Source organism: Miscanthus floridulus, chromosome 8 (genome assembly GCF_019320115.1).
Source record: "Miscanthus floridulus cultivar M001 chromosome 8, ASM1932011v1, whole genome shotgun sequence".
Classification (NCBI taxonomy): Eukaryota; Viridiplantae; Streptophyta; class Magnoliopsida; order Poales; family Poaceae; genus Miscanthus; species Miscanthus floridulus.
In genome coordinates, this window is record NC_089587.1 from 12580044 (window position 1) to 12720886 (window position 140843).

At 47.3% G+C, this 140843-nt stretch overlaps 11 protein-coding genes across 16 annotated transcripts; 6 read left to right on the top strand and 5 right to left on the bottom strand.

The window, feature by feature from the left end:
• Positions 1 to 16846: 16846 nt before the first annotated feature.
• LOC136475742 (uncharacterized) lies at positions 16847 to 27157 on the top strand. 3 transcript variants are annotated; one of them, XR_010763278.1, is made up of 16 exons: positions 16847 to 17231; positions 17454 to 17615; positions 17742 to 17924; positions 18011 to 18068; positions 18216 to 18266; positions 18346 to 18428; positions 23883 to 23970; positions 24186 to 24230; positions 24300 to 24374; positions 24483 to 24551; positions 25037 to 25152; positions 25676 to 25788; positions 26019 to 26098; positions 26317 to 26388; positions 26497 to 26563; positions 26679 to 26748. XR_010763278.1 is itself a non-coding variant. In XM_066473329.1 (16 exons), exons 1-16 carry the CDS (start codon positions 16912 to 16914, stop codon positions 26809 to 26811), a joined length of 1800 nt encoding a protein of 599 aa, XP_066329426.1. In that variant the 5' UTR covers positions 16847 to 16911; the 3' UTR covers positions 26812 to 27157. The 3 variants fall into 3 exon arrangements, 2 of the variants coding, with proteins under 2 accessions (XP_066329426.1, XP_066329427.1); XM_066473329.1 differs by having other exon boundaries at positions 26232 to 26388; positions 26679 to 27157; XM_066473330.1 differs by having other exon boundaries at positions 26268 to 26388; positions 26679 to 27156.
• Positions 27158 to 27955: 798 nt separating this feature from the next.
• Positions 27956 to 30517, top strand: LOC136475743 (polyubiquitin). The gene is made up of 2 exons (XM_066473332.1): positions 27956 to 28112; positions 29168 to 30517. The coding sequence occupies exon 2, from the start codon at positions 29168 to 29170 to the stop codon at positions 30311 to 30313; it is 1146 nt and encodes a 381-aa protein (XP_066329429.1). The 5' UTR covers positions 27956 to 28112; the 3' UTR covers positions 30314 to 30517.
• On the top strand, positions 28075 to 50330 carry LOC136475744 (polyubiquitin). 2 transcript variants are annotated; one of them, XM_066473333.1, is made up of 3 exons: positions 28075 to 28086; positions 47005 to 47021; positions 48966 to 50330. In XM_066473333.1, the coding sequence occupies exon 3, from the start codon at positions 48966 to 48968 to the stop codon at positions 50109 to 50111; it is 1146 nt and encodes a 381-aa protein (XP_066329430.1). In that variant the 5' UTR covers positions 28075 to 28086; positions 47005 to 47021; the 3' UTR covers positions 50112 to 50330. The 2 variants fall into 2 exon arrangements, with proteins under 2 accessions (XP_066329430.1, XP_066329431.1); XM_066473334.1 differs by lacking the exon at positions 28075 to 28086 and having other exon boundaries at positions 46902 to 47021; positions 48947 to 50330.
• Positions 50331 to 53313: 2983 nt separating this feature from the next.
• On the top strand, positions 53314 to 57030 carry LOC136475745 (peroxidase 39-like). Its single transcript, XM_066473335.1, has 4 exons — positions 53314 to 53695; positions 53805 to 53996; positions 54095 to 54257; positions 56489 to 57030. Exons 1-4 carry the CDS (start codon positions 53426 to 53428, stop codon positions 56926 to 56928), a joined length of 1065 nt encoding a protein of 354 aa, XP_066329432.1. The 5' UTR covers positions 53314 to 53425; the 3' UTR covers positions 56929 to 57030.
• A 3290-nt stretch (positions 57031 to 60320) lies between these two features.
• On the bottom strand, positions 60321 to 62186 carry LOC136468572 (probable leucine-rich repeat receptor-like protein kinase At1g35710). The gene is made up of 3 exons (XM_066467095.1): positions 62167 to 62186; positions 60433 to 61885; positions 60321 to 60338 (listed from the first exon to the last, which is right to left on the bottom strand). The coding sequence occupies exons 1-3, from the start codon at positions 62184 to 62186 to the stop codon at positions 60321 to 60323; spliced, it is 1491 nt and encodes a 496-aa protein (XP_066323192.1).
• A 1278-nt stretch (positions 62187 to 63464) lies between these two features.
• On the bottom strand, positions 63465 to 69477 carry LOC136475752 (zinc finger CCCH domain-containing protein 13-like). 2 transcript variants are annotated; one of them, XM_066473341.1, is made up of 11 exons: positions 69178 to 69476; positions 67368 to 67505; positions 67224 to 67257; positions 66475 to 66610; positions 66338 to 66388; positions 65537 to 65634; positions 65375 to 65446; positions 65053 to 65240; positions 64431 to 64621; positions 63896 to 64093; positions 63465 to 63716 (listed from the first exon to the last, which is right to left on the bottom strand). In XM_066473341.1, exons 1-11 carry the CDS (start codon positions 69398 to 69400, stop codon positions 63681 to 63683), a joined length of 1365 nt encoding a protein of 454 aa, XP_066329438.1. In that variant the 5' UTR covers positions 69401 to 69476; the 3' UTR covers positions 63465 to 63680. The 2 variants fall into 2 exon arrangements, with proteins under 2 accessions (XP_066329438.1, XP_066329439.1); XM_066473342.1 differs by lacking the exon at positions 63896 to 64093 and having other exon boundaries at positions 69178 to 69477.
• A 2345-nt stretch (positions 69478 to 71822) lies between these two features.
• LOC136475753 (formin-like protein 10) lies at positions 71823 to 77069 on the bottom strand. Its single transcript, XM_066473343.1, has 7 exons — positions 76795 to 77069; positions 75982 to 76497; positions 74901 to 75585; positions 74355 to 74814; positions 74074 to 74273; positions 72878 to 73113; positions 71823 to 72792 (listed from the first exon to the last, which is right to left on the bottom strand). Exons 2-7 carry the CDS (start codon positions 76135 to 76137, stop codon positions 71968 to 71970), a joined length of 2562 nt encoding a protein of 853 aa, XP_066329440.1. The 5' UTR covers positions 76138 to 76497; positions 76795 to 77069; the 3' UTR covers positions 71823 to 71967.
• A 323-nt stretch (positions 77070 to 77392) lies between these two features.
• On the top strand, positions 77393 to 87405 carry LOC136475754 (CBL-interacting protein kinase 26-like). Of its 2 annotated transcripts, none has more exons than XM_066473344.1 (2): positions 77393 to 77565; positions 85382 to 87405. In XM_066473344.1, the coding sequence occupies exon 2, from the start codon at positions 85672 to 85674 to the stop codon at positions 87094 to 87096; it is 1425 nt and encodes a 474-aa protein (XP_066329441.1). In that variant the 5' UTR covers positions 77393 to 77565; positions 85382 to 85671; the 3' UTR covers positions 87097 to 87405. The 2 variants fall into 2 exon arrangements, with proteins under 2 accessions (XP_066329441.1, XP_066329442.1); XM_066473345.1 differs by lacking the exon at positions 77393 to 77565 and adding an exon at positions 77671 to 82128.
• A 2589-nt stretch (positions 87406 to 89994) lies between these two features.
• Positions 89995 to 90771, top strand: LOC136471116 (uncharacterized). Its single transcript, XM_066468843.1, has one exon. The coding sequence runs from the start codon at positions 90108 to 90110 to the stop codon at positions 90336 to 90338; it is 231 nt and encodes a 76-aa protein (XP_066324940.1). The 5' UTR covers positions 89995 to 90107; the 3' UTR covers positions 90339 to 90771.
• An 8394-nt stretch (positions 90772 to 99165) lies between these two features.
• LOC136471117 (sugar transport protein MST5-like) lies at positions 99166 to 102329 on the bottom strand. Its single transcript, XM_066468844.1, has 4 exons — positions 101234 to 102329; positions 100783 to 101105; positions 100068 to 100700; positions 99166 to 99977 (listed from the first exon to the last, which is right to left on the bottom strand). Exons 1-4 carry the CDS (start codon positions 101367 to 101369, stop codon positions 99504 to 99506), a joined length of 1566 nt encoding a protein of 521 aa, XP_066324941.1. The 5' UTR covers positions 101370 to 102329; the 3' UTR covers positions 99166 to 99503.
• LOC136471118 (DNA polymerase delta catalytic subunit-like) lies at positions 101379 to 107756 on the bottom strand. Its single transcript, XM_066468845.1, has 10 exons — positions 107450 to 107756; positions 106293 to 106403; positions 106091 to 106197; positions 105832 to 105991; positions 105408 to 105603; positions 105188 to 105323; positions 104950 to 105087; positions 104554 to 104631; positions 104372 to 104463; positions 101379 to 101511 (listed from the first exon to the last, which is right to left on the bottom strand). Exons 1-10 carry the CDS (start codon positions 107754 to 107756, stop codon positions 101379 to 101381), a joined length of 1458 nt encoding a protein of 485 aa, XP_066324942.1.
• Positions 107757 to 140843: the final 33087 nt, after the last annotated feature.

The following is a 140843-nucleotide window of genomic DNA, read 5'->3' on the forward strand; positions in this document are numbered from 1 at the left end:
AAAAAATATCAAGATACATGGACTCTAATTTCCCTTATGCAAAATCCTTGCTGATGAAGTTTCCTTGTTTGATATGTGTCCTTGTTTCTTTCATCCTGATATGCACCTGGACGTCATGTCTCTCTCAAATTTATTAAATAATATTTCTTGGCTGGCTCATAAACATCCCTTAATTAGAAAACTTTCTTGCTTTTGACATCATCGGCCGATCTCTTTCTTTCTAGGATAAGCTTACCAAATTTTGGTGTAAACACAGGCCTCCCTAGTTCGAAGTATGAGTTTTCATGCTTCGAACTATTTTGATCCGATGGTCTTCTTTTCCCCAGCTGATGACATTTGATCGCAATCTCTGAAAGCTACATTGGCTCCATCTTTTTGATCTTGATAAGTTCAAAATTGATCTTTCTCTACTCTCCGTTCATCTACTTTAGCTGATTAGGAGCTGCCCCCCCCCCCCCAAGTTCGATCATAGCAATACAAGTTAACTGGCAGCATGAAAATATGCTGCATAAAAGTTCAGGTATCCTAGCCGATAGTCATCTTCCAAGGAGCCGAGGAATTTACTGGCAGCGATATTACCTTATTCCAAGCCTCACCTACACATGTGAACTTTGAAGTGTCTACCATACCATCTTGGGTGGTTGAGAAATGGAATGGATTAGAATCCAGTCATCCTCGCTTCCCCTGCTCAGAAAACTTGAGTTTTTGAAAGATTTTCAAATTAAAATATAGCTCTGCTCCTCAAATAATTCTCTTAGATCACTCAATGTGTATAGTTCCTCGTCAAAGCATTGTTTTGTCTCTTCTTATCCTACTTCTAAAAAACTTATGTGGAGTTTTCGGTAGGGATAAAATATGTAGCATACTTACCTTGTATATATTGTAAGGTCAAATCTCGAATTAAAGGAGAGAAATATCATACTCTTAGATCAAGATGTGCATGTGCGTGGAATATTTGGTGGCTAACCTAATTCTACTATGCTCTTTGAAATACATTTCTCTCTTATGGAATATTTTTGCGAGAACATGGGCTATATTTTCTCATCTTTTTCTTTTTCCTCTTTATTTATTTATTTATTTTGGACTTCTTTTGTATCCATCTTTTATATATTTTCGCATAACCCATGTCTCTCTTTATAACAAATTTTTGAGAGAAATATTATCAAGAACTTGGAGCATTTATTCTAATAAAACCTAACATATTTTTGTCTTCTTCCATTGTAGGAGCAAAACATTTTTTAGGTGGATGAAGAACATGTTTTTGCGTATTTCCAGTATAGAAGCAGCATATATATATGGCGTGTACGTGATCTTGATCTTAGGAATATGATAAATCTCTCAACAAAGGTCAACAAGACTTGACAAAACTCAATACAGAGCAAGCAGCTTATGTGGAAGGTTTTTAATGAGACTAATATATGGCTCTATAGGAAATTCAACATCATTGAGGAGACAAGCTATTGATTTTGAATTTTTGTAAGAAAATTTCCCAAGTACTTTGCAAAAAGAAGCAAGGTTTCTTTCATCATACCATATCTCATTCATCAGCTACTTAGATAGCATGTTTTCCCTATGATAGATTGTTCACAAGTGACAGGAAAAGTAGGAAATAAAGAATATGCGTACCTCCCCTTTGAACCGATGAATGCCTTTGCTCGAACTTTCTCCCAGTATGCATATATCAGCTAGACTTTGTTGGCCTTATGATCTCTGCATTCCCAATCAAACATATGATATGACCACACGTACTTCCAAGATCTGATTCATCCTTTTTGTGCCCACGTACATCATGTATATATATGCATGGAAATCTGACTTGCATGCACTACATAGAGGGCTCTATCGGCTTGATGTCTGATCTTCCAATTCTGAGCCGATTGTGAGTAATCTTTCATTTTACTGCTTCTGACTTTTAATAAGGCGGTTGTCAGTTTCAGAAGTACCATAATTAGATCAAGTTGAGAACACAGAAAGAGCACTGTGAAAATTTTGCTTGCTGAAGCCACAAACTACAACAAAGGTCAGGCCTGGCCAAGAGGCATCTTGCGATGGCTGCTGAGTGCGCTGTAGGTACATCATGGTAGTGCAGACGCCCTTGTTATTGTCATGACTATCTTTATTTTTGTTTTTGCTCTATAGGCGATACGTATCGTATCGGCTTTTTCACATCTTCAGGCTTATTTTTGAATTAGAGATGATACTCTTCTGGTACCGGCTATTAGAGCCGATGACTAAACGAATCGGCTATCAAGTGTTGATCAAATGCTAGGATAACATCCCTTTAAATATTTTTTGCCATAGAACTTTTCATACCAAAGGTTAAACGATTGATCAACCTAGGTCAAGCATCCCATTAAGTGAAACAGAACTTCCTTTAATAGATCTATCAACTTTGAATTACACTTATGACTCGACTTAGCGTTCACATACGTCGGCCCAAGCCCATCTCCAAGACTAGCGCTTATTCTTCCTTAATCTAATGGCCGACGTGGGGCCATGAGTATTTACTAAAACAAACTCTTAGAGCCGATTGCTTGCATCGGTTGTTAGCTTTCATTGCTGATTTTAATGAAGCCTCCTTCCCATAACTTGCCAGAAAAGCATTCAAAGTCTCCTAGTTCCCAAAAGACCGGATCAGCTGTTGCGATGCTCACGGACTCATTAGCGTGAACCAATTCAATGTCATCTCCATGCCACTGGATCAAACACTGATGCATGGTTGATGGTATGCAGCAATTCGCATGAATCCAATCTCGATCGAGGAGCAAACTGTAAGACCCTTTCCCATCGATGACGAAGAATGTAGTGAGCAGAGTCTTGCTTCCAATTGTCAGTTCGACATTTATTGCCCCCTGAGTCTTAGACATATTACCTCCAAAATCCTTAAGCATCATGTCAGTCTCCATCAGATCTTCTGGTCCTTTGCCAAGTTTACAAAAAGTAGTGTAAGGCATAAGATTGATAGAAGCACCTCCGTCCACCAACATCTTTTTCATCGGCTTCCCATCGACAAGACCTTTTATATACAACACCTTTAAGTGCCGATGTTTGACTGGTTTATCAAATATTACTTTTTGTACAACCATCAACTTGGCAACTATCTCCTCATACTCTGATTCATCAAATTCCGAATAAACTTCTTGATCTGCCGGAGCTCTGAATTTTGATGGTAACAGAAAAGCCATTTGGATATTAGCCGATGGTTGCTTTCTATTGGCTATTTACTTGGTACACCACACTTGAGTCTTACCAAATGCCTAAGCCTATTCCATCTCTTTATTCCTTAGGCATTGTACCCTTCTCTTCTGGCTTCTTGTTAAATCTCCTAGGCACCACTAGTTTTCCCGCCACACATATCTTCCTTTAGTGCCTTCTTCATGATCAGCCCAGTCCTGATCAACAACTCTTTTTCCAAGCCGATCATGAACACTTTTATTCTTTAAGTGTCGATCCATGTTATTAGGATGATATGCATCTTGAGCATGGATAGACCAGCAATTGGTTTGAGACTGCCTATACTCCCGATATTGATTGCTGCATTCTGGACAGTCATGTCTGGTAGGCAATTTCAAACCTTCATTCCAGTAATGTCTGAAGAAAGGACAATGCCAATGCAATTTGGCTTGTTCCCTTTCAAACCTCTCTTGTTTCAGTTGATGCTGGTACGCTTGATCTTTTAACCAATGCTGATAATCCTTTTCCTTCTGTCGCTGCCATTTATTCAACAGAATTCATGATGTGACCCGTGGCTTTGTCGTTTCTATTTTTGACATCTTTCCCTGCTCATATCGGCTCTTCTACTAGGCACGACGTCTTCTAATCTCTCTATACTCATCAGCCGATATTTGCATCTTATGATCGACTATTCTAGCTTCTTTTGATTTGGTTGATGTTAGGACCTTGGTTTTTCCTTTAAATAGCCCAGCATCAACTATGTTTTGATCTCCTGGGAAAGAATTATCATAGACTTTCATTTTCTGAGACGTATCAAATTTGAGCCTCCCCTGCTGAATAGCTCTCTATATATGCTGCCTAAAGATTCTGCATTCATTAGTGGAATGAGAAGTAGCATTATAAAACTTACAAAACTTCTTATTCTTTAACTGATTAGGGGGCAACATGACATGACCATTGGACAACTTGATCTGCCTTTTCTTAAGCAAGAAATCGAAGAGCTTATCTGATTTAGTGACATCAAAGTCATAGCTCTCCTTGACTCCTCTTCCCCAAGGATTTGACACCATCAGTGTTTTCTTGCCCCAATTCCATTCAGCTGTAGCAACCTCTTTTTCATCATCTTCATAGCCGTCATCGACTGAGTATGGATCATAAGCTTCGGCTACTGAGGTACTCTTCTAGAACCGGGTATCTCTATGCATACTCTAGAATTGGCTATTAAGTGCTGCTACTCGTTGAGCCAATTGTCCCAAGTTGTCGAATTCTTGTCCTAGCAGTTTTTCTTTCCACATCGGCATCATTCCTTGAACAGCTAAAGCAGCTAGTTGATCATCGGCTAAGTTTAAGGAGAAGCACAAGTTTCTAGTTTCTCAGAACCTCTAAAGAAATTTAGTGCTCGATTCATTAGTCTTCTGTCTTATAGTTGTCAGATCGATAATCTTCTTTTCTCTAGTCCCAGTATAAAAATATGTATAAAACTTTTTCTCCAGGTCAGCCCAATTGGCAATGGAATTGACTGGCAATGATGAAAACCAAGTGAAGGCTAGTCCTAATAAGGACAGAGAGAAGAAATGGACTCGATGGGAATCTTCAACTGACGCTTCGCCCAATTGTGTAAGATACCGACTGACATGTTCTATCGTACTTGTACTGTCTTGTCCAGTGAACTTAGTGAATTCTAGGAGCTATAATTTATTGGAAGAGCGACCAAATCATACCATTCTGGATATGGATGTTTGTATGAAAAGGTCAGCCCTTTTGGCTTTAGACCAAACTGATTCTTTATCATCTTAGTCACCCTTAGCAATAACTCATCAGCTTGCGGATTTGGATTCCTCTCCACCTGCTGACCTATCTATGGATTGAAATCCCACGTGCCTTGATATCCTAGATTTGGCATCATGTGGAGGGTGTTATAATCTGTGCCATAGTGATACCCTTGTGGAATCTCAATCTGCTGGGTCCTTTGTTGGCTTGCTGCTTGAAGTCTCTGATTATAGATATAAAGATCTATATCTCTATGGATTCTTTGAACTGATAGTGTTATTTTTTGAGTCGACGACGGTATGTGGCCTGATGTGTCAAAATTGATCACCTGGTTCTGACTTTGTCCCACCGACTGTTGCATATGCTGTACTAGTGATCTAGGATGGTACTGTGTTTGATTTGCAGTAATTCCTTGAGTTTATTCAGATGAACCCTAAACTGTTTGGACATCACCACTACCAGCTAGTGCTGCTTCTTGATGGCTGGTACTGACTTAATTGGTTCCTTGGGTCGACAGAACTGGAATGTTGTAATAAGCCAGTCCGCCTTGACCAACTGGAAATCCATGAATCGCCTCTTTCAAGGCGTTATGGAATACGTCCACGAAAGCTTTGTTATGGCTCGATATGGCATCACAAATAGATTTGTCCACAACTTCTTTAAAGAAACGCTAGTCTTCAGCTTCAACTATGTCTGTCTGCCCATGTAACAAAACTCCTGGTAGTGAAAATTTCTAAACAATTGTGTTGTCACGTGTTTTGGTGTAGGACAACAAACATTTGTTCTGAAACTCTTCTATAGCTTTGCTGATGATACCCTTATCTCTATCAGGTAGATCTTCATAATGTAGCATAAGGATGTCATCGTTGTTATGAACCGCCATGATGATTGTGAGGTCCCATCTGGCATGCCAGAAATGTGTGTTGACATAGAATTTTTGTCCCATGCCGAGGACACATACAGCAAGCCAGAAGGGTGAAAGGTCCTTGTTTGGTTTTGGTAATTGAGTGACAACCTAGGTGGACTAATTGTGTTTATGTGAGATACACAGGTGATTAGTCCATAGGTACATGTGTGTGAGCAACATATGCCATGGAGGTGAAAATGGCTTGGAGATGTTGCAAAGCTCACACATGTGATGATGAAGGAGCTTAAATGTACATGAGACATGACATTGAGTCATGTGATCAAGGTGGAGAAGATCAAGACAAGACTTGGCTTGATGGACCGGTTGCAAGCGTGAAGGGCAAGTCGAAGGCTTTGGAGTGATGGACCGCGTGGCGGTGAAGCTTGAGCAAGACTTAGCGCCGATGGACGATGGCAATGGTGAAGAGCAAGTAGAGTCAAGATCGATGAACCAATATGATCATGTGATGATATGAAGTGGATCATATCATTGTTGATCGTGTTGGTGCATGTGTTGCATCGACATTGAAGGAGATGGAATGGAATGCGCAAGGCAAAGGTATAACCTAGGGCATTTCATTTCACCGGTCATAGGTGTGTAGAGAAGTTTATGACCGGGTTTAGGATAGATGGCCGTACTATCAAGAGGGGCAAACTTGTTTGCATATCGGTCATCTAGTGCCACTCGAGTGATCTAACTTTGCATTGTCACTAGGATCGAGTGGCATGGCAAGTTGAGTGGCTAACATCCTTTGGGAAATGATTGTGAAAATGCTAACACACATACACATGGTGGTGTACACTTGGTGGTGTTGGCACATTTACAAAGGCGGTGGTGTTTGTAGGGTTGAGATGGGTTTGGGTCCCTCTCTCCCTCCCGCCGAGCTTGCGAGGCAGGATTCGGCGCTTTTGGGAAAATGGAATGCCTATTTTCTATTGTGCCGGATGCAAATTCTGGTGGTTAGCACATTGGTGCAAGGGTGAAGAAGTTAGAAGTGAAAACGAGTTGGTCGCGAAGATGCCGGTGTCGGTCAACTGACTGGACGCTGGATCTGAATGCACCGGACGCTGGAAGGCTGCATCCGGTCAGGCTGACGTATGGTGACGCAGTAACTGGAGTGTGACCGGACGCTGGCTGCATCCGATCGCGTTCGACCGGACGCGTCCGGTCATGCTCGGGAGCTTACTGGAAACGACCGGATGCTTGGGGTTTAGCGTCCGGTCAGTTGAGTGCTGCTGCGTCCGGTCAAGTCAAATGACCATTGGAACCGGGACACGTGGTCGTCTGCGAGCGACCGGACGCTGAGGTCCAGCGTCCGGTCAACACGACCGGAGCGTCCGGTCGGCCCAACCGTTGCCCAGTGAAGGGGTAACGGCTAGTTTAGCCCTTGGGGCTATAAATAGAAGTGGCCTTCGGCCATGGCTGGTGCTGAGCACCTCAAGGTACTTAGTGTCCATGCTTGAGAGTGCTTGGGAGCCCTCCATCACACACATACTTGATAGTGATCATTTGATTGTGTGAGTGAGCGATTCTAGTGCGATTGCATCGTGAGGTTGCATCGAGTGGCACTAGGTGATCGAGTTGTAAGCCGGTGGTGCTTGTTACTCTTAGAGGTTGCCACCTCCTAGACGGCTTGGTGGTGGTCTCCATCGAAGCGCGCAAGAAGCTTGTGCGGCGCTCCGGAGAAGTGCTTGTGAGGGGCATTGTGCTCGCCCTACGGGAGCCACGAAGAGCAACTCTAGTAAAAGCGTGTCATTGAGCTACCCTCACTCAAGGGGTAGGTTCTTGCGACGCCCGATGTGCGGGCTTAGCGGGTGATGCTAATTAGCCGCCGAACCACCAAGTGAGCGGTCGACACAACAGGGACTAGCGTGTTGGCAAACACATGAACCTCGGGAGAAAAATCATCGTGTCAACCTTGTTCTTCCCGTTGGTTTGCATCCCCATTACACAAGCTTGCAATTACTTTTATACATATTAAGCTTGTGTAGTTGCTCTTGTAATTAGATAGCTTGTGTAGCTTGCTAATTACCTTCTTGCTTGTGTAGCATAGAAGTAGCTCCCTTGCGTGGCTAATTTGGTTTTAGTAACCTTGTTAGTCACATTGCTTAGTTTGTGTAACTAAGTATTTGCGCTCTCTAATTAGGCATTGGTTGCTTTGTTATTGAGCATTGCTAGTGAGCTTAGTTAGCTTTGTGCTTTTGCTTACTAGCATGTGTAGGAGCTCCCTTATTGCTTAAAGTACTAGTGGCATAGGTTTGTGTGACCTTGCTCCTAGAATTGTTTAGGAGAGCTCTAGCTAGCCCGGCACCTTTGTTGCATAATTGTTATCTTTGCGAGGTGCTAGTGAACATATATAGTGGGGTATAGTCTTGGCTAGACCGATAGTTTTAATTCCGCATTTGTATCGGTTAGCCGACACGATTAAGTTTTAGAAAAGACTATTCACCCCCCTCTAGTCGCCATCTCGACCCTTCAAAGGGTCTGCTCGATGGAGCAGATCCGCCTAGCTTTAGCGCAAGGGTGGTCGATCCTGTGTACTCCTCCCGAGATGCGCCAGTCAATTTGACCCTGTAATTGATAAGGAGAGAAAGTTCATCAGTAATTAAGGGCGGAACTTGCCGGTGCTGCCAGACAGTTCCGAATGTGCGGCTATGAGAGCCGATATAAAAGGAGACCGACTAAATAGTTGATTCTAGCATATTCATGAGAATAAATCAATTAAAGCTTATTGGGTTATATAAGAAGAATCAGTTATCATTCAGGGCAAATATCGTTGATCGAACAGATATTAATCAATGGCAATAAGATATCAACAATGATCAGTTTGTACTGAGCCAATGATTATAAGTAACCGGACTCCTTTTTATATAAAGAAATAATTCAACATCACTTAACCGTTTAATAAAGATAAATCTAATGGACATGTTAGATCTCATCCATCACTATGACCAGTGGGGCATTAGGCAGAATCATGCAGGCTATAGAAATAACAATAGATTCGACGACCCTAACTCATTACTGATATCAGTGGAGCATGAGGCAGAATCATGCAGGCCATAATACAATAATAAGATCATGGGGGCTAACATATCTTTCAACCTATCTTTACTTCAACGGTCTCGTGATGCGAACTGTTCGTGAAAGCGCTCGATATTGACTAAAACAGCCGATTCAGGCATAGCACACAGTTAAAGTCATGCCTTATCAGGAATAGATCTACCAGATAACGGTCCCCACTCCACAGTGCTAATAGTGGGGTGTGAGGTAGAATCACACAGGCCGTGATAACGGGCCATAGAATGGTTCTCGCTAGCTAATAAATCTACTCAAGACGCAACATGCCTTAACCGCACGTTATGCATGATCAGGGTTGACATAAAACAGTCGATAAAACATAACTCAATGTTTAAGGTATAGATTAGATCAATTTAAGATTAGCAAACGATGGGCTAAACAAAATATAATGCCGATCTAGATCAATTCCAATCGGGCAGAATGATATTGCTATAATTAGATAAATAATAAAAGCAATAAACAATATCGATAACTTAATGAATCTACCAAAGGCTGCCATCCTAATGTAGAGCCGATAACTTGACCTTGATCTAGTTCATGCAGTGGGGGTTGACCAGATCGATGCAGCCATACTTGAACTAGACAAGAGTCGATAACTAACTTATACCAGAGTCATAGTGGAGGTCGACCGGATCGATGTAGCCGTACGAACAGAGGTATAAGTCATGATGGTACTTACAACAAGCAGTGGAGGTCGACTAGATTGATGTAGCCGCACTTGCTGAAGAACTCACCAAGACCTACTCTACTCCTACTCCTAAGGGGTGGCCGAAGCCAAAAAGGTAAATAACTTGTATATTGGATTGATTGGTTGTGTTTCGATACAATAGCCGGGGGTTTATATTTGTACCCTGGGCTGATAAGAGTCCTAAACGAACACGACTAGATAATAAAAAGAAATATCAAGATACATGGACTCTAATTTCCCTTATGCAGAATCCTTGCTGATGAAGTTTCCTTGTTTGATATGTGTCCTTGTTTCTTTCATCCTGATATGCACCTGGACGTCATGTCTCTCTCAAATTTATTAAATAATATTTCTTGGATGGCTCATAAACATCCCTTAATTAGGAAACTTTCTTACTTTTGACATCATCGGCCGATCTCCTCCTTTCCAAGATAAGCTTACCAAATTTTGATGTAAACACCGTTGGCCTCTTTGTTGCGGAGGATGTCCCCTAGAGGGAACTCAATGACCATGGCGATCTTGTAATACTCGAAGTAGTGGCGGAGCTTGTGCAACATAATCAGAATGTCGTATAGTAGCTTCTGGACCTAAGGATAACGAGTCTTGGGGTCATTAAGAACCTCGCTGATGAAATATACCGGACGTTGCACCTTATAGGCGTGCCTGGCCTCCTCACGTTAGACCACAATGGCCGTGCTAATGACACGAGAAGTAGCGGTGATGTAGATTAGGAGAGTTTCATCTGGCCGTGGTGCCGTCATGATCGGAGGCTTTGTTAGGAACAACTTGAGCTGCTCGAAGGCTGTGTCTGCCTCCTCCGACTAGGAAAAGCGCTCAGAGGCCTTGAGGAGTTTGAAGAACGGTAGACCTTTTTCACCGAGGCATGATATGAAGCGGCTTAAAGGAGCCATGCAGCCTGTAAGCTTCTATATATCATTGACACATGTTGGTCGTTTCATATTGGTGATGGCGAAAACCTTGTCAGGGTTGGGCTCAATGCTTCGTGCGCTGACGATGTTACCCAGGAGTATACCGGATGGAACTCCAAAGATGCACTTTGAAGGGTTCAGCTTCCATCGGTACCTTTTAAGGTTGGCGAACGTTTCTTCGAGGTCGGCGATAAGATCATCGACGGCCTTGGACTTGACGACCACATCGTCCATGTAAGCTTTGATGTTACAACTGATCTATTGATCGAGGCACATCTGGATAGCCCTTTGATAAGTCGCCCCAGCGTTCTTGAGTCCAAAGGACATGGTGGTATAGCAGTACACACCGAAGGGCGTGATGAACGATGTCTTGATCTGGTCTTCTTCCTTGAGGGAGATCTAGTGATAGCCAAAGTAACAGTCAAGGAAGGAGAGCAGTTCACAGCCGGCGGTGGAGTGTACAACCTTGTCTACCTAAGATAGACCAAAGGGGTCTTTAGGGTAGTGTTTGTTAAGATCAGTGTAATCAACGCACATTCTCCATTCTTTATTCTTTTTTCGAATGAGAACATGATTTGCTAACCACTTAGGATGATACACTTCTTTTATGAATCCGGTAGCTAAGAGCCATTTTATTATAGCCTCCTTCTTGTCTGGCGTGAATCGGCGGAGTTTCTGCTTGATCGGTTTGGCGGTCGATGAGACATTCAAGGAGTGCTTGATCTTCTCCTGTGGTACCCCCGGTATGTCTATAGGTTTCCAAGCAAACACATCGGCATTCGCACGTAGGAAGGAGATGAGCGTGTTTTTCTATTTGGGGTCAAGGTGAGCCCCAATCTTCACGGTCTTGGAGGGGTCGTCGAGGCCGAGGCCAACATCCTTGATTTCCTTATACTTGGTGGAGGCATGAGGAGGCTCTAGCTCTAGGATCTCCATGTCGTCGGTGGGCACCGTCTTGGCTTCGGTGACCACGCTAGCCATCTGGATGGAGAGGTCAGTGGCTTTGGTGAGGGCGAGACTTTCTATCTTATAGGTGTAGGCGATGGAGAGGTTGGTCCGCAGGGCCAGGACTCCTGTAGGTGAAGGCATCTTCAGCACCAGATATGCGTAGTGTGGTACAGCCATGAACTTGGCCAGAGCTGGCCGACCAAGTATGGCATGGTAGGCGGTGTTGAAGTCGGTGACATAGAAATTGATGTGCTCGACGCGGTAGTTGCTTGCCGTTCTGAACTGTACTAGTAGGGTGATCTTTCCAAGCGGTTTGGAGGCCCTGCCAGGTACCACACCCCAAAAGGAGGAGTCAGAGGGTGTGGTACCTGGCAGCTCCTTTAGGGCTCCGGCAAAGAGGAGATTCAGAGCGCTCCCACCATCGACGAGCACTTTTCTAAAAAGCACCTTCTGGACGGTTGCGTCGAGGATGAGGGGGAAATGCCCTGTGTAGGGGATGTTCGCCTACTAGTCGGCCCTACTGAAGGTGATGGGGACCTTGGACCATGGGCGATAGCTGGGGTTGGCGGCGGCATCTTCCATAGTGACGGCGAGCACCCACCGTGCGGCGAGCTTCCATTCTCTTCTGCTCTCAGTGGAGGCGAGGCCCCCAAAGATGGTGGTGACCACCTTGTCTTGGTCCTGGAAGGCATTGTTATTGCCCCCAGGTGGTCGGCGGCCTCTGGCTCCGTCGTTGGTGTCGCCGTCTAGCTTTTTGTCCTAGAACTCCTTAGCCAAGCCAAGGCAGTTCTTCATCTTATGTTTGGTGTTTTTGTGGAGAGGGCACAGGCCGTCGAGGATCTTCTTGTATTGCTCATCGTAGTTGTGCTTGGCCTAAGGTTCATTGACGGTGGCGATGATGTGGTCTGGCTGGTGGCGGTAATTTTGGCTAGACTTGGGTCCTTCAGGTCGATCACGGCCGCTGTCATGATGGTAACTGCGGTCGTCGTAGTGGCGATCGTTGTGGCGTCGATCATCGGGGCAGTCGTCGTAGTGGTGTGTTGGACGATGAGTGTCCGCATCCTCGTTGAAGCACACCTCGGCTTCCTCGACATCGGCATACTAGTTGGCAATTGTGATCATCTCGCTAATCTTGGTAGGTGGCTTGTGGTTGAACTTGGAGCGAAGCTCGCGGTGGTGGAGTCCTTGGATGAAGGCGGTGATGACCTCAGCTTCCATGATGTTGGGGATATAGTTCCTCATCTCAAAAAACCGTCGGATGTAGCTACAAAAGAGCTCGAACGGCTTCTGGTTGATGCGGTTCATATCGAGCTTGGTGCCCGACCGAGTATAGGTAGCCATATAGTTAGCGATGAAGACTTTTTTCAGCTCTTCCCATGATCCGATGGAGTCCGGGGTAAGGCTTGTAAACTAGCTCATGGCGGCCGGCATGAGCATGACGGGAAGATAGTTCGCCATAACACTGGTGTCTCCTCCGGTGGCGTGGATAGCAGTGGCATAAGCTTGTAGCCACTGTATTGGGTTCATCCTTCCTTTCTAGGGCTCAACCCCAGTGATTTTGAAACCACGGGGCCACTGAAGTGTTCGGAGCACCCTTGTGAATGCTGGGGGCCCCTTAGGGTTGTCGGTGCCGTCGTCTACAGCGTTGCCATCGGTGAGCGGCTCGAGAGCTGAGTCCAGGTTACCATACTCTTGCTCGTACTCCTAGCGGTGGTGTACTTCTTCTTCATGGCGATCGAAGTTGCGTTCATCGATACATCATTGTGCATCTCGGAGATTGTTGAGGTGCACTTAGACGTCCTGGTCGACCTCCTGGTCGGGTTGGCGATGATGTTCAATGCGGTTGCCCCTAGCTCCACCCTGGAGGGGTTGCCTATCGTCGCGGCGTTGGTCGGTGAAGCGACTTGGGCGGCGATCAGATCTTGTGGTGACTGATCGGCGAATCAAGATTGTGGAGTAAGAAGGTCTCTGATCCTGGCGGATCTCATTGACCTGGCAATGCGCTGCTTTAAGCATTGTTGCGACCTTGGTGACCTTTGGTGTCTGCGGGAGCCAGGCGAGCTCATTGGCGGCCATGGCCAGGTTGGCGCTTGGAGTCTTATAGACGTCGTGGCTGTCAACGCGGCGAAACTCATCATCGAGGTTGCACTAGAGTGGCCTTCCTTGCAAGTCAAGCTGCTGCTCGGCCGCCGTAAGGGTAATCTTGTTTGCTCAGCGTTGTGCGCAGTTGACGTTCCGGTTCTCACGAGCGGCGCGTTCCTCCTCGGTTTCGCCGTTCTGAGGGGGGCTATCGACGCTGACGTTGAAGATCACGCCACCCCAGAAAGGAGGGAGAGGAAGTTACTCGGTGAAGGTTTCGGCGAGGGTCTCCGTAGAGCCCTGGGACTCAGAGTCTAGATTCTCCTCCGGGATGGTCTGGAGGGACACTCTAGAGCGTCGGCTGACGTGGAGCATGTTGATGGCCGACGGAGGCTGGTCGGCGAGAGGATGGATGTTTCCCACCTGGTCAACGAATTTGCCCCTTAGGGCGTCTTGGAAGGTGGCGGCGATGTTGGTGAGCCCGAAGGGCAGAGCCGCAACTCCTAGAGTTTTCCGATCAGCCTCCAGCAGATCTAGATCGGAGGGTGATCGGCGCTGGACTAGAGTGTCCAGAGCCGATTCGGCGATGGAGAGGCAATCGGCGAGCTTCAGACCAACCCGATCAATAGATGCGATCAGATCATCATTGTTGATCTGCCTCCTCTGGTAGCGGGGAAGCGGGCGGCGAGTCATTGATGAAGGCAACCTCGGAGGCGGTTTCGAGATCGGATCTGCTGTCGCAGGTGCGGGGGTGATCGGCGTAGAATCGATCTGCACCGGCTCGAGGAGCTTTCCGACTCCGTCAGCGTTGATGATCCACGAGATCGATCCGACCGTGAAGATCTGACCGGGCTACGGGAGGGACGAAGAGCCTGCGGAAAAAGTCATCTTGTTTGACAAGGAAACATCACACAATCCCCTACCTGGCGCACCAACTATCGACAAAATATCATCGGCAGTCCTCCGAGGGGTATCCCACGAAGGTAGATTGATCGGCAGAGAAGCGTGAGATCAAGAACAAGAAGGCAACAGAGACACACGAGTTAGACAGGTTCAGGCCGTCAGTATAACGTAATACCCTACTCCGGTGGTCTGTTGGTTTGTATTAGCTATCGTATGATATTACGTGAGTTTGGAGAGGGTCCCTGCCTGCCTTATATAGTCCGGGGGGCAGGGTTACAAGTCGGTTAGATCTGAGAGATAATCGGAAAGTAATAACAGATTATAGGAATCTTGGGATCATACGTATCCTAACAAATGTCGTAGTATCTTCATGATATTTTTCCGGTGCTTTGCGAGAGGCGCCGAGCAGAGTCGTGCCCCGTAAGGCTTCGTCTTATGGGCTGGACCGCCCCTGGGGGCACAGCCCATGTTGTCTGCCGTGGGTATCCGGGGTCGTACCCCCCACACAACCATAGCAGCCACATAACACACCACAATACAAGTTCAAGGACTCAAATATTAAAAATCGAGAGTTAGGGACCCAGATTACACCACCGTACAAGTTTAAGAACCGCTCGTGGAATTTACTCTAAGATTTACTTTACATTGGCAGAAAACTAATGCTTAAACAGTCTTTAATTACTCAAATGAAATCGAAACTTCAGAGTTTAACAGAAATGGAAATTCGGGGAAAAATCAATTATATATGCTAATGAAGGAGAGGAATTTGAAGTACCTTACTGATAGTCTTCTTAGCGTTTAAGGAAGTAACTGCATCTTTTACTTCTGGAATAACAAAACAACACTTTCAGGAGTTAGAGCACAAATTATGGTAAATGAAATAAGCCATGTTGTTATGCAAAATAAAAAGGAAGGTAAGGAAATGCAAATGGAATGCATGAAACATGAAAGACCCAACTTGAAAAGGGTCCTGCTAAAACTTAGAAGTGAAATTTCATAAAGTATGCGCAATACAGTATATGAAGCTAAGATCTTCTCCATTACACTATGCAAATCAAAGAATGAAAATACTCCTTCACTGCGTACAGTGTAGAAACTAGCAAGGGGGCATTTGCAACCACAAACTAACCCCTAAATACCAAACCACTTGAGTTGAACAATGCAGCCCCCCCCCCCCCCCCCCCCCCCCCCCCAAGTACTAACTTTGCTGAAAATTTCTGCTGTGCTAACTATTTGGTGCAACTTCCATTCTTCTATAGAGACTTGGAAGGGCTACTGCCCTTCCTCAAAAATATGTTCACCAACAGCAGGAAGTTGTTATGGCAAAAGCCAATGCCTGTATCCTAAGGTCAGCACTTCAGTTGGTTCTTCCATTCAATCAAACTTTTAACCCTCAACACCATCCTACCTACATATGTCTGGCTTATACATACATCTAGTTAAACAGGCAGTGAAAGACAGATGACATAAACATCATGATGGAATCTATGAATAAGGATCATATCAGGAAAAAAATTGTCAACTTAACACAAGTTCACACCTACTTGTGTAAAAGCTGAGCTTCTTTTCCAATTTCTGCTTAGATTTGAGCTCATGCTTCTTAGACGAGCCAGTCCTGCAGGCATTTTTCAACAAGGAGGAACTTTCAGAAATGCAGTGGCCATGCCCAGAGAACAAAAATAGCACGGTCTACTTCAGACATGTCTAAACAACAATTCAACCGGCTTGTTCGGCTTTTTTTCTTTCACAACAATTCAGCCAGAACGGTGTGTTTCAGCTAGTTTCAGCCAAAATTCAGCAAGCCGAACGGGGCAGTATTTTTTTTGGTTAAGCTTCGGGGGGGGGGGGGGGGGGGGGGTTGGAAGGGGCGAAGCCCTCCAAGTTTTACGCCCTATTCGTTTGAGCTTGTTTGGCTTGTTTTCAATCAACGAACAGTATTTTTTTCTAACACCAAATCAGCTAACAGTACTTTCAGCCATGGTTTATAAGTCCAACACGACCAAACGAGCAAGCTGTTAGTTTACAAGAACAAAACAAACCGAAGCAATGAAATGAAACGATTACATAGGAACAGAAGCTCTCCCGTGAGCAGGCCAGAGTGGCGTTCCTTCTAAACAATGGCAGTATTGTAATCAAGCGCTGCAGAACAATAACTTCCTTAGCCTTCAACTACAAACAATCGAAGTGACAAATGACCTTAGTACTATCTCCAACATCCTAATGCATCAAATACATAAGCGTTGGTCGATGAACGCCAACATTTTATTACATATACTAAAACGTATTTTTTAACTCCGTCTTCTCCGCAGCGCTCGCGGAATCTACAGCGGCACAGCGCACACACAAGTCACCATTCACCAGCAGAAAGATTCCGCCCATCGCCCACTGCGCACTGGGCACGGGCTTCCAGGTGAAGAACCCAAGCAGAACCCACCATGTCACCGGCGGCGAGGCGCCTCCTGCTCGCCGGAGCCGCTCGTCGCCGCCGCTTCTCCACGGACTCCGCGGCGTCGGACCCGTCCCGGCCGTCGCAGCAGCTTCCCAAGGGCAAGCGGTGGGACGCGGTGGTGATCGGCGGCGGCCACAACGGCCTCGTCGCGGCCGCCTACCTCGCCCGCGCGGGCCGCTCCGTCGCCGTGCTTGAGCGCCGGGGCATCCTGGGCGGCGCGGCGGTCTCGGAGTCGGACCTTGTCCCCGGATTCCGCTTCTCCCGCTGCAGCTACCTCCTCAGCCTCCTCCGCCCCGCCATCCTCCGGTGAGTAACCTCCCCAAAGGATACGTCCTTTGCGATTACCACACGTCGGTTCCTGTTACATTCATGCGCCGCAGCCTTGCACTTAGATGCTTTCTATCAATGTCGGTTATTCTCCTCTGTACACAACTCTGAACTGCATACTGATGTTTTGATTTGTATCTGGTGATGATGAGTTGATGACACTACTGCTGTTGTTGCGGGTGCTTGCATATATACTATAAGCGACCTGGAGCTGGAGAGGCACGGGCTGAAACTGCTGCCGCGGAGCCCTTCGTCGTTCACGCCATGCCTTGACGGCAGATACCTGCTTCTTGGTCCGGATGCAGAGCTAAACTTCTCAGAGATCAGCAAGTTCTCTAGGAAGGATGCAGAGGCATACCCAAGGTGCATTTTATCTTGGAATGATCTTAGATTAAATAAATGGTTAAGTTCCTGATTCATGTGGTATCTATGTACATTGTATCTCTTTATTACAATGATGATCTTGGTAGGATCTGTATGTGAATGCAGATACGAGGAGAAGCTGGAGCAGTTCTGCAAGCTCATGGACTTTGTCATAGACTCGGCTCCACCCGAGCTGAGGCAGGAGGTCCACTTCTCAATGGTTGACAGGATGAAGCATAGGGTCGAGAAGTCAGCATTCTGGGGCCACCTTTTTCGGCATGTGATGCAGCAGGGGCAGGCGAACATGGTGTGAGTACTAAGTACTGACCCCTTGTCAATGATTTGATCGGCACCATTTATGCAACCCTTTCTAAAAATCAAATTGTTGTCGGCAGGGAATTCTTAGACCTCCTCCTTTCTCCGGCATCGAAAATCTTGAACACCTGGTTTGAGGTCAGCATTAGTCCCATCTTAAACGCTTCTGCTCACATTGATCATATGAAGCAATTGTGTGGTTGCTTTATTTCAATTGACAGTCTGCACCTAATCTTCTTTGATCTGTGAACGAAAAGGCTTCTCATTGACTTCTTTCTACTGCAGAGCGAGATTTTGAAGGCGACTCTTGCAACTGACGCCGTGATAGGAGCTATGGTAAGGGTGCTTTGAATGAACTAAGCAAAATATTTTGCCTAGTATATTGGCATTTGACTGCTGGATATCTCTTTTATAGGCTGGTGTTCACACTCCAGGTTCTGGATATGTTCTCCTACACCATGTCATGGGGGAGACTGGTGGTCAACGTGGTGTTTGGGCGTATGCTTCTAACTTTGACTCTCTAAGATGCTTCTTATTTTTGTTATTTTCAGTAGGGAATCCCAAATGTTTCCTCAACTGGTGTCAAGGGCCTGGTGATCTAGGGTAGGCGGCCCTCGACTACGGAGTTCGTAGCCTCGTGCCGTTGTCTTCCGATCGCGGAGGTTATGCCCCTCACGGCGGCTCGGGCTTGAGAGCGAGAGAGAGAGAGATTAGGGTAATTGTGTCTTCTTTATCTCCCCCAAAACCAACGTGCGGTTACAATATATATAAGGTCACGGCCTCAACCAACCAACTAAGACTCCTATAATTAAGGTACTTAAAATAGAAAGCTATTTCTACTTTCCTTCTTAGCCACGTGAGGTGACCGAGCCCTGGGCCTCCTCGTGGCCATCTCCTGCGCGTGCCGCGCGTTCGGCACGACGGCGTACATCGCGGGCGCGTCGCGTACGGCTGTACGTACGCCCGTACATGACATCTCTCTCCCCCTCGAGAATCAGCTCGTCCTCGAGCTGGAAGTCGGGAAAACGCAAGGTGAAGGAGTCCAAATCCTCCCAAGTGGCCGACGCAACAGGCTCGTTCTTCCAGCGCACCAAGACCTGGCGCACGCCGCGCGCAAGCCGAGCCTTGACGACGCGTTCGGGCTCCGACACCGTGGCGCCGTTGTGGACGATCGGCAGGGGCGGTGGTGCAGACGGCGGGGCACCGACCCACGGCTTGAGGAGGCCGACGTGGAACACATTATGGAGTCGGGCGCGAGGAGGTAGCTCCAGCCGAACAGCGACGTCGTTGATCACTTCCAGGACGCGGTACGGCCCGAAGTAGTGCGGCTTCAGCTTCCCGGTGGCAGCGGCGTCTAGCGAGGCGACTGGACGGTGACGAAGACGAAGTAGAACCCAGTCGCCTAGCTTGTAGGAGACGGCGCGGTGCAGCTGGTCGTAGTGGCGCTTCTGGGTCGTTTGCGCCTGCTCCAGGCGGTAGCGCACGTCCTACAGGAACTCGTCACGTTCCGCCATTGTCTTGGCGATAGCCGCGACACGCGTCTCCCCGGGTTCATAGGACCGGAAGCTCGGGGGGTCGCGGCCATACACGACGCGAAACGACGTGTCGCGCAAGGAGGACTGGTAGGCCGTATTGTAGACAAACTCCGCCCATGGGAGCCACCGGAGCCATTGCCTTGGACGATCCCCTGTAAAACAGCGCAAATACATGGTGATGACCCGGTTAGCGGCTTCTGTCTGGCCATCGGACTGGGGGTGGAAAGCCGTCGTCATGTGTAGCTTGGCCCCCATGAGCCGCATCATCTCTTGCCAGAACTTCGAGGTGAACACCGGATCCCTATCCGACACCATGGATTGCGGCATGCCATGAAGACGAATGATCTCGGCGAAGAACGCCTGGGCCACGGACTCCGCGGAGTATGGGTGCGCAAGCGGAATGAAGTGGGCGTACTTGCTGAAACGGTCCACCACCGTTAGGATGACCGACTTGCCTTTCACCTTGGGGAGAGCTTCTACGAAGTCGAGGCCAATGTCACTCCACACCACCGAGGGCACCGGAAGAGGAAGCAGCAGCCCGGCAGGATGGAGGTGCTCCGCCTTGTTGCGTTGGCATGTGGCGCACGCGCGGACGAAATCCTGGACGATGGTCCGCATGCCGGGGAAGTGGAAATCCCGACGCAGCCGATGGAGAGTGCGTTGGACGCCCTCGTGACCGTCCTCGTGCACGGCAGCGAGGAGCTCCTGCACCAACGGCGAATCCGAGCCGATGTAGATGCGCCCGCCATAAGTGAGGAGGCCATCGCGCACCGCCCACGGTTCGGCCCTCGTGCCGGCCGTGACCTCGTCGCGGAGCGCCACGAGCGCTGGTTCGGTCTGCTGGGCGTGGTGGAGCCGGTCGAAGAAGTCAAACCGCGGGGCGGATAGAGCGAGGACCGCGCCGGCCTCAACGTCGCAGTCGGTGTCCCGGCGGGAGAGGGCGTCGGCGACGGTGTTCTGGGCACCCGGCTTGTACTCAACCACGAAGTCAAAACCGAGAAGCTTGCCCACCCAGTGGTGTTGCGGTATCGTGGCCAGCCTCTGATCGAGCAAGTACTTGAGGCTGTAGTGATCTGTCTTCACTATGAATCGCCGGCCCCAAAGGTACGGTCTCCAGTGGCGGACGGCGTGCACCAGGCCAATCAACTCCTGCTCGTATGCGGCGAGGGAGCGGTGTCGGGGTGCAATGGGCTTGCTGAAGTATGCCAGGGGATGCTTGTCTTGGAGCAGCACGGCGCCAAACCCATGCGTCGACGCGTCGCACTCGACGATGAATGTGTGGGTGAAGTCCGGCAACGCGAGCACCGGCGCCGAAGTCACGACGGCTTTGAGGGCCATGAATGCCGCAGCCGCCTCCTCCGACCATGAGAAGCCATCTTTCTTGAGCAGCGCTGTCAGGGGGGCGGCGATGGCGCCGTAGTTGAGGACGAAGCGGCGATAGTAGCCCGCCAGGCCGAGGAAGCCGAGGACCGCGCGCGCCGACCGGGGCAGCGGCCAGTCAAGGACGGCCTGCACCTTGGCCGGATCCATGGCCACGCCCTGCTCGGAGATGATGTGGCCGAGGTAGGAGACCGACGCGACTCCGAACGCGCACTTGGAGCGCTTGACGAAGAGGCGGTGGTGGCGAAGCTCGGACAGCACGGCGCGGAGGTGTCGGAGGTGATCCGCCCAGGAGCTGCTGTAAAGAAGAATATCATCGAAGAAAACGAGCACAAACCGGCGAAGGAAGGGGCGCAACACGTCGTTCATCAACGACTGGAATGTTGCCGGCGCGTTGCACAAGCCGAACGGCATCACCAAGAACTCATATAAGCCGTCATGCGTGCGGAACGCCGTCTTGTGGACATCCTCCGGTCTCATGCGAACTTGGTGGTAGCCGGAACGGAGGTCGAGTTTGGTGAAGAAGCGCGCTCCCTTGAGCTCATCGAGCAACTCCTCCACCACGGGGATCGGGAATGCATCTTTAACGGTGAGAGCGTTCAACGCGCGATAGTCGATGCAAAATCGCCACGCGCCATCCGCTTTCTTGACAAGGAGGGCCGGCGATGAGAAAGCGGAGTTGCTGCGGCGGACAATGCCTTGCGCGATCATGGAGTTGCACTGGCGCTCGAGCTCGTCCTTGTGGGCCGCCGGGTAGCGATAGGGCCGGACCGCCACCGGAGCCGCGCCGGGCTTGAGGATAATGGGGTGGTCGCGGCTGCGCGGCGGAGGCAACCCCGAGGGCTCCGCGAACACATCACCAAAGGAGTCCAGGAGGTGCTCCAGGAGCGAGCCGTCCGTGGTCGCGGCGTGGACCGGCGGCGTTGCGGTGGAGGCCACGCCGGTCCAGCAGATGGAGCGCCCCGCATGCTCGAAGGACAAGGTGTGGGTGGCGACATCCCATGCGATCCGTCCCAGGGCGGCCATCCACTGGGTGCCCAGCACCATGTCGTAGCCGGCAAGGGGCATGACGTATAAGTCGACGTCGAACGTCATGCCCTCGATGGAGATAGCCGCCTGCCGAAGAACGCTGGGGCAGGCCACCTTCTCGCCATTGGCGACTGTGGCAGTGAGCCATGGACGGGGAAGGATGGGGAGCCCGGTGCGGTGCGCGGCCGCCTCGCCGATGAAGTTGTGCGTGGACCCCGTGTCCACCAGGGCGATAAGCGTCGTGGTGCCCAGAGTGGCCCGAAGCAGGATGGGGGCACCCACGGTCACGCCCGCCACGGCATGAAGGGAGAAAACGGGAGCCTCCAGCGCCCCGTCATCTGCCGCGGCAGCAGCGTCGCCGTCGGGGTCGTCGATCTCCACGCCGTCAAGGAAGAAGATGCGGCGGCAGAACCTGTTATGACCACGTGAGTACTTCTCATTACAATTGAAGCACAAACCTTGGCGGCGCCGTTCCGCCATCTCGTCTGGAGTGAGGCGGCGTTGGCCACCCTCGGCGCGGCCCTGCTGTGCAGCCGCCGGAGGGGCCGGGAGCGCCAGTAGAGGCGGCGGCGCTGGTAGAGCCGCCCGGGGCGCGGGTGGGGGCGGTCCGCGCGGAGCCCCCATTGGTGGGTGTGGCGCCGGCCGCTCGCTCTCCATCAACTCCACTTGGCGTGCCAAACTCATGGCGGCGGCGAGAGTCTCCGGGTGATGAATGCGGACGGCGTGGCTGAGCGGCGGAAGGAGGCCGCCGGTGTAGAGCTGGATGCGTTGATCCTCGTCGAGCCGGCCTGCGCGTGGTAGGAGCGCCTGGAACCGGTTGGAGTATTCCTCCACGGTCCCGGTGCGCCGGCATTCGGAGAGCTCGAACATCGGAGCGGAGCGGAGGGGGGGTCCGAACCTCAGATTCAAGAGATCCTTGAAGCGCCCCCAATTCGGCGTGCCGTCGTCGTCCTGCAGCTGGATGAACCACAGCTGCGCGGCGTCGTCCAGATGATAGGACGCCATGAGCACGCGCTCCTCCGCCATGGTTCGGTGTTGACGGAAGTAGGCGTCACACTTGTTGAGGAAGAGCATCGGATCGGACGTGCCGTCGAAGTGGGGGAAATCCCACTTCTTGTGCTTCGGGTGGAACTCCTGCTCGCGCGGTCCCTCCGCACGTCGGTCGCCGCCGCTGCCGGACGACGACGCGGACCTGTCCTTCAGGGCCGCCATGTCGGCCTTCATTGCGGTCACATCCGACGTGAGCGTCTCCATGGCCTTCAGGAGGTCGGCGAGAGTGGGCTGTTGGGGCTCCGACATGTTGACCGAAGCGGCAGAGGCGGGGGACGATGGGGAGGTGGGGCTGTGGTGGGCGTTGGCGGCGGTGGAGGCTTGGCTGGAGGCGGCGGCCGAGGATCGTCGGGAAGCTGATACCAGGTTGTCAAGGGCCTGGTGATCTAGGGTAGGCGGCCCTCGACTACGGAGTTCGTAGCCTCGTGCCGTTGTCTTCCGATCGCGGAGGTTATGCCCCTCACGACGGCTCGGGCTTGAGAGCGAGAGAGAGAGAGAGATTAGGGTAATTGTGTCTTCTTTATCTCCCCCAAAACCAACGTGCGGTTACAATATATATAAGGTCACGGCCTCAACCAACCAACTAAGACTCCTATAATTAAGGTACTTAAAATAGAAAGCTATTTCTACTTTCCTTCTTAGCCACGTGAGGTGACCGAGTCCTGGGCCTCCTCGTGGCCATCTCCTGCGCGTGCCGCGCGTTCGGCACGACGGCGTACATCGCGGGCGCGTCGCGTACGGCTGTACGTACGCCCGTACATGACAACTGGTGTGTATATCCACTGGCTGGGAAAACAAGTTTTCAAGGATTAGTGTTATAGAAAATGGCCTCATACAATGTAGTCAAATCTGCTTGTTAGTATGTTGGGTTCATTATTAGTTCTTTCGTCAGTTCATCTTTGTTTCAGTTTTCAGAAAACTTCTTGTTTAAGTAAAGAAAATAATACACTTGCTACAGGTATGTCGAAGGTGGTATGGGTTCAGTGTCATCGGCTATAAGCAAAGCAGCTCTTGAAGCAGGAGTGCAGATTGTAACAAATGCCGAGGTGCCTTTACAATTCTTATAGCATGTAGGGCTGCTCTTTGGCAGAGTAATTTTTCCAAATTGAAACAGAAAAAAAAAGATCAATTTTTCAAAATTGTTAAATGTAGTTCTCAAAGGAAAAAGATCATTTGTTTTATGTAGTGGCAATTTTTCATAGTTGTGGTTTACATTCCATATTAGGCATCTTGCTTGATTTGATCCTTTGTTCTTGTTTAGGTTTTCCAAGTAATGGTTAACAAAACTAGTGGAATGGTAAAAGGGGTAAGTACTTTGATTAACCTGTAAGTGCATTTCATTCCTTTCAACCTATTGAAAGATTGGGATTTGTAGGTAGCTTTGGCTGATGGAACAGTGGTGCACTCGCCAGTTGTTCTCTCAAATGCCACTCCATACAAAACATTTGTGGTAAGGAAAACTCAGAAATATGTAATATTGCAAAGATTTACAGCTCTAGTTTTGCTAGCATAACTAAGCAAATATTTTTTTTATACTGATATGTGGTTTCTCTTGCAGGATCTAGTTCCTTCTAGTGTTCTTCCGGAGGACTTCCTCTGTGCAATTAAGGCAGCAGATTACAGCTCTGTAAGAATTTGTGTACAAGCATATTTCAGTACTATAATAATGGTGTTTTCTTTTCAACCAAAGAAATTGCACCTAACAAATAGTCACTGAGTTGAAAAGCACCGTCATAACTATTTACACCAACATGCCTGTCTGTGGCATCTGTGAATGGGAAAACATTTTTTAAAATGGAATGGGAAAGCATTATAAAACTTGAAACTTAGAGAAAGTCAACATGCCTGTCAGCATGTTGTTGATTATGATGTTGCGAATATTATTTGTTTCTTCTGCTTCTTTCATTCTTCACTACATGATGTTGATTGTTACCGTCTCCAAGATGTTTTTTCAAAATTCTATATTGGTAAAGTAGATATTCATATTTTATAGAATTACTCTTAAGATGAATAGTTTGAACATTCCGATAATCAACAGTGACTCTAACAACTAAAATATTATAACTCTGATCGATAATCGTTAATGATATAATATGATTTTTTGGGGGGCAGGCAACAACAAAGATTAATGTGGCTGTCGACAGGCTGCCACAGTTCCAGTGCTGCAAAGACAGCAACCCTGAAGGTGGTCCAGAGCACATGGGCACCATACACATTGGGTCCGAAAGGTATATAACTAAACTGACATATTTTTCATATTCAGTTGTCTATGATCTTTATTTGCGGTTACTGGATAAACAAATAAGGTGTCAGATACTATTTATTATCACATTTATCCTTTTTGTTAATGTATTGCACATCTTCCCCCAGAGCCAACTTTTTTTAATGTATTGCACAGCCTGTGCTTATCAACATGAGTAGGACAAGGGAAATGATCTCTTAACTCAAGAATGTTATTACTCGATAATAAGTTGTGCTGTTCTGAAACAGTGCCCTGCACTAGTTATCCTGACTTTATTTACAAATTTTGTTACCTATATGTATAAATTGATGTAACCGCACTCATGTTATATGAGGCCAGCCTATAGTTAGATATTCATTCCTCATTCTTTTCTCATAAGGAAAGCCAGATGATCTGGCCTCTCATGTGATTGTGTGAAAACTATTTATTTGAGAAGAGAAATAGTATCACCTTGACTGAGTTATTCCACACTTAATGTCTTCTAATATGGAAATTCTGCTTTCTTCCAGCATGGAGGAAATTGACCTTGCATATAGGGAAGCAGCAGGCGGCATCTCATCCAAAAGACCTGTTATAGAAATGACAATTCCTTCTGTCTTGGATAAGACCATCTCTCCACCAGGTATGCATGTTTCTTGTTCCCTCATCATTGCAGTGGCATTAGGCAAAATATATAGTGCAAACTATCTACCAAGACATATCTCACTATCCCAAAATCCCAATAGAGCAAGAAATTATATGGGGGCATGCGTCGTTAAACTGTCATACGATCTTACCACTACTCTTTGTGTCCAAGGCAATTTCGTTCCTACTCTGACATCTTTTCCATCTTTTGCTTTATCCTTTCGATAGGTCAGCATGTTATTAATCTTTTTGTTCAGTACACACCCTACAAACTTTCAGAAGGCAGTTGGCAGGATTCTAATGTCAGAGTATGTTGATCTTACTCACACTTTTATCTCGCTATACATTCTGTGTTCACGTTTGCACATGCGGATGGCTCACAAATATTGTTAGCCATTGCTGCTAACACCATCTGTGGATATTTGCTGGATTTACCATCAGGCATCAGTAACCATTTTGATGGGAACTAATTTTCAGAAAGCCTTTGTTGAGCGATGCTTTTCTTTAATTGATGAATATGCACCAGGCTTTAGCTCATCGGTGGTAGGCTATGATATGCTGACTCCACCTGATCTTGAAAGAGAGTTTGGTCTAACAGGTATACACAGCCTTCTTCTGCATGTCATCTATACTTGATCCTTTCTGTTTTAATTTACTGTATCAATAGAAGACTTGGCGCTAATAAAACATGATTCACATTTCACAGGGGGAAACATTTTCCACGGTGCAATGGGCTTAGATTCTCTTTTCCTCATGAGGCCTGCCAAGGGATGGTAATAGTTGTCTATTGCATTGATCCTTTTTCTCCTTGTCAATCTTTGAAGCTTCAGTGTCAGAATCCGTGGCTTTGGGATCATGACTAACCTGTTTGCACTTTGGAGCATGCAGGTCAGATTACAGAACTCCTGTGAAGGGGCTGTACCTCTGCGGGAGCGGCGCACACCCAGGTGGTGGGGTGATGGGTGCGCCAGGACGCAACGCCGCCTCCATTGTTTTGGAGGACCTGATGAAGGCAAAATAGATGTAGCTCGCTGGAAACGGAGATGGCATTTTTCATCAGGAGGAGAAAAAAGAAAAGCCTGCAACAAACACATCATTCATTTGTTATGGTGCAATTTTAGTGACATTCATTCATCGAAACTGAGTTTTGGTTGCGCAAGTTCCTTTTTTTGGAGAGTTATTGTCGCAATCCATAGTGGGACCGGGCGCTGGATCCAAACTCTCAGCGAGACTGATCATGTGAAGACTCGTGAAACATTTTGGTCCGTATCCGGCGTGAAATTAGAATTGTGGTAAAATGTGGAGCCACCTCTTTGGACCACGGCCTATGGGCTTATTTTGTGATGAAACAACCAGTCACGGCTCATTGGACATGGGCCATCCTAAGACAAATGAACAAGCTGAGCTATTGTCATAATCATAATTAGGGCCTGTTTGGTTTTTTAGACCGAATTTTAGTCCATGTCCCATCGAATATTTGGACATATGCATGAAGTATTAAATATAGACTAAAAATAACTAATTACACAGATTACGACTAATTTGCGAGACGAATTTTTTAAGCCTAATTAGTCCATGATTTGACAATGTGATGCTACAGTAAATATATGCTAATGATGGGTTAATTAGGCTTAATAAATTCGTCTCGTAAATTAGTCTCCATCTGTGTAATTAGTTTTATAATTAACTCATGTTTAGTCTTTCTAATTAGTATCCGAACGTTCGATGTGACATGAACTAAAATTTAATTCGTGAAACCAAACACCCCCTTAGTTGATTAAGCCCATGCGTATGCCGGAATCATGGCCAGTGGACTGCTCGAGTTGCTATTTTCTAGTACTACCCTCTCAAAAATAATCTACTTTATAAAAAAAGTACCTTTGAAGCGGGCAGGCCACATCCGTCAGTGAGCATAGAGATACTAACGGCGTGGCGTTGACAAATCAACTAACGGCATCCAACCAGCGAACCACAAGCGTGGCAGCGAAGCAGATGGTCGAGACGTTGACATTGAACGGGTCTCTCTCGCCTGCTCTCGAAAGCTCCGTTGCATATGCATTGAACGGTCTCTCTCGGCTGGCGGCACCCGGAAATTGAGTGGCGGAGCGGAGCGGAGGCGGGCTAGTCTTACACGGCACGAAACCGTCACGGCACACGGCACCAGGATTTCCTTCCCCTCCCCTGCCCTTCTCCTCATAAATACCCACCCCTTCCTCCGCCTCTCCACCAAAATCTTCATCTCTTGTGTTGTTCGGCGCACGCAGCCCGATCCCAATCCCTCTTCTCGCGAGCCTCGTCGATCACCCCTTCCCTCGCTTCAAGGTACGGCGATCGTCCTCCCGCTTTCGCTTTCCCGTCTCTTGGTATACGATTTATTATGGGTTATATGGGGGCTTTGAGTCATCGATCTGGCGATTTATTATGGGTGCTCTGAGTCCACGATCTGGCAACTGTGGGATGGTGTAGGCGGCTCGGAGATGGGTCGGGTCTTTGTGATGATTTCTTCGGCTCGTTGTTTAGGGTTGGATCTGCTCGTGGTTTTCTTCTAATTAAATCCCTGATGCAGAATGATGCATTGCTCGTCCTATTAGATTAGATGGAACCAGTAGGGTGACTCTGATTTATTTATCCTTGATCTGGTTTGATGTTCCTAGCTAGGCCTGTGCGGTCTGGTTCGTCAGATCAGTTTTGTTGTTTTTGATCTGGTTGTAAAGCCCGTCCAGATCATTGTAGAATAGGGAATGGTTATACGGAGTATGAACTAGCTGCTGTCTTATTAAACTTTGATCTGCCTGTGTTAACATATATATGTTAATAGAATTAATATGAGCTAGTATGAACTAGCTGCTTGTCTTATTTAATTTTGGATCTGCATGTGTTAACATATAGTTTTCATAAATAATCAATATGATGGATGAATATGTGCTTCAGATATATGCAGTTTTCTTCTGAGGCTGTAGCTTTTGTCTGATTATAAAGTGCATCATGCTTATTCGTTAAACTCTGGAGCTGTCTTAATAAGAATTCATGTTTGCCTGATGTTGGAGAAAACGTGCGTTGACCTGTTGTTTTGTTCGATATATGCATGCTTAGCTATTACTTGATGAGCATGCTTTGTCCTGTTTTGTTTGATATGCGTGCTTTGAAAGATTAAGATATATGCATCTACTGTTCGGTTCGATAATTGTTTAGCATCTACCTGGTGAGCATACATGCTCTGTTACTCATCTTTATTATGTACTTGGATGGTGGCATGCTGCTACTTTTCCTTGATTCTGTGCCACCTACATGTTGAGCATGCATATATGTTTATCATTGCTTCTTTTCCTTCTTGGTGTACTACTATATGCTTACCCTTTTGTTTGGTTTCTCTGCAGATGCAGATCTTTGTGAAGACCCTCACCGGCAAGACTATCACCCTTGAGGTGGAGTCTTCCGACACCATTGATAACGTCAAGGCCAAGATCCAGGACAAGGAGGGCATCCCCCCAGACCAGCAGCGGCTCATCTTCGCCGGCAAGCAGCTCGAGGACGGGCGCACACTTGCCGACTACAACATCCAGAAGGAGAGCACCCTCCACCTTGTGCTCCGCCTCAGGGGAGGCATGCAGATCTTTGTGAAGACCCTGACCGGCAAGACTATTACCCTTGAGGTCGAGTCTTCTGATACCATTGATAATGTCAAGGCTAAGATCCAGGACAAGGAGGGCATCCCTCCGGACCAGCAGCGGCTCATCTTCGCTGGCAAGCAGCTCGAGGATGGGAGGACCCTTGCTGATTACAACATCCAGAAGGAGAGCACCCTCCACTTGGTGCTGCGCCTCAGGGGAGGCATGCAGATCTTCGTGAAGACCCTTACTGGCAAGACGATCACCCTTGAGGTGGAGTCCTCGGACACCATCGACAATGTCAAGGCCAAGATCCAGGACAAGGAGGGCATCCCACCGGACCAGCAGCGTCTGATCTTTGCCGGCAAGCAGCTGGAGGATGGCCGCACCCTTGCAGATTACAACATCCAGAAGGAGAGCACCCTCCACCTGGTGCTGCGCCTCAGGGGAGGAATGCAGATCTTCGTGAAGACATTGACAGGCAAGACCATCACCTTGGAGGTTGAGAGCTCCGACACCATTGACAACGTGAAGGCCAAGATCCAGGATAAGGAGGGCATTCCCCCAGACCAGCAGCGTCTGATCTTCGCTGGCAAGCAGCTGGAGGATGGCCGGACCCTTGCGGACTACAACATCCAGAAGGAGAGCACCCTCCACCTGGTCCTCCGCCTGAGGGGTGGTATGCAGATCTTTGTGAAGACCTTGACTGGCAAGACCATAACCCTGGAGGTTGAGAGCTCTGACACCATCGACAATGTGAAGGCTAAGATCCAGGACAAGGAGGGGATCCCCCCAGACCAGCAGCGTCTGATCTTCGCCGGCAAGCAGCTGGAGGATGGCCGCACCCTAGCAGACTACAACATCCAGAAGGAGAGCACACTCCACCTGGTGCTCCGTCTTCGCGGTGGTCAGTAAGCCATCAGTCGTTGAAGCTGCTGCTGTACCTGGGTCGCCTAGTGCCTCTTGTTTCTGTCATGGATTGTGTCTTTGAAGTATTTGTATGATCTGTGTCGTGACTGAGTTTGTTTCATGGACTGGTGGTGTTCCGTCTTCTACCCAAAACTATTGTACGGCAGCATATGGCTTAATCATGAATAAATGTGATGTTTGGATTTAAAATATGTGCTGAATATTGTTGTTTTTTGTTATGTCAGTTCATGTTACTAAATTGGTTGGTGGTTGTCGCACGTTCATCTTTTTACTGAATGTTTACTTCAGATTCTGGCAGTCTCGAGACTGGTTAGAACTTACTGCCTGAAAATAATGCAGTTCTTGATTTTCATTTGAATCTGAGACTGGGTAAAACTTACTACCTAAAAAGAATGCAGTTCTTGATTTTCATTTGAAGTTTGATTAGAGATAGCGGACCATCAGGTTAATTGTGCATAGAATCATAAATATTAATCATATTTTCTATGAATTTAGTCAGACTTTAAGAAAATTTGATTAATACAAAATTTTCTCTGTCTTATTGATATACATGTTTGATTGTCTGATTACATGTTTCATTATTTGGTTTGTTATTATTACTGTTTTACTAGGTTCAGATCGCTATTTCTTGGTGAATCTATATAGGCTCGTGCAGAACCTTTTTTTTTTTTGTGTGTGTTCCCTCGTTTTGTTCCTGACAAGAGTAAATTTTCTGAAGGCTTACAAGTGGCTTGCTTTTCTGCATGTCCAATTTTTTGCTTGGCCATTGCAAAACAAACAACTTACCTAACTTGTGATCTCTTGTGATCAAATTAGTATACTGGATAATGATAGAAGTATGACCCTTGATTAAAGAAATTTCACGATTAAAACTGATGGATGGATGTTATTGGCCTGGAAACAGCTCCTTGCTGATTGATCAAGCTTTGTTTGATTTGTTAAATATCAGTATTATCACAATGTGTTCAGAGAAATTAAATTCTTCATATCCTTTAGTTCGTATTGTACTCATCACTATTGAGAGCAAGTTCTGATAATGTCAATTAATATTGCTTTGGCTTTTGAGTTTCGTTAGGCTAGTGTTCATCGAAACTGCAGGTTCCGGTTGTTTCCAGTTTCTTGTTGGATGTTCACTCTGTATTGACTAAATGTTAGCTAGAGTATTCAGATTCCAATTGTCGGAATAATAATTATAAATGTCCTAATGTGGGCACATTACACTGTGGGTGGTAGATTAACATGTTTGGTTAGATTCAGTTCTTTTTGAATCAAGGAGATGAAGGTCATGGACTCATGTTGGCTTGGGCAGAACCTTAAAAAAAAAAAGGCGTACCCAGTGCAGAGAGCTCCCGCTCTGTGCGGGGTCTGGGGAAGGGTGTTAGTGGCAAGCCTTACCCTCGCCTGTGCAATGCGAGGAGACCGCGACTCGAACCCGGGACCTTCCGGTCACAGGCGGTAAGACTCTACCGCTTGGGCAGAACCTTATTATTTTTTATTTAGGCGTTACGTTTTCCTGTATATGTTATCACTGCTCAGACCAATTCAAAATAAAATAATAAAATAAAATAAAAGAAGGCAATCTCTTCTGCAAATCAGAGTGCACCTTCATGTACATTTTCAGACATGCTTAACTTTTTTTCTCCTACAATTAAAAAGAACAAAAGTAAGACAATTTTTTTGTGCGACTTTTTTTTTCTCCTACAATTAAAAAGAACAAAAGTAAGACAATTTTTTGTGCCGCGCGATAGAAAAAGAAACTGTCATCCCTGCGATCCCCGCCTGCTTTGAAGAAAACAAATCGATCACCTGAGACCACATGCATGGAAGAAAACAATAATCATGCATGAAAGGAAACAATCATGCGGTGCCCCTCTCTCGCTCGGTCAGATATCTTTCATCTCCACGTAAACCGGATCGTCGATCGACGCCAGGCCAACATCGACGTGCCCCTCCTGTCCTTCCCGTGGTGCACTCTCGCGAATCCACGCCACCCCACAGAAGACGCTGGACACCACAACGCCCCGCCGCCGCTGCACGCCAGGCACTCGTCGGTCGGACGCCACGACACCAATCCGGCCCTCAGACGCCGCCGGAACGCCCCCTCCTCATCCGATAGCCATGCCGTCGACGCCGACCGCCATCGGACGACTGCGAAGAGGCCCTCGACGATGCCGCGCTAACAGAAGGCGACTGCAACTGCTTTATCAGGTGTGGTTTATGATTTCATCTTATTCTGGATGATAACTTTTTTTCCTTCAATTTCCGTACTCAGCCAATGTTTTCATGATAATCGTGAGAAACACTACTATAAGATGATCGCTGCATATTTGAGATTATGCAAATTTTATTTAATCATGTTCCAGTGTGAACAAGGTGCTATTGGAACATGCTCATATGACTGCATCCCACCTCTCCCTACCCTCACCGTTGCTATTAAGATCTCCTCCGACGTTGTCCTCCTCTGCGATGCCCTCTCCACCGGGGTGAGGTCCATAGGATCCAGCGGCAACAAGGTTGAAGGAGTCACGTGGTAGCGAGATCCATCAACAAGCATCCTGGTTCTGGTGTATTATTTGATTTATTTCTCGATACACTGCTACGAGGGATTGTACTAAGCCGTGCGTTGCTGCAGATGGCTCCTGGTGTATTCTTGTTCGATCCTGCTGGACAAGAAGGCCTGAGTGGCGACAACTCAAGCGACGGAATTGGTCTGCCATCGTGGAAGTTTAGGATCGACGCTGACTTGCTTGACGTAAGTGTAGCCACCATTGCCCTTTTGTTTCAATTCTTAGACTAATGGTTGTTTGTTTTCAGCAAATTCAGTTCAGTTGTGCAATAAATTTAGTTTTTCACTATCATCAGTCATTAGATATTCATAATTCGAATCTGAATATAAATAGTATTAGGAGTTTGTATACTTGAAACAGTGTGCAATATATTTTCGTTCAGCATTGATACTCGTCAATCAAGGACTCCACAGCCGGTGGCGGTTGCGGAATAAGTGGTGGCACCAGCTCAGGTGCTCCCCGCGGATGCTAGGGTGAGTTGGATGGGCTGGAGAATATGTATGTCAAGATGTCCATGCGCAGGGTCTACGGCAGCCAACTGTTTTTTACTATTATTGAATTGCATAAACTGTTTTTCTAAGAAAATGAAGTTAAGACAATTAGTTGATTGGGATTATCATTTACTCCTTATTCAAATAGTGGTCTTCGTTTCGGAGCCCTTCATGCAGTTTAATAATGGCCTGGGAGCTAGGTTTGTGAGAACTTACTCTTAATTGGGTTGCAAGCTAGGGATGTAGCACTTCAATGGGTGTCTTGGCTAAGTTCTACAATTGCCAAAAATTGATGGTGTTGATGAGATTGACAATCCTGTAACTCTGCAGTTCCTTTCTTTTTTCCAAAAAAAGGAGGGCAAATGCTACTTATGGTCGAATCCATGTTCTTTTTGTTGTTTTGATTTGATGGCCACAACCCACATGTTAACTTTCAGATGTGTTTGTAAAGAATCAAAAGAAGTTGGCCTAATGCCAATCTTTCTTGTCGTCTTTTTTATTCTTTATATTTATATAAATTCTCACCAACAAGTACATGGCTAGGTAATGGCCGTAATGCTGCATCCTTTAGCCAGTGTGCCCCCCTTGAGATCTACTGACGGCTAGATTATGCATATTGTCTTTTATTTGCAGGGTAGAGAGCTGTACAGGAAACATTCAACAGTTTATTTCCAAGCTATATCAGAGACTTTAATTCATGTTTTTTATTTGCATCGAAGAAAACTCATCTGAGGATGAGATTGTTGGCCTGACAGAAATGTTCAAAACACGATATGAATTTTTAAAATACTATTGTTCTTCAAAGAATCTTACGTCTTATCCATTCCTTTCCTTGCCTGGAGGTATATACTATTCAGATTTCCTTTGCTACTAGATCTGTGCAGTTCTTTTTCCTCTTAGAAAAGAAATCATTGAACTTTGTACTTGAGACACAATTGATCATGCCTCATCAATGAAAGCCTTTCAACCAACAATAATTGATCCAGTAGAGGCACCTAAACCTTTAGTTACGCATACTGCAGTTTAAGTTTCTAACACGAGAGAGGGAGGGAGGGAGGAGGGAACATAGTGCTATGCAAAGTGAAGTATAGCAAAACTGAATCGTCAGCTTCACACAAGAAAATTAGAGCATGTTGATGAAACTTAAGCAACATTTGTGGTACTAAGAGTGGACACATCTAGATATCAGTTTGTCGATGCGGGACCCATAGGTTTCCCCACGGAGAAGAGAGAAGAAAACCTAGTCCAAATAGGATTCTCTACATGTAATTCTACTAGGACTAGTTACACATAATCCTATTAGGATCTCTACTTTGTAACCGACTAGGACTCCCGACTCTCCTGGACTATATAAAGGAGGGCAGGGGTCCCTAGATCGGCACCTACACAGGAACACACCATACAACACACAACAACAAAAAACCTCTAGATCTCGATAGAGATCAAGAGGACGACATAGCGCAGGGCGCAACATACTATCTACTCCACCCTGGACGTAGGGCGCCGTGATTTTCTGACATACCAAACCAGTATAAATCGTTGTCTCCCTGCGTTTACCACCGAGTTCCTGCATACGCAGATACCCACTGCCGAAACAAATCACCGCCCCGGGTACCCCCGTGGCGGGTTACCGGTGGTAAAACATCGACAGCTGGCGCGCTAGGTAGGAGTTCTCGGCGCTTTGTGTTTGAGAGCTCGGTGGACCTCAAGATCAAAGACTTGTTGTGGCTCTTGTTGGCCCTCATCGATAAGTCGCTGCAGCTATCGTCGACCCTCAAGATCAACAACACGTTCTCGGCGACAGACTCGAGCATCCAAAACTCATACAAGCTATTGTTGGGAATATGTACACCAATGAACTCATCGCATCTCGTTCAATCTCAAGATCTGGCACAGGAGCTTCACCACGTTCATGTACCGGATCATCATACTCAGATTCCGAATAAACTTCCGCATCAAACTCGTAGCAATTCAATTGCCATGATGACAACAACATGGCGTCTCCAGGCATCGTCATCGACTTACGCCTGTACGAGCCAGTGGACAAACTCAGGTTGGATTCGTGACCGACAGACTTTTCGCTGGGCACGCAGTCGAATTCAAGACGGACGGAACCTGTATCCAAGTCAGTTGTACTCTCGCGGTGGAATAATAACCGAACTCTGAATACGGCAAAGGCCTGATGCGCCTCCATCTGATGAACAAAAAAAAGCAAACAAGGACAACATATATGTGTATATACATGCACGAACACATGCTGTATATGCTACGTCGGACAACCAACCCCGAATCCACCTCAACAAAGTCAAAACGACAATTGAGTTCGGCTCCAACTCGAACACCTCGAGGGCTCCCGGATGCAGCTGGATCGGAGGACAACTAGGACTACAACAACTCGGATACAAAGACCTCAGCACGAACGGTACAAAATCAGATCAACTCGGATACAGACTACTACCAAAGAAGCAAGACGTACATACTACTGCTAAAGAAGCAAGCAAGGCCAAGGCATTTTGCACTATTTATGTATGTGCACGCACATACATATCAAGGCTCGTACATGATGCGTACATTCCTGTCAACCAACACGCAAGTTGTTCTAGCTGGCCAACAAGCAAGCCATCCGACTGGAAGCAAGCAGGCCACTATGACAACCCGATAATAGCGCAACACTCTCCGAGTACTCCACGACGACGACGGATTCCGGCTACCACTACAACAACCCGCTGACTCCGCCGTGATGCTCGATGACTACCTCGACTACTGCTTAGAACCAACAAACTAGTCGATGACGAGTTCTGGATGCTCGACGTGTCTACAACCAACTGCTCAGACATAGTATCCAACTACTCGTCCGAAGTACCCAACAACTCGGCTACGGCGATCGACAACTCGGCCATGAACCAAGCTAAGTGACGCTTTAATTTTTAAATACATTCCGGATATTATTCGTATGCCTCTGTGGCCATATCATCTTCCTTTAACGGCTGTTAATTTACTCGGATAGTAAGCCTTAATTCGTGAAGCTTGTTTTCTCGAATGGATGGTCACGTCAATGAACCTCTGAACCATACGGATGGTTACGTCAAAGAACCTCTGAACCATATGGAGTGGTCACATCAATGAACCTCTGAACCATACGTGAGATTCAAGTGCTTAAACGTAACAGGCTACTACCTAGGAAATTAACCGACCTAGCAAGGGAAGACACAAAAAATCATCATGCGAGCAAACATAGTGCTCTAAGTAAAATCATCATGTGAGCAAACATAGTGCTCTAAGTCTTCTCTTAACGGTCGCTAAAGTCATCAGGTAGAACATGCCTTAATCCGTGAAGCTTGTCTACTCACATGGACGGTCACGTCAATGAACCTCTGAACCGAATGCCAGGCTCACATGGTCACGTCAATGAACCTCTGAACCATACGCCAAGTGCTTAAACATAACAGGACACTGCCTGAGGAATTTGCATGGCCTAGTAAGAGCAAGACGCGAAAAAAGTTTATATGCATTTTATGATGCGGGGGCCCGCCCCTGATTGATTATTCAAATATGGGACATGCTCCCGACTTCATATCCGGAATGTCATTTACAACATATTTTTATGTTTAACATGCAGGGGAGCTACATCTATACCATGAGATCAGGAAAAACACGCTCCTGAGAGCTAGTCCAGAAACAACCTGGTTTGATCAAAAAAGAACCCCGACAAGGTGCGGCAAGAACCAAGACAAGCACTTAGAAAGAACCCGGATCGATCAGAAAACAACCCCGAAGAGGTAGTGCAAGTATCAAGACAAATTCAGAAAGAACCCGGATTGATCAGAAAACATTGCGGATGAGGTACATACAAGTTTAGAAAAAATCTAGACGAAGTGCAAATAATCTGGAAGAGGTACATCAAGAACCAGAGGTCTAGAAACAACCCGGATGAATCAAAAACAACCTGGAAGAACATCACGGCTTAGTCAAACGCTAATCTCGGTAGCTCAGCATACGCTTCAACTACACCCGGGGGCTCGAATTCAAGGGCGAAAGACCAAGAATACAAGTAGACTACAACAAACGACAACACATCAAGACCCTTCATCCGATTTCTTTTTGAAAGATAAGAACTTGGAGAAGGCTCGGGGGCTGCGAGATACATAACCCCAAAAAATTTTAAGACAAGAATCTGGACCCTCCAACTTTTGCAAGCAAAAGCAAGAGGCTCGGGGGCTACACTCAGTGAGTGCAATTTTTACGAAAAATTGCACCCACCGAAAAAGAACTCGGAGCAACCAAGAAGACTAAAGGGACCCTATGGCTTCTTGTCCCAACAAGCAAGAGGCTCGGGGGCTACACTCACTGAGTGCACTTTTGTCCAAAAATGCACATCAGCCGAAGAAAAGACAAAGAAGACCATCTCAAGATCTCGCTACAAGAAAGAACCTGGAACAAGTCTACAACAACCCGGCCCTTGAAGCTCAATCATGAAATGCTCGGGGGCTTGTCGATGCGGGACCCATAGGTTTCCCCACGGAGAAGAGAGAAGAAAACCTAGTACAAATAGGATTCTCTACATGTAATCCTACTAGGACTAGTTACACATAATCCTACTAGGATCTCTATTTTGTAACCGACTAGGACTCTCGTCTCTCCTGGACTATATAAAGGAGGGCAGGGGTCCCTAGATCGGCACCTATACAAGAACACACCATACAACACACAACAAAAAAACCTCTAGATCTCGATAGAGATCAAGAGGACGACATAGCGCAGGGTGCAACATACTATCTACTCCACACTGGACATAGGGCGCCGTGATTTTTCGGCGTACCGAACCAGTATAAATCGTTGTCTCACTGCATTTACCACCGAGTTCCTACATACGCCGATACCCCTCCGAACAAATCACCGCCCCGTGTACCCCCGTGGCGGGTTACCGGTGGTAAAACATCGACACAGTTGCAATCTGCATTTCCTATCATATTTACATTTTTCTGAAGGGTAGACCTTCAGAACTTTTCACAGCTAATAAGCAGGGCTAGAGCTGGAACAATAGTGGTAGTTGAAAAGTTTGGAACATCACATGTCCTAATAGTCATAGATGATTGGACTAAATATGCTTGTTTGAGAACAAAAAAACAGAATCTCTAAGTTGTGGATTTTTTGTCTATTGGTGTAGTCTGTAGATTGTCTTTCCAAGCAACATGGGAAGAGATCTTCATTGATATGCACCAATCCAAGAGCACAGTGTGAGATTTTTATGGAGTAATTCAATAGAATTCAACACAAGATTTTGCAATTTGTTAGTTTCAATAGGATAATTTTTTTGTGTGTAAATGTTGCAGCTCCTTTCAGATTATGATGCAGTGGCTTCTGGTGCACCTTAGCTTGTTGAAGAATTTATGTGGGAGAAAGCTGAAGCAACTGCAGTTAAGCCAAAGATATGTCTCAATAGCATGTAGAATGCCAAATTTACTTTTCCTGCACAATTATCGTCGACGTGCCAGGTTACCAGTTGTGCTACAGGTCACTACCACTACCGGAAACAGTCGCTTTGCCGTGTGCCACAGGCACTCGACAAAGCCCAAAAAACACTCGGCAAAGGATTTGTCGAGTGTAACACTCGACAAACAGCACACGACATCTACAGTGCCGGTAAACATCTCTTTGTCGAGTGTTTTCTATCAGGCACTCGGCAAAGACTTTATCGAGAGCTGAAACCGACACTCGGCAAAAAAGTAATGTGACGGAGTGAAAACGGTCATAGCGCGTTTGCCGAGTGTCAAATCTCAGGCACTCGGTAAACCTTCTGTATTATGATCCTCGGATACCAAGGTAATGAATTTTGATTGTGGATCGAATGCTGTTAACTAGATTTTGTATATGCTTGGTAAAAGAATTGTTGGGGCAGTACAATAGGCACAATCCAAATTATTCCATGGATTAACTAAACTTCAGTTAAATTTTTAGCAGATGCAGAGATAGTAAATTGAGAGTTTCTGTCTAATATTTTGGGGCGCTCTGCTGTCACTTAGAAAAAAAAATTATGTTGTCTCATAGGACAAAAATACATTCTATGATAAAAAAAAACTATGCATGTGCATGTTTAATACTTAGGTATACTATATGATGGAGTTAACATGTCGGTTACAACAGTTCATATGGTATTGTCCATAATTTGAAGGGTATTAAATTTAGGCTGGATGCATAGTAGGCCACCAATAGCTTTATTCTTACAACTTCTACCCCTTTATGTGTTAGTCTTTGCCAATGGTATAATTTGTTCGCAAAGTTCAAGCAAGATAATTGGCAAAGGTCAAGCAAGACGACTCAATGAGGTTGGTCCTTAATTTTAGTGTTTCCAGCATGCAGACCTGAAATTAAAAAGTGGCTGCTCCTTGAGAACATCAGTGGTGCCAAATAAAAGATGTGTAGGTTATACATGGTGAGACTGGTGAACCTTCTGTAATTTTCTAAATGAATATTTCCACCATTAGTATATAGGTCCATTCCCCTGCGTTTCTTCATGCTCCTATTAGCATATAATATGAAAGTATTGTTGTGTTCATCATGACTTCCAGTTGACTACTCTCATTAGCATATACTTCCTCTGCCTTAAAATATAAGTCATTATGGGATGCGTGTAGGTCAAACTTTCTCAACTTTGATTAGGTTTGTAAAAAATACATGCAATATTTATATCTCCAAATAAATTTATTATAAAAATATATTCATTGTTCTATGTAATGATACTAATTATGTATTATAAATATTAATATTCTTTTATATATATTTGGTCGAAGTTAAAAAAAAGTTAACTTCCCGGAAAGCGAGAATGAATTCTATTTTGGGACAGAGGGAGTATATGAAAGCAGTGTTGAAAATATTTTAACAATCAAGTTCGTCTTTGTCTGATTGATAAGCTTAAACATCATAATGGCATAAAAAATTTCGACTCTCATGGACACCCTCATGGATCAGTGCAAAGCATCCCAATCCTACATCATATACAAATGACAACCTTAAAGTTATGATATTTTCAAAGGGTGGACAATAAAGACCATCTTAAATGTTCTGGCATTAGAGTATATACGTGCAGACACATAGGTATGGTGGTGCAAGTGAGCAGTCAGCAGGAGTCGAGAGTCAGGGGGTGTTTGGATTTCAAGACTAAACTTTAGTCCCTGTCACATTAAATTTTTAGATATCAATTAGGAGGACTAAACACGAGTTAATTATAAAACTAATTACATAAGTTGTGGCTAATTTGCTTGCCAGCGCCATATATAGGATGGTATGAAGATGTGATGGAACTTATTCGTGGATTTGTCGGCGTACGAAAGAAATGGATATCGAAAATCTCTTCCTGTCGGTATAAAAAATGATCTTAGCTGCATCATAGAAAGATCTACATAGTAGAGTTTGTGAGCCTGTGACGCCACACTCTCTGTGACCGTGTAAATTTCGCCAACTTAGCTTTTTGGATTAAATGCCACTTTAACGTCAGTCATATACTTTTACAGTATTGTTATCTTATCATACGATCCGTGTGTTTTTAGTACAAAAGTTTAGCTATTCCGTAGTAACGCAAGGGCACGAACCTATTTACATATATATTCGAACCTGTGTGTACATGATTATATAGAGATGCAACGGAACTTATTGATGGATTTATTGGAGCATGAAAGAAATGGATATCGTAGAATTCTTTTTGCCGATATAAAATATTATCTTAGTCGTATAATAAAAAAGTCTATACAGTAGAGTTTGTGAGCCTGCGACGTCACGCTCTCCGTGACTGTGTTAATTTCACGAACTTTGCTTTTTGAATTAAATATTACTTTAACGTCGGTATTTAATTTAACAGTATTGTTATCTTATCGTGCAATCCGTGTGTTTTTAGTACAAAAGATTTAGTTGTCGCGTAGCAACGCACGGGCACGCTACCTAGTAATAAAATAAATTACAAAAGTTCTCGGTACTCCGTGAGACGAATTTAGTAAGCCGTTGTTAGCACATGTGTACTGTAGATTTACCGTAGCACCACATTGTTAAATCATTGACTAATTAGGTTTAAAAATTTGTCTCACAAATTAGTCATAATCTGTGCAATTAGTTATTTTTTTAGTCTATATTTAATACTCCATGCATATATCCAAATATCCGATAGAATAGGAACTAAACTTTAGGGGAGGAACTAAACCAGGCCTTAGCCCAGTTTTGGACCTTCTTGGGTAGCAAATGTCTTTAGATTTCTAGATTTCCTCATTTTTAGCTCTCATGTTTGGATCCTCATGAAAAAAATAGGCTAAAAGTGTAGGACTTAAGTTTTGCTATTGGATCAAATAGGACCTCATTGGACATGGGACTCGAAAAAATAGTCTACTCTATATTTTATATTCATTAAAATCTGTCAAGCAACACCCTTGCAAAACAAAATTCTAAAAGAGCAAGCCTGCAAACAATCCACCATGAAGAGCACATTACTCTAACATGTCAGCTTCTTTCAAGATGAGTACACGCTTGTGAAAAAAAATAACGAGGTCCAACTATGCATAGAAATGATAGAGAAATAAAATGTACGGAAAAAATCCATGGCACTCGTATAAATTTTTTAACGCAGCAAAGAGGCTCTCAGAGTTGGAAAAATGAACCGATCAAAAAGACTGACACTGACATCGCCAGACAGGAAACTGACGCTGAAACGCATCCGTAGCCATAAAACTGCTTCATGCAGCTAAGTGAGAGGGACATTGTCTATAGGTTGTATCCAAAACGCATCATATCTCTATCTAATAATTCAAAGCTGAAAGCTCTGTTAACCTTGATGACCATCACACTAATACTGTGCGTGTACTTGTTTATCAGAAGGAACGGTGAGTGGGTAAACCCTTTGTGATTTCTTTTGTGACCAGTTGGTGATGGTACCAAGAAGATGTGGTTAGAAATTTCAGCTAGTGTCCTTTGCATTTTGGTTGTATATACAACATCACACACTTTGTGACCATTGGCTAACTTTTGTTTAGTTCAACGGTCCCGGCCGGCCTTCCGGGCACCTAATACACTGATCAATCTATTGCAGCCAACCTCAAAAGAAATGCATTTGCATTGCAGTTGTATGTCCCAATCAATCCACTAGCAGACTCGCATTATTGATGGAGGAAATGAAATTCAGCCTTTGACGTGGATGCAACAACTGCACTGCACAGGATATCTTAGCCGTTGTGTCGAAGTTTGCTTTGCTAACGTTTTGAGAAAACCAGCTTTGACCAACACGAGACGAGCGCCTTACGTTTGACACAATGTAATGTAGCCCGGCACGGCAAGTTAGACTAGTATTGTGTTAGCCGGCCTCTTTACGTTTGGCACAGTTTAATTGAATCCGGCATGGCAAGTTAGACTGGAGTGTGAGCCGGTCATTGCAAAGTTATTATGACATATATATAAGAGCACAAGTGTATAATAAGATAATGTAAGCAAGGCAGCAAGCTATATGAATTGTCACGTTATATTTATGTTGAGATGTTGAGATGAAGAAGAGAAAATAAACAGCCTATAAATTCATAGCGAGTGATAGACGGGGACAAGGCCTCCTGTTTCTTAAACCGAATTTTGTAAGAACAAAAAAAAAGGACTTATAGGAGAATGGGATAGACCATATATCAACGGGAAAGGTACACGTTGCTCGAGTGTTTTAGGCGCTCCGCTCACTCGATCCTGTAGCTGTCCGATCTGCGGCGTCAACACGGCGCGCAACAAGCGGTCGCGGGCCCCTCGGTGGCCGCGGTCGGACCGGACGATGGCCTATGGCGACCCGCGGCCTGGGCGTGGCCTGTGCGTGCATGCGCCATAGGTCCCGGTGCATGGTGCAGGCGGCAGGTGCATGGAGTAGGCTTTGGTGCTGGTGCAGGCTTTGGTCAGGTGCAGGAGGGGTAGGTTTTGGTGTGCAGGTGAGAGGTGAGGTGCATGCTGACCCGTCACATCACCTTACTCCTAGCCCCTAAGTCATGCATGTATGCAGATTTATTCTTTTAGCAGCGACAGGTTCCAACTTAGGTATCGTTTAAATTTAGGTACCAAAGATATAAAGATGTCACATCAAATGTTACACGTCATAGGGGAGTGTTCGGATAGTAATAATAAAATAAATTACACAAGTCCTTAGTAATCCACGAGACGAATTTATTAAGTCTAATTAATCAGTCATTAGCATATGGTGCATTCATGCCTCTGCATATTATTTTGTGTTGCTTGGTTGGAAGTCAGATTTTAAATTGAGTTGAATTTGCATTTTGAAATTGCTTTGGAAAAATTGAAAAAAAAATAGAAAAAAATGAATTTCTCTCCCTCCTTTCTCCTTTCCCTGCTTTCGGCCCCTCTGTGCAGCTTTAGAGTTCTAGAGCTATTGAACTATTCGAGTTCTCAGGTGGAGTGCTCGAATCATCTAGCTTCTCTTTTTTTAGGAAAGCCAGAGAGCCAGATCCAGAATAGCCAGCCTCCTTTTTAGGAGAGAGCTCATCCCTTTTATAGTTGAAGGGGATGGGCTCTTACAAGTCAGAGAAAGAGAGAGAATGTATACGTGTGCTATCTAGTCTTGTTGCCCACGCTGTCGGGTACGAGACGGTTGTCGGCGCCCACAATACTGTTTATGTCCAGATGCATGTGGCAGGCTCTACCGTGTTCGCCTGGTATGGCAAATGTCGGTGCATACAATACTGTTTGGGTTCTAACACGTCTGAAAGGTTGCATAGTGCCTATCTGGCATGGCCTGGTGGCACCGTCCGGCAGGTGCGCAGGATATGTCAGGGTACGGTCCTCGGTATTACGGTTTGACTTGAGCGCCTTACCTTATCTGCTCCGCCTGATCCCCGGGCTCTTACCGAGCGGGCGTCCTCGATCGGTCGTTCCCAGTCGGCCCCGACTCTGTCGGTCAGGGAAGATCTGCAAGCAGAGGTCCGGCTTATCCCCGATCGGAAAAGAAAGTCGGAGTCGAACTATGTCTCCACCTTAGTCAGGCCTTCCGGTTGGGGACCGGATCATTCTCTCGGCCTGTCATTAGCTATCTGGGTCGGCCGGGGAGGTGCGCGTTGTCGCTACGCTGTCTACTGGGCCGAGTTTCTACTGGAAAACAGGTCCATTGGGGACCCCGGGTTTATGAACCCGACACGTGGTCACTATGCTGCATACTCTCTGTACGACCGCTGACCAGCACGCTGGTTCACCGCGTCGCCCGCGCGGGACGGAATGGGATGTCACGACCCGCTGACAACGCCGGGGCATGGCATCAGCGACGAACAGGCGCCCGGCGTGGAGCCGTCCCTGTCACCATCTGCAGTGTCGACGGGACCCGCATAAAAGGATAAAAAAGGCCCGGCGGTCCTGGAAGCCTTCCTCTCCTTAGCTCTTCTTCCTCTTTCTCTCTGTGTAACCTGCTCTTCCCCTTCGTCTATAAAAAGGGAAGCAGGACGCCCCAGAAAAAGGAGGATGGTTCACCACTCTACATGGTTGTAGACATAAAAACACACGCCCTAACACGCCTTGGGAGCACACTCACATCAGAGACTTGGGACATGTCCCTCTCTCGCTCGTTTGTAACCCCTACTACAAACTTTTAGTGCTAGTAACACGAGCAGCAGCGACGAACTGGACGTAAGGATTTTCTGCCCGAACCAGTATAAACCTCGTGTCCTCTAAGCACACCATACGAACCAAACACGTAATACTAGAAATTTACTAGTCGGTAACTCGAAACACAGACATCTGGCTAATCTTTTTGTTTTATTTGATTTCCCTTTGAAATCTTCTAATTTAGCTTTCATAGAAATAATCTAGGTATTTTTTATTTTATATGTTCTATCTGTTTGCATTAATTTTGATCATTTGATCTGAATGCTGTGGTCACGAGAATCGAGTGTTTCATGGCCTTAAAACACTCGATTATGCCATCTGACCCGTTTTCAACCAATCTAGTGTTTCTGAGCTATATCAATGGTGCAGCATGTTAGTATACATATCTAACTATTACTCCGTATATGAGTGAGTTGTTAAATTTATTCCAGGTGAAATGGCATTAACGATAGCCAATAGGCGGCTAAATTAATAGCCATACTCTAACAGCTCTAAAAAACATATATGCATCGAGGCACTTTTATGCAACCACATAGTCAACTTCAACGTCGCTTGCGTGCGTTCTCAAGTTTTCTTTCTTGCAAATTACATTTTTTTTTAAAAAAGTATAATTTGTATCGTGCGATTTTTTCTCTCTAGGTGTGCGTGACTGTGGGAGTAACAATTTTGAATCTCAAAAAGGAAATAAAAGAATAATACTGCTGCCTACTTTGAGGATTTCAATATTTTTCTCTAAAATGTTTTGGTGTGATATCTAAACCGTCTTTAAAGCCAATTGCTCAAGATTCATTCAACAATTGAAACGTCTCACATGACTAAATGATATAAGGTTGCTAAGGTCTTGCTTGATAAGCTTTTTTATGAATTTCATCTAAATTTTCGAGTGAAACTATTAAATACTAAGGTTGCTAAGTGTCATTCTCGCTCGAGAAGTCTAACGCTTTGAACTTTAACCAAATATATACAAGAAAATATTAATATTTATAGTACATAATTAGTATCATTAGATAGATCGTTGAGTCTATTTTCATAACAAACTTATTTGAAGAAACAAATGTTGTTCATATATTTCTATATACGAATACCATAGCGACACTTATTTTAGGATGGAGGGAGTACTCCCTTTGTCCCGCTTTGAGTGTCGCTTTGGCAGCTGGTACCTCTGTCCACGTTCACAGCTTGTGCCAAGTACCTAGACTCTTCCTCTGTCCACATTCATTTAATCTCTGTTGTGCCTTGTCTGGAGCTAAAATGACTCTGATAAAGGGACAGAGGGAGTAATATGTTACAAGAGTGAAGTCTACTCCCTCTGTCGCAAAAAGGTAATCCTAAGCGTGAATTGTATTTTTTTTTTTTGACAAAAGGAATATAAAACAAGAATGATGTCATCATCATGCTTCGATCCTTTTTTTTTGGTAAAGCTTGAGCTTCTGTAAAAATAGAGAAATCAGGGGGGAAATCACGTTTTGGTGGTTTTGATTTCTAGCCTCCACAATAACTTTGGTTTTACTATTTTTTTGTTTGATTTTAGTTTCAGAAGTCCACTTTTGTACGTGCTCGTACAGCCTAAACAAAAGGCTTTCCAAAACGACCTTATCTTCAAGTGTTGTAAAAAAAATGAGCCCGTTTAACGGCGTCGACAAGTCTAACGGACACCAACCAGCGAACCACCAGCGCCGAGCCAAGCGAAGCAGACTGCAGACGGCACGGCCGAGACGTTGACACCTTGGCGCGGCAACGGCATCTCTCTGGCCCCCTCTCGAGAGTTCCGCTCCACCTCCACCTCCACCGGTGGCGGTGGCGGTTTCCAAGTCCGTTCCGTTCCGCCACCTGCTCCTCTCACACGGCACGAAACCGTCACGGCACCGGCAGCACAGCACGGGGGATTCCTTTCCCACCGCTCCGTCCCTTTCCCTTCCTCGCCCGCCCGTTATAAATAGCCAGCCCCATCCCTCGTCTCTCGTGTTGTTCGGAGCACACACACAACCCGATCGCCAATCAATCGATCCCCGCTTCAAGGTACGGCGATCCTCCTCCCTCTCTCTCTCTACCTTCTCTTCTCTACACTAGATCGGCGGTCCATGGTTAGGGCCTGCTAGTTCCGTTCCTGTTTTTCCATGGCTGCGAGGTACAATAGATCTGATGGCGTTATGATGGTTAGCTTGTCATGCTCTTGCGATTTATAGTCCCTTTAATTTCGGATAGTTCGAGATCGGTGATCCAAGGTTAGTACCCTAGGCTGTGGAGTCGGGTTAGATCCGCGCTGTTAGGGTTCGTATATGGAGGCGAGCTGTTCTGATTGTTAACTTGCTGGGGATCCTGGGATGGTTCTAGCTGTTCCGCAGATGAGATCGATTTTATCTATCCGTGGTATGATGTTAGCCTTTGATATGGTTCGATCGTGCTAGCTACGTCCTGTGCACTTAATTGTCAGGTCATAATTTTTACCATACTCTAGCTGTTCCGCAGATGAGTACCTTTTTTTTTGGTTTGGTTTGGTTTGGTCTGATTTGGCTGTCGTTCTAGATCAGAGTAGAAACTGTTTCAAACTACCTGCTGGATTTATTAAGGCAGCGTTTGGTTCCTGGTATCGAATCATACACGCACCAGTGCATCTTGGATAGCCAGATGGGGCCCACGTGTCCAACCGTTTGGTTGCCGGATCGAACGAGTCCATTCAAGACCGAACCATGCAGAGCAATCGAATATTCTCTTGTGATGCTGTATCATCCAGTTCGGCAAAAAACAGCGAATGACGCCATACAGGACACCGTACTGAGCATCTGCAACTCTGCATCCCGCTCACTGCTCACATCTCCGCTTGCCACCTCACCCATCCGACTCAGACCGGAGCCACACGGATTACTGCTGCTGGTGTGTGTATTAACAAAAGATCCATTTGACCGGAGCACATGCAGCTTGGACGGAAAAAAATTATTATATTCGTCAGTGCTGCATATGTACTCATACTTGCATAATGGTTTTATTTATTCGACCTCATCAGTCCTGGCACTATGGAAAGTCATTGTAGTATAGATTTTTTAATATAATATAAATCATTGGTGACTTATCTTGCTTAATTTTATTTTCTTATTATGAAATATCGTTACATTCATAATAGCAAATTTGTGCAAATATATAGAATCTACGTGAAATTCTTGGTTGGACCAATACAACAAACCCCTCAAACATTCTCTTGTACTGAACCATACCATTCCGTACAACCATCCAAACAAAAATCATGTATCATCATGTACATGTAACCAAACAATTAACACGCACCATCCTATTCAGACTTGTCTCATCCATAATCTATCCATCCAGGATGATCCATCCCATTCATCTATATACACCCAATCAAAAGCTACCTAAATTTGGATCTGTATGTGTCACATATATCTTCATAAGATGGATGGAAATATCTCTTTATCTTTTAGATATGGATAGGTATATATGTTGCTGTGGGTTTGTTAGTTATATATATATACGTGCTTACATACGTGAAGAAACCTGCTGCTACAGTTTAATAATTCTTGTTCATCTCAACAAATAACGATAGGTGTATATGTTGCCGTGGGTTTTACTGGTACTTTGTTAGATATATACATGCTTACATACATGAAGAAACATGCTGCTACAGTCAAAAATTCTTGTTCATCTCATAAACAAAAAGGAGGTGTATATGTTGCTGTGGGTTTTACTGGTACTTTGTTAGATATATACATGCTTACATAGATGAAGCAACATGCTGCTATGGTGTTTAATAATTATTGTTTATCTAATAAACAAACATGCTTTTTAATTATCTTGATATGTTTGGATGATGGCATATGCAGCAGCTATGTGCGGATTTTAAATACCCAGCATCATGAGCATGCATGACCCTGCCTTAGTATGCAGTTATTTGCTTGATACTGTTTCTTTTGTTGATACTCGTCCTTTAGTTCGGTCACTCTTCTGCAGATGCAGATCTTTGTGAAGACCCTCACCGGCAAGACTATCACCCTCGAGGTGGAGTCTTCTGACACCATTGACAACGTCAAGGCCAAGATCCAGGACAAGGAGGGCATCCCTCCTGACCAGCAGCGGCTTATCTTCGCTGGCAAGCAGCTTGAGGACGGCCGCACGCTTGCTGACTACAACATCCAGAAGGAGTCGACCCTCCACTTGGTGCTCCGCCTCAGGGGAGGCATGCAGATCTTCGTGAAGACCCTGACCGGTAAGACTATCACCCTCGAGGTGGAGTCTTCTGATACCATCGACAACGTCAAGGCCAAGATCCAGGACAAGGAGGGCATCCCCCCTGACCAGCAGCGGCTCATCTTCGCTGGCAAGCAGCTCGAGGATGGGCGCACGCTTGCCGACTACAACATCCAGAAGGAGAGCACCCTCCACCTTGTGCTCCGCCTCAGGGGAGGCATGCAGATCTTCGTGAAGACCCTGACTGGCAAGACTATCACCCTTGAGGTGGAGTCTTCTGACACCATTGACAACGTCAAGGCCAAGATCCAGGACAAGGAGGGCATCCCCCCGGACCAGCAGCGGCTCATCTTCGCTGGCAAGCAGCTGGAGGACGGGCGCACTCTTGCTGATTACAACATTCAGAAGGAGAGCACCCTCCACTTGGTGCTGCGCCTCAGGGGAGGCATGCAGATCTTTGTGAAGACCCTTACTGGCAAGACGATCACGCTTGAGGTGGAGTCCTCGGACACCATCGACAACGTCAAGGCCAAGATCCAGGACAAGGAGGGCATCCCACCAGACCAGCAACGTCTGATCTTCGCTGGCAAGCAGCTGGAGGATGGCCGTACCCTCGCCGACTACAACATCCAGAAGGAGAGCACCCTCCACTTGGTGCTCCGCCTGAGGGGTGGTATGCAGATCTTTGTGAAGACCTTGACTGGCAAGACAATCACCCTTGAGGTGGAGTCCTCAGACACCATCGACAACGTCAAGGCGAAGATCCAGGACAAGGAGGGCATCCCCCCGGACCAGCAGCGTCTGATCTTTGCTGGCAAGCAGCTGGAGGATGGCCGCACCCTAGCAGACTACAATATCCAGAAGGAGAGCACCCTCCACCTGGTGCTCCGTCTCCGTGGTGGTCAATAAGCCATGGGTAGTTTAAGCTGCTGCTGTACCTGCGTCTGTCTGGTGCCCTCTGGTGTACCTCCATATGGTGGTGGTCGTCTATTAAGTATCTGTGGTTTGTGTCATGAGTTGTGACTGAGTTGTTTTAAAGGACCGGTTGTGTCCTGTGTGTGTCATACCCAAAACTGTTCTGCAGCAGTATGGCTTTATCATGAATAAGCTTGATGTTTGAACTTAAAAGTTTGTGCTCAATATTGTTTTTTAAGGTTATATCTCCTAACATTTGCCTGAGATCAAATTTGATTTGCTGGTTTCTATTGGACCTCCAGGTTCTCGCTATCTACCGTTTCTTACTGAACGGTAACTTGGTTCTGTCAAGCTCAGTTTTTGACTCTGGCTTACAGCTTAACAAGTTTGATGGTTTGTTGGATGTTAACTTGGTTCTGTCAAGCTCAGCTTTATACTCTGGCTTACAGCTTAATATGTTTTACTGTTTGGTTTGTTGCTATGTTGTTGGGTTCTGATTTCAAAAAATAGAAAAACCTTCAATACAATGGCGGATGAAGATAATTTTTATATGTAAATTGTAGACCTCGATGAGATCTACAACTTTGTAGTTTTGAGTTTTTTTATTTGAGGACAGTAAGATGCTCGAACAAATAATATAAAATTTCAGCACCATAATAATCGTCAACTAGCGCTTGTCGCATTAGAGCACTAATATATTATTTGTATGGAATTAAATGAAAATACTTTTTATACCAAGGTTGTAGCTCTCAATGAGATCTACAACTTTGTAGTTTTGAGTTTTTTCATTTGGGGACGTTAAGATGCTTAAAAAAATAATATAAAATTTCGGCGTCTCCTGGAAATATCAAAAGTACTGTTCATACACAAAACCGCCCAGAGGATGAAAGTTGAACTTTTTCAAGAGTTGGAGGACCAAAGTTATCCGGTTTTGAAGTTCGAGGTTGAAATCTATACTTTGGCGATAGTTGGAGGGTGTAAATTATACTTTACCCTAAATAAAAACCCTTCTTGTTTCAAAACGAGGAAAAGATTGCTCCACCTTAATAAAACAAAAGAATGTTTAATTTGCTCCACTGATTTAAACCAGTGTTACCCAACGAGACTTGTGAAGGAGGTTGTCGGTTTCGAGGGGAAGCTTGTGTGGGACTCCAGCAAAGCAGACGGCATAACCAGGAAGGCAGGAAGCTCATGGGTAGCTGCAAGACAGGGTTGCCGTAATGTGTCAAATACTGCATAAGCATAACCGCTAGAAGCATAGTTGATATTGAACACTCCTTGTTGATTAAATACAGTCTTACGACCAAAACTGATGGATCACGGATGGTTGTTCTTGGCCTATAAACATTTGCTTGCTGATTGGGCAAGCTCGGTTTGATTTTTTAAATATCACATTGTGTCGAGAAAAGAAAAAACCAGTGATTCATGTCCTTAATTTGTACTCTACTTGTACTCTACTGATCACTATTGAAGAGCCTTTGATCAAAGGGCACTAAATTGGATGCGCAAGCTCTGGTTTGCATTTCTTCTTATTTTTGTTTACGTCAGTAATACTGTCTAAAGATTAAATTTGCTGGCTTTTGAGCTTTGTTTGGCTGGTGTTCGTCGAATCGAACCTGCAGGTTCTCTGGCTGTCTCCAGCTGAATTTCTTACTGGATGTACACTTCAGGTTCTGTTTTCACTGAATGTTAGCAGCTCTCAATTTCGAGGTTCGTGTTGGACTAGTGGTCACATTGATCACATAGACAATTAAGTTTTTTTTATCTCACCAAAAAAAAAACTGCAGAACGATTCTGGAAATCGTTCGACACCGACACACCGTATGTAAGGTTTGCTGAAAGCTGGAGGACACGTCATTGCAGAATTCCATTGGCTGCGGTTCAAAAAAAAAAAAAGAATTCCATTGGCTGGCTCATCAGAATGCACACAGCGGCTACAGACACATGCACTGGTTACTAACAATAGTTGATGCATTCACGCACATGCTTGCCAGTCTTAGAAAAGTTTTATTCGAGAAATCTAAGCATATGATCTGACATCACATTGCATGGAACGAACCTACAGCTTTGTCACACTCTTCTTCTCCACCCAGCAAGTCATTCTGGGAGGAGCTGCTTCCCTCGGTAAAAAAGAGCTACATACGGTGTGGCCCTCAAAACTGAAAGGATACTTGAAGGAAATCTTTGCTTTTTGATCGGCTCACTCTTTCTCCTCTCCTCTTCTCTCTACTACAAAGCTGCTGACCGATCAATCTTATCTTATGCCACAAGACCCACAAAGGAGTGATGATCTGCAGCGCCAGAAAACTTTTTGCAAATTGCGATGCTTAACGCAATGCAGAGGAATATAATCAAACGCGTACACGATCAAATGATGATTCCCTCTAACTTGCTGTAAAAAACTGGTTCTTTGCTTTGCTAATTAACCCAACGATTTTATCCAAATGTTGAACAGAATTGTGTCATTGTGTGGCGAAGAACACAATTAATACAAACAGCAGAGTGGCTGATTAGCGGGTTGTCGGTGACGCAGCATGGAAGCAATGTAGTAAAGAAGTAAGATGATCTGAAAGAGATGATGATGAGCAACTGAAAGCTGGGCAAAAGAAGGCCATAGGGCCTTTGAGGCCATTGCAGGAAAGGATCCTGTTCTTTTCTTGCTCGATGTTTCTTCCATCCACAAACGTCGATGGTCGATGCCTCCACCGCAACCGCAGCCATGATGAGGATTGGAAAAGAGACCACACGGTCTTGGCTTGCTCGATGTGCCGCTGCATGTGGGGCCACACGCTCATTCCCGGCTTCAGAATCACATTCCTGATGGGCAGTGGGCACACACGCACACGTGCTGGCTGGGAGAGCGCGAGTAGACCATATGAAAGCGCTACGAAACTTAACCGGGATGCAGCTTGCGACCTCTACCATAGCTTGATTCTCTTAGACCGGCCTCTACTGCTTCTGCAAGAAATCCTATCGAATATTTATCATTGCCGTGTATGTGCAGCTGATAGTGCACTAGTGTGGCAAACTGGCAACCTGTCTTTTTTTAATCTGAATAACTCAGTGCTTAACTCTGCATGGAGACATGGAGTATGTCATAGTGATAACTGTTAAGTAAGCTCTGGAGTCTGGACCAGCACAAAACAAAAGAAACATTCCATGTATTTATAGACCCTCCCAGTTCAGAGACTTGTGTAGACTTGCTGTACTCTGCGCCACACACGGCTAGCTGCCTGATAGTGTACAGAGAGTCACAGACCAGTAGGCCAAGTGAGTGAGTGAACCTTGTGTCGGCTAGGTAGGCGGCAATGGCGGCGAGCACCAGGAGGCGGCACAGCAGCAGCAGCAGCAGCAGGATGGCCGTGCCGGCGCCGGTGGTTCTTGGAGTGGCCATGGTCGTCGTCGTCCTGGCCAGCAGCGCGACCGGCGCGAGCGGGCAGCTGAGGATGGGGTTCTACGCCGAGAGCTGCCCCGGCGTGGAGCGGATGGTGGGCGACTTCGTCCGCCAGCACGTCCGCCGCGTGCCCACCGTCGCCGCCGCGCTGCTCCGCCTGCACTTCCACGACTGCTTCGTCAGGGTACGTGACTGCGTGCGTGTGCGTCCATTGCACGGCGTGCCAGTGCCAGACTGCCAGTGCGCGCACTGACCGTGTGGGTGTGCATGCGTGTGTTCCACTGTCTCGCCAGGGCTGCGACGCCTCCGTCCTGCTCAACTCCACCGCCGGCAGCGTGGCCGAGAAGGACGCGCCGCCGAACCTGACGCTGCGCGGCTTCGACTTCGTCGACCGCGTCAAGACCCTCGTCGAGGAGGCCTGCCCCGGCGTCGTCTCCTGCGCCGACGTCCTCGCGCTCGCTGCCCGGGACGCGGTCGTCGCCATTGTGCGTGAGCGGCTGTACTTCTCTGGTTCCTGGATGATGGACCATCGACCATGCATGAGCTGACAACTGAGTGCTCGATCGATCGGACTTGTTGGCAGGGTGGGCCGTCGTGGCGCGTGCCGACGGGGAGGAGGGACGGCACGGTGTCCACCATGCAGGAGGCGCTCAACGACATCCCCAAGCACACCATGACCTTCCCGGAGCTGGCCAACCTGTTCGCCAGCAAAGGCCTCGGCGTCCGTGACCTCGTCTGGCTCTCAGGTATACCCACCTCTACATGACGACTACTCTCCTCCACATGGCAGTAATAAACCAAATATTTGTCACTAGACGTGGATCATGTATGTATTTTATACTCGTAATAAAACATGCTTAAGGCCTTGTTTGATACATGTGTATCCACCTCAATCCACATGTGTTGGAGTGGAATAAAATAGAATTTAGTTCAATTCCACTCTAATCCATTTCAACACACGTGAATTAATATGAATACATGCACATCCAAACAAGGCCTAAGTACATATCAGTAAAAAAAGATTAGGGATTATTCCTGCAACTAGATCAAACGTGAATTTCACAAAAGTTCGATAGGAGGGAGATTTTAAACAAAAAATGCCGCCCGGTATGGTTGAGACTTGAGAGAGGCGTAGGCCGGGCACTGGGCTGAGATAGCTTGGTTCTGATTGCCCATTCCTTGCATGTTGATTGGGCAACAGCAACAGCAGTACTACATGCAAAAGCAGCACAAATAATGGTTGCTTTCGCTGCCACTCTTAAACCGGATCGCCAGATTCCTTGAGAGAAATGATCCAAATTTACTTTCAGCTCCGATCCACTCATCGCTGCCAGCTTCCTGTCCTCTCGATATGTCCGCATCAGATGCTCCTTTCACTATATATTTCATAATAGTTGAACACTGACCGTTCCTGATTCCTCTGAAATGAAATTCAGCTGTTCTTGAATTCAGTTTTTTTTTAAATAAAGAAAACAGTGCAGCGCCATCCACCAATGTGTGTGTGCATACTGCATAGTTCATATATACATAGGTCACTAAATTAACTTGTCGATTTTCAATGTTTTTTTTGCTCCCAGAAATCAAACTGTTCATTTTCCTCAAAAAAAAAAAAAACTGTTCATCAGCAACCTGAAAACCATCTGCAAAAATGCAGACTTTTCCTCAAAAAAAAATGCAGAGACAAGTGCTTAAATCTTTGGGAAAACGGTGTTTTTGCCCCTGTCCAGAAGTTCAATTGTGATTTTACCCTTATTTTTTCAACTTTATGATTTTACCCCTGTTATTTTGAAACGAAGGAGCAGTTTGCCCCTGGTTTGGATGTCCATTATTTAGAGGCTGATTAAACGATTTTAAAAAAACACACACATAAAATCATATGCGAAATGGCTGAAATGCCCTTATCACAATTATCCCATCCGCACCGTATCCACCGGTGCTATTGGGCAGGGCGCGCGACGTCGACGGGGGAGGCACGGCCAGCGGGCTCGCGGCAAGGCGGGCGCTGCGGTGGGTGCGGCGGCCGCGACGGAGGCGCAGCTGAGCGGGCGCTGCGACCATGCGAGCTCGCGGCGCGACGGGTGCCGCTAGGCGGGCGTCGCGGCATGGCCGGCTGCGCAGGCGCGCAGCTCCCTCTCTCACCTCTGCCTCTCGCCACTGTTGTGCTTGCTCGCTCTCCTTCTCCGCCCTCGTCGAAGCCGCCGCTGTCGTTGCGCTCTTCCTCTACTCTACCCTCTCTCCCTCTCTGCTCCACCCCACCGGACCGACGCCGGCGCACAGCTGCTCCGCTCGCTCGCTCTCTGCCTTGCTCCCTCCTCTCTCCCTCTCTCTCTCACACTTTCTCTCTGCCTCTCCCGCGACCGAGCCAACAGGGGGATGAGGACGGACCGAGGCCGTTCGCCCCAGGCCACGTCGCCTTGGCCAATGGACGGGCGACACCTCACCTTACGGGTCCCGCCTATCATTGGTACAGAGACCCACCCCCTCTCTCTTTCTCTCTCTGTAGACCCGGTCTTCGTAGACCAAAGGGAAAAAGAGGATAGGTCTATAGATCGGTGCACACGCACAGTGCTGGTCAGCTCTGACCTCTGACTGGCCACACGCGTCAAACTCTAAGCCGCAGGGAAAATGCTATGTGCACACAGGGAAAAAAAAGTCTAATTCCAAATCAGGGTAAAATCACAATTAGGCATAACAAACAGGGGCAAAATCGCATGGGCATTCATGTCCTTTTGTACAAAGTTTAACACCGTTAGGGGTGGATGACGGAGCAGGGGTAAACTGGTGCTTCGTTTTGAAATCATAGGGGTAAATTCACAAAGTCAAAAATAACAGGGACAAAATCACAATTTCGATATAAAACCAGAGTAGAAACGCGAGAGCCCCTAAATCTTTCATGCAGTTCAGGCTGTTCTAGTACTCTTTGTACGCCATTGCCCTCTATGTTTGTGACACATGTGGAATGCAACGGATCGAGCAGGCGCGCACACGATCGGCATCGCGCACTGCTCGTCGTTCGCCGTCCGCCTATACGGCTATCCGGGCGCCGGCGGCGGCAACGACACGACGGACCCGTCCCTGGACGCGACCTACGCCGCCAACCTCCGGAGGCGCAAGTGCCGGGCGGCGAGCGGCGGGTACGCCGAGGACGCCGTGGTGGAGATGGACCCGGGCAGCCACCTGACGTTCGACCTGGGCTACTACCGCGCGCTGCTCAAGCACAGGGGCCTGCTCCGCTCCGACGCCGCGCTGCTCACCGACGCGGCGGCGCGCGCCGACGTCGAGGGCGTCGTGGGCGGCGCCGAGGAGGTCTACTTCCAGGTGTTCGCGCGGTCCATGGCAAGGCTGGCGACGGTGCAGGTCAAGACCGGAGCCGAGGGGGAGATCAGGAGGAACTGCGCCGTCGTGAACGGCGGCTAAGTTACTTGCATTTTTTTTTTCTTTTCGTTTTTCCATTCTCCCTCGTGATCATTACTGCTAGTGAAGAATACTGTGATTTTGCTCTTACATTTGGGTGATTTACACTCAGTACGATTATTATGTTCAAAATTTTGTTACGCTTCACTTATTGTTAGAGTATATATCTTGAGACGTTTGATGGTTTTGTATACGTACTACCTTATATACTGAGTTATTATACATAACAAATTCTAAGCAGTTGCCCCTGTTTCTCCCCCTGGGCCCTGGCCTGCCCTGCCAACCGCGCCGCTGCCGGTCGAGCACTACCCGCTCGCCCGCCCCGGCGGGATCCAGCGTCTCCGCCTCCTGCCCGACCCATCCCACCCACAGGCCAGCATCCTCCCCGCCTATCTCGTGCGCGCCGGCACTGGAAGGCAACGGCACGGGGGCTTCTTCCCTGGCGCCTTGCTTTCCGTCCCGGCCTCCTATTTGGCGCACCGCCCGGATCCGACGTCCCTCTCCCTCCCTCTCTGGCGCACCCCTCAACGGCGAGGACCGGCCCCTCTCCCTGTCTAGCGGGCAGCGGCTCCATAGAAACTCAGGCAAGCAGGAGCCCCGATTTATGCGATATTACTGCAAACGCTCGTTCAAAGCAACCTGCAACTGCAAGCTGTGTGCTTTTTAGCAGTTCTCGCTTTGGGCAATTCAATTGGCCGCCTAACACAATTTTGATGGTGGCAAACATTCAGGCTATTAACCTACCGAAGAATCAGGATTATCTACTCAGGTTGCATGAACACACATGAATCAGGGGTTATATGCATACATGACTGATAGAATCCAGAGAATAAACAAGTGTTGCTGATACAGACATACAGTTATGAGCTAGCAAAGCCACCTTTTATGCCCTCAGCGCACCTGAGGCGAACTGCAGATCATGCGACTATAATAGAACTCTTGAGACACGCACAGGTGGCTAAACAGAAACCAAAGTACTCTGTTCTCAGGTGTGCTTCATCTTCTACATAACTTTATTTTGCATGGCATCAATGGCATTGAAGAAAGAAAACCTCCTGGACTTGCAGAGGAATAATGCTCCAAACCACAGCCAGAACCCAAAGACAACACCAGCAATTATTTAGTATAGCCATATGATATCAAGATCTTGGTGGAGTTCATTTACCCCATCCAAGGTATGGTTTTCACAAGCAATGCTTAGGGGAAAACCACAAAGTCCTGGATTATTGCTGTAAGAGGAATTATCAAGCGTTCTGAGTTGATCTCCAATAGGTATCTCTCCTGACAGATTGTTGCTCGAGAGATTTAGTGAAGTGAGACACGACAAGGATGACATGCTTAAAGGAATAGGGCCTGAAAGTTTGTTCCAAGAGAGGTCAAGTGATTCTAAAAGTGATAGATCGCCAATCTGTTCCGGGATACCACCAGCTAGATAATTTCTTGACAGATTCAGCATACGGAGACCCTTTAATTTTGTCAACTCTGAAGGAATTCCACCAGAGAGGGAATTGCAAGACAAATCAATAGCTGCCATAAAGTCAGCTGATGACTGAAACATATAATCTCGTCCTTTCCAAACTATGTCAACGTGCCCAATGTCGATGATTTCTTGCTGCATGATGGATTGCTTCCACATTGAATATAAGTTGGCCAGTGTTTTTGGTATTGAACCTGTAAAATTGTTTTGAGCTAGATCAAGCAGATGGAGATAGGAGAGCTGTGAAAGTTGCCAGGGAATACTTCCATAGAATAAATTTGATCTCAGCCGGAGAATCCTCAACAAAGGATTGCTCTCATGTATCCATGGAGGGATCATTCCATAAAACTTGTTGTTTCCAAGATCCAGAATAGCTATGCTTTTCAAGTTCTTCAACACTTCTGGAAGGTGTAACGCACCGACCTGGAAAACGGTTAAGGTCCACTTTACACGTTAAATGAACCACACCTGCTAATTAACTCTCTTGCACTTTCATCCTCGCTTCGCACAAAAGAAACGATCCGGAGTTAACAATCTCCTAGTTCCAGGCTTTTAAGCTGGCTTAGCTCTCCTCCAACTTTCAGTATGGTTCGAATACTAAACCAAGCTACCTAGTAGGACAAGGCTTTTAAGCTAGCTCAGCTCAGTATGGTTCGAATACTAAACCAAGCTACCTAGTAGGACAAATATTCAGGACCGACTCTCTTGGCTACGTCTGTATTCCTAGCTCTCCGGCCAAAGTGCCATGCTCTTGCAGAGTCATGCGCAACATGTCCAAGCTCTCGAGCCATACGTCCATGAAACCGCGAGAGTTGGCTCTGAATACCATTTGTAACACCCTAGACACAGCACACGGCACAGACCCACTCTACCGAGGGGTGGGCCCCACCTACGTAGCAACCCGCTTGCGCTTTCGTTATCGTTTCGCACAAAACGGTTAACCAAAGATTACTACGCGTCCTTGACCTGGCTATTTAAGCTGGTTTGACGAACTTAGAATTCACGATAGGGTACTAAACTTCTGGCTACACAGTATTTTCTGCAGCTACAGTACTCGTCGCTGCAGTACCGGATTCAGCCTAGCCCAATTAAGCATTATAGCTACAATAGCCCGGCCCACCGCAATTCGGCCCATGAGCTGGGTCTCACATCCACGCACTCTCAATGGTTCGACGTCCTCGTCGAGCTATCGAACCAGCTTACCCATACGGGACAAATGTTCATTCCCAGCTCCCCGGCCCAAGTGTCATGCTCTTGCGGAGCCATGCGCAGCCTGTCTAAGCTCCCGAGCCATACGTCCATGAAACCGCGAGAGTTGGCTCTTAATACCATTTGTAACACCCAGACCCAGCACACGGCACAGGCCCCACTCTACCGAGGGGTGGGCCCCACCTACGTAGCAACCCGCTCGCGTTTTCGTCCTCGCTTCACGCAAAACGGTTAACCGAAGGTTACTACGCGTCCTTAGCCTGACTATTTAAGCTGGTTCGACGAACTCAGAATTCACGATATGGCACTAAACTTCTGGCTGCACAGTGTTTTCTGCAGCTACAGTACTCATCGCTACAATAACCCGAATTCAGCCCGGCCCAATTCAGCGTTATAGCTACAGTACCCAGCCCAACCGCAATTCGGCCCTGAGCTGGGTCTCAGAAGGCTTCCCGTGAAGTTGTTGTTGGATAGGTGCAGTGACATTAGTGAAGACATAGAGTTTATCTTGGTTGGCACTTCTCCAAACAAATTATTGCTAGACAAATCCAAGAATCGTAGGTAAGGATAGTTCCAAATGCAACCTGGGAGCTCTCCAAGTAGTTGGTTGTTGGACAGATCCAAGATTTGCAAACTACTATTTATGAGTCGACATAAAGTGGGCAACTCCATGCCATTGAGATTAGAAATGCTACTTGTGAGCTTATTGTCAGACAAAATGAGATATCTGAGATTTGGGAGAATTGATATAGATGCAGGAAGCTCGCCCTCAAGATGATTGGTGCTGATGTCAATGGATACCACCAAAAATGAGAAGTTACCGATTTGCAGTGGTATCGTTCCAGTAAAGTGATTCTCAAGTCCAGATATTCTAAGTTTGCCAGGTTTTCCAACTCTTTTGGGATTGAGCCAACAAAACTGTTGCCAAAGAGGGAGAGAATCTGAAGGTTCATGGAGTTCGCGATCTGCGTTGGGATGCTTCCGTTGAACAAGTTGTCAGACAAGTCAAGCACGAGTAGCTCCGTGCAGTTTGTAAATAACTCCGGCGGAATGGCCCCGCTGAGATTATTTCCGTTTAAATAGAAGGCTTCTATTCCTTGCATCTTGGCAAAAGACGTTGGTAAACATCCATGCAACTGGTTCTCTGATAAGTCCATCAAAACGAGGCCGGTAAGGTTCCCCAACTCCGCTGGGATGATTCCATGGAACGAGTTATCAGACAAGTCGAGGATGAAGAGCTCCGTGCAGTTTGTAAATAACTCTGGCGGAATGACCCCACCGAGATTATTCCTGTTTAAACTGAAGTATTTTATGCTTTGCAACTTGGCAAAAGACGGTAAAGTTCCATGCAACTGATTCTGTGATAAGTACATGTAATTGAGGCTGGTAAGGTTCCCCAACTCGGCTGGAAGAGTTGAAAACAAACCAGCATTAAATATTTCAAGCGACTCTAGCATTTGAAGTTTCCCGAGTGATGCTGGGATCGATCCACCAAGCAAGTTGTTTGATAGACTAAGAATACGCAATCTAGGTATCATCCCCAGCTCTTCTGGGACTCCAGCAGTGAGATTATTTGTATCAAGATCTAGTTCCCTGAGCTTTCGGAGCCTTGAAAGTGAACGTGGTATTGCACCAGAGAATCCATTATATGACAGATTCAAATAGCTTAATCTCGGGACCGTCTCTGGCAGTGAGCCTGGTATATGTCCCAGGAAGGAATTAGATGATAAATCAAGTGATCTCATCCACGTGCAGTTGAGGATAAACTGGGGGAAGGTGCCGTCAAGACTATTGTTCCTTAAAGATAAGAATTTCAAACTGGGCATAGGTAAAAACCTGGCAGATTCTGGGTTGAACAAGTGGTTGTTACCGAGATCAAGATGGGCGATCATAGGGAGCTTACTGAGTTGGTAGGGGATGGCACCACTGAGACTGTTGCTGTTCAAGTCAAGAAAGGTGAGAGTGAGCAACATGGACAGGTTCGCCGGGATGGTACCAAAAAGGTGATTGTTGCTGAGGTCAAGCCTGGTGAGATTCTGGAACGTGGTGGAGTAGAAGGCATCAAGCTTGCCGTTGATCCCTGCACTGCGAAGGCGGAGCGCAGTGACGTGGCCGGCACCGTCGCAGGCGACGCCGAACCAAGAGCAGATTGAATTGGCAGGCGACCACGAGGACAGGGAGCTGGCTCCAACCAGGGTGGATTTCCATCGGAGAAGTGCATCTGCTTCTGGGTTGATGGCAATGGCTGGGCATATTAGCACAAAAAAATGAGATCTGGAGGATTAGCTGTGGTTCCATGGTCAAGGTTTGTTTTAGGTTGAAGGTGATAAGTTGCAGTGGATTGCATGTATCTCTGCACCTTAATTTGGAAATAGCCACAAGGCTTATAGAAGAAGAGATTTTAGAAGAAGGAAATAACTCACTCTTCTCTGAAAAAGATGGAACGTTCAGCCTCACTTGACCGGCAATTTTAGATAGATGACCATTAGTCAGCAGTCGTCCACTAATCCACCAAGGAAGTGCTGATGCAGCATATACCATAATTAGTGCACTACTGGAAGACTAAACCCCCCATCTCGGTATTCCACGTCAACTTCATAATCATCGCTCACTTAAGTGTCAACCTTGCTCCATTCTAAAATATAAGGTATTTAAGTATTTAAAATTTATCCTAAATTGTACTCCCACTTTCCCAAATTAAATAAACTTCTAGAGACATTCTTAATTTTGATCAAAATTAAAAAAAAAAAGAGCACCAATATTTATGGCACCAAATTAGTATCTAGATGCATCATGAAATATATTTTCATAATATACTTATTTGGTGTCATGTTGTTATCTTTTTTATATAAAGCTGGTCAAACTTAAGATAGTCTGACTTAGGGTCACTACAAGAATTGATTTATTTTGAGAGGGAGTAAGATAGATTTAAGTGAAATCACCGCCAACTCAATTTTAAAAAGAACATTTAATGCATACCTACAATTGGTATTGGTATCTAATTGCCAACCATTTTCACACGATTAAGGGAGTTATCTGCATCATTTATTTTTACCCCAATAATTTGTCCTAAAATTTCTAGAATTCATTATATTTCAGGACGGAAGAAGTAAAATAAATTGTAACTTATTTTTTCACATCTATGGAAAGAAATTGGCAAGTGCAATTTTGTGATAGCACGACATATGCAAGTAAGCATTGACTGATAGATTTAATAGGACTTGGACTACTACATGTTAAATTTAAATCAAATTAACTCCCAAGTCCTATAAAGCGTTGTAATATCGTATTTGAAATCGACTAAAAAGTTGACTAAGTTTGTGGTTTTTGCGTGCACCAGTTGTAAAGTTGAGATTGACAAAAGTCATGCCACATGCGTGCACCTCTGCCACTGCTGAGCCGAGGCATGTAATACGTATCGAAACAACGTGTGGTGCGTGTTCGATCCTCGAGGTCCAAGGGTAGATGACCATCAGTCAGCAGTCGTCCACTGATCCACCATGGAAGTGCTGATGCAGCATATCATCCAGAGACCTTCTGTAACTTTTAGGGACCTAACTGTAATTCTTAGCCCACCGAAGAAAATTATGTAAACAACCACCTTCGTCCTCTACTATCTACTACCCAAAAAAAAGGTAGCAAGGGCCACGTGTTACAGTCTGATAGATGATGTTTCATCAAGTGTGATAAGACTGAGTGCACAATGTCATCCCATGTGGCGCCAATGCCATGACTTAGCCGACATCATCAACCGAAGATCAACTGCTACGATTCAAATAATATACTCCCACGAAACATCAGTGTTCAAGTGCCGCGAACAGCAGAGCACGACCACTCAAAAGAACCAGGGCACTGACAAAAGACTAGCCACCACGGGGTATATTTAGGTACAGGTAACAGGGCATGTTTTGCCTTCAGGGAAGCAAGAAAAAACTTGACTGCTTATAAACCGCATCCACAAAGGATCAATATGAAGGTTTTTTATGCAAGGTAAATTCTAGCATCAAATACATAGGGCTTTACACATGCAAGAGCTATAGATCATTCCAGTACCATCTCGACATTCTACTTAGTCCACGTCGACTTCCTCATCATCAGCCTCGTACTAGGAAACAGACAAAACAAATTGTGAGCATATTGTTTAGCAGATCTACAAAAGAAAATGAGGAACTAGTTTTGAATGTGTAGTCAGTCTGATCGCACGTGCAAGGTTTGTCATTTTCAACAGGATGCAAATTCATTTTTATCTATTCTTCGAAGGACGTAGGATGCAAGGTTAGTCACCTGCTCGTAAGTATTAACCGCTGGTGGTGGTTGTGGGGGCATAACAGGCAACCTAGTTTCGTCATCAGCATCATTTTCTATTGATGCGGTTATCGGATCATGTCTATCCTCCAGTTCAACAGCTTCAAACAGATCATCCACAGCATGAGCAGCCATACCAGTGGAGGGCAAAACATGTTTGGCTGGAGATTCTTTGACCTGTAAGTTTAAAAATATCTACTCAATAGAAGTTTGAACTCATACTACGCACAGTCCGAATCATGTCAACGGTCATGAAGCTAACAGGACCGATGACAAAGGAAGACTATACAATTTTATATATTGCTACCACTTGTTAAGATGTTTTAATGGGTAAGCAAGAGTAAACAGAGCAATGAGGGTCAACCTTAAACTTCACTAGTTCATGTTGTGGCTTAGAATGAAAATAAGAGCATATGCATATAAATAGGATGATGTCCATGTTATACCAGCCAGCTATGAGAACATGATATAGATAATATCATAAAATGGAGTTAGCACATGAGAAATATTGCACCTTGTCAGTGTTGGCTGAGGGAACAAAATTGCCTATCTTATCCTTTTCATCTTCCCACAGTTTCTTCTTCAAATACAAAGATTTTGTTGGCTCAGTCCCCTTGCTTGGTTTTTCAAATTCTGCAATAGTACCTTCTGACCTATATTTATCTGGCCTAGTTGTGTCAGAGTCTCGCTCTCTTCTTTTCTTCACTGAAAAGGACAAGATTAGACGTGAGTACATAATTGATAGGAAGACATATCTTTAAACACAGCAAGAAATGTTGCTGAGACGTAAATGGGAAAAAAAAAAACTCTCCCTTGTCAAAGAATATGATTCATTTGGACAAGTTCAGATGTTATACTTTGAAAGTACTCAAATTCTAAAATATCAAATTTTCAAATGAAGGGAACACTTTATTAAGTGTTTCTATAAAAGGGTAGCCAACTAATCATATCAGCTCCAATGTTTGAAGTTCAACAGAGGAAGGATTAGCTTAGACTCCAAGAAATAAATACATTGACAACAACCGAAGGAGAAACGGATGCTATTTAAGAAGATTCATTCGCATCATACTAATGTCAACCTTAAGACAACATCATCACTGTACACTCTTCAGAGACAGAGACTAAGCTATACCCACCAGCTTTCGCTTCTTCACTTGTTGAGTATGGTATTGATCTCTTCTTAGCTGTAGCAGCATTGGGGCTCCTTTCATAAGGACCATTTGGATCTTCATCAACATTGATACTGGAAACTTCTTCATTAGCACCACGCTTCAGAATATCTGAAGCAAGCAAATCACCAAGTCTCTCAAAACGAGCTTGTGACCTGCACAATTCCATTTAATTAATAATAATCATTAATTCATAATCATGTGGATATAGACATGAACTGGTGCAGCAAGACAGGACAAAAATGTTTTCCAAATTGTTAAGCTGAAAAGTGATGAAAGCACAATGTACCTTTTCAATTCTTCCTGTGCTTTCAAAAAGCGAGCATGGGCTTTAATGAACTTTTTCATTTTTGAGGTCATCCTACATTGGAAATTTAAAAAAAAACATGACAACTATATACTTGAAGACACCATGGAGCTAAACAAAAGAGGCACCCTATTGTGTAAGTACCTGTGGCATTCCTCTTTCTCCTTCCTTAGCTGCAGATCAAGATCATTTACTCTGCTAGAAATCTTGCGCACTTCAGCATTCTTCTCATCCAAAATTATCTATGGAAGGAATAGTTAATATGACCATCGAGTTTGGATTTACACAGGATAAAGCTATTTTAAAGGATAGGTGTTGAATTGTGAAGATTCAGATTAAAAGAGTACATGGCCAATGACAACTTGTAGGATTTAGAAAGTAAAAGAAACATTATCAGCATATAAAGCATGTAAATAAAGACACTAAGAAGAACTGTTATGCTAATGCTCTAACCTAGTACTCCATCAAAATGTTTAAACCATTATGGACATTGCGAAGCAAGGAACACACAGAAACTTTTACAAATTACTGCTCCATCAAAATGTTTAAACCATTATGGACATTGAATATAAGTTTAAACCATCAGGACACCAAATACTCTTCATCAGTCAATGAGAATAGTTATTGCAATCAGCACCGAGCAAATCAAGCCATTAAAGCATGATTGATGATGAATGGTCAGTGTCCCACAATATGAACAGAATGGTTGAGCTTACAACGGAAAATAGGCAAGTGTTATAAATTGCAATTACAAAGTCCTATATACATCAATTTTCTAGCCAGTACACTAGTGCAAAAAGAAAAGTAACAAAATACCTAAATCTGACCACACACACACCACCACCACCACCACCACCAATTACCCATAGAAACATCAACTAAAAACTGACATGGTTTACCAGCATGCAATATACGATAGTATAAGTAGAGACTGTCAAAACTAACCTCCAAGTGAGATTTATCATCGCGCAAAAGTTCCATATCCATTTGTTTCAGCTGCAGAATAATCTTACTTTTAATTATACAGTGGCAGGGTGTGCTAAAAGGTGACATGCAGCTATACATTGTATAATGCATCAGACCTGTATTTCGTGATCCTCTTTATCATCACCACTTAAGAGTGTCTCCCTTTTTCTATCATCGTTATTGTCAGAGACACTCAAACTCCTAGATGAGTTAGTTTCTCCATCATCAGGCTTCTTCTCATGCCTCCTTTCACTGAGAGAGGGGAGGTTATAAAGTGGAAAGGTAAGCTACAATATCAACATTTATGTTCCATATTTCACATATTCAACGCAGGTCAGGAACCCAAAACATCAGTAAGATTTCAGAGGTACATAGGTAACATATTCTATTCAGAAAATTTTATCAGAAGAAGCAATTATATTTGTAACAAGCAGATTTTAGTAATTGTTGACATAAAATAAAGCATACAATGTGCTTGCACGTTCTCTAGGGGCACATCTAGCATGCTTATGCCAATACAATGAATACATATAATATGGTGAATAAATGCCACAACTGTGAGTTTGCAAGAATATTAAAATAATGGTTTCAGAGAGGATGCTTTAACATAGTATTCAATGATAAAGGTTTTTAGTTATTTTTAACATAGTATTCAATGATAAAGGTTTGTAGTTATTTGAGCTCCAGATCCATAGTTAACAGAAATGAGGAAATTGCATCACATAAACAAGGCAGATAACAAAGAGATAATAGATAGTCATAAATAAAGAATCGATAATTTGAGCAGCAGACACAGATGTGTTACATGTGTAAAAGCATATATTTACAAATGAATGACTTATCATATATTAAATGAATTGCATACCTCTTCCTACTGGGAGACCGTGAATAGCTAGATTCTGCAAGTAAAATTTCAGTTTTAATAACTTATACGCCATCGGACATGGAATTCAATAGGAATCTAATAAAAGTGACAGGTCTGGATTTAAAATAAGAAGGCCGTAATTACCCCTTTCTTGGGAATTTGGTCTTCGGTCATGAAGGGAACGATGGCCCCTGGAATCTCTGTCAGGGGAATGCCTCCTATGAGGCGAGCGCCTCCTATCAAACCTATCTCTGAAGTCACCACCTCTATAATCTCTTCTCCCTAGAAGCCAGGATAGAGAAAAATTTATACAAGGATATATGAAGCTGAACGAAAAATGTATCAATATGAACTTATGGAGATAGGTCACCCATAAGCCTGTAACCTTACCACAGCCTTTGAGCTACAAGATAATTCAATGCACAATAAGTAGAAGGGTCTCCAGGATAATACCACTAGCCACAATAAAGTAGGGCTGAAAATTAACGCCATGGGTAAATACCAAAGTATGGTATGAAACCACTGACGTACCATTAAGATGATACCAAACTCATAATGTTGATTGTTGGAAATCAAATTGATGAAGCACCATGAACAACATCACATAACAATTACGCATGACAAGTTGAGGTCTTCTATAATCCCAATATCATCACAATATAAATCTACTATCATTTGTCCAGATATCTTCCGCGGCGACTTGCAAGAATAACAATAACTTGCAATTACCAGTGAGAATAACACTTCCCAATGAACTAACTGATGCACAACATTCAAGGGTATGTGGCTCAATTAACCATTAAAGCTGCTAAGCACATGACCATGGCACATCAAATGTATTATAGACATCATTCAGTGGAGTCATCATCCAAGATACTGATATGCCAACCTTCTTGATATAGGGACAAGCATTACAGTCACAATAAATTGTTGAAATGCCAACTGAAGAATCTATATAAAGGTCATCTTATCCTCTGGCAGCAGTTGAATCTAATAATCTGCTCAGGAGTCTGCTAATTTGAATGGTAGTTAAATCAAAAGGCAACCAGTAAGAATGCCGCCTAATTCTGCAGACTGCAACAAGCTTCCACTTGTTAGAATTATTTTCTATCTGCAGCAACTGAGGTTGAATTCAAGCACAAATTTAATAAAACACACAAGCACTTGATACAAAACATAGAGAACATGGTACTACAAAATCATGGAGCAAAAATAAAGTTCCACTTGAACCACAATGTCCAGAGGTAAATTTGTTACCCGGAAACCTGTTTCTCCCCCCACCCTTTTTTTTTGCCAAATGAGACACCCAGCACCAGTGTCATTATGACACCATGTTGGATTCCAGGTGCAATTTGGCGTGTCCCAAAAAAATCTGCTAATTCAGACACCTGCACCTAAATCAGACACTGATACCCAGACCCATGTGGGCCATGTCCATGTAACCCCTTAAAGCTCCAAAGATGGTCATCCATAAATGATTCAAGTACATGTATTCATTCTTTGGCCAGTCACTATCCTGGCTAAATTAACCTAATTCATCCCTTCTGAAATAATAGATATAGATATTCATATCAGCGACTTGGCATGTATCACTTTTCCTTTTTTGTTGCATGGCACAGCAATGTATCGTACCATCCACCATGACATTTCTTCTCCATCTAATAAATCGAATGGGCCCATACCATTGTTCTTCCCAAACAGATAGATCACATGGATTACATGGGCAACCATCCACGGCAGGGTGCAGAATTCGTGACATCTACAACTAAACCTACCAATAAAACAATACGAGGAACAGAATTTGCAAGAAAATTTCATACAACCAAACCACCCGATTTACCACGAACGCTACACCACCAGGGGATCCCGATCTCATAAGAGGTTAAACATTCAACTAGTAGAAAAAAAAAACGTGCGAGAGGGTAATGGGGGCACGAGAAAAGGCTGTGTATACCGGCGCGGGGCGGGAACGAGGTGCGGGAACCGGGGAACCGGCGGAGCTCGGCGTGCCCGTGCGCGAAGCTGCAGGTGTCGCGGGAACAGCCGCCGCGCTGCCACAGCGCGCACAGCTTCGTCTTGTACGCCGGCCCGCGGCGCGGCGGGCCCAGCATCCCGGGCGGCGGCCGATCCCCGCGCTCGCGGCCCGGAAATTCGCGCTCAACCGATCGATCGCGCATGGCGTGAGTAGGGTTTCGAGGGGAGGAGGAGCAAAGCCCTAGGCGAGTGGATCAGTGGAGGGGCCGAGGAAGGGTAAGAGGAGAAGCGTTTTTTTCTTTTTTTTGATAAACGTATCTGTATTACTCAGGTAAGGAAAACGTACACATACGCAAATGCATACAGATACGAGGGTACAGGAAACAGAGACAGCTGTCCTATCAGTTTTGCACAGAGGCCCCTAAAGAATAGAAAATCACAAGAAGCTCCCTGGCCACCGTGCTCGCCGACGGACGCCGCCACCTTCCATCTCCGGCGTTGGGAACTCCCGCCGCCGCCCAGATCTGGAGGAACTCCATCGCATGAAGGCTTTTAACGAGATGCAGTAGTCGCCCAATACTGAGGCCGGGACAATTTTGTTGTTGAAGAAAAGTCGGTCGGGGACGCACCCCAAGCTCCTCAGATCTTGAATCGAAGCTCGCCGTCGACAGGCGCCGAAGGGGGAGTCGAGCTCGATCCACACGCCCGTAGTCCGCAACACCCACAACCATCTCTGCACCCATGAGGAAGCGCGCCACCAGCACTGTCGCCTCCCTGAGACGATAGATCAGCCGAGCGCGCGGACTCCTGTACAAGCCTCGCCGACCTCGTCGTTGGCGCCGGAGGAAAACGCCACCGGTGCGAGGAAGGGGTCGGGAGGATTTATTCAACAACGCCGTCGTCACCTCCTCCTCGCCGACGGCGCCTATAAAGACAAGCCGCAGAGGAACGCCGCCCTCCCGACAAACCCTAGCTCCACCATCAACCGACGGCAAGCAAACCCTAGACCTAGGACTCGATCCTAATCTATATACACCCGCACGGCGATACCCCCCGCCATCCTCCCTTTCCAGCACCGAACCGGTGACTGGAGAAGAAGGAGGATGGCGAAATCGGCGCCGAAAAACTGTCACCTCCTTTTCGCCCTTTGGTACTGTAGCAGAGGAAAGGGGAAGGAGCGTGAGTGGGTTGGTTTTTTCCACAATCACGTTTCTTGGGCAATAAGACGAGAAGCGTTGATGGCCTACGGTCTAGGTAATGCCGTCCGGAAGGGCAGTCAGGCAGCAGGAGAACCGCGGCGGCGGACGATAACGAGATTTGCCTCTGACCCTTGGGCCCTGGCTGTGCACCCTCAAGAAAATGGATTACTTGCATGATAGATCTCGACAGATTTGACACTTAGCACACTATTAACATTTTTAATTTTTTATTTACCTCAATTTTTCTATTTAATTTGACATTTTACTTTGATTCGTAAATTTTCTTATTCTCTTTAACTCATTTTCATATTTTTTTCTCTTTATTTATAACTCATTTTCTATTTTCTAGCACCGGGAAATATTGACCCTAGGCTTATTCATACCCTTAGATCGATGTACGATGAAGTTTTGTTACATTACATGAATTTGCATTAGTTTGAGGCAATCTCTGTGAGGATGTATACGACGAAAGATATAAGTAGATGTTTAAGTTCACGTATTTTATTCCCTATATACTAATATCATAAGCTTTTGCATGCCCATATTGTAATCACATTATGACACAAAAATGGATTTCAGCTTTCAAGGATAAAGGGCGCAAATGAGGGCTTGTTTGGTGTATCACCAACAATGCAAGATTTTCAGTTTTAGAGTTTATAGAATAAAATAAACCGTTTAAACATCACTGTTTTATACAAAAGAAAGAATAACCAAATTTCTCATTCTCATATCTTTGATGTGTCTATAGCTCCAAATGTAAGACTCCTTTGAGAAAAAAAAAAATCGATCCGCGGGGGTAAGACAGCCCGGGCATTGTGCTTAAGAAGAAGACCTTCTCACGCAGGTCGAGAAAACCCCTAAACCTCTGCCCCACCCATACACAGCGGCACTGCAGCTCCTGTGAGACTGGACTGGCCTTAGACCTGTGCTTTGGCGTAGTGCAGACGAGGGGATTTTTTCAACGCGTAGATAAACTACGCCTCCTCCGGCCAATAAATCTGCCCCAAGGGGGTTCGAACTCTGGCCGACAGGATGCAAAGCGCACAGCCAGACCAACTGGTCTAGCGTTCGCTTGTGACTTCTTTGAGCTAAGGATGACAAGCTTTCGAATTTGTTACTGTCAGAGCTGTAATCCCTTCAATTCCATAATTCTTGGTTTTGATAGCGATGTGATCTCCAAATTGTAGCTTTGGCTATGATTTTTTTATATACGAAGAAGTAGAAAAATATTAAAATGTCTTTTAAGACCAATCTATGCATGTTGTCATAGTGTCTTTAAATTATATATTGTAATAATAATCGATAATCAAAATTTTAAAGTTTGAGCTCAAAGTTGTCCAAAGCAACAAGAATTATAGAACTCAAGGGAGCATTGATTTAGAGGTGTTTTAAGAACCACTAATTTTGAGGTATGACGGAACCATATCATAAACCTATGGATATCAATCAAGATACGTATGTAAATCTACATGTATGCTATTCTCACCAAAAAAAAAACATTACATGTATGCTAACATATTTCCTCTTTAAAATGGATTTTTCTTTACAACAAAAAGATCAGTATCTCATCGTTAATCGTTAGAACGTGAACTATCTGAATGGCCATCAATAACAGCAGGGAACTGTTGCTTCTGTAGGATTGACGGGAACGTAGGGTTGCCATTGCCACTGCTTCGTGATTTATTTGTACCCTTCTTCTGTGATGCCCCAACTTCCTTGCATGCCTTATCTAGCATCACCAAGAAATCTCTTACAATCACAAACAACCGGAAACCGTCATCTTTAGAGTCATTTCCATGGAAATATCGTATTGTTTTCTTCACTAATGATCTCAACCTCTTCTCTTCTTTCATCAAAAAATTTGTCTCGTTATCTGCACGTTCCACAAAACATTCCAATGAGCGTCGGAATCCACTCGTCTCTTCTATTGTTGCAATTTCATTCAGGAACTCCTTTGATTTCAGTAACTCTTGTCTGAGGGTTACCACAGTGGCAAACAAAGGTTCAGCATCTAGTGCGGCTACCCTCTTGACATTGTCCATCTCACCACTAAGTCCTGATACAATGCTAAGTCCACGGTTGGAGTAGTAATCGCCATCCTCTTCAAGAGATCCATTGGAAGTGTCATCTGAAGTACTACGAGTTGGACTTCTTCCACTTTCCATGGCTAACCTTGCTTCACGAACACCTTCAGACCGAATAATCTCTTTAACAACAAAGTGCAGCAATGTGGTCTTACCATCAGCACCCTTGACATCTGATAACTTCAGAAGAGTGTCAAGCTTGAATGCATTAGCACCACCACGGAAGGTCCCATCATTCAAACGGTTTCCGGTTTTGAGAACAGCTTCTAGCAACTTCAGAAAAAGGCGGTGCTTTAGTTCCCCACAAGCAGCCTACCAACAAATAGATAAAGTATAACTGTTAGTACTTGTTTTTCCCTTTTTGCAGATTTGACACAACTGTTGTAAGGTAGATTACCTCCAATTGGTGGAATGAATCCCTGAGACTTGAAGCATCTTCTTGCAAGGAGGACATGAAAAGCAAAGTGTCAACCCTCTTGAAAGCAAAAGGAGTATCAATTAGTGCCTTCATCACTTGTTCTGCAAGGCCTAGCTGCGAGAAATCCCCATTATAAAGCCTGAGCTTCTGCTCCTCCTCATCAGTTGGCTTCATTCTCAAGATTGTCTCAAGAAGCACCCTAGGAAGTTCATTCCCTTGTGAACAGGATGAGATGAAAATAATGTCAGAAAATTTGATGGCACTGTAGGAGCACCAGAACACAAGTCTATTAAGATTAAATGAGAAGTATACAAAAAGGATCCTCATCTGGGAGGCTGGTGAATCGACATGAGAGAGCCAAAAAAAGGCCACAAGAAGAAGAAGCAGAACAACTCCCAAATGCAAACAAGATACAACATCAGAAAATCAAATATTGAGGTCTCTACAGTGGACCATCTCGATAAATAAAATGCATATTCTATAAGGCTAACTGATACGTTTCTGTCTTTCAGATTCATGTTGATGGCAGTAGATAAACAAAAGTAACAGCAGAATATATATTCTGAAGCAAAAATTTTCCTTGAGTCCTCCATAAATGAAATGAGACAAGCATAAGGCACTAAAATAGAATGTCCAACATGAAGTAGATAGAAAAACCTGCCTGCTACATAGTCAAGCAAAGTTCATGTTATACACAAATGGTTAGCTTAAAAAAGGCAGTGAGTGACCAATATGTGATCATCAGCAGAGTTTCTAAAAATACACTTATAAGTGTATTGTCGTCTAAGTTCACGTAAATGTCTTGCATCTAGATTCTAGATATATATTGAAGAGGCTTTTATTCTCAATCCAATTAAGTAAGCTACAAGGGAAAATTGATAATACCTTCTTCTGAATAAACTTTAAAAAAGTTAGTGACCACTGTACAATTCATCAGCAAAATTTTCTAAAAAAACTAATTTTAAGTGTATAAAAAAAGTTAGTGACCACTGTACAATTCATCAGCAAAGTTTTCTAAAAGAAAACTCATACTTAGGTGTATGTCAACAGTGATCTAAGTCTGTGCAAATGGCTTGGCTTATAATTAAGAGATATACTTAAGGGCAATTTTTTTCTCAAATACAAGTAAGCTACATGGGCAAATCGATATCGGCTTCTTGTGAATAAACATCTACCTTCAATAAGAGCGTCATGAATGTCTTGTACCCTGATATTCATTGCCTTAAAAACAACTGCCAGGTTGCATGATTTCTTAACATTGAGAAGAGAAATGTGCTGAGATGCAGGACCCGTAGAGGGGAGTTCCTTATCCTTGAGGTTATTTCCGTTGCCACCACTATAACCAAACAATTCCTCTATCATATCCTCATTAACACTGCAAAATCAAATTGTGAAAATAAGCACTCTGCAGACAGAGTGTATTAAGAGTTTATTTATTGCTAATAGTAACACTTACTGAAAAGAACCGAATTTGATATCATGCCATGCCATTGACTGATCAGGATTAGCAAGAACTTTGTCCCAATAGAAAGGTCGAAGCTTGGCTCTTGGAGCATTAACTTCTGCTTCGGATGATTCGCTGGTCTGCTCACTGGCAGATGATCCTTCAGAACGACTTGACTCAACAGGTGACAGCTGAGCAAGTCTTGCTTTAGAACCTCTGGGAGGTCCAGGTGGGGGCAGAGGAGCCTTCTTGATTGGAGGTGGCAAAGGTGGAGGAGGTGGAGGTGGCATCGGTTTAGGAGCATCACTTGTGACATTATTCTCTGGTGTTCCTCCAATCACTTCTGAAGATGGTGTGGCATCAATTGATCTTTTAAAACAGCATGAAAAGCACTGACCCATGCTTACTCCAGAATGACTTTGATTATCCTTGTGAAGTGGACTGGCAGGAACACAGGCATCGGGTGATGAACCTGAGAACAGAACGTTGCATGTTATAGTATTATACTAAAGAAGTAAGAACAATCCATCACAGGTTGACAAAGGGATACTGTCTCACCAGGCACATTAACCAACTGCATGTGAAGAAGAGGATGATCATCTCGTTGCTCTCCGACAGAGACCTTGTTCTTGTTGCATCCACAGCAGTAGAAAATTAGAAATGCAGCAATGAACGAGAATGCCGCTGTTGGAAGAACCACGATCAAGACTAATCTAACATAGTCTTTATGCTTCTCCAGAAGTGAAACTGGAGGCACTCCCCGATGCTTCTGTGCAGGTTTACTGTGATGAGGTTGTTTGGGATTTTCATTGTTGTGAGAGCTGGAAGGCGCATATGGTGTTTCTGTAACCGATTGAGGAGACTTCACTTCATCGCCAGAGGACATGGACGGCGCAAATTCTGGAGCCATGGAAGGAGCATCTCCAATTGAGTTGTCAGCCAAATGCCGTCTCACATAGGAGTTCGAACCAAGCAACAGCTGATGGCTCTCAAGGTAGGTTGCCAGTGAAAGACTGAATTCTTGTGGAATGCCCAAATCGAAGTAGTTTGCATGGATACAATCATAGGTACTGGATAATTTTTCAGGGGAAAGAAGAGATAGAAACTCCAGAAACAGCATTGCCTTCAAAGCATTCTTTGATGACTGACTCAATAGTTCATCTGAAGCAAATTGCAGTGAATTGCCCAATATTTCCTCTGCACCAACCATGTCTGGTAAGCAAATTGACCATATTCTATCCACCTGCATCCATCCAAGAACCATCCTACATCAGTCTACCTTTGCTAATGCCTCATTTTTTTTAACGCAATAATGCCTCATTTTCTTTTTCTTTTTTTTTGAACGCAATAATGCCTCATTTTCTTGGATCTTGCAGAAGAACAAAGTTCAATAGCAAATACTCCAACCAAAAGTACCCAGAATACAGAGAAAAACAAACTGACAATTGTTTGAAAAGCCCTGTCCCTGCATTCATTTGGTAAGTGAAGTACTTCGTGAATTTTGAATCCTTTTTTTTATTTTAAGTAGCAGGTCAGCAGCTAATTTCAAAGAAACAATTTTCGAGAACGCACAAGCATGCATTCCATGAATCAATTGCTACTGTCAAATGCTACGAAGAATACTGTCTGCATGGCTTACCAGATCCCCATTCAGAAGTGGCGCTGGAAGAGAAGTATACTGTCTCCACTGCAACAAGAAACGCTCCCAGCCCTCCTCCTCTGCCCCTACTACTTCTGATGGCTTGATCAATGCTGCAGCTGCCACCAACAGCAACACGAATCCTAAACTCCTCATCACTTGTCGCCTCCTATGAGCTCATTCTTCCTCTTCCTCTCGTCCACCAAGAAAAAGAAAAAAGATGGCACTTTTTCTGGTCTTTGTGGAGTGTAACAGACGGAGATTCCTTTGGCTGCCAAACTAGCTAGATTTGTCCTTAGAGACGGCCTGGGTTTTGTGAGGAGGTTTGCTAGTGTGAAGTGTCTAGAAGAGTCAAATCCCAACGCATTGATTAGCAACAAAGACTAGTGAGCTGAAATCAAGGTCACAGATGCTTTTACTTTGAGCGTCACAAGAGTTAGGCCGGATGGCACAAGGAGTCGGCCAATGGTAGAAGTAGAAGGAAATGTTGACTTGGGCACGCGCACCTGCATCTGCCTGCACCCAAGAAATAAAAAAGAACACATTTTTTTTATATGCTGTGGTCAGAATCTCCAGTGTTGTGGACTATTGGACGGTACAGATCCAGATTCAAATGCATTCTGTGCGTCATGATTCGAGCTCTAGCTTAGCTTCGTTTCTTGAAATCTTGCCAAACATTGTAAAAAGCTTTGACGTGTTGCTGGGTCTACTCCCGTGGAGGCGTGGAAGCCATGGCCGCTCCCCCTCAAGAGAATAGAAAAACGTAGTAGTAGTAGCTTGCAAGAGGGAAAGCCAAGAAGGCGTGTCTCACACCTGTCTCTGACCAACACGCGCGCGGGGAAGAAAGCGTCGGAAGGCAGTTGAGATGCGTGGGCGGGCGGGCGGCCAGGCATCCATCCACACGTCTGACGCCTCCCCTCGGTCGGCGCCACGGTGGGGCAATAGCAGCGTGCCCCGAGGGGGCCTACGACTTGAGGCCTGGCAACCCCCGCGTGCGCGAGGCCGGCCTCCATGGACCTGCTATCCTCGCCACCGGCGATGGACGCCCGCCGCATCCATCCCTTCGCCTTCTCGCCGCGGCGCCAAGCAAACAATGAAACAATACACACACACAAGAAGGAAAAGGGAAAAATGGAAAGGAAACGAAAGGAAAGAACGAGCGGCGTGGGCCGTAGGCCCATCGGGCCCTCGGAGAAATTAGGCAAGTGGGGCCCAGTGACATGGCCGCGCTGGCTGTCCATGGCTGCGAGTGAGAGCTGGGCTGAGCTGCCGTGCCGTGCGGAGCTGGGCTGAGCTGAGCTGCCGTGCCGTGCGGAGCTGGACTGTGCAGCAGACAGGAGCGCATCTCGCCTCTCGCGGCATCTGCGCATGTGGAAGCTGTGAAGAGGAGATGCTGCAATCCTGCAACAGAAGCCGGACGAAAAAAGAAAAAGGACGGCTCCGCCCAAGGGTCAAAGGGAGGAGTCGCCGCGCCGTCGCCCGCTGGTTCGATCCTTTGCGCGAGATCGAGCTTCCCCGGGTTGGGGTTGGGGTTGGGGCTGGCGACATCTGGGATCCGTCGTCTCTCCTCGTGTTCTTCAGCAGGTGAGGATTTACTCTTGTTGCGTGTGTATGTGTGTGTTGGGCCGGGGGTGGGTGGGGGGGGGGGGGGGGGGGGGGGGGGGGGGGGGGGCCAGGGGGGCGTTGATCTGCCTGGTTGTTTAAGGGCGTAATCGTACTGTTCTGTGGTTAGTTTAGGACCTCCGAAAGGTCGTAGCTTACTGTTGCGCTGAACTAGGATTCGGAATGCTTTGTGATTTGGCCTTCAGTGGGAAGAGGAATGGAGGATTCTGTGATGCTTGCTGATGATATTTTTGCTCTGGTTTCGGATTTTGAGGTGTTAATTTTGGTAGCCTCTGCTGAATGGTTCGTTAGAGCAAACTGAAATCCTAGCACTTAGCTGTGCTGCGTGGTACGCCTCAGATGGGGTGAGCAATATGGATGTCTCTCGTCTTAATAATGCTTGGTAGCTGGTCGGAATCACAATGAAATAGGGAGATGATTCCTGATAGAACTTGTTGGATATCGATATTAGGGATACCCAAAGTAAGGAAGTTAGCGTTCACGTTGACCCCGGATGGAGCAAGACTTGTTAAAAAGTCTCGTCCGACCCCAAGGCCGTGGGCTCCGTCTTACCCGACCCTAAGGCTGCGGGCTTCGTCTCGCCCGATCTCGAGGCCGCAGGGTCTCGTCCAAGGCCACAGGCTTCGTCTCGCCCGACCCCTTGGGTGCGGGCTCCGTCTCGCCCGACACTTGGGTACGGGCTTCGACTCGCCCGACCCCTCGGGTACGGGCTCCGTCTCGCCCGACCCCAAGGACGCGGGTTCCGTCTCGTTCGACGGGGACCCATACCGCCGCCAACCAGTCCAGGTCCAAGCGTATGGGCCTGGGTCAAAACTCTAACACCAGGGAAGAGATTGGCACGCCTCGATGTAACCCGTGGCCCTGAAAGGATACCTGAGGATTCACATCAAGAACAGCGTCGGGCGTGCCGGTACTATTCTGCCTAACCCTCGTACGAACGCTGACAGGCGCGTCAGTTCACCACGACGTCCGCCGGGACGGAATGGAACGCCATGACCAGCAGATGACGCTTGCGCATGGCTCCAATGACGAACAGGGCCGTGACGTGGAGCTGTACCTGTTGACATCTACAGGATCGGCGGGACCCGCATGAAGGAGAAGGACCCGATGATCATAGAGGCATTCCTCTCTCTCTCGTTCCTCTCCTTTTCCTCCTCTGTAACCCGTGCTTTCCCTTCGCCTATAAAAGGGGAAGCAGGGCGCCCCTACCAGGGGCCGGACCACGAGAAAAACACACAGGAGCATGACACGAGCACACGGCTGAGCAGTGGTCAAGCTCTCAGCACCCATTCACTCCTTCCACCAGAGACTTGAGATCCTCTCCCTCTCTCGCCTGTTTGTAGCCCCTACTGCAAACCAAGTGCCGGTAACACGAGCAGCAGCGAACTGGACATAGGGACGTTCCGCCCGAACCAGTATAAACCCTTGTGTCCTCCGACCTTATCCGAGCCAGACACGCAAATACAAATTTACTCGTCGGTGGTCCGAAAACAACGACAGTTGGCGCGCCAGGTAGGGGCCTTTTTACCCGTCTCGACGTCCACATCAGGCCTCGGATGGCTAGTCATGGTGTCAGCTGGGTCCTGGGCGCGCACGTGCGCTTTGGGAACCTAGACTTCATCATTTCGACGGAGGAAGAGTTGGCGCAAGTTCCCGCCGTCCACCAACCTCTCCACTCCGCTGGCCTCGACGCGATCGCCGAGGCGCTTGAGGAGCTACAGCTGCACGCACCGGAGGCCCGCGCCCCTAGGAGCGACCTGCTTCTCGGGTTCGATTACGGGAGGTTGGAGCGCCACCTGGGCGCCTTCCTGGGACCCCGACCGTCCTGGGAGGACTTGGGCTGGCTCACCTTCTCGTTCGCCAACATCATGACGCAGCTTGTTGGAGGAGAGCCGCTCTCCCCGGAATACCTCATCCGGAGCGCCCCGACAACGCTCCCGTTTGGTCTGCGCAACGCCGCAGAGACCGTTGGCCACCCTGTGGCGCAACGCACGCCCTCATCCTCTACGAACGACGGGTTCGTGGCGATGACCAAACATGTCGCGGAATCTTTCCACGACCTCCTCGCGGGAGAATTGGAGCCGCCCTCCGACTCTGACTCCAGCAGGGGGAGCGATCACCCCTCGCGTGAATGTTTCATGGCAGGTACCCTCGAGGGATACATCGAAAGCATCCCTGGGGCTACCCCAGCAGACGACCTCGATGACGAGGTCGAGGGGGACACAGGGGCCCCACCTTGCCTGCGGGTAGAGCAGTTGAGGGCGCGGCACCAAGAGCTCGACGAAGCACGACTCCAGCTCGAGAAGGAACGCACAGAGCTCTAGTGAGAGATCGAGCGCCACGGAGACGGTGGGCGTGCGCGTGCGCGTGCGCGTGCCATGGCCCGTGACATGAACCGGAGGATCATCGAGGACGATGAAGTCCTCCCACGCTTCACCTAGGCAAGCCAGAACGTCGCTGCCACAGCGGCCTTATTCCGAGGGCTTCCGGAGTCCACGACACCCAAGGATCGTCGGGCCCATCGCGAGATTCGTGCGCTACTCGAGCGTGCGGCGGCGCAGCAGGGCAGGAGCTCGCTGTCCCGAGGCCGCCGTCGAAGGCCTGGACGGGACGGGGCGGCTTGATTCCGCCGGCTCTAGGGGCGTGTCCTCCCCTTCCTGCCTCGTGACATGCCACGGGAAGGGCCCCGCCTACGACGAAGGCGGGTCCTCGTCCCCGGCGGCCAGGTCATCCCACGGGATGGGCGACATGGAGTCGTCATACTCTTCTTCTTCCTCCTCTTCTTTCGACGAGCCCTGACACCGCTTCCCTCGCTGCAGCTTCGCTTGCAGCTTTGACCGTCGTTTCTTCACCTCGTCGTTCTTCTTCTTCCTTTGTTCATCCGCGACACGGTTCGCCGCCCTCACGGCCGTTGAAAGCTCTAGTTTGGTTTTGGTGAATTGATGAAACCCTAAGTGCTAACCTAGTTTATCAAGTGATCATGACATAGGTAGCACACTTCAAGTAGAGAAGCTAATGAAGATCATAGCATGACAATGGTGATGGCATGGCGATGATCAAGGGCTTAAACTTGAAATGAAGAAAGAGAAAAACAAAAAGCTCAAGGCAAAGGTATAAACCATAGGAGCTATTTTGTTTTAAGTGATCAAGACACTTAGAGAGTGCGATCACATTTAGGTTTGATAGCCGTACTATTAAGAGGGGTGAAACTCGTATCGGAATGCGGTTATCAAAGTGCCACTAGATGCTCTAACTCATTGCATATGCATTTAGGATCTAGTGGAGTGTTAACACCCTTGAAAATATTTGTGAAAATATGCTAACACATGTGCACAAGGTGTTTGTAGGGTTGAGATGGGTTTGGGTCCCTCTCTCCCTCCCGCCTCGCAAGCTCGGCGGGATTCGACGCTTTTGGAAAAATGAAATGTCTATTTTCTATTGCGCCGGATGCAAAATTCTTGGTGGTTGGCACATTGGAGCAAGGGTGAAGAAGTTAGAGTTGAAATGGAGTTGGTCGAAATGATGCTGGCGTCGGTCTACTGACCGGACGCTGGGTCACTCAGCGACCGAACGCTGAAAGGCTGCGTCCGGTCGAGCTGTCAGACGGCACAGTAGGTAGGGTTGAGCACCGGACGCTGGTCTGCGTCCGGTCAAGGTGGACCGGACGCGTCCGGTCGGAAAAACATGCCTCGGGGAGCTTACTGGAAACGACCGGACGCTGGGGCTTTAGCGTCCGGTCAGTTTTACCGGAGCGTCCGGTCAGCTTCGTAGCCGTTGGAATCTGACGAACAGCGTTTGAAGGGGATGACACGTGGCGTCCATCGGGCGACCGGACGCTAAGGGCCAGCGTCCGGTCAGTTTGACCGGAGCGTCCGGTCAGAGCGCGTTTTGCCCAATGAAGGGGTATAACGGCTCTATTTGTTGGGGGCTCTACATATAGCCCCATGGCCGGCTCAAGGGAGAACTCTTGCACATTTTCATTGACATAGCAACCTTGTGAGCCTAGCTCAAGGACTCCCACTCATCTACATCATTGATTCATCATCATAGTGAGATTGGGAGTGATCCAAGTGCATTGCTTGAGTGATTGCATCTAGAGGCACTTAGTGATCGTGTTTCGCTGCGGATTTCGCTTGTTACTCTTGGTGGTTGCCGCCACCTAGACGGCTTGGAGCAGCGAGGATCGTCGAGCGGAGGTGGTGATTGTCTCCGGCTCCGATCGTGGTGATTGTGAGGGGTTCTTGACCTTTCCCCGGCGGAGCGCCAAAAGATACTCTAGTGGATTGCTCGTGGCTTGTGTGATCCTCATCTTGTGTTGGTTGTGCGGCACCCTATTGAGGGTTTGGCGTGTGAAGCCAATTAGCGTGTGAACCTCCAAGTGAGTGAATCGCCACAACGAGGAGTAGCTTGCCGGCAAGCAAGTGAACCTCGGTAAAAATCATTGTCTTCATCATTGATTCCGAGGTGATTGGTCATCATTGTTATTCATCTTCGTGATTGATTGGTTCATTCATCTACACGGCGGTATAACCCTCTTGATCACTCTCTTTACTTTACCGCAAACTAGTTGACAAGCTCTTTAGTGTAGCTAGTTGTGAGAGCTTGCATGCTTGGTTGGTGTGGCTCTTTAGTTAGCCTTTGAGAGCACACTAACATAGGGTAGTGTCATTGATCTTGTGTGAATTGACACTATCTAAACTAGAATTGTGGTAGGTGGCTTGCATTTTGAGTAGGCTAGCGCAACACTCGCTTCGCCTCATAATTGTCTAACCATTTGGTTAAGTGTTGTTGTAGAAATTTTTATTAAGCTATTCACCCCCCCTCTAGCCATTAGGACCTTTCAGCCGTGTGCTCTAGCAGCGGCGCGACAGAATCCTGGAAGGTTAACCCCGCCGGCAGCTCGATGAAGCCCGCGTCTGGCCGCATCGCGGTATGCCCCGAGATCGGGAACATGACGTCGGCCTCCCCCGTGGCCTGCTTGACGTGCTGCGCGACCTCGCTGTCGCGAAGCAGCCCCTGGGCGAGCGTTGTCCCGTACATCGGGAGGACGCGCGCCATCAGCGGCGACATCCTCCTCGCGTGATACCCCCCGATGACGCCGGCCCCGCGGAGGCCGCGGGTCTTCAGGAACGTGATGGCCACGAGGAGGTCGCGCATCCTCTTCTTCTCCTTGATGGGCGGCCCCCACGGCCATGACAGCGGTACCTCTTCAACCAGGCGCCCGGAGAAGATCGGCAAGGGAGCGGCAGGGTCGTTCTTCATGTAGAACCAATGCGAGTGCCACCCCTTGTTGGATCTGGAGAGCTGGCAGGGCATGTACTCGGCAGCCCGCTGCCCCCGGAGGTGGATGCCCGCGCATCCCATCGACACCGGGGTCTCCCGGCCTCTCTCCTTCTTGATCAAGTCGATGGAGAAGAAATATCTCCAGAGCTCGAAGTGGGGCTCTATCCCCAGGTACCCCTCGCACATCGCGATGAAGGCCGTGATGTGCTGGATCCCGTTGGGGTTCAAGTGCTGCAGCTCGATCTGATAGTGGTATAGCAGACCCCGGAAGAACGGGAGAGGAGGAACCGTGAGTCCGCGCTCGTGGAAGAGCGTGAAGGAGACAACGTAGCCGTCGGGCGGCGCCGGCGCATCCTCGTGGCCGGAGACAAGCCACTCCGACGCATCGGTCCTCCCACGGAGAAGACCACGCTTGATGAGGCCCTCCATGCGCGCATAGGTAACATCAGAACGATACTACGAATCCATGGAGGATGGAGGTGGCTACGGAGAAGCAAAGGCGGCGGCGGATTAGCAAGCACGGCAGATCCGAATGGCGGCGGCAGAGAAACAAAGAAGGTAATGCTGTAGTTTTGGTGTGCAGGAACGCAAAGGGGGAGGCCACTATTTATAGGGCGGAGCAGGATGAGAAGGCGAACCGTCCGCCTAGATTCACGCGCCCGCTGTGCCGCGTCACGTCACCCCCCTCCGAAGATCGCGCACATGCTATCTCTGGCCGCACCCCCGAAGGATACGCCGGATGACGGTTCGACCGTTCAATGGGCCAAGAGCCGTCACAAGTAAGGTGGGATACGGAGCTGAAAACGCTCCTACGGCCCATTTAGGCCTAGGAGTTCGAAGGCTGGCCCTCCGACGGGGTCACAGCCACTCCGAGGCGCCCTTAGAGTGAGGAGTGGAAAGTGATGGGCCGACTAGCGGCCAGTACCCTGGCGCACGAGCGCCGTGGGCATCCCGGCCCACGTTCGAGTCTTGGTTGGTTCCCAGTCCATGGGTTTTTTCTCGAAGAAAGGCAACGAGCCCTCGGGACCGGTCGAACGGACCCGAGAACTATATGGATTGGCCACTGAGAATCTGGAGTCGGTCACCAGCTGACCCATGTCGGACCCCCGCGAACGGGAAGCCGGGGCCCCACTCGGACTAGCCCGTTAACAGTTCACCAAGCACCATGTTTCGTCCATCACAAAGACGAGCCGACCCTCGACCGGACCCCTGCTACGCGCGGGGGCTTGAGAAAAGTTGGACTCGCAAGGAAACCAAACGCGCGGTCGCGGTACGACGGCGGACCGATCGGATCCTAGGGGATCGGAATCAAGAAAAATATTTTCGACCTCCCGAATCCTATGGTTACATGCCCCCAAGAAGACCGATCACGACAAAAGATGAACCGCCGACCTACCAGGACACGCCGCGGGCTAAAAAAGAAGGCCAAGGTCCTCAGAGTCCTCCCGTCCGGAAAAGAATGCAAAGGAGTATTCTACTCCTCCGCAGACTCGGGGGCTACTGTCGGGTATCGATATTAGGGATACCCAAAGTAAGGAAATTAGTGCCCACACTGACTTCCCCAGATGGAGCAAGACGTATTAAAAAGTCTCGCCCGACCCCAAGGACGCGGGTTCCGTCTCGTCCGACGGGGACCCATACCGTCGTCAACCACTCTAAGTCCAAGCATATGGGCCTGGGTCAAAACTCTGACACTAGGGAAGAGACTGGCACGCCTCGATGTAACCCGTGGCCATGACGGACCATACCTGAGGATTTACATCAAGAACAGCGTCGGATGTGTCGGTGCTCTTCTGCCTAACCCTCGTACGAACACTGACCGGCACGTCAGTTCACCACGACGTCCGTCGGGACGGAATGGAACGCCATGACCGGCAGATGACGCTTGCACATGGCGCCAGTGACGAGCAGGGCCGCGACGTGGAGCCGTCCCTGATGACATCTACAGGATCGGCAGGACCCGCACGAAGGAGAAGAAGGACCCGGCGATCCTGGAGGCCTTCCTCTCTCTCGTTCCTCACCTTTTCCTCCTCTGGAACCCGTGTTTTCCCTTCACCTATAAAAGGGGAAGCAGGGCGCCCCTACCAGGGGCCGGACCACGAGAAAAACACACAGGAGCACGACACGAGCACACAGCTGAGCAGCGATTGAGCTCTCAGCACCCGTTCACTCCTTTCACCAGAGACTTGGGATCCTCTTCCTCTCTCGCCTGTTTGTAACCCCTACTGCAAACCAAGTGCTGGTAACACGAGCAGCAGCGAACTGGACGTAGGGACGTTCCGTCCGAACCAGTATAAACCATTGTGTCCTCCGAGCACACATCCGAGTCAGACGTGCAAATACAAATTTACTCGTCGGTGATCCGAAAACACCGACAGAACTAGAGCCTGCCTTGATATTTATACCAGTCTCTGATCTCCATTTGAATTAGTACTAGTTGTTGATTCCATTTGCATTACATGTTTGCCCTAATTAGATTTCCCCTTCTATGCAGTTTTCCACTGGTCATTTCAACTGAGCACCAGGAGGCTTTGCTGTTTGTGCTAAGTGATCCTATCAAGTTCTCATAGGCTGCACACTGGTACAACATTTTCCCTGTGTTTTGGGCCACAGAAGAGGGGAAATCAAGGACTTTCAATCTTGTAAGCCAGTAAGCCACGACCTTGGTGATCATAATCTGTGCCCACTTACCCTAGTCTATAAGTTGGACATTCTAAAAGTGAGGCGCATCTTGCTTTGTATAGCCTATCTGTTTCTCTGTCACTGTATATAGAGATCCATATAATGGACGAGAGGAGGACTATTTTGATGGACCGTTATGAAATCGGGAGGCAATTAGGACAAGGAAACTTTGCTAAGGTGTATTTTGCTCGCAACCTGACTGACGGGCAGTCTGTTGCAATAAAGATGATTGATAAGGACAAGATCACAAGGGTTGGGCTAATAGTGCAGATAAAGAGGGAGATCTCTATAATGAGACTGGTAAAGCATCCGAATGTTCTGCAACTTTTTGAGGTAATGGCTAGCAAGAGCAAGATTTACTTTGTATTGGAGTATGCTAAAGGTGGTGAGCTGTTCAACAAAATATCAAAGGGAAAGTTCAGCGAGGATGTCGCGAGGAGGTACTTCCACCAACTGATTAGTGCCGTGGACTACTGCCACAGCCGAGGTGTTTACCATCGTGACTTGAAGCCGGAAAACCTACTTCTAGATGAGAATGAGAACCTTAAAGTCTCTGATTTCGGTCTAAGTGCCCTAGCTGAATCCAAAAGGCACGATGGCCTCCTACATACCACCTGTGGAACTCCTGCCTATGTTGCTCCTGAAGTGCTTAGTAGGAGAGGCTACGATGGCACAAAGGCGGACATATGGTCTTGTGGAGTAATTCTTTTTGTGCTTGTGGCTGGTTACCTGCCTTTCCATGACCCAAATCTTATTGAGATGTATAGGAAGATCTCCAAAGCTGAATACAGATGTCCTCGTTCCTTTTCTGGTGAATTGAAGGACCTGCTTTTTAGAATGCTTGATCCAGATCCAAGTACTAGAATATCTATTTCAAGGATAAAGAGAAGCACTTGGTACAGAAGACCTATTGAGGTAAATGCAGCAAGGATCAAGCATGACACAACAAGAGACAAGGTGTGCAACGGTGAAGCCACAACCTCTAACTCAATAGAATGCAGTAATCCAGAGGAAAATCAAGGGTCGTCGAGCCTCCCTAACCTGAATGCATTTGACATCATTTCTCTTTCGACTGGATTTGACCTGTCTAATTTGTTCGAAGAAAAATATGGCCGGAGGGAAGAGAGGTTCACCACAAGGCAGCCAGCAGGAACAGTCTTTGCTAAGCTAAATGAACTGGCTGAGCGGTTAAAGCTCAAAATTAAGAAGAAAGAAAATGGGGTTTTGAAACTGGCTGCACCAAAGGAAGGAATAAAGGGATTTCTCGAGCTTGATGCAGAGATTTTTGAGCTTGCTCCTTCTTTCCTTCTAGTCGAGTTGAAGAAGACCAATGGTGACACCATAGAGTATCAAAGGCTCGTGAAAGAAGAAATAAGGCCTGCACTTAAGGATATGGTCTGGGCATGGCAGAGCGACCGGCACCAGCAGCGCCAGCAGTCTGTGCAAGGAGAAGGAGGGCACCAGCAGCGCGAGCAGTCTGTGCAAGGAGAGCAGCAGCAGCTGTCACCTTTGCCACCACAGCAGTAGTCACTGTTGTCATTGCGGCAGCCACAGGACTGATTGCAGACCTCCTTGATAGCACAGTGTCCAGAGCACAGGACAAGCCCCAGCTACCGCTTAACCGCTGCAGTGCTGCACTGCCAAGGTGGACCGTGGCCTCCAACAATTGTTGGTGCCACATTAGAGTAATATACTTGACTTTTCAATTTTTGAAACATGTGTTTTCGATGTAATTTTGTAACTAGTGTAAGTACAAAGCCGATTTGTCACAAGATCTTGTCATGTTGACACTACCATATTATATATATATATTTAACCATGGATCTTTTTTCCCCTTGTCGTGAGAGTGTAACCATAGTTGATCGGTGTAGATGAATCTCTTTTTGAATCCCTGCATTTCTTCTCATATATATTGTATCTGTCATGTTTGCAGTACTAGGTTTCGAGCCTGTTCGACAGGACTGAAAAATAAGCCAAAATATTGTTCCGACTAATTATTGCGAGAGGAAAATACTGTTCCGTGAGTGGGCTGGCTCAGCCAGCCGAACACCCTCTTCAGTCCTGGAAACGTGTGTTTACTACAGAGTACAGAACTACAGATACTTGCAGTCAGTGTTGATACAAATTAACGTTGATTATTCATGTAGGCACGCAGCATGACCATGTTTATCCATGGATGATTGATGTGCAGTACAATGTTTAGGAAATAGATGATGACTGATGAAGAACCTGGACCTCTTCTTATTGGTGCGAGAAACGATCTGCTTGATGTGCTGGGATGCATCTTGCAGTACAGTCTGTACTATCTGCTCGACATATCGAAGAGGATCCAGAGTTCAAACCAGCAGCGAGCCGACGACATTGTAACAATGACCTGGACGACGCCGACGCCAGCGCTGGATTGGATGGAGGCTACCTGGAGCCCAGTTGACAGTGGTACAGGGCACGCGCTACAGTCACCTGCTGCGCTCCGGCAGTTGCCCCCCGGACCCAGACCCATAGGGATCGATCATGGTCGTAGTACAACGTTTGGCGGTAGTACATATTGGGAGCGCAGACCTGCACGCCCTCTGGAAATGAGAAATCAGCAAACGCTTGCAGTACAGTTCCGTGCTCCCTGCTCGCAGGCGTCGTTATAATGATCGGTAGCGTGAGCAGAACAGTCATGGAATGGACATATGGGCATCAGATCCAAGAGAAGAGAAGCAAAAGCATCATTGAGTACAGCGTTGATGAGCCGGCCGGCCGTGCATCCCCGGCCGCCGCGGCTCACCGACGCTGCACTCAATTACGCCTTTGCTTTCTCCGGCTGGCCGGTCGGCCGACGAGTCGCTCGCGCGTGCGTCTCCCGTTGGCCGCGTGTGCAGGATAGGCGCGCGTTCATCATCAGTCATCTGGTTTGCTTTACGCGTTTATAAGCCGTACTTTTTCAGCCAACGAACAGTATTTTTCTCTCACAACAAATCAGCCAACAGTACTTTCAGCCATGACTTATCGGAGAAAATATGAGTAGCAGAGTAGGTATACATACGTGTGGTGCATAGAACGCCTTGGGTCGTCCTAGTAGGAGTAAATCTAGCATAGACTTTTGCGACCGAATTGGTTGGTACGACTATACACAACGTTATTTCGTTTATCGTCATCGATGCATAGGCTGACGTGGCGAAACCTAAACCGAATCTTCATGCTTCATCAAGAGTACTCGATCGAGCGTGCGTAGAAAGTTGAGTCCACTCTAAGATTCAGGTTACATACAAGGCTGAGCTAGATTCATGTGTGTGTGTGTTTTTGTTTAAAGTGGTGCCCCCCATGCTAAATGGTGAAGATTCGGCTCAAGAAACTTTAGTACGTGGCATATGAACTGAGTTATCCACTGGAGATGCCTTAGCGAAAAAAGAAAAAGAGAAGGTAAACACATAGCATGACGTGGAAAAGTAGTTAAAAAGAAAGAAAGTATATAGCTTTTATTGTAGCCATAGCAGCACTTGAAGGCTACCTGGCCACAAGTTTGCCGAGCTCGGTCAGCTCAGCCTAGCCATGGTCCAGGTCCTCATTCCGAGACGAAAAGCATGGGGGCACTAAACTTCTCGCAAAAATAATCTTGAAATTTGCAAAATATTGTACGTCCGCCAATCTCACAGATTTTCTCTAGTATTTTTCGTCACAGCGATCGGGCGAACGAGCAAATAGCGAATGCTTAGTACTCCCTAGAATTACGTACCGTCGGCAAAAGTCGAGGCTTATGATTTTTTTTTTTACAAGCTGGATTGAGATCGTCCTCTTTTTTTGGACCACGGCTGGCCAGATTTTTCTGTATCACGGCGACAAGTATGCACAGATCGCGCCCAGCCACCTCTCCTCCTTCCTTCCAAACTCCGGAGCAGTCTCGAACCCTCCCTTTCGCCAGCGAGCCCCACGCACATGAATGACCACCGATCCCTCCCTGTCTCGGATCGCGACCACCCGCCGGCGAACCGGCCGCGCCCACAGCCCCACGCGGCCGGCAGGCCTGGCACTCCCCAACTTGGCGATCGACCGGTGGACCCGCGGCTCGTGGAAAAAACGCCGCGCGATGGCCGATGGCTCGTCTGATCCGGACGCGCGGCCTGACTGACCTCCGAGCAGACGCCACCGCACGCGCATGGAGTACGTACACAACGGAGCTTTCGAGACGGCGGCGTCCGCGCCGTGACGCCACCGAGGCCGGACGGACGAACCGGACCGCGGGAAAAGATCGCGGGCACGCACGACCGCGCACGTCAACCAGAGATTCCCGGCCACTCGATGATCCTCTCGTCAATGACGCCACGTACACGATATTTATCGTCGCTTCTTATCTCTTCACTCACCTCACCTGTGCTGCTGTCCACTGGAGGACACGTCACGTCTCGGCGTCTAGCTTGGAGAGCCGCTTATATAACCGACCGGCTCGGTGTCTAGGTGCTAACGGCATGTGGTTCGGCAACAACAACACAAGAGGTGCCCGAGAGAGGTAGTAGAGGCGTGCGTGCTAGTGCTACGGCGCAGCAGCAGCGGCCATGAGCAGCGGGCGCGAGAGCACCACCAGCAGGTGGCCGGAGCTCGCCACGCTGCGGGCGCTGGCGTGCGACGCCGCGGAGCAGCTGCGGCTGCCGCGCGCCGGCGTGTCGGTGGCGTCGGGGTCGGCGGCCGGGAGGGAGCCGGCGGGGTGGCGCGGGCGAGAGGACCACGTCCACGGCCACGGCAAGACGGCCAAGGTGATGCACCTGCTGCTCTGGGGACCCAAGTGAAGTGAGGGATACTACATGTCTACATGTCATCAGTCCTTAGTCCTCACCGAGGTCTCGTGGCGGCGGCGGCGGCGGCGTTCGCTTCGATCTCTGCCGCCTGTGTTTCTGGCGATCCGGCCGCTGGACGCACGGATTGTACCTATACGGCTATACGCCTATACCACTACTAGTACTGCTGTACCTGTGCCATAGTAGTATTGTACTAGTAGTAAACTGCTGCTTCCTTCTCTTCTTGAGTTCTTGCACCACTTTTTTTTGCTGTTTGCTCGATCGACTGCTCTTAATCGCGTCGGTCGGTTGTAAGCTGTAGTGTAGCCTACAGGCTATAACTGAGCTTCTTGTGTGTGTAGTGTGCAAGATCTGTAATGTAAGAACGCGTGCAGCTGCGTGTGAAATTTAACTTATTCCCAACGTTTTTTGTGTGTGTCGTCAATCACTTGTTCCATCCAACACGTCTAATTTCTCTTGGGGATTATTTAGATACACTTCAATCCACCTGATCCACATGTATTGGATTGGAAAATTATATGGATTGGTTTAGATTGGAGTGCAACTAAATAAGACCTTTCAGATTTTAGGGGAAAAGTTGCTCGTTCTAAGTCAAGATTGGAAAGGTGCCTTTTTACCTGAATTTTTCCTCGAACTGATGCTTACCTCAGTCAGGGGGCATAGGCGGAGCTACAGGAAATCTACGAGGATAGGTGCAAGGGTATATAATAGGAGGATATAAATTGGCAAAAATTTAGTTATTTCTACTGTTTTTTTAATTTTCATGTGGGTGTGGTCGCACTCATAGCCATGATTATAGCTCTGCCCCCTGACCTCAGTGTTATCTGTACATCTAGAAAAGAAGAAAGATTGAATGTTTCTTCTTACTTTATAGTTTCAACCCACCTCCATTTTTTTAAAAATAGTTTGATTGCTTAGTTTCTTTAAGGTTGTCCTAGTTATGTGGGGAAAAAGAGTTTGTCTACTATACAACCATGTGTTTTATATGATTTCAACACATAAATTTTTTTTGCACCATAAGATTAAGATCCAACAGCTTCCATCATTCTTCTACCTCTAGCCTTCTTCTACCTTAAGACAATCACAAGATCAGAGATTCGCATATCACAAATCACATATCACATAAAACAAATTTTTTTCTATGGAAGGATAAAATACAGAGGTGCTGCTGGTGCACTGCTGGTGTCGCGTCATGTATAGAGGGGTTGGTTCCACTTGGTGTTGCCACCGTCGCGTGCCGCGTGCGCTGCTGGTGCTGCGCTGCCCACACGACGACAGTCGAGGCGCAGAAAGCGAAAGCGCGCTGCCGCGTGTGTTTCTTTGTGCAAAAAATTCATGTGTTTTTTCTTGCTAAAACACATGTGTGTTGTATAACATTTCTGTAGGAAAAATATAAAAAGGTGGAAGAAAGAGATTCTGAAATATTTAGAAAAGGGGAGGAAAGGAAAAGTGAACAGAGGACATTAAATATTTAAAAATGAGTGGAAGAGGATGAGATTGTAAATATCTAGCCTTTAAAATGAGTGGAAGAGGATGAGATTGTAAATATTTAGCCCCGGATCTTTCAGCCCGTTCGTTTCGGCTGAAACGATCGTGGATTATAAACCGGAAGTATTGCTGGCTGGTTTGATGTGAAAGAAAAATATTGTTTCAGTTTATAATCCACGATCATATACGATCGTATAAGCCCAGCCGAACAGGCTTTTTGCATCCGTCGAAGTGTGTCCACATATAACTATATTTATTTAGAAAAGCACACAACTTAGATTAAACTAAATAGTCCACACCTTAATTTCTAAACAATGAAATAAGTGGAAATGGAAATGTGATTTTTCATTCGTGGCCGATAAAACCTATACACGTTTTTATAGAGAAATAGAGCATGTGTGATTGCCATACTTGTTGAAATTTGTATGCTCCGCCCCTGACCTCAGTCTTATTAACAGTCTATCTACGAAAGAAGAAAGATTAGATGTTCTTCTTACTTTATAGTTTCAACCCACCTTCATTCTTTAAGAAAAATAGGTTGATCGCTTAGTTTCTTTAAGATTGTCCTAGTTATGTGTGTGTGTGTGTGGGGGGGGGGGGGGGGGGATCAAAAGGAGAAAGTGGAAGAAAGAGATTTTGAAATATTTAGAAAAGAGGAGAAAAGGGAAAGTGAACAAAGGACATTAGATATTCATTTAGAAAATGAGTGAAGGAGGAGGAGAGATTGTAAATATCTAGCCTCGGGTCTTTGTATCCGTAGAAGTGTGTCCACATATGACTATATTTAGAAATAAACACAACTTAGATTATACTAAATAGTCCACACCTTAGTTTCTATAAACAATGAAATAAAGAAAAATGGAAATGTGACTTTTCATCTGAGCCAGAAAAAACTTAAATGAAGACATATACACGTTTCTATAGAGTAATAGAGCACCGTGATTACCATACTTGTTGAAATTTATATAGAACTATAATTTATTGCTATTTTCATGAGAAGAAATACATATATACATGTTATTTTGAGTGAATCTGTACACCACTGGTAGACCTGCTAAATTATACACTTCGACAATGCATCCAAGGCTCCAAACAAAGACGACAGGTCACAAAAGGTTATGCAATCTCCCCAAGGGAAACATGAAGCCCACTTCGTTGTTTCCTGTGTTAGCTAGGCCGCGCTAAAGGATCCAGCCCACGCGGCGGGGCGTCGTTGCGGCCCGCGGAGAATAACGAACGTAGCGACGGACTCCGCAATTAGTACCAAACCGGCTAGCGAACAAAGCAAACACCAGCTTATAAGCCGAGCTGCAGATTTTTGCTTGTCTCACGGGTCTCTTCGGAGACATCTGATAAAATTGGACGTGGCCTTACAAGGTACGCCATTGGCAGAGTGTTTTCGGTTGCTACATCAAGGTCGAGAATCTTTTGGCACATTCACATACCCCTGGCTGGCTGGCCGCTTTTTTTTTTTTTTTAGATATGCCCCCAGGGCCCAGCCCCTCTTTTTGGGCAGCTATTCACCCTCCGGTCCTAATAATGTAATACACCTTTTATTACTCTTTTACTCTCAGGATATAAGACATGTTAGCAAAAGATATAACAACTATTAGAGAAAGAATGCACCAAATTAATACACCTAAGTAATACTAGTGTATTTATGTAAGTAAAGTTTTTATAAAAAAAAAATCATCTCTACTCTCGAGAGCTCAAACCGTCATATTCACCTTTATTGTCCAAATTATAATGATTTAGATTTATCAAAGATATAAAACAAAATAAATAAAAATCCAATACAAATATAACTATTAGCGAAAGAGATAATGGCTTAGTGTAGAATTCAATCATAATTACAGCTAGCTTTTGTAATGGCAAAGCAATAAACCAATCGATAATCATGATAATAAAAAAACGACGCTCGTAGCGTCCGGATGCCCGACGTGAGTTCGCGTCCAGACGCCCCTTGGGGCCGTTTGACTAACCTCCCAGGAACCGTCCCATACAGACCAAAGTATCGTAACGATTCGAAACGAGCGAACCAATCCAGAGGAGCGTTCGCCCACGCCGACGCCCATCGCGACGGCCCGTTCCCCCGCTGTTCGTGCGTGGCCCGTTCCCCCACCGCGCCACCATCCGTGTCGCGCCCCCTGTCCCCCACCGCGCCCCGTTCCCCACAGCGCCCCTGTCCCCGTTCCTCGCCGCACCCCGTTACTCCACTGCCCCCTGTCCCAAGAGAACGAAACACTTTCAAGTGCAAAAATCGTAAAAAATATGTAACTATGTAGTGCAACATCGAGATATAAATACTGCAACATCGCAAAACTATGTAGTGCAACATAAAAAAAAATGTACTGCAACATAGGAAATTATGTAATGCAACATTGAAAATTTTGTATTGCAACATCTGAAACAGTAGTACTACAACGTCGTAAAAATCAACCATGAAACATGGAAATGGAAACATCTAAAAAATCACCTTTTAATGCTGCAACATTTGGAAAAGGTAATTTCAACAATTAAGATCCCCTATTGCAACAATCCTAACATTATAACTCCCTTTCTGCAACATATGAAATCACCTATTGCAACATACGAAAATCATCTATTGCAACGTCCAAAAATCCCCCTTGCAACACGGGGAAACAGCAAAAAAGGCGTTCTGCAACACATGAAATCACCTATTGCAACATACGAAAATCATCTATTGCAACGTCCAAAAATCCCCTTTGCAACACGGGAAAATAGCAAAAAAGGCGTACAAAACACCAAGGGGATGGGTTCAAGGTGCAGGCTGCTCTAGCCCCCATCACCTTCGAGCTCGCTGGAGGGAGGAGAGAATAGGACCACAGAGGTCGCCGGAACCCTAGCCACCGCCACGTCCCTCATATCCAGAGGAGGAGGAGGGATCAGATCCAGAGGAGGAGGAGGGCTCAGATCCAAAGGAGGAACAACCTACCTCGTCGGTGCCGCCGCCGTCGTCCTCGTCTCCGGTGGGGGGAGCGGGAGCCTGGTTGCTGGTGAAGGGTCGAGATGGCGGACTAGAGGGGGGTGAATAGTCTTTTCTAAAACTCAATCGCGTCGGCTAACCGATACAAATGCGGAATTAAAACTATCGGTCTAGCCAAGACTATACCCCACTATATATGTTCACTAGCACCTTGCAAAGATAACAAATATGCAACCAAGGTGCCGGGCTAGTTAGAGCTCTCCTAAACAATTCTAAGAGCAAGATTATACAAACCTATGCCACTAGTACTTTAAGCAATAAGAAAGCTCCTACACATGCTAGTAAGCAAAAACACAAAGCTAACGATGCTCACTAGCAATGCTCAATAACAAGGCAACCAATGCCTAATTAGAGAGCGCAAATACTTAGCTACACAAACTAAGCAATGTGACTAACAAGGTTACTAAAACCAAATTAGCCACGTAAGGGAGCTACTTCTATGCTACACAAGCAAGAAGGTAATTAGCAAGCTACACAAGCTATCTAATTACAAGAGCAACTATACAAGCTTAATATGTATAAAAGTAATTGCAAGCTTGTGTAATGGGGATGCAAACCAACGGGAAGAACAAGGTTGACACGATAATTTTTCTCCCGAGGTTCACGTGTTTGCCAACACGCTAGTCCCCGTTGTGTCGACCGCTCACTTGGTGGTTCGACGGCTAATTAGCATCACCCGCTAAGCCCGCACGTCGGGCACCGCAAGAACCTACCCCTTGAGTGAGTGTAGCTCAATGACACGCTTTACTAGAGTTGCTCTTCGCGGCTCCTACGGGGCGAGCACAATGCCCCTCACAAGCACTTCTTCGGAGCGCTGCACAAGCTTCTTGCGCGTTTCGACAGAGACCACCACCAAGCCGTCTAGGAGGTGACAACCTCCAAGAGTAACAAGCACCACTGGCTTGCAACTCGATCACCTAGTGCCACTCGATGCAACCTCACGATGCAATCGCACTAGAATCGCTCACTCACACAATCGAATGGTCACTATCAAGTATGTGTGAGATGGAGGGCTCCCAAGCACTCTCAAGCATGGACACAAAGTCCCCCAAGGTGCTCAACACCAGCCATGGCCGAAGGCCACTTCTATTTATAGCCCCAAGGGTCACTTGACCTGACCGGACGCAGCAGCTTCAACTGACCGGACGCAGAATCCTCGGCGTCCGGTCATTTCCAGTAAGCTTCCCGAGGCGTATTTCTTCGACCGGACGCGTCCGGTCCACCTTGACCGGACACAGACCAGCGTCCGGTGCAATACCCTCGGTACTATGCAGACCGACCAGCTCGACCGGACGCATGCAGCCAGCGTCCGGTGCTTTTAGACCCAGCGTTCGGTCAGTTGACCGACGCCAGCGTCTTCGCGATCAACTCGTTTTCACTTCTAACTTCTTCACCCTTGCTCCAATGAGCCAACCACAAAAATTTGCATCTTGCGCAATAGAAAATAGGCATTCCATTTTCCCGAAAGCGCCACCCAAACCCATCTCAACCCTGCAAACACCACTTTCTTTGTAAATGTGCCAACACCACCAAGTGTACACCACCATGTGTATGTGTGTTAGCTTTTCATAATCATTTCCCAAAGGATGTTAGCCACTCAACTTGCCACGCCACTCGATCCTAGCGATGATGCAAAGTTAGATCACTCGAGTGACACTAGATGACCGATATGCAAACAAGTTTGCCCCTCTTGATAGTACGGCCATCTATCCTAAATCCGGTCATAAACTTCTCTACACACCTATGACCGGTGAAATAAAATGCCCTAGGTTATACCTTTGCCTTGCGCATTCCATTCCATCTCCTCCAATGTCGATGCAACACATGCATCAACACGATCAACAATAATATGATCCACTTCATATCATCACATGATCATATTGGTTCATTGATCTTGACTTTACTTGCTCTTCACCGTTGCTATCGTCCATCGGCGCCAAGTCTTGCTCAAGCTTCACCGCCACACGGTCCATCACTCCAAAGCCTTCGACTTGCCCTTCACGCTTGCAATCGGCCCATCAAGCCAAGTCTTGTCTTGATCTTCTCCACCTTGATCACATGACTCAATGTCATGTCTCATGTGCATTTAAGCTCCTTCATCATCACATGTGTGAGCTTTGCAACATCTCCAAGCCATTTTCACCTTCATGGCATATGTTGCTCACACACATGTATCTGTGGACTAATCACCTGTGTATCTCACATAAACACAATTAGTCCACCTATGTTGTCACTCAATTACTAAAACCAAACAAGGACCTTTTAGCTGGGGAGTGCGGGTCACAATGGAGGTCGCGAAGGGAGGAGGGAGGGAGCGCTCACGAGCGGGCACGGCGTCCATCCTAGGGCGCTAGTAGGCTCCGAGCACGGCGCGGCACGGGCGGCAGCGAGCAGGCGGGCGGAGCGGAGCGATCGTGGGATGGGAGTGGGAGGTGCAGGGGAGCGGGGCGGTCGCGGAATGGGAGTGGAGGGTCACAGGTCACGTCCAGACATGAGTTTGGGGACGGACGTCCTTGTAGAATCATTATCAATAAAAAAACAAGAAAATCACACTAAACATATATGGGTTGGATTGCATGCGTCATGCACTTTGGGTCCCACGACACTCCTTTCCCATTGTGCTCTATGCTTACCATACTAGCATGTCCTGTTATTATAGCCTTAAACCCGCTGAGTCCCTCTTTCTGCAACTTCTCCTCAGTGGAAAGGTTTGACATTACCATTGACATCGATAAAAGGGAAAATAGGTGAACAGAACACACGTCGATACCAAGGATCACGGCTCAAATCTAACAGCTTTCATGTTGCTGACCTAGTCTATGAACAAGTTCCTATTGTCGAGTTTATGATCGAATCATGAAAGTATATCAACTTTTCATGTATTACATGCAGTTGATCCATGGATTCGCCAATGCCCTTTTGTGAGAAGCTTGCGGGAATGCAATAGATATCGTTGGACTTTTCCTTTGTAAGATGATGATTTTGGCAATGTTTTTTTTTGGGGAGACTACTATGGATCCGCAAGAGAGGATACAATATGATCCAAATTTTAAATTTACAAGGGGACCAAGAAGCTAGACAATTTGTAGGACAGTTGAACAATGGTTTTTATCGAGTATGTAGCTTACCAAGAGGAAAGAAGGTTACCTTCATTGGCGGAAATTGCACAACCATGAGATAGGAGTGGAAAAAATAAGAGTAGAGGGAGACAATTTGCTTAAGGGTAAAGTACATTTTTCAACCCTCAACTCGCGCCGAAGTTCGATTTTCAACCTTTAATTACGAAACCGGTTAAGAAACACCCTTCAACTATCAAAACCGGACAAATTTGGTCATCGGCTGATTTTAAAAGCAGATTTATATTTTCGGGAGGCATTGAAATTTTATATTATTTTTGAGCATCTTAACGTCCTCAAATGAAAAAACTCAAAACTATAAAGTTGTAGATCCCATTGAGAGCTACCACTTTGGTATAAAAAGTATTTTTATTTAACTTCATACAAATAATATATTAGTGCTCTAATGCGGTAAGCGCTAGTAGGTGATTATTATGGTGCTGAAATTTTATATTATTTTTTCGAGCATCTTACTGTTCTCAAATAAAAAAAATTAAAACTATAAAGTTGTAGATCTCATCGAGGTCTATAATTTACATATAAAAATTATCTTCATCCGACATCGTATTGAAGGGTTTTCTATTTTTTGAAATTTGAGTCTCGTCACGCCACAGTATTATTTTGTCGCTTGAAATTTGAGTCTCGTCACGCCACAGTATTATTTTGTCACGAGACTCAAATTTCAAAAAATAGAAAACCCTTCAATACGATGTCGGATGAAGATAATTTTTATATGTAAATTGTAGACCTCGATGAGATCTACAACTTTATAGTTTTAATTTTTTTCATTTGAGAACAGTAAGATGCTCGAAAAAATAATATAAAATTTCAGCACCATAATAATCGCCTACTAGCGCTTGCTGCATTAGAGCACTAATATATTATTTGTATGGAGTTAAATGAAAAGACTTTTTTTTACCAAAGTTGTAGCTCTCAATGAGATCTACAACTTTATAGTTTTGAGTTTTTTCATTTGAGGATGTTAAGATGCTCAAAAAAATAATATAAAATTTCGACGCCTCCCGAAAATAGAAAACCGCTTTTGAAACCAGCCGATGACCAAATTTATCCGGTTTTGATAGTTGGAGGGTGTTTCTTAACCGGTTTCGTAGTTGAAGGTTGAAAATTGAACTTCGGCGCGAGTTGAGGATTGGAAAGTGTACTTTACCCTTTGCTTAATGATAATATATGGAGGTGCATGGAGAGGGAACAATTACATTCAAACACATAAGCGAAACTATCTGCGCTACTCAAGAAAACCTCAAATGTTAGAAAAAAAAATCTAGATATATCCTTACAATTTGCGCGGATCATCTTGCTAGTTACAAGACCTGCTAGGATTATGATCAATCTACAACAAACATTCATCATATATGTTCTGCACCCTAGCTGTTGAGTAGTACAGTATAATGTAATTAACTTGGGTTTAGTTTACTTGGCGCTTGTGTACGTAAATATCCTTCATTTGCCTGCCTACTATATATACCCCAAAGAAAAGAAAAGAAAAGATCGACATGCATTGTGCAATCAATGGAAAACGGATGATCAGCTCATCTCTAGTGCTATCCTCTTCCTCATCTCGGCGCTGCGGGCGTCATTGCTGGTGTCGATGACGAACTTCCGCCAGAACCAGTGCTTCTTCCAGACGTGTGCCATCTCCTCGACGGGCACGTTCTTGGTCTCCGGGAGCAGCATGGCGATGAAGAGCGTCATGAGCAGCACCCAGGCGCCGAAGAAGTAGAAGAGGCCGAAGCGGAGGTGGCAGAGCAGCGTGAGGAAGATCTGCCCGATGAAGGCCGTGAAGAACATGTTGACGGCCGCCGTGATGCTCATCGCCGCATTCCGCACCGCCAGCGGGTAGATCTCGCTGGGGATCAGCCACCCCATTGGCCCCCACGACCACGCGAACCCTGCCACGTACACGCACACGAACAGCACGATGCACATGGCGTACTGCTCCGAGATGTCCCCCGTCCCGCTCATGCCGAACTGCAGTCCGATGAACGTCCCCACAAGGATCTGACAAGAACAACAATCATGCTTGGATCATGGATGCTCGATCGATCATGCATGGAGGATGATTAATGGCGGCTATATATATTTGATTACCTGGGAGATGATCATCTGCGTGCCGCCTTGGAGGAAGAGCGCGCGTCGGCCGACCTTGTCGGCCGTGACGACGGCGACGAAGGTGGAGAAGACGTTGACGAGGCCGGTGATGACCGAGGACACGAGAGTGGCGTTCTGCTTGAACCCGACGGTCTTGAAGAGCACCGGCGCGTAGAACATGATGACGTTGATGCCGGTGAGCTGCTGGAAGAAGGGGATGAGCAGAGCGAACGTCAGCTGGGGCTTGTACTTGCCGCCGAAGAAGAGCTCCCACCAGGGGTTCTCCACGGCCTTGGCGTCCTCGCTTGCCGTGGACAGGTCGTCGAACTCCTCGCGCACGTCGCCGACGCCCCGGATCTGGAGCAGCGTCTTGCGCGCCGTCGCCGTGTCGCCGCGCTCGATGAGCGACGTCGGGGTGTCCGGGATGGCCAGCGCGCCCAGCGCGATGACGGCGGCCGGGATGGCGCCGAACGCCACGGCGATGCGCCAGCCCCAGCCGCCCGGGACCTTGGACCCCAGGTAGTTGGTCATGTTCGCCGTCAGGATGCCCACAGTGATCATGAGCTGGAACATGATGTTGAGCATCCCGCGCTGCTGCGCCGGCGCCATCTCGGAGATGTACAGCGGAGCCGCCTGCGAACACGCACGCACGCACGCGCGAGCATCAGCGGCAGCTAGTTCATGAACAAGTTTACGGAGATGCCGAGTTGCTCACTTGAATGGAGATGCCGACGCCGGCGCCGACGAGAATCCGGCCGGTGAGCAGCATCGGGAAGTTCACGGACACGCCGCCTATGCACGCGCCGGCCACGTACGCGGACGCGGCGGAGAACAGGGTCCACTTCCGTCCGAAGGAACGGGTCATTGGGCCGGCGAAGAAGGCGGCCACCGTCGCGGAGAGGAAGAGGGAGGAGCAGAACAGCGTCAGGATCTGGCTGTCGAACTTGCAGTACTGGTTGACGACCACCTGCTTCTTCATCTCCTCGTAGATGGAGGGGAAAAACTTGACCATGTATGGCTCCGACGACGTCAACCCGGCTTCACGACCACCACGGCGGCGACAGTGACAACAACAACCGTACGACGTCAGAGTCAGAGCAAGGCACAAGCCCCTGCTAGCTGGAGAAGAGATCATAGCTAGCTTGATTCTACGGTGGCTCACTCACAGGTGAGGCCGATGTCATAGCCGAAAATGCAGCCGGCGACGGAGGCGATGAGGCACGAGAAGACGACGATGCCGGTGAGCTCGCCGGGGTACGTCTTGTACCTCGTGTGGTGGTGCACGATCACGGCTCCCGGCATTGTGCCCGGTCACTGCTCCGGCGGCCAATTAAGCAACCAGTCGCTGGCGACAGTCACAGACCGGTCCGGTGATATATCAACGGCGGCAATCTCGACGGGGGGAGAGAGGGGTGGTGCGGCGAGCGAGCCCCTCCTGTTGGTCCTTCACGCAGCCAAAGAAGAATGCGTCAAGGCCGGAGCAGTGAGCACTTAAACCGGGGAAGGGCTCGGCGAGTGGCGCGGCGGCAATGGTGGTGAGCGATTGGCAAAGCTGCCGCCCTGTCCTAAATCGTCGGAGGCATGCTGGTCGCCATGCGCGCTCTCTCTCCGGTGCTAGTCGTGTCGTGTTCGTGTCGCCCCCAAGAATGTCTCCATTGTTTCAAGGTCAACCACGACTTTGCAGCTCCTAATCCTGGAGATCCTCCTTTCCGATTTTAGCATGTCGCATGCATGCAGCCTGTTCGTCGTCGCGTTCCAAGTTCTGCTGTAGGAAGAGTGTCATCCGGACATTCCGGGGGCAAATGCCTTTGCTCCCTCTGTCAAATGCAGTGAAGTCTTGCGAACCAAGGAGGGAAAACTAGTTGGAATACAAGATGGGGTGGTGGGTAGTGCCTCAGGCTTGTTCGGCTGCACATCAATCCATAGGAGTTTTCATGGTTTGGGAGAAAATTGGTATGCAACCAAACAATGAAACAAGTCCTGACCGGTTAAAAACTTCGAGATTCCACAATAATTTCTTGAAAGAAATTCGATTTCATACAAAACTGTCCCGAGAAGTTTTTGGATGTTTTCTTTTCTCGAATACGTAAAAGATTTACGCATCCTCGTATCAATGAGTTTCAATTTACAACACCATGCGTTGGGTGACCAAGCGACCTAGGAGTAGGAGGTTTAGAGAGTGAACAAAAAGCACATAACCATCATAGGATTGAAACTAGTTCAAGCCTGCTAATCTCTACAACTAAAATTTACGTAGGGCAATCGTCCACCCGCTTTCACCTCATCTCCCCTCCCCTCCCCTCCCCTCATGAATGTCCACCTGACTTTCACCCTGCCTCCCCGCGCGATAGTTTGGCCCAGCCAATCACTCGATCAATCCCATGCTCACCCTGAGTCGCCAATCTCAGTTGCATCTTATAAAACATTACATAAGGATTTTTTTTAAGATCAGCATCACGCAAGGATGGGCATGCAAAAACCTAGCTTTTTTTGGGTGTGTGTGTGTGTGTGGGGGGGGGGGGGGGGGGGGGGGGGGGGGGTTGATGGACTCCTACATGCTCTTTGTAACGCTAGATTTTTGCAGCTGCGTTTTGTAAAATATGCATGTGTACGAGTCAATTTTTGCAATGGGAGGGGAGAATCTCTGGCCGTGGATCAGGTGTTGTTGGTCCTTCCCCTCTCCCTGCCACTTCATCTTCATCTACTTCTGTTGTTTATGAGCTATCAGCTTACTTAGACAGTGACAATGTCACTTCTTATGAGGATGATTTTGACCTACTTCTGTGGTGGCGTAACCACAAGCTAACCTTTCCAATCCTGTCTATAATGGCTAGAGATATCCTATCAGTTCATGTATCTATTGTGTCTTCGAAGTCTTGTTTCAGTTTGACAGGTAGGATAATTGAGGAACGGCGGCGGCGCTTGTCACCAGAGACTGTGGAGATGCTGACCTGCTTAAAGGACTGGGAGTTAGGAGAAAAAAGGGAACAATATGCTGTTGACAACCAAGAACTTGAAGACTCATTCCAGAACTTGTACCTTGATGAAGATGGACCTACTGGTGGTGCTCCTGGTACTTAGTGAGGTACTGAGGTTGAGACTTGCCTCCTGAGTGTGTGTGTGTGTGATCTGTGACTGTGAAAGGGTGTGTGTGACTGTGAAAGACTTGTCTATCATTTGAACAATGGTTAATTATGAGCTGACTGCACTCTTTTTTCCTTTCTAGGGTTTCTCACAAGGGTGAGTTTTACCTAGAAAGGTTTTTAATGAGGCAGCATTGCACTAAACAACTCATTTTGGTTATTTATGTTGTCTGTCGGCTTTGGACTTTGATTCTGTGAATCAGTGAATGTATGAAACTGTGATCTGTGAATGTATCGGACATTTCGACTTCGATTCTGTGAATGTATGAAAATGTGACTGTATCGGACAAGTTTTGGACTTTGATTTTGTGAATGTAAGAAACTGTGATGATGTATTGTGGTGAACTGTGAATGTATGAATTATGAAACTGTGAACTGTTATCTATTTGTGAAACTGTGATTCTGTGAATACAAAGGGTAACAGGTCGCGGGCTGGCACGGCCCGTGATTCTGGCCGTGCTTCGCGGGCCGGCCTGGCACAAAAATCAGCCCATAGGGCCGTGCCCGCCCGTGGCCCTATGAGACACGGCGTGCCGTGCCGGCCCGTTGGCTATCGGGCCGTGCTGGCACGGGCCCGTGCCGGGCCGGCCCGTTGGCCATATATAACTAAGGATTGTGAAAACCCTGGACATGATGTAGATCCAGGAGCCTAAAGCTCTCTATGGAGTATGGATCACAAATTTCAACCATGTTTGTGCTAAAAGACAGAAATACAGTGGATATCATGATGCAGAAAATATGACTAACCATAGAAACTGTGAATGCAATGTATGAAATATGAACACACTACAGCTCATTATAGGGTACCATAACATCTAAAAAATAAGCGACTTTTCTCCTTAAGACAAATGAGCAAGATTTGTATGCCAGCTCATTCACAATCAGAAAAATAGATGTATCGCTAGAATCAAATAAAGCACAAAAAAATGAAAACATGAGATACACATGCAAGCAGGCAATAAAACTAAGCAACATAGTTCTTCAATGATATGCTACCCCCCCCCCCCCCCCCCCCCCCCCCCCAAAAAAAAAAAGTATAAATATGTGACTATAAAGGGGCTGCAGAATATATAACAAATATTTTATTGACTAAGACAATTGTATGATAAAGGCAAAGTAATAAATATTAAATGCATAGAGGAGAGAGGTACAAGAAGCGACCTCGAGGAAAAGGTCGTATCACGGACACGAACACGACTATTTCTGATCCGGCCAAGTATTGGAAACTCCGCTATCTTGAGAACCTCAGCCCTCTGCAAATGTGTGTAATCAAATTGTACTAAATATGGATGATTGTCAAGTTGGCCTAAAAGAATCTGAATACTCTACAGACATTATTGTACCTCAATAAGATAGGGCATGTCAAATTTGCAGATATTGTATCCAATTATGATATCAGGATCCACTTCACATATGAAATCCTGCAAATTATTTCCAAATAAGAATCAGTTAATTTTTCGGTCAAGTCCTTTGTCTACGATAAGAAACTGTATTTAACTTCTCTCCTTTTGCGGAATAAGTGTATTTGTTTTTAACTCTTTTTTCTTTTGAGGAATAATGATATTTAGTTTTAGCAAAAAACAAATGTTTAACTGCATATAGCAAGTAAAAAGGTAAACAAATACAAAATGTAGATACAAAAGGTAAAGAGAATGAAACCAATACTGGGAAATGAAGAAAATACCATGGACAAATGCGCTATAAATTCGTTTTTCAAAGAAGATAAAGGCAACACATACCCTCCATGCAAGTAGAATATCTCTCTCTGCATCAAATGACATAACATCGACTCCCACAATGGGAGAGCATGATTTAAGAGTCATGACATTCCGTACAAAAGGTTGGCCTTCTCCTTGATGTGTAACCAAGTTAGCTATCTATTTAAATTCAAAGGAGTAAATCAATAAATTATAACCATAAAGACCTGCATTGAAACTAAATGGTAACAAGTATCGGATACATGAAAATGAGCTCAACCTGAATAACAGGATCATGAGTTGGTTCTCGGAAATGACCTTTGCGACCAGCACATTCAATATCAAAACTTAATATGCGAAACGGGGCCATCTTAGAATATTCTCCTTCAGCAGCATGACTTACCAGATCTGAGTATCTGTTAGTTGTGTTAAGAATAGACATAACTGAACAACACCACAGTTTAGTAAATAGATGAAGCATTCAATTAATAGAAGGATACAGGCAATCTAGCTCTAGCTGACAATAGGACATGACACAGGCTAATTTCCTGTATTTCCCAGCAGGAAGTTCAATCCAGTTGCCACCAACAATATTGCAATCAATCATGAAACGAAGGGCAAAAAGAATGTTGCTTTCATATGTCAGGAAACTCTTCGAGCCAAGGCCTTCAATCGTTATTCCCCTTTCCAGGATACCTATAATGTGCAAACAATTTAAGCCAGCAAAGAGAGAAAAAAAGTGACTAGTAACTTGGATGATCAGAGGAATAAAGCAAAAATCATAAATTCACATGATAATACATTGACATGGAACCAAAAATAAAATTGCTCCGTAGGTTATCCATTAAATAAATAAAAGATAGTGGGGTCAATCTACAAGACTTAGCAATAATAGTTGTATTGTGTCTTAAGAGTGCCACTAACCACGACAGCTAGCAACAATGGTAGGCAAAGCGACTACTATCTTGAGGAAAGGCTGAGATTGCTGCGTTTGGTAATGCATAATTGTCTGCTTCTGCACAAGCTCAACTCTCTTCACGAACCTTGGAACATTGCTGCTTCTATTTGACTCCTTCATCCTCCCCTGTAGTACAGTTTGAAGCAACCATAAGGAAACCATGTACTGCCAAAGTACTATGTTTCCTTAGAAGCTCAGTTCAAGGTAATGATTGTAAGTACAAACCTCTAGTGTTTGGTGAAAGCGTGATATATCATCAGGACCCATCCCTGAAGGACAGCCAATATAGAAATATGGCTCAAATCCATGCACCTTACAGCATATGCTGTGACCTACAAATGTTACAGGGGTAGCATCAGAGGTCAGCAAAAATCATATGACAATGATAATTCTTTACTGAAAGATAATAGGGTACTCAAGATATTACCTTCTCTGGTAACACCAAAAATCCTGAGTATGGCTGCCGAACCAGATGAGTTGGGGAGCAATTCTTTGTGGTTCTCACCAATAACATAATCTATTTCCAACTGCTGAAAAGCTAGAATATCCAATACAAACAGAAGAGTGGCAAATGTAAGATGAAGTCAAATATCCTGAATATATGTTCATCAAGTTCAAATTAAAACAAAATTAGGTGACTATCTATTTAAGTAGCAAGAAACATTGAATCTGAATGAGCATTGAGCATGTACAAGTGGACTGTTAAGCAAGTCCTGAGTTTGAACTTTTAAGGCTCATAACTCATAAGTGAACCAAAAGTTTATAAACATGTATATGAATATAAACGTAAGTTTGATAGAAAATATGTTCAATTCATAAATTAATTCAGAAGTACCAACATTTGGAAAACTGAAGTGATCTTATGATCTTCTCTATCATGATTGATTATAATATCCATCTCAATTGGCAGGTGATACAATCAGAATTTTGAGCTAGGACTATGAAATTGTACAAGACAAAAAATAGAGGTCTATGAGATACTTCTGGGAAGGCAGGAGTTGTACTCATCTTTCAAAATTAAAACTCTTAACCCTTAATCTGAAATTTACATCTATGATTCAACGATTGCCCCTAGTTGCATCACTCATAATTAGAAAAAACAGTCACAGTTTTGAAGTGCACCAAACACTGAAAAGGTGCCTTTCTTCCTGTCCCAACTACCCTGGGATACAAAAATGGCAAACAATAAACTTCACTAATCAACCTGATATACAAACGCACATATTAATCCAAAAGAATAATTCCTCGTTTTTTGCCCAAAGTTGCACCAAAGCACCATGATCCAAAGTTACTGAACACTACAAATCCCAAGAGAAACCACATATCTGCACAAAATTTTGCCGAGCTCCAGATCGATCAAGGCAACTTAACTAACACAGTGCTATCAAAAATATGAGAACCCTATCCAAATGACAGTAAATCGTTCTCAATCCGCCAAAGTAGTACTGAATCCAAAGCCCAACGCACTCCCCAGTCCCCACGCAGTCTGCCAGACCCCAACCAACCCATCTCGGGACACTGAATCCATTAAGACCCGGATCAGGAGGGCGAGCGCCGTGAGAGAAAAGGGAGACCGGGTCGTACCGACGGTGCGGGAGCACCCGGCGGCGAGGTCGGCGGGGAGTGCGGGGCGCTTCCACCGCGCGAGGCGGGACGCGAGGGCCTCGTCGCGCTGGAGCACCAGCAGCGCCGCTTCGTCCTCCGCCAGGATGGACTCATCCAGGAACACGTCTTCGTCCATCATGTCCTCCTCCGCCGCCGCGGCCGCCGCCGCCGGGGGAGGAGGAGGCTGCGCAATGCCGGGGCTGGGGTTGGCCCTCTTCGCCGCCGCCCCGGAGGGAGCGGGGGGCGGGGGACCCCGCCGCTTGCCGCCGCGCCCGCCTGAGCTCATCGCCGGATTGGGGCTTGGGGGACGGGGGTGGGACCGGGAGTGGGAGGGGAGGGAAGAAAATTCTTCATCGGGTCGCGCGGGAACGGAACGGCGCGCGGGAAATCGGCGGCATACTGGCAGCGCTGACCCAGTTTGGTAGTTTCTTTTTTTTTTCCTTATTCTTCACATTTCTTTCTTTTTCTTTTCTTTTCGTTTATCTTTCTCTTTTTTTATTTTCGTGCTTCATTTTTTATGTTTTATGTGATTATTTATTATCCTTTTTTATGGTTCTTTTATTTCTTTTTTATTTTCTTTTCTTTCCTTTTCTTTTCTTATTGTTTTTTATTTCTTTTCTTCAATCTATTTTTTATTTTTGATTTATTTTTTCATTTCATGTGATTTTTCATTATTATTTTATTTTTTATATTTTTATTTATTTTATTTCTTTTTTGCTTTTACTATAATTAATTATTTTGTTTGTCTTATTTTAATTTAATCTTATATTTTGTTCTTTTTTGTTTTTGTTCTTTTTTCTTTTGTCTTTGTCTTTATTTTTTCTATAGAGTTTTTTTACTTTTAACCTTTCTATTTTGCCTTACTTAAATTTTTTCATGTTTACTTGTTTTATTTTTCTATATTCCATGAGATGCTATGTTCATCTAGTATACAAGTAATGTGATGTTCACATGCTCTATGGTGTTTTTTGTGATGTTCATGTAGTATACATGTGATGTTCTAAAAAAATTTTATGGTGTTGTACATATAATGTTGTATGATGTTTTTTATGTTCACGTGGTATACATGTGATGTTCACGTAGTGTACAATGATGTTTTAGGACGTAGTATATATATGATGTTCTATGATGCTTTTTGTGATGTCCATGTGATATAAATGTGATATTCTACGATGTGTGGTGACGTTCACTGTCGGGGACCTAATACCAGGGTACCCCAGGAGGTGGAACCGATAACCACCAAACGTGAAAAACTTCTGGACGCATAAAGGCGTCATGTCATCCCTTGTTCGAGTAACAGGAGTTCGGTTCCGCCTCGCCCGACACCTTTGGGACGGGCTCGGTCTCGCCCAAGGGCCGAGGGATAAACTCCGTCTCGCCCGATGCCTTGAGGGCGGGCTCGGTCTCGCCCGAGGGCTAAGGGATGAGTTCCGTCTCGCCTGATCCCGGAGGGGCAGGGTCAGCCTCACCCGACGCCTTTGTGGGATAACCCTGCCTCGCCCAAAGGCTCAAGGCTAAACTCCGTCTCGCCCGACGCCTATAGGGCGGGCTCGGTCTCGCCCGAAGGCTAAGGGATGGATTCCGCCTCGCCCAATCCCAGAGGGATAGGGTTAGTCTCGCCCAAGAGATAGGGATTGATCTCCGCCTCACCCGACGGCTCAGAACGAGCCTCGCCCTGATCGATATCTATCCCTCATAATGATGGGTACAGGACGAGACAAGACGTTCGGGTCAACCATGGCTCCAACGACCATACCCTGCGCCCTGGCAGGAAAAGGACTGCCAGGGAGCAACAGGACTGATGCTTTAGACCCTTCCGGGCGCCGCTGAAGGGTCGAGATGGCGACTAGAGGGGGGGTGAATAGTCTTTTCTAAAACTTAATCGCGTCGGCTAACCGATACAAATGCGGAATTAAAACTATCGGTCTAGCCAAGACTATACCCCACTCTATATGTTCACTAGCACCTTGCAAAGATAACAATTATGCAACAAAGGTGCCCGGCTAGCTAGAGCTCTCCTAAACAATTCTAGGAGCAAGGTTATACAAACCTATGCCACTAGTACTTTAAGCAACAAGGGAGCTCCTACACATGCTAGTAAGCAAAAGCACAAAGCTAACTAAGCTCACTAGCAATGCTCAATAACAAGGCAACCAATGCCTAATTAGAGAGCACAAATACTTAGCTACACAAACTAAGCAATGTGACTAACAAGGTTACTAAAACCAAATTAGCCACACAAGGGAGCTACTTCTATGCTACACAAGCAAGAAGGTAATTAGCAAGCTACACAAGCTATCTAATTACAAGAGCAACTACACAAGCTTAATATGTATAAAAGTAATTGCAAGCTTGTGTAATGGGGATGCAAACCAACGGGAAGAACAAGGTTGACACGATGATTTTTCTCCCGAGGTTCACGTGTTTGCCAACACGCTAGTCCCCGTTGTGTCGACCGCTCACTTGGTGGTTCGGCGGCTAATTAGCATCACCCGCTAAGCCCGCACATCGGGCGCCGCAAGAACCCACCCCTTGAGTGAGGGTAGCTCAATGACACGCTTTACTAGAGTTGCTCTTCGCGGCTCCCGCGGGGCGAGCACAATGCCCCTCACAAGCACTTCTCCGGAGCGCCGCACAAGCTTCTTGCGCGCTTCGACGGAGACCACCACCAAGCCGTCTAGGAGGTGGCAACCTCCAAGAGTAACAAGCACCACCGACTTGCAACTCGATCACCTAGTGCCACTCGATGCAACCTCACGATGCAATCGCACTAGAATCGCTCACTCACACAATCGAATGATCACTATCAAGTATGTGTGTGATGGAGGGCTCCCAAGCACTCTCAAGCATGGACACAAAGTCCCCCAAGGTGCTCCACACCAGCCATGGCCGAGGGCCACTTCTATTTATAGCCCCAAGGGCTAAACTAGCCGTTACCCCTTCACTGGGCAACGGTCGGGTCGACCGGACGCTCCGGTCGAGCTGACCGGACGCTGGACCTCAGCGTCCGGTCGCTCGCAGACGACCACGTGTCCCGATTCCAACGGTCACTTGACCTGACCGGACGCAGCAGCACTCAACTGACCGGACGCTGGACCCTCAGCGTCCGGTCGTTTCCAGTAAGCTCCCGAGCATGACCGGACGCGTCCGGTCGAATGTGATCGGACGCAGCCAGCGTCCGGTCACACTCCAGCGACTGCTACACTCCACGTCAGTGCGACCGGACGCAGCCTGCCAGCGTCCGGTGCATTCAGATCCAGCGTCCGGTCAGTTGACCGACGCCAGCATCTTCTCCATTCTCTTCACCCTTGCTCAAGTGTGCTAACCACAAGAATTTGCATCCGGCGCAATAGAAAATAGACATTCCATTTTCCCGAAAGCGCCGAATCCCGCCGAGCTTGTGAGGCGGGAGGGAGAGAGGGACCCAAACCCATCTCACCCCTACAAACACCACCGCCTTTGTAAATGTGCCAACACCATCAAGTGTACACCACCATGTGTATGTGTGTTAGCATTTTCACAATCATTTCCCAAAGGATGTTAGCCACTCAACTTGCCACGCCACTCGATCCTAGCGACAATGCAAAGTTAGATCACTCGAGTGGCACTAGATGACCGATATGCAAACAAGTTTGCCCCTCTTGATAGTACGGCCATCTATCCTAAACCCGGTCATAAACTTCTCTACACACCTATGACCGGTGAAATGAAATGCCCTAGGTTATACCTTTGCCTTGCGCATTCCATTCCATCTCCTCCAATGTTGATGCAACACATGCACCAACACGATCAACAATGATATGATCCACTTCATATCATCACATGATCATATTGGTTCATCGATCTTGACTCTACTTGCTCTTCACCGTTGCCATCGTCCATCGGCGCCAAGTCTTGCTCAAGCTTCACCGCCACGCGGTCCATCACTCCAAAGCCTTCGACTTGCCCTTCACGCTTGCAACCGGTCCATCAAGCCAAGTCTTGTCTTGATCTTCTCCACCTTGATCACATGACTCAATGTCATGTCTCATGTGCATTTAAGCTCCTTCATCATCACATGTGTGAGCTTTGCAACATCTCCAAGCCATTTTCACCTTCATGGCATATGTTGCTCACACACATGTACCTGTGGACTAATCACCTGTGTATCTCACATAAACACAATTAGTCCACCTAAGTTGTCACTCAATTACCAAAACCAACAAGGACCTTTCAGCCGCTGAGCCCAAAAGGTATTACAGGTGCGTGCATCTCACTCGGTAGAGTTGTAGGCGCCGCCTTCAGCTCTGGGACACGGAACCCAATGAAGATACACGACAACCGCTATGCTCCAAGAACGGATTTGCTATCTCCACGAACGACGGATACTCCGTCACCGCGCTGTGGACCCGAGGGAGCGGGGCCCTCTTCCCGACCCCTCAGGTCCTCCCAGTTAGAGGGCCTTGGCCAGGGCGCTACACCGGACCCCAACCCCGAATTCTCCCAACAAGAATCATGGGAACCAGAAGGCGTATGGAGCAAGGCTGGGGGGAGGCTCCTAAGTCAAAACCACTGTACTACAGCCCATACCCTGGGGGCAGCATGCTATGACTAATCTGACATCCTACAGAGATATCGACAACATCGTAAGCACTTATCTTCCTTCGCACTCATCAGAATGGGGGACCGGACCAGGTAGACATGAGCCCCAAGGCTAAGTAGAGTACGCATCCTGGAGCCCTCATCCTTGTAAAGCCAGCCCCTTCATCTATAAAAGGGGATGCGCATCCTCCATCAAAGGGACAGAAAAAATAGGACCGAACAATAGAACGCACTCATACACACAAGCAGATACAAAGCTCTCGACCACCTTTCAATCCTTCGATCAGAGACTTGGGACCAGTCCCTCTCTCGGCAATTTGTATCCCTTACTACAGACCGTTCACGGTGCTAATAACACAAGCAGCAACAAACTGGATGTAGGGACGTTCCGCCCGAACCAGTATAAATCCTGTGTCCTTTAGCGTACCATCCGAGCCTAACGCGCATTACTATAAATTTACTTGCCGGTGCTTGTACGAAACACCGACAGTTGGCGCGCCGGGTAGGGGCTTTGCGCGTTCCAAATCAGGTCTCGGATGGCCACCCACATAATCACCTGGGCCCTGGGCGCACACGTGCGTTTCGGCGACCTGGATTTCATCATCACACTAGGAGGAGAGCTAGCGCTGACTCACTCAGCCGCCCCATCTCCCCCTTCGATCAACCTCAGCCGTCTCAGGCTTGAGGGCCCACCGAGCAACTCCCGGGGAGTCCCGCCACCCAAGGAGACCTCTCACAACGCCACCATGTGTCCGGAAGGGTCCATATGGAGCACCCCGACAGCGTTTCCGTTCGGTCTCCGCAACGTTGCGGCAACCGCTGGCCGCCTTCTGGCGCTACGTGTGGTTCAACCACCCAGGGACATCGAGTTCGTGGGAGCGATGGAGCGGGATACGGAGACTCTCTATGAGCTCCTCAACGAGGAGCCTGTATCGCTCTCTAGCTCAGATTCCAGCAGGGGGAGCCACCACCCTTCCCGAGAGTGCTACATGACGCAGACCCCTGAGGGTCACGTTGAAAGCGCCTCCAGGGAAGAGGCCACCCCTACAAACAATCCTAAGAGCAGATCCGGGGAAGAGGGGACAGCCCCATCTCACCTGAGGATGGAGCAGCTAAGGGCTCATCAACAAGAGATCGATGAGGCCGGGCAAGGGCTCGCACAGGAATACGCGGACATCAATCGCCAGATTGAACGCCGCAAAGACGGGGGGCGCGCGCGCGCCACAGCCCGCACCGTACATCAAAGGATCCTCACCGATGATGGGGCCTTTCCTCACTTTGCTCGAGCTAGCCAGAACATCGCCGCAGCAACCGCCTTGCTGCATGGCCTCCCGGAGGCCACGACGTCCGAGGATCGACACGCTTATCGGGAGATTCGCACATTGCTCGAGCATGCAGCCGCGCAGCAGGCGGAAAGTTTGTTGTCTCGATGACGCGAACCCGACACCAGCCAGCGCGCACCCTCAGTGCGTCCCACCAAGGACGCATCCGTACACCAAACACCGCCAGCCGGTGGGCAGCCCTCCGTCGTCCCTGTACATCAACGCCTCGGCCGTGGCCGCGACGTACGCAGCATAATCAACGCCCGGAGATGTGCCCACGACGACGATGGAGAAGCAGCGCGCCGCGGCTATCATCCCCGACGTGGCGGGCGCTACGACAGCAACGAGGACCGAAGCCCGAGCCTCGTCCTGCCAGGCCCTCAGGCCTTTGGCCGGCACATCCTCAACGTTGCGTTCCCTCTAAGGTATCGACCGCCTATGAACATTCCTAAATATTCTGGCAAAACAAATCCCGGGCTTTGACTCGAAGACTATCAGCTTGCATGTCAGGCCGGTGGTGCGAGTAATGATAACTTTATTATTCGCAATCTCCCGCTGTTCTTGGCCGACTCGGCGCGAGCGTGGCTAGAGCACCTACCGTCCAATGCTATTCAGAGTTGGGCGGATCTGACTGAGATCTTCGTGGGTAATTTCTAGGGCACGTACAAACGCCCTAGAAACCCATGGGACCTCAAGAACTGCCATCAGAAAGCCGATGAAACCCTCCACGGGTACATCCGACGCTTCTCCCGACAGTGCAATGAGCTCCCGAACGTCGCCGACGCCGACGTGATAGGAGCCTTTCTGTCCGGAACGACCTGCGAATCCCTGGTCCACAAGCTAGGACGTAGGGGCCCGCGAACTACCAAGGAACTCCTGGACATTGCCACTAGTCACGCCTCTGGAGAAGAGGCAGTCGGAGCCATCTTTGATCGCTCCGACGGAAAGACAAGGTGGGACGAGGACGCCAGCGAAGGCGCCTCCAACCGTCCCGCCAAAGAGAAAAATAAGAAGCAACGGCGCGACAACTCACTCGTGGCCGCTGCCGACCGCAAAGGTGGCCGGAAGCCCGCGGAGGACACTCCGAACCACTTCGAGAAAATGCTCGAGGGGCCATGCCCAAACCATGCCTTCCTGGCCAAGCACCTATACAAGGAATGCGGCCTTATGCGCAAATACTTGGCCGGGGGTCTGAACAAGGAGGAGCAGGGGAAGGAGCCTGTTCCCACCACTAACAACACGGAGGAGAAGGACGACACCTTCCCAACTCCGACCGGTGCCCTCATGATCTTCGGAGGATCAGCGGCCTACGACTCCAGGCGCCGCCAGAAGGTCGCACGTCGAGAGGTCTATACCGCTGGACCGGCTATGCCAGCTTATCTCCGGTGGTCGGAATCCGCCATAACCTTCGATCGGACCAACCATCCGGATACCATCCCACACCCGGGATGGTATCCGCTTGTCGTCGACCCGATCGTCGGTCCAAAGCGGCTCACCAAGGTACTGATGGATGGGGGCAGCGGCCTCAACATCATGTACGCCAAGACGCTCGACGAGATGGGCGTCGACCGAATGCGCCTCCGCCCCGTCCGAGCACCTTTCCATGGCGTCGTGCCAGGAAGGCAAGCCGTGCCGCTAGGGCAGATTGACCTGCCCGTCACTTTTGGGGATCAATCCAATTACCGGACTGAGACCCTCACCTTCGATGTAGTAGGGTTCCCGGGGACTTTCCACGCCATTCTGGAGCGACCATGTTACGCGAAGTTCATGGATGTACCCAATTACACGTACCTGAAACTGAAGATGCCGGGCCCCCGTGGGGTCATCACCATCGGCACCTCCTTCTAGCGCGCTTATGAGTGCGAGGTCGAATGCTGCGGACACGCATCCGCGGTCATCGCATCCGAAGAGCTCGCCACCCTCAGGGAGGAGGTCATTGAAGGGACACCTAACGCAAAGAAGTCGTCTGGATCGTTCGAATCGGCAGAGGGCTCTAGGGACGTCCTCTTGGATCCCAGTAGCTCCGAGGGCAAAAAAGTCCGAATCGGGACCGCGCTCTCCTCCGCATAGGAAAGTGCGCTCATCGACTTCCTCCGCGCCAACAGGGACATCTTTGCGTGGAAACCCTCGGATATGCCAGGCATCCCGAGGGAGGTCGCCGAGCATACTCTCCAAATCCTCCCGGGCTCCAAGCCGGTGAAACAACGCCTGCGCCGCTTCGACGAGGAGAAACGCAGGGCCATCGGTGAGGAGATAGCCAAACTACTGGCCGCAGGATTCATAAAGGAAGTATACCACCCAGAATGGTTAGCAAATCCTGTTCTTGTCCGAAAAAAGCGGGAAATGGAGAATGTGTGTTGATTATACTGGCCTCAACAAAGCGTGTCCAAAGGATCCATTTCCTTTACCACGAATAGACCAAATAGTCAATTCCACCTCGGGGTGCGAAACCCTCTGTTTCCTAGACACATACTCAGGCTACCATCAAATCGCGATGAAAGAGTCCGACCAGCTCGCGACATCTTTTATCACGCCCTTCGGATCATTTTGCTACGTTTCAATGTCGTTTGGTCTGAAGAACGCTGGGGCAACGTACCAGCGCTGTATGCTTAGTTGCTTCGGAGACCTCATCGGGCGAACCGTTGAGGCCTATGTCGACGACATCGTAGTCAAATCCAAGCGGGCTAACCACCTTGTCGCCGACCTTGAACGCATCTTTGCGAAACTCCGAGCGAACGGCATCAAGCTCAATCCCGAAAAATGTGTTTTCGGGGTCCCGAGGGGCATGCTGCTCGGCTTCATCGTCTCCGAGCGTGGCATCGAAGCCAACCCAGAGAAGATATCAGCCATCACGAGGATGGGCCCGATCCAAAACATAAAGGGGGTTCAGCGGATCACCGGGTGCCTTGCCGCCCTCAGCCGATTCATTTCACGCCTCGGCGAACGAGGACTCCCCCTTTATCGACTCCTGAAGAAAACTGAAAGTGCATCTAGCCCTTTTGTGGGTTTTGGATGATTGAATGACAACGTGATTAAAGGACTAACCCGTTTACTAAGTGTGAACAGGTAATAGGTTATCTCACAAGGTACTTAATGAAAGCCAAAATGATGTATTGTTGTATAAACAATCTAGTTCAAGCACAAGACAACAATGCAAATGGAAATCATGTGAAGGCTTATTTCTTGTGGGATTTCCATGTACTATGTGAAAGCAAGCTCATGATTATTAGTTAATGAGACATAAGGGATTGCATATGGAATGGTCTCATATTTGAAGCTTGCTAAATTTAAATGAAAAAGATAACAATACATATGAATGGATGATTCAACACAAGATGTGACTTGATGGCTTGAGATGGTGAAGATAGCAAGGAAAGGCTTCGAGGTACTAAGCAAGGGTGAAGGGCAAGCGACTGGCTTGGCGGCCGAAGAACCTAGCTAGGGTGAAGAAGAAAGTACTTGCATTTAGTTGAGGTACTAATCAAGCTAAGATGGTCATATTTATGTGAAGGATAAAATCTATAATGAAGTATTTGATGGAAGTGACTTGATACATCTGGGATTATTCAAACTTGATGAATGGAATCAAGTCACATGCTCAAGATGGCTATGCTCAAGTGAAAAGATCAACATCAACATGTTAGCACCCTTACTTGATGAAGATTGGAAAGGACGGCATCAATTCAAAAGAACAACTCAAGTGGTACAAATTCATATTTCCATTTATCTTGAGTTTAATAGGTATGCCGTACTATGAAGAGGGATGCATCATGTTGATAGATAATGTTTCATAAGTGCTCAAGCCAACCCATGTGAGTTTTGAGTATTTGAGCGACAAAAGTGCTAACTGATCACTTGCTGGTCTGGCAATACCGGACGTGTCCGGTATTCATACCGGACAGTGTCCGGTATTTGTCCAGCAGCTGTAAACCTGTTGTTCTCAGGGTTGGTTCGTCGAGAGTTCCGACGTAGGTCGGGAGTTCCGACGGTCGGGAGTCCCGGCATGGGTCGGGAGTTCCGACGTGTCGCACTTCAACTGACTTGGAGGGTTCACTGTCCTGGTCATACCGGACATGTCCGGTATTCATACCGGACGTGTCTGGTATGGATGACCAGAGGCCAACGGCTAGTTTTCAAAAGCCGTGAGAGTCGGGAGTTCCGACGTAAGTCGGGAGTTCCGACGGTCGGGAGTTCCGACATGTGTCGGGAGTTCCGACACCTCACTAACTTTAACTCAGTTACATGTTTTTCAAAATTACTGAGGGTCGGGGGTTCTGACTTGAGTCAGGGAGTTCCGACGGTCGGAAGTCCCGGCATTCTTCGGGAGTTCCGACACCTCACAACTTCACTGTAACTTAGTTACCGTTGGCGCAGTGTGAGTCATACCGGACGTGTCCGGTATGCATACCGGACATGTCCGGTATTGCAACGGCTATAAAACGGCTAGTTTTTCAAGGGGGCTATAAATACCCCCAAGCCTCCACCTTTGGAGGCTGCTGATTCTGCTGTGATAGACACACGTTTTTGAGCCTTGCCAACTCTCCTAAACCCTCTCTTAGTGAGTGTGTGATCCAAATTGCAAAATCAATTTGTGGGTTGAGAAAGAATTTGAAAAAGAGAGCAAGCCACCACTTGAGCACTTGTGCATATTGTCAATCTCGTGATTCGCATTTGTTACTCTTGGACTCTTCGGTCCTAGACGGCTAGGCGTCGCCGGAGAGCAACCGAGAGATTGTGGTTGCTTCGGAAAGTTTGTAACGGTCGATTCCGCCGCCTCGGAATCATTTAGTGGAAGGAGGAAAAGGAGTTGGAAAAGACTCCGGCTAGAGTGACCTTCGTGGTACCCTCTAGGGCTGACCTTCGCTGGGTCGCCCGCAGCCCCCTCAACGGAGAGTAGGACTCGAACGAGTCCGAACTTCGGTAAAACAAATATCGTGTCTTAATTCGCATTTCATTTGATATTTGTGTTGCTCTAGCTGTGCTGCAGGTTCTCTGTGTATATTGTCATCTCCATTAGGTGCCTGCAGTTTGGTTTGAAGATAGAAATCGAAAGGAGCAAGTTCGGGGCTGATCTGCAGAAATCGTGTATACCGGACACGTCCGGTATTCATACCGGACACGTCCGGTATTTCCTGCCTCCACTGAAAATATTTATTCTCTGTTCTAACTTGGTGTTGCAGGGTTGTAGCTTCTAGATATATTCTTTATACCTTGTTTACTTTGTGGCTAACTTGTGAGGGGTGGTAGTACTCTTGATTTGGAGTTTCCATTTTGGAAACTCCCCTTTCTAATTGTTTCCGCATTTAAAGGTGTTAATTTTCAGAAACGCCTATTCACCCCCCTCTAGGCGGCATCCTAGGTCCTTTCAATTGGTATCAGAGCTGGTTCTCACCTAAAGCTTCACCGCCGTGAGAAAAGGATGTCGACGCCTATCGAGTTGGAGCCGGTGCTTCTCCAAAATGATGGTTCAAACTTTCTACCTTGGTCAATTAATGTACTCAATGCTTTTAGAGATATTAGTCCTCTTGTTGAGCATATTGTGGATGCAAGCATACCTCTTCCTATAGTTGATTGGAGCAACTACAAAAATTTGTCTAAAGAGGAAGAGATATGCGTGCAACTCAATGCTCAAGCTATTAATGTCATTTTGAGTACATTAAGTGTAGAGGTTCAAGATGAGGCAATATTCAATGGACAACCACCTCCGGAGAGTGCTCATCTCATTTGGACTAGACTTTTTGATTTATATGGAAAATCCAAATGTGATGATGCACTTGAGATCGAGTCAATGGAAAGTGTGTCCATTGTGTCTTCATACAGCGAAGAAGCCTCACAAGACCTCAAGAGTACCGAGCCGGAGCAAGAGGTGCAAGCAGCACATGACGTGCTGTCTGCCTGCACATACCGGACGTGTCCGGTATGCATACCGGACGTGTCCGGTATGGCCGAGGCAGCAGACCAGCAAGCAGCTGTTTGCAGCGATGCTCAAGCCCGATGGCGACCAAGTGATGAGTCAACCTCAGTATCTCATGATACTCATCACTTGTGTCTCATGGCCAAGAAAAGCAAGAAGAAGAATAACAAGAAAGATCAAGAAAAGGAGAAAGCACAAGTAGATGATCAAGATAAGAGTGATGTTGAAGTTGAAGACAACTACAACCTTGATCATCTCAACCATAAAGATAAGTTCATCATCATGAAGATAGTTGAAAAGAATGATGAGCTTGAAGAAGAGATTGAGAAGCAAGAGCAATCGCTTCAAAATCAAGAAAAGTTTCTCATCTCCAAATTGCAAGAGCTAAAGGCAATTAATGAGAGGTATGAAAAATTGTCAATTGAGCATGCTTTAGTTACTAACTCCTCTTCTAGTGTTTCACAACTAGAGAAGGAAAACTTTGAGCTCAAGGCAAGGCTAGATGAACTATCAAGCAAGTATAATGAGCTACAAGCAAATTATGATCATCTAAAGTGCTCTCATGAGGAAGTAGTAGAATCAAGCATCATGCTTGAGGTGGCTCATGAGGTTGTGATTACATCGGTAAAATTCTCTCAACCTCTCACACATCCGCTCACTAGTACACCATCTCAATTAAATATTTCTTGTACTAATGAATGTGCTACTCAAGCAAGCCAATCTTCGATTGAGCTAAATCTTATAGAAAACATAGAGCTCAAAGAAGAAGTGCAAAGATTAAAGAAAGATGTGATTCGATTGAAGGGTAAGGAGAAAGCACAACCTTCTCAAGATAACCGTGATAACATGGTGAAGAAGCTTGAGAAGGGTTCAAACCTTGCTTCCTCCAAAGCCCAACAAAAGAATCACATCTCAAGCAAGGCCAACACAACCAAGAGCAAGAAACATGGAAAAAGGATGTGCTATGGTTGTGGATTGTATGGACATGAGTGGGCTATGTGTCCACACAAGAGTTGGGCCGACAAAGTTGAAGCCGCCAATCAAAAGGCTTCTACCAAGAAATGCCCAATGTACAAAGAAGCAAGAAAGGAAGCCCAAGTTGCAACTAGAAGATGCTATGGGTGCAATGAGATGGGCCACAAGGTTGATAGATGTCCATACAAGCAAATCAAGCATAGAGCACACAAAGGCCGCATATGCTATGCTTGTAGAAGAAAGGGGCATCTAAGCTATGAATGCCCAAATGGTAAAACTCCTAAGCCAAACACATTTGTTTATAATGATATGCTTAGGAAGACCACAAATGGAGTTAGCACTAGTAAGGTGATGTGTTCACCACAAACTAATGCTAAAGCCATTTGGGTGCCTAAGCACTTATTGACTAACTCAAAAGGACCCAACAAGAGTTGGGTACCAAAGTGTGCTTAGGTTAATGATGTAGGTACTTGGTGATGAGATGAAGCCCTTCGGGGTGGTTGAGCAAGCAATTTGACTATATTCACTCAATCTATCAACCAATTCTTATCTTAATCCCTTATATGGTTGACCCGAAGATAATTCAATGAACATCTCATATATTTCATCCTCACCATTGGTAACAAGTACCTAAACCTTTTAGGATAGCCATCTTGTTCATTTCATGTTCTATAGTTCACAAATAAGTACATTTGTGAAATAATGAAAGTGGCTAATTAATTTCACTTGAGATTCATCATGTTTGCCATATGATGCTTTTATTAGCTCTCTAGTAGAGTAATTTATTTGTTGAGATGCAAGTATACAATAAATAAATATTACAGTTAAAACGAAGAATCACAAGCAGCAACTTAATTGGTTCTGTCTTTCACCTATCGGACGTGTCCGGTATTACTATCGGACGTGTCCGGTATGGCCAGGGACAGAAGTCAGTGTTTCTGTTCTGTGTATTCCGGACGTGTCCGGTATACTACCGGACATGTCCGGTATTGCATGGACCAGAACACTAATTGTGTTCCAACTGAGTATTCGATCCATACATTTTTTATATATCCCTAACTTACTCAGAAGCTTGTGTTTTATCAAATCTAAGTGGATTGTGAGCATCTCTTAAACTCACTTTTAACTATGGCAATCTTATTTGGTTTATGGTCAAAATGAAAAATTGGCTCTCAATTTCTTATTAGAATAAAAGTGCTTGTTAAAAGTCATTCAAAATACGTGAAGCACTTATTTAGGGGGAGCTAAATTTCCATTTTGCACCATTGTGGACTAACAAATTTATCTAGCATTCTTTGTAGTTCTTTGGATGAAAATGTATCTAGCATGATTATTTGGCAATTGAGGTCAACATAAAGATCATCATGCTGCTTGTCTTCTTAGTGATATTCTTGCGGGCTCAAGGCAAAGGTATGTGTTTACATACATACATTGTAAGTGCATCTAAGGCCCTGTATATGTTAGAATGTGCATTTGTGTGACATAGGAGAGATGTTTTTCAAAAATCCCTAACTAGCATGAGTAGGAAGTGTGAATTTGAGAAACTATTTGAATCTTGGTCTTTGTGACCTAGCCTTGCCATGTGATGATTATAGCTCTCCTTGATTGTTTGATTGGCTAATCACACATGACATGGCTCTCTTAAGTCCACAATCTACTTTGTCTCACTTTATCTCTCTCAAGCAAGCGAATTATTGTTTATGCCATTTATTTGGAAAAGAGAAAATAAATTGATGGCATTTGATAAGAAAAGTGATAGTACTCGGTTTGGATCAAGATCATACACCTTTTTGGACTGAGCAACAACAGAGAAAGGGTTTGGAAGAGTGAGAACACATTTTGGAATTATTTGGGCCAGCCCGCGTATACCGGACGTGTCCGGTATGCTACCGGACGTGTCCGGTATGAGCGGGATTATAAAAACAGAACTTACCCCTTCGGCCCAAACAGACTTGCCTCCTCCAAACCAACCAGCCGACGCCCTTCTTCTCCCCTAGGGCGACCAAGGATCTCATCAAGGAAAAGAGAGAGAGGGAGATTGCATTGGAGAAGACTTGGATCAAGAATTGAAGGCCCGTGGATTTGGATTTCACATCGCTCTATCTTCTCTCCTCTCAAGGTACCCTAATCACGGACCTCGTCCGATCTACATGGTCAATGCAAGATTTTAAAATTCCTTCGGTCAATATGCTACATTGGTGATATAGAAGCAATGCCCAAAGTTTGGAATTGATCCGTGGTGGTTTGAATCGAGAAACCCCGGTTAGGGTTGCTGGTCGCCCATACCGGACGTGTCCGGTATGCTACCGGACGTGTCCGGTATGGCCCAGCAGAGCAGACTCCCTGCTGTTCTCTGACTCAATCCTATCTGAATGGTTTGTTAGGCTTAGTTTCTTTTGTATCTATGTTTTGCAAACCTTGTGACAACGGTGTGTCGAGGTGATTGTAAAACCTTGGATAAAAGAATCTATGTCTAACTACAATTCAAGAATAAGCTATGGGCATGTATCTAAAATTATTTGGAAATATTTGGATACAGGACAGCAGCCATGAGTGGACGACAGGAGCCGAGGTCCAAGCACAGGCATGATCCAGCACTTGAGAAGTACAAGAAGGCGAGACAGGATATGCATCCTGGATTTCAGCCAACCAGCAGGAGGTCCACCAGGGCTGCCTCTAGTGCAGCAGCTCAGTATGCAGAGGGGTCCGGGAGCTCTTCTTCTGACACAGACACTGATGAGTTCAGAGTGGAGTCTAGAGATGAAAGAAAGAGGAAGAGCACTGACAGAGGATCAGATGGTGACAGCTCAGATGAGGAGCAGGAGATTGAGGAGGAGGAGTCCGTTCCTCCAGTTCAGCACCAGCCTGGTCAGGGGATGCATTATGGTCTTCTTGAGACACGTCTGCCCAATGTGCCCTCCTATGTTCCCAGAGTTGACTACAGGGGAAAGGGTATGACCAGGAAGGCTAGAGATGAGCGAAGGGTTGATCCGAGGAACTTACCTAAGGTTCAGTACGATCACCGCTTCTAGACCGCCTTTCACTTGGACTTCTACTCCAGTGTGATTCTTACCAGGAACCCAGTAATTGCCAGGTCTCAGTGGATTGACTGGCAATATATTAGAGAGTTGCAGAAGGCCTCAGTTGATCATGCTATTGCCATCTGCCAGAGCACAGGAGTTTATGAGATCATGGAGTTCCAGCATGACTGGAACACAGAGGTAGTAGCTCAGTTCTATGCTACTCTGTTCGTTGAGGAGGATGAGAGGCGGATGCACTGGATGCTTGAGGGCCAGTGGTACAGTGTTGACTATGATGTTTTTGCCGCCCAGCTTGGCTTCTCTGAGGATGATCTCCAGAGGGACAGGATCCACACCGAGCAGGTGTTACCTCCTGAGCAGCTCGCATATATGTATCCTCCTAGGTGGTCAGAGAGGAGCTGTGGGGAAGGTTCTAGGTCTTCACCCTACCTACAGGTACCTGGACAGGATGTTCAGGAAGACTATTGACTGCAAGGGTGGAGACAAGGGCACCATTGCTGATTACTCCAGGAACCTACTCCACAGGATGGCACCTGATGCTCGGCCCTTCAGCGTGTTTGACTTTATTTGGTCCGAAATCAGGAGTGTTGGAGAGAGGCCCCTCAAGGGCTGTGGTTTTGCTCCTTATATCATGCATATGATTGAGCAGGTGACAGGGCACACATTTGAGTATGATAAGATTCACAAGGCCCTGAAGATTATTGCAGATCTGCCTGAGATCCGGGTTACCTCCAGCAGGACCAGGAGGAGCAGCAGCAGCACCAGAGGCAGATGCACCTGGGAGTGGTGCACCAGCAGGAGCTTCACCTTCACCACGTGCTCCTTCACGTTCTACTTCACGCCGTGGCAGTCCTCCTTCGCCTATCCGCAGGCTTTTCAGCTCCATATTTGGGATGTGCCGTGACATCCAGACCAGGCAGCAGAAGGAGAGGGAGGCTAGGAGGAAGGACACTCGGACTTTGAAGCAAATTGCTTCTAATCTTGAGCTTGATCCTCCTAGGTCTCCTCTATCAGATGAGGCAGCTAGTGAGCCTGAGACTGAGGAGCAGCAGCAGGCTAGATATGATAGAGAGTATGTTGAGTTCATACAGCGACAGCAGCAGCAGCAGGCACCTGAGCACCCTGACACTCTACCACTTCAGGCTCGTGTGCCTACTCACTCTCAGCCACTGTCCCAGCACTGCAGACGATTATGCTACAGATTGGTGGAGTGACCTGACAGGTGGTGGTGGCTTCTACGGGTCTGGTGGCTATGACGCGTCTGGTGCGGGTGGTTCTCGTCCAGCCGGTGTTGCACTGCTCAGATGATGAGGATGCTGGTCGAGATGATGATGATGATGAGTGATCTCAGCTTTCCGTGACAGCTTGTAGCCCCTTTGTCCTTAGTATGTTATTGTTGGACCTTTGTGGTGATAGATGACAAAGGGGGAGAGAGACTGATTAAAGCTTCAGGATAGTTTCATTTGCTTATCTTTGTACCTGAAGATATGTACTGCAGGCTGTAGTTTGTTTCTGAGCTTCATTGATGTATCTTGGATTTGAGATAGATTGTATCATGAGAGAGATGAGACTTACTTATGCTTTATCTATGTATCTCTTGAGACATGATCTTTATCTATATATATCAATGGTTTCTGGACTTGAGAAAATTTGTAATGAGTGCTATGTGTGAATTACATGTGTCATATTTATTTTCATAAGGACTATGCATGCTAGAATGAAAATATTTGATGTGATGCCTTTATATTTATTCTTGTATGATATATCATTTCATATGCATCATGGTTCCTCTTTGTCACACACACATGCACCCCACGGATGCAATGATCTAGGGGGAGTCTCCTATTTGTTTTAGTATGTGCAATTGACATTTGAGGTCATTTTGTGGATTCTAATCATAAGCACATATTAAGGGGGAGCCTCTCATAAATCATTGAACCCAAAAGTTTAAATGTTTATATCATTTTGTAAGCTTTAATCAAGTTGTCATCAATCACCAAAAAGGGGGAGATTGAAAGTGCATCTAGCCCTTTTGTGGGTTTTGGATGATTGAATGACAACGTGATTAAAGGACTAACCCGTTTGCTAAGTGTGAACAGGTAATAGGTTATCTCACAAGGTACTTAATGAAAGCCAAAATGATGTATTGTTGTATAAACAATCTAGTTCAAGCACAAGACAACAATGCAAATGGAAATCATGTGAAGGCTTATTTCTTGTGGGATTTCCATGTACTATGTGAAAGCAAGCTCATGATTATTAGTTAATGAGACATAAGGGATTGCATATGGAATGGTCTCATATTTGAAGCTTGCTAAATTTAAATGAAAAAGATAACAATACATATGAATGGATGATTCAACACAAGATGTGACTTGATGGCTTGAGATGGTGAAGATAGCAAGGAAAGGCTTCGAGGTACTAAGCAAGGGTGAAGGGCAAGCGACGGCTTGGCGGCCGAAGAACCTAGCTAGGGTGAAGAAGAAAGTACTTGCATTTAGTTGAGGTACTAATCAAGCTAAGATGGTCATATTTATGTGAAGGATAAAATCTATAATGAAGTATTTGATGGAAGTGACTTGATACATCTGGGATTATTCAAACTTGATGAATGGAATCAAGTCACATGCTCAAGATGGCTATGCTCAAGTGAAAAGATCAACATCAACATGTTAGCACCCTTACTTGATGAAGATTGGAAAGGACGGCATCAATTCAAAAGAACAACTCAAGTGGTACAAATTCATATTTCCATTTATCTTGAGTTTAATAGGTATGCCGTACTATGAAGAGGGATGCATCATGTTGATAGATAATGTTTCATAAGTGCTCAAGCCAACCCATGTGAGTTTTGAGTATTTGAGTGACAAAAGTGCTAACTGATCACTTGCTGGTCTGGCAATACCGGACGTGTCCGGTATTCATACCGGACATGTCTGGTATTTTTCCAGCAGCTGTAAACCTGTTATTCTCGGGTTGGTTCGTCGGGAGTTCCGACGCAGGTCGGGAGTTCCGACGGTCGGGAGTCCCGGCATGGGTCGGGAGTTCCGACGTGTCGCACTTCACCTGACTTGGAGGGTTCACTGTCCTGGTCATACCGGACATGTCCGGTATTCATACCGGACGTGTCCGGTATGGATGACCAGAGGCCAACGGCTAGTTTTTAAAAGCCATGAGAGTCGGGAGTTCCGACGTAAGTCGGGAGTTCCGACGGTCGGGAGTTCCGACATGTGTCGGGAGTTCCGACACCTCACTAACTTTAACTCAGTTACATGTTTTTCAAAATTACTGAGGGTCGGGGGTTCTGACTTGAGTCAGGAGTTCCGACGGTCGGAAGTCCCGGCATTCTTCGGGAGTTTCGACACCTCACAACTTCACTGTAACTTAGTTACCGTTGGCGCAGTGTGAGTCATACCGGACGTGTCCGGTATGCATACCGGACATGTCCGGTATTGCAACGGCTATAAAACGGCTAGTTTTTCAAGGGGGCTATAAATACCCCCAAGCCTCCACCTTTGGAGGCTGCTGATTCTGTTGTGATAGACACACATTTTTGAGCCTTGCCAACTCTCCTAAACCCTCTCTTAGTGAGTGTGTGATCCAAATTGCAAAATCAATTTGTGGGTTGAGATAGAATTTGAAAAAGAGAGCAAGCCACCACTTGAGCACTTATGCATATTGTCAATCTCGTGATTCGCATTTATTACTCTTGGACTCTTCGGTCCTAGACGGCTAGGCGTCGCCGGAGAGCAACCGAGAGATTGTGGTTGCTTCGGAAAGTTTGTAACGGTCGATTCCGCCGCCTCGGAATCATTTAGTGGAAGGAGGAAAAGGAGTTGGAAAAGACTCCAGCTAGAGTGACCTTCGTGGTACCCTCTAGGGCTGACCTTCGCTGGGTCGCCCGCAGCCCCCTCAATGGAGAGTAGGACTCGAACGAGTCCGAACTTCGGTAAAACAAATATCGTGTCTTAATTCGCATTTCATTTGATATTTGTGTTGCTCTAGCTGTGCTGCAGGTTTTCTGTGTATATTGTCATCTCCATTAGGTGCCTGCAGTTTGGTTTGAAGATAGAAATCGAAAGGAGCAAGTTCGGGGCTGATCTGCAGAAATCGTGTATACCGGACACGTCCGGTATTCATAACGGACACGTCCGGTATTTCCTGCCTCCACTGAAAATATTTATTCTCTGTTCTAACTTGGTGTTGCAGGGTTGTAGCTTCTAGATATATTCTTTATACCTTGTTTACTTTGTGGCTAACTTGTGAGGGGTGGTAGTACTCTTGATTTGGAGTTTCCATTTTGGAAACTCCCCTTTTCTAATTGTTTCCGCATTTAAAGGTGTTAATTTTCAGAAACACCTATTCACCCCCCTCTAGGCGGCATCCTAGGTCCTTTCAAAAACTGACCGCTTCGAGTGGACGGCCGAGGCTCAGGAGGCACTTGACATGGTTAAACAATTTTTAACTAAGCCGTCGGTCCTAGTTCCTCCATGCGATGGAGAATCTCTCCTACTATATATATCGGCCACCACCCAAGTGGTTAGCTCCGCCTTAATAGTAGAGCGAGAGGAAGAGGGGCACGCCTTCAAGGTGCAGCGCCCTGTATATTTCATCAGCGAGGTGTTATCCGACTCCAAAACCCGCTACTCCCAGATCCAGAAACTCCTCTACACCGTCCTCATCACCAAAAGGAAGCTACGCCACTACTTCGAGTCACACCCCGTGACAGTAGTGACGTCGTTCCCCCTCGGCGAGGTCGTTCGTAGCCATGACGCTACGGGAAGAACCGCAAAGTGGGCACTCGAGCTGATGGATCAAGGCATTTCTTATGTCCCCCGAACGGCAATCAAATCTCAGGCACTGGCTGACTTCATCGCGGAATGGACCGAGGTCCAGATGCCACCAGCAGCCGTCGACCAAGAGTATTGGATAATGTACTTTGACGGATCGCTGATGAAGAAGGGCACCGGAGCAGGACTAGTCTTTGTATCCCCCCTCGGGGTGCACATGAGGTACATGGTTTGGCTTCATTTTTCCTCATCAAACAATACTGCAGAATACGAAGCGCTCATCAATGGCCTACGAATCGCCATCGAACTGGGCATCCGACGCCTCGACGTCAGGGGCGACTCTCAGCTGGTCGTCAACCAGGTCATGAAAGAGTCAGGCTGCCACGATGTCAAGATGGAGGCATACTGTCGAGAGATTCGACGTCTAGAGGACAAATTCGACGGCCTCGAACTCAATCATATCCCCAGGCGCCTCAACGAAGCGGCCGACACACTCGCAAAAGCGGCATCCAGCCGAGAGCCGGTTCCAATAGGCGTCTTTGCCAGTGATCAACACAAACCCTCGGTACGCTATGCGGGGTCGGAACAAGCCGACGATGGCCCTTCTAGTCCGATCCCTAAGGCTGATCCGCCAACTGTTCCTCCCGACCCCGAGGTCATGGAGCCTGAAGAAGATCCAGCAATGGAATCCGATCCTCCCAATGACTGGAGAACGCTTTACCTCAACTATCTCCTCCACGACGTACTACCGACCGACAAGACGGAAGCCCGGCGGCTCGCGCGACGCGCCAAATCCTTCGTTCTTGTAGAGGGCGAACTCTACAAACGAAGTCACATCGGAATTCTGCAACTTTGTATCCCTGACGAACAGGGAAAACTCCTACTGAGCGACATCCACGGTGGGGCATGCGGACACCATGCCGCACCAAGAACCTTGGTTGGGAAGGCATTTCGACAGGGTTTCTATTGGCCCACCGCAGTAGCCGATGCCGAGCAAATTGTACGCACCTGCGAAGGGTGCCAATACTACGCTCGACAAACACACCTCCCGGCCCAGGCTCTCCAGATGATCCCCATCACGTGGCCCTTCGCGGTCTGGGGGCTTGACCTGGTTGGGCCACTTAAAAAAGCGCCCGGAGGCTTTACCCACCTACTTGTCACCATAGACAAGTTCACAAAATGGATTGAAGCTCGGCCAATATCCACAATCAAATCCGAGCAAGCTGTGTTGTTCTTTCTCAACATCATCCATCGCTTTGGAGTACCGAACTCCATCATTACAGACAACGGCACGCAGTTCACCGGTAGGAAATTCATTCGTTTCTATGATGAACAACACATTCGAATCGATTGGGTAGCCGTCGCGCACCCCCGGACGAACGGACAGGTCGAGCGCGCAAACGGCATGCTTCTTCAAGGCCTCAAACCTAGAATTTTCAACCGGTTGAACAAGTTCGGCGCGCGTTGGCTCGCTGAGCTCCCGGCTGTGCTTTGGAGCCTAAGGACGACTCCTAGCCGGGCCACCGGCTATACACCCTTCTTCATGATCTACGGCTCCGAGGCCGTTCTCCCGACGGACCTCGACTATGGAGCACCAACAATCAGAGCATATGACGAAAAGGGAGCCGAGGCATCTCACCAAGACGCCATGGACCAGCTGGACGAGGCCCACGACATCGCCCTCCTCCGTTCAGCCAAGTACCAGCAAGCGTTACGGCGGTACCACAGCCGACGGGTGCGGGGTCGAGCCTTCAACGTCGGAGACCTCGTCCTCCGCCTTGTGCAGAGCAACAAGGATCATCACAAACTCTCCCCGCCCTAGGAAGGGCCCTACATCGTCGCAGAAATACTTCGCCCAGGCGCCTACCGGTTGAAAACTATCAAAGGCGAGGTCTTCACCAACGCCTGGAACATTGAGCAGCTACGTCGTTTCTATCCTTAAAATAAGCTTACACTTTTCTTTATCAGTTTTTGTCTTAACAGAACCCCGATCCTTAGTGACTTCCGGCCCCTGCAAATCACGAAGGGTCAGACCTCACTCGGGGGCTGGCATGTGATCATAACATATGTCATGTGTAATACAAGTATTACGCTTGTAAAAAATCCCTGTGTTATACTTGCAAACATTCTCTAAGTTTTCCATTCGCCTCGTAAACGAGTCTCAAGGGCTAAGATCTTGGGAACCAATTCTGAACACAACTGGTAGGACTGCGAGACACCCACGCCCCAGCGGCTACAACCTCTTTGCTCACCAGTTCAATCAGAATTAGTTCACCCACGTTCCTAGTTTCCTATGACTTAGACCATGAGAAGAGTTGGAAAGCGTTAAAATGACTTGCCATAAGCAAAGGATGTAATTTTGTTCATTTTTTGCACAAATTCACCACTTACAAAGCGATGTCATTACAAAAAGGAACAATATACTCTGAGGACTGTTTACTCGGGGGCTTCCCCACAACGTTATTTCATTACAGTCTCGGCTCAGCTCTACCACAAGTGCTACTGCGGTCGCCGCGCCACACTCTCCATCGGCGATGTCCGGGGCGTGTACACGGGCCAGCTCGTCTACTGCGGTCGCCGTGCCATGCTCCCCATCGGCGACATCTTCGCTGGATCCTCGAAGGCGCCACCATCTATGACGCCTCCGTCGGAGCGTCCGGGGACTACGCCATCGTCGTCAGCCACAACCCCGGCAGCAACGCCACCGCCATGACGTCTGGGGACTACGCCATCATCCCCAGCCATAACCCTGACAACAGCGTATGGGCAGGAAACGCCTCCCGCCAAGGGAGGAGCGCAGCGAACGACGGCGTGGTCAACGACGTAGGACGCCCACCGACGCCTTTTTTCCTTCAGCAGCAGCGACTCCTCACCAAGGGCCGCACGCACCATCTCATCTACGTTGGATAACCTCCGGCTCGACATCACGCACCAGACTCACGAGCAAGGTTGTAAGTTCTCTATCTCTCTCTGGCATTACTCTTCCTCACCCAGGAACTGCCACGACGCATGGACGCGTTCGGCAGAAAGGAATAAGAAGGAGAGATAGCGGCTCGGAGGCAGAAGGGGAGGTGGGATGAGAATTCCTCTCCCCCTCCCTATTTAAAGAGGAGGTGCTGTAACTAAGGAAAGGCGAAAGGTCAGACGAAAAAACCCTCTCCCTTCCCCTTTTTTAATACGCAATCAATGCTGATTGATATCTGAGGGGACGCGCTAGAAGTGATGGGACGAACCCCGGTCTACGAGGCGTCCCTCTTTGGTCAAACTGAATACTACCTGGGTATGGCCCGCCACGGACCCGCTCTGGATGCGGCGATTAAGGCACCCACATAGGCAGACAACTTTTCACCTCCCCCATGCAGGACCACAGACGACCCAACGACGAGACCTTTCAGATCTCCTGGGTCGGCCGTTCGGCCCAGAAGAAACGACGAACGAACGACCAAAGAAAGATAAGCCTCTCAGTTTTCTCACTTTATGCGTTAAAATTCGTTCGCAAGATTCTGACCCCGTCAAATAGCAGGGACGCGAACAGCGGGCTGCCAAGGATGACTACCAGTCTAGACATCCTCTTCACCCGACCCCTCCATACGCTTGAAACTAAGGGCGCGACATACAGGCAAAAAGCTTTGAGTAAAACTGGACGAACTAGCAAACCCTATGCCCCGATAGCTATGGTGTTTCTGTTCACCAGAAAAATCATACTCAACGCCCCTCGCGTCTCTAGTTTCGACATCTGCCTTCTCAAAGAAGGATCAGAGGGGTCCGCCTACAGAGTCTCCCCCAAGGGAAGAACTGTCAGGATGCCCAAGTTAATCGAACGGCTCGGATCGTCACCGAGACACGAAAACAAAGAACAGCAATTCTTACGCAGGTTATTCCAACCTCGTCACAAACGTTAGGGCCTGGACCCATCCGGTAGGAGCTTTCCGCCACTCATACCACCAAGGTAACGTTACCGACCCCACCTTTATTTTCAATTAAATCTTGCATTCAAAACATTTCATATGCAAAAAATTACATCCCAACGATTCGTGTCGTACCACGAAACGGCTGTCGCCTCATTCGATATAGGCAACCATAGGCTGAGGTTTGAAGGTCGGCCCGCAAAGGGCTCGAGGCCGCCTCACACCGAACAGAGCCAGGGAGAGATAACCGAGACGAGCCCCAGCGGCCCTGCCCGACCCCGCTCAGAAGCAAACCGGGACGTCTCGACCTTCTCTCGTTCGATTCTAACCTCGAGCCAAACCCACAGAATCTCCATCGAGGAGAGGCCATCGGGCCCCCTGAGCTTATCGAACGACTCAGGCATCTGCCGGGAGGTGGGTTAAGAAGTTGTGGAGTGCCACCAGAGGGCTCTGCCGACCCCATCAGCAAATGATGGACCCGGATTCCACACGAACGTACCCATTAGCGAGCTCGTTGAGCGCGGTACTCAAGCCATCGAGCCAAGTGTCGTTCACTCAGCCCCTTCGATTGCGAAAACTGAGGACAGGATAACACGCAATTAACAGCCAAACCCTATCAGACCCTAACAGGGCTCGGGGGCTCGGGCCAAACAATGCAGGGACACAGGTTCAAAGGCCCCACCTTGCCGAGCCCATAGAGTCCCCAGTTGGGATTTCTGTTGGAAGACAGGGCGGGGATTATTGCGATGGCATCCATTATCACCAGAACCACGATTCCGATCTCCAGTAACACCCGACCCCAGCAGGTGCGGGGGTCGGACCTTACTCGGGGGCTGTTAAGGTATGGCCACCTCCTTTCCTTCTTTCGGAACAATCTCCTCACATTATAATCAGCGGCATAATTCAGGGGAACATATTGGTAAGACCGTAAAAAATGAAATCGCAAAAAATCAAACAAAACAAAATTAAGACGCAAAAGCACGAAAGGCGTCCAGACTCGAAAAGTACCGACACTTGTCCACATATTACATATAAGCTGTTCTCAAAATTGTTCGATTAATTACTCCCGCGAAGGGAGAACCATTTTTTTTAGACTGTCTGCCAGGTTCTTCGCAAGGGGAGCGACCATCTTCTCCATTTCCTCTAGCTCTTCATCCTCGTAGGTGGATGGAAAGCCTTCGCTTATCACCCTCAGGTTTATTTCCTTCTCATAATGGGCGTGGGCGATGGTGAAGGCCTGGGTAATCCCAGCGTGAAAGGCACTCTCCTCGAGTTGGCCCACCCGAGCCGTGATACCTCCGACACGAGCCGCGAGCGGGCTGGTCTCCACCGGCTCCGTCACATTCAGGGCGTTAAGGACCACCCCGACCGCAGCTTGTAGAAGATCATGCTCATCGCTCTCAGCCTGAAGGGCCCTGCGCGTATAGGCAGCCTCTTTCTCCAGCTTGGTGGCGACGTTCTCAGCACTCATCTTTCCTTTCACTGCGTCTTCAAGCTCCGCCCGGAGAGAATGGACCACCTCGACGTCCTCGTCCACCTTCTGCTAGAGGGCTGTGGCCCTACTCTCGGCCTTCCGCCGGAGGTCCCGCTCCATCTCCAGCTCCTTCAGGACTTCACCGGCCTTCTCATTGGCCGCGACATTCCTCTGCAGCAGCTCGTCTCGCTCTTTTTTGAGTCTAGCAATCTCCTCTCCATCCAGCTTCGACCTCGCCGACAGGTCCTCGAACATCCCGTGCGCCTCCTCCGCATCCTGACGTGCCCGGGCCTCCCGCTCCTGGACGATAGCAAGCTGGGCGGCCATGTTTGCCCGTAGCCGGGCCTCCTCGGAGAGGCGATCCCGCTCCGCCTTCTGCTCACGGAGGAATTGGGATTTTTTCCGGCTACGAGCAACAAGAATCTGAGGAGGAAGAGGACTGATATCAGAAATGCGAGAACACAAGAACACACGAAGAAAGAAGAAGGTCTAGAAAATACCTGAGTGGTAGGGATAATGATCTCACGAAGGGCTCCTCTGGCCTGGTCCAGGGCGTTTAGCATGGTCGAGATCCCGATGTCAAGACCCTCCCTCTCCATGCTCTCGGAATGATCATCGGGCGAGAAAAGAGCTGACGTCGGGTCCTGAACAGCCATCCACTGGAGTGGCGGCTCCCCCCACGCAGGGGAGCGGCTTCCTCCCGACAAAGGGGCCGGTGGCGGCTCCCTCCTGACCCTATGCGGCACCACCGCCGCACTCGAGGACCCTCCGGCTGGACCCTCCTCCGTCTGGACCGCTTCGGGCACCACGGGCAGATCCACATGGGTGCCTGGCGGCACGGATTGCACCACGCCCTCGGGTGCCACCACGACCGTGCCCGACTGATCCAGGCTCGGCGCAGTCACGATCACCTTCACCGGCGGTATGCGGTCCTCGGCCGGCTGTTCCACGCCCACCACGGAAGAGACCGCTCGCTCAATAACCTCCGCGGGCGTGGGAGCCACCATGGACGCCGTCGGTTCGGCCAACGCGGCCCCGACATCGGCACCACCCCTGCCCAAAACAGGGGTGGCTCCAGGTGACGCCGTCTGTCCCACTTGAAGGGCGAGACTCTTCTTGGGCGCCAGCCCCAGGGGGTGACCCGTCCACAAGAACCTACACAAATGTAATAACCGTTAAGTCAAAATAAAAATGGAAAAAGGATGAAAACAGAGGAGTCAAAAGCTTACGTTGACGTCCTCGGCCGGCGAAAGCGTTTTGGGGACGGATCCCCAGATCCCTGCCCTGACTCGTCCGGACGGGACCGTTTCGTGCCGACCCCCTGGTCCGGGGCAGGGGGGATCATCTCGTCGGGCGCGGCACCGAAGCCGTCCCCCTCCATTGTCTCGCGGGGCGCAGCATCGGAGCTGCTCCCCTCCATCACCTCGCAGGGCGTGGCATCAGAGCCGAGCGCGGCTCCGGTGCTACCCTCTTCCACGATCGCCTCAAGGTCGGCAGCAGCAAGCCCAACGTCCCCTGTCCACCGATCCTCGGCCAGCACGCCGTGCGAAACGGCGGACTCGCCGGCCTCCACTGACCTCATCGATTCACTTCCCTCTGCGTGAAAAGCGAAGGGCCCCTACACGGGTGGGTGGCCACTTGTCAGCGTCTCCTCATCCTCTAGGACGCCCCAATCCACGTCGACGGCTACCTCATCATCGTCGTCATCATCCTCATCATCATCGTCATCCTCACTGCTCACGTCCTCTCTCCGATCCCGTGCCTCCTGCTTCAGTCGTTTCGCCTTCTTCATCTCCTCCTTTGCTTTCTTGTCCTGCTCGGCCATGAGTCGATTCGCCGCCGCCGTAGCCCTGTCCTTCGGCAGTGGAGCCGGACTATCCTTGAAGACTAGCCCTCTCGGCTAGCCCCAACATCACAAAAGCAAGTATTAAAAAAGGGGAGATTCAGGAGAAAGAAAAGAGTGCGGGAGAAGAGGGCTTACGAATTCGAAGAACCCAGGCTCCGGCCGCATTGGAGGATGCCCGGGCACTGGATACACGATGTCGAGGACCATGCCGGCAGAATCCTTTGTCGGCTCCGTCGCCTCCTTGACACGCTGCGCCACTTCCGAATGAGGGAGCGCCTCGTCAACGAGCACCGTCCCCTCGAACGATATCCCGGGCATCATCCGATGCAGGGGAAGCACACGCGCCATCAGTGGCGCCACCCTCCTCACGTGGTAGGCACCAATAATCCCCGACCCCTTTACACCCCGACCCTTCAGGGCATGGAGGGCGGAGAGAAGGTCAGAGATGTGCTTCTTGTCTTTAGACTGGACGCCCCAGCCCCACGACGTCGGAGCATCCACAATAAGACGTCCGGTGTACTTCGGTAGGGTGGCACTCACATCATCCCTAACATAAAACCACTGTGAATGCCATCCCTTGTTGGATGTAGCCAGACGCATGTACGGGTAACCCTTCGACCGGGTATGGCGCAGATGAATGCTGGCACACCCCATCGGCGCGTTCACTTCTTTCCCCCCAATCTTCCTCTTCGATAGACTAACGCTAAAGAAATACCGCCACAGATCAAAATGGGGATCGATCCCCAGGAAACCCTCACACAGGGCAACAAACGCTGCCACATGCTGTATCCCATTGGGAGTTAGATGCTGTAGCTCTACCTCATAGTAATCTAATAGCCCCCGAAGGAATCTATGCGTGGGTACCCCGAATCCCCGCTCATGGAAGAGGGCAAAAGAGACGACATACCCTTCAGGCGGCACCGGCTCACCCTCGTCGCCAGGAAGCAACCACTCCTGGACGGCGGACAGTGGGCGGAGAAGGCCATGGCGGACGAGGCCCTCCAGACACCGGGAGGTGATGCTTGATCTACCCCACAACTCCATTGAAGCAGTAGGGGGGAAGGGCAGGCGCGAGCTTAACGGCGGCTGGAACACGAATGCAGGCCGGTCGACGGTGGCGATGCGGGCGCGAGAGGCTAGGAAGATTGGTGGTGGATGTTTCAGAACGCAAAGGAAGGGGAGCGAAATACGGGACCTTGGGGGCGAACCCCGCGGTTTTATAGGGGCGACGGACGCGAGAAAGGCAACCGTCCGCCTCGATCTTCGGGCCTGCCACATGCGCCACCGCGTCACGTCGCGGGACACGCGCCCGTAGTTCCTATCCTCTCACCCCAAAAATCTCGGCGGACGGTTCGCCTTCCCCAAGCGAATCCGGACTCTCTACCCACCCGGGAAACGCAAGCCACAAAGGCCTGTTCTTTTTCTCTCTGGCCCACCTAGGGCCCAGAAACTCGCCACCGGCCCAACCAAGAAGGAATCCACGAACGATCCGTCATCAAGGGCAGAAGCACCAGTTAGGATAGCCCCGAATCAGTTCCCAACGAATAGGACGCCATGACCCACTCGGAAGAACATCCAGTTGATAAAAAACTAAGTCCTTCAGCCTTACCCGCGAAGGGGCCGATACAACCCCCCAGGCAACTCTACTCGAGTCACCCGGAGGCTCAGGGGCTACACCCATCGGGTGCGCTCGCGCGCACCCTCCGGCAAATTACCTTCGACGAAATCAAAAACATCCTCCAGGCGGTTCTACACGAATCACCTAGAGTCTCGGGGGCTACTGTCGAGGACCTAATACCAGGGTACCCCAGGAGGTGGAACCGATAACCACCAAACGTGAAAAACTTCTGGACGCATAAAGGCGTCATGTCATCCCTTGTTCGAGTAACAGGAGTTTGGTTCCGCCTCGCCCGACACCTTTGGGACGGGCTCGGTCTCGCCCGAGGGCCGAGGGATAAACTCCGTCTCGCCCGATGCCTTGAGGGCGAGCTCAGTCTCGCCCGAGGGCTAAGGGATGAGTTCCGTCTCGCCCGATCCCGGAGGGGCAGGGTCAGCCTCACCCGACGCCTTTGTGGGATAACCCTGCCTCGCCCAAAGGCTCAAGGCTAAACTCCGTCTCGCCCGACGCCTATAGGGCGGGCTCGGTCTCGCCCGAAGGCTAAGGGATAGATTCCACCTCGCCCGATCCCAGAGGGATAGGGTTAGTCTCGCCCAAGAGATAGGGATTGATCTCCGCCTCACCCGACGGCCCAGAACGAGCCTCGCCCTGATCGATATCTATCCCTCATAATGATGGGTACAGGACGAGACAAGACGTTCGGGTCAACCATGGCTCCAACGACCATACCCTGCGCCCTGGCAGGAAAAGGACTGCCAGGGAGCAACAGGACTGATGCTTTAGACCCTTCCGGGCGCCGCTGAGCCCAAAAGGTATTACAGGTGCGTGCATCTCACTCGGTAGAGTTGTAGGCGCTGCCTTCAGCTCTGGGACACGGAACCCAACGAAGATACACGACAACCGCTACGCTCCAAGAACGGATTTGCTATCTCCACGAACGACGGATACTCCGTCACCGCGCTGTGGACCCGAGGGAGCGGGGCCCTCTTCCCGACCCCTCAGGTCCTCCCAGTCAGAGGGCCTTGGCCACGGCGCTACACCGGACCCCGACCCCGAATTCTCCCAACAAGAATCATGGGAACCAGAAGGCGTATGGAGCAAGGCTGGGGGGAGGCTCCTAAGTCAAAACCACTGTACTACAGCCCATACCCTGGGGGCAGCATGCTGTGACTAATCTGACATCCTACAGAGATATCGACAACATCGTAAGCACTTGTCTTCCTTCGCACTCATCAGAATGGGGGACCGGACCAGGTAGACATGAGCCCCAAGGCTAAGTAGAGTACACATCCTGGAGCCCTCACCCTTGTAAAGCCAGCCCCTTCATCTATAAAAGGGGATGCGCATCCTCCATCAAAGGGACGGAAAAAATAGGACTGAACAATAGAACGCACTCATACACACAAGCAGATACAAAGCTCTCGACCACCTTTCAATCCTTCGATCAGAGACTTGGGACCAGTCCCTCTCTCGGTAGTTTGTATCCCTTACTACAGACCGTTCACGGTGCTAATAACACAAGCAGCAACAAACTGGACGTAGGGACGTTCCGCCCGAACCAGTATAAATCTTGTGTCCTTTAGCGCACCATCCGAGCCTAACGCGTATTACTATAAATTTACTTGCCGGTGCTTGTACGAAACACCAACATTCACGTAGTATACATCTGATGTCTTATGATGTATTTTAAGATGTCCATGTAGTATGAATGGGATATTGTATGATTATCTTTGAGTATTTACACAGTACCAATCATGGGGCCAAGCTACGCGTAACCATCGGGGCCGCCCGACACAGTTTTTATGTTCACGTGGTATACATGTGATATTTACGTAGTGTACAATGATATTTTAGGATGTATTTTGTTGCGTTCACATAGTATATATATGATGTTCTATTATGCTTTTTGTGATGTTCATGTGATAAATGTGATATTCTACGATATGTGGTGACGTTCACGTAGTATACATCTGATGTCTTATGATGTATTTTAAGATGTTTATGTAGTATGAACGGGATATTGTATGATTATCTTTGAGTATTCACACATTACCGAGCATGGGGCCAAGCTACGTGTAACCAGGGTCGCCCGACACCAACGGTTTTGTCGTCGCCCTTGCACCTAGCGATTCTTGGGCACTATTGACCCTAGTAATTTTTTTTGACCCCGGTGGTAGGCTGGCAGCCTAGTAGAAAACAACCCATCCTGACATCTCCCTAGCACATAAGTGATCAGGCCAGCAATACTCGTATAGGCAGGCAGGCAGAACGTTGCCACGCCCTTAATCTTCGTTACTCTAGGCTGCGCGCATCCTAAATCCTTTCGGCTTCTCCCATCGACGCCAGCGACCAATTTTCCTGGCTTTGCTCCTGGAGTGAGCCGCTCCTCTCCTCTCCTGATCGTGTCTACATCTAGTATTAGGTTTTTAGGTTTTTTGGTTTTTCCAGTTATACGGTCTGAACTTGAAAGGCAAGTAGTACATTGACAAGACGGAGGATCGTTACCATAGAGGAAAACTATAGGAGGTAACTGGTGTTTTCAAAGCTTAGAGTGTCCGCAGTGTATGGATACGGGGTCGTCCTTTTGGGTGGGTCCCACGATGATTTGATGGTGTCTAATATTTGGCTTGCAATGTGTAGAACCGGGTCTACATGCATAGTGGGGCCATCAATCATTACCTTCTGCCCATTCCCCTCCTTTCCTCCGTCTAAACTTCCCATGCGCAAGAGAGAGAAGAGGATGGGAGCTGGTTCGATGCATAGCACCGACTTCTTCGTAGAACCGGGTACACAGTGTATCGAACCAGGTCCTATGCTTGCATTTAATGTATGGAACCAGCCTAGCACCGCACACTGCGGATGCTCTTATATTATCACACTATGCAATTGTTATTTTATCACTGTGTTGTTATGTATCATGTGTTGTTATGTATCATATATATATTATTGTCAGGGTTCAAAATTTTGGTAAACTTTCACAAATTTCGGTGATGGCGGAAAGAAAAATCCAAAATTTTGTAATACACTGATACATGTGTTATATAAGTCTAGACTCATATTTTCTATTGTTTAAGTTGCATATTCTTCTACTCAATAGATATATAGTCATAAATCATGCTATTATTTGTTTAAATCTAAATATTTTTAGAAAAAAAACATACTTCATGTGCTAGTCTCTAGAAACATTTTGGCCAAATTTCATTAAATTCGGTAATTTCGAGGGTGGTTGGATTTTTTTTAAAACTGAAATTGAAAACCTTAATTATTGTAACCTATGACTTAGCATCTAGTACTGTAAGTATTGACCCCAGCGACTGCAGCCTGTTCGCTTGCTCGTAAACGATCGTAAATTTTCAGCTAGGAACAGTAGTTTTCTCTCACACCAAACCAGCCAGCAGTAAATAATCCACGATCGTTTATGGCCTTCCGAACAGGCTGATTTTTCTGGATTCACCCTATATCCAAGACATATTCTATAGTATATTTTTATGTTCTTCAAATAATATCTATGTTGTGCTATTTTAAATTCCTCTCTTCTACGTGGTTTTTTATTTTTGTCATTTTTGCACCAAACTCTGTCATTTTTGCACCCACTTGCTCATTCGGTTGCAACTCTGCGTCTCTGCCCTGCTTTGCCCATTGCCAGCCACAAGCTCGTGGCTGTTGCTCTGCAGTCTGCAGCGACAATGGGATGGGTGGGTGCAGACGTGCAGTGGGGGAAAAAAAGGTTACAGCTAATTGTTAAGTACTGTACTTGTCTTCTCGTTATGACTTGTGATATGTTCCACCATTATCCGTTCTGTAAGTGCCTTTTACAGAATAAAATAATATGATAAAAGTTGGGTGCGCATTTACCTTTTCTCATTTGTTTATTGCATCATGTGGAGGAAACCTGCCTGCCACC

Bases quoted from the DNA above. Each gene is read 5' to 3' on its own strand.
- LOC136475753 (XM_066473343.1), bottom strand. From the start codon at position 76,137: ATGAGGAGTTTAGGATTCGTGTTGCTGTTGGTGGCAGCTGCAGCATTG. The intron at 75,586-75,981 runs GTAAGCCATGCA...GGATGGATGCAG, and splicing joins CACTTCTGAATGGGGATCTG to GTGGATAGAATATGGTCAAT. The intron at 73,114-74,073 runs GTAGATGTTTAT...CCTGTTCACAAG, and splicing joins TCATGACGCTCTTATTGAAG to GGAATGAACTTCCTAGGGTG.
- LOC136471116 (XM_066468843.1), top strand. From the start codon at position 90,108: ATGAGCAGCGGGCGCGAGAGCACCACCAGCAGGTGGCCGGAGCTCGCC.
- LOC136475744 (XM_066473333.1), top strand. From the start codon at position 48,966: ATGCAGATCTTTGTGAAGACCCTCACCGGCAAGACTATCACCCTCGAG.
- LOC136471117 (XM_066468844.1), bottom strand. From the start codon at position 101,369: ATGCCGGGAGCCGTGATCGTGCACCACCACACGAGGTACAAGACGTAC. The intron at 101,106-101,233 runs GTGAGTGAGCCA...GTGGTCGTGAAG, and splicing joins CTATGACATCGGCCTCACCT to CCGGGTTGACGTCGTCGGAG. The intron at 99,978-100,067 runs GTAATCAAATAT...TGTTCTTGTCAG, and splicing joins CGCAGATGATCATCTCCCAG to ATCCTTGTGGGGACGTTCAT.
- LOC136471118 (XM_066468845.1), bottom strand. From the start codon at position 107,756: ATGAGCTCAGGCGGGCGCGGCGGCAAGCGGCGGGGTCCCCCGCCCCCC. The intron at 105,324-105,407 runs GTATCCTTCTAT...CACAACTAACAG, and splicing joins CAGCTAGAGCTAGATTGCCT to ATACTCAGATCTGGTAAGTC. The intron at 101,512-104,371 runs GTCGCTTCTTGT...GGCTGCGTGAAG, and splicing joins GATACGACCTTTTCCTCGAG to GACCAACAGGAGGGGCTCGC.
- LOC136475754 (XM_066473344.1), top strand. From the start codon at position 85,672: ATGGACGAGAGGAGGACTATTTTGATGGACCGTTATGAAATCGGGAGG.
- LOC136475742 (XM_066473329.1), top strand. From the start codon at position 16,912: ATGTCACCGGCGGCGAGGCGCCTCCTGCTCGCCGGAGCCGCTCGTCGC. The intron at 24,231-24,299 runs GTAAGTACTTTG...TGGGATTTGTAG, and splicing joins CTAGTGGAATGGTAAAAGGG to GTAGCTTTGGCTGATGGAAC. The intron at 25,153-25,675 runs GTATATAACTAA...GCTTTCTTCCAG, and splicing joins ATACACATTGGGTCCGAAAG to CATGGAGGAAATTGACCTTG.
- LOC136475752 (XM_066473341.1), bottom strand. From the start codon at position 69,400: ATGCGCGATCGATCGGTTGAGCGCGAATTTCCGGGCCGCGAGCGCGGG. The intron at 65,635-66,337 runs GTTAGTTTTGAC...TTCCTTCCATAG, and splicing joins ATGATAAATCTCACTTGGAG to ATAATTTTGGATGAGAAGAA. The intron at 64,094-64,430 runs GTGCAATATTTC...TTAAACTTACAG, and splicing joins CCTCAGCCAACACTGACAAG to GTCAAAGAATCTCCAGCCAA.
- LOC136475743 (XM_066473332.1), top strand. From the start codon at position 29,168: ATGCAGATCTTTGTGAAGACCCTCACCGGCAAGACTATCACCCTTGAG.
- LOC136475745 (XM_066473335.1), top strand. From the start codon at position 53,426: ATGGCGGCGAGCACCAGGAGGCGGCACAGCAGCAGCAGCAGCAGCAGG. The intron at 53,696-53,804 runs GTACGTGACTGC...CTGTCTCGCCAG, and splicing joins TCCACGACTGCTTCGTCAGG to GGCTGCGACGCCTCCGTCCT. The intron at 54,258-56,488 runs GTATACCCACCT...CGGATCGAGCAG, and splicing joins TGACCTCGTCTGGCTCTCAG to GCGCGCACACGATCGGCATC.
- LOC136468572 (XM_066467095.1), bottom strand. From the start codon at position 62,186: ATGGGGGGTTTAGTCTTCCA. The intron at 61,886-62,166 runs GTAGTGCACTAA...CTAATCCTCCAG, and splicing joins ATGGGGGGTTTAGTCTTCCA to ATCTCATTTTTTTGTGCTAA.